The 123,357-nt window shown below is 37.7% G+C and overlaps 3 protein-coding genes and 1 non-coding gene across 6 annotated transcripts; 1 reads left to right on the top strand and 3 right to left on the bottom strand.

Annotated features, from left to right (window-relative positions):
- Positions 1-12,523: 12,523 nt before the first annotated feature.
- LOC132302124 (U1 spliceosomal RNA) lies at positions 12,524-12,682 on the bottom strand. Its single transcript, XR_009480755.1, has one exon. It is a non-coding gene; the product is annotated as a U1 spliceosomal RNA (small nuclear RNA).
- Positions 12,683-30,866: 18,184 nt separating this feature from the next.
- On the bottom strand, positions 30,867-36,946 carry LOC132300709 (putative receptor-like protein kinase At3g47110). 3 transcript variants are annotated; one of them, XR_009480546.1, is made up of 4 exons: positions 33,972-36,946; positions 33,290-33,730; positions 32,097-32,230; positions 30,867-31,172 (listed from the first exon to the last, which is right to left on the bottom strand). XR_009480546.1 is itself a non-coding variant. In XM_059797908.1 (3 exons), exons 1-2 carry the CDS (start codon positions 36,670-36,672, stop codon positions 33,306-33,308), a joined length of 3,126 nt encoding a protein of 1,041 aa, XP_059653891.1. In that variant the 5' UTR covers positions 36,673-36,946; the 3' UTR covers positions 30,867-32,230; positions 33,290-33,305. The 3 variants fall into 3 exon arrangements, 2 of the variants coding, with proteins under 2 accessions (XP_059653891.1, XP_059653892.1); XM_059797908.1 differs by having other exon boundaries at positions 30,867-32,230; XM_059797909.1 differs by lacking the exon at positions 32,097-32,230.
- A 12,023-nt stretch (positions 36,947-48,969) lies between these two features.
- Positions 48,970-57,086, top strand: LOC132300708 (uncharacterized). The gene is made up of 6 exons (XM_059797907.1): positions 48,970-49,099; positions 50,312-50,372; positions 50,490-50,581; positions 50,675-50,823; positions 50,981-51,062; positions 56,670-57,086. The coding sequence occupies exons 2-6, from the start codon at positions 50,336-50,338 to the stop codon at positions 56,781-56,783; spliced, it is 474 nt and encodes a 157-aa protein (XP_059653890.1). The 5' UTR covers positions 48,970-49,099; positions 50,312-50,335; the 3' UTR covers positions 56,784-57,086.
- A 1,143-nt stretch (positions 57,087-58,229) lies between these two features.
- On the bottom strand, positions 58,230-114,648 carry LOC132300707 (transportin-1). Its single transcript, XM_059797906.1, has 29 exons — positions 114,314-114,648; positions 109,846-110,133; positions 98,432-98,521; positions 98,217-98,294; positions 98,026-98,106; positions 97,434-97,484; positions 97,091-97,176; positions 91,886-91,952; positions 91,747-91,803; positions 91,627-91,656; positions 91,454-91,513; positions 91,167-91,280; positions 86,177-86,290; positions 85,262-85,360; positions 83,082-83,207; positions 82,924-82,998; positions 82,617-82,688; positions 82,349-82,459; positions 79,004-79,087; positions 67,006-67,113; positions 66,239-66,340; positions 65,944-66,006; positions 65,800-65,874; positions 62,563-62,634; positions 62,360-62,484; positions 61,074-61,125; positions 60,577-60,645; positions 60,422-60,481; positions 58,230-59,027 (listed from the first exon to the last, which is right to left on the bottom strand). The coding sequence occupies exons 1-29, from the start codon at positions 114,494-114,496 to the stop codon at positions 58,944-58,946; spliced, it is 2,676 nt and encodes an 891-aa protein (XP_059653889.1). The 5' UTR covers positions 114,497-114,648; the 3' UTR covers positions 58,230-58,943.
- Between the last annotated feature and the right edge of the window lie 8,709 nt (positions 114,649-123,357).

The following is a 123,357-nucleotide window of genomic DNA, read 5'->3' as shown; positions in this document are numbered from 1 at the left end:
TTGGGAATTTCCATAGTACTTCATCTTATAGTTCTTAATATGACCTACAACCTCATCAATTTGCATGGTAGTGATGTTTTGAGTTGCTTGCAGTGTTTCAACTTTGATTATGAACCTTTCAGGCAAAGACCTAAGAATTTTCTTGTTAATCTTCTTATCTGTCACTTTCTTTCCTAGGTTTCAAAGGCCAGACACAATACGGTTGAGTTTCATGTAGAACTCAGAAAAGGTTTCATCTTCTTCCATCTTAAGATTTTCAAATTGAAACACAAGTATCTCAATATTTGAAGATTTGACTTCATCTATACCCTCAGGGGTAAGTTCAAGTATATCCCATGCCTCCTTTGCAATTTTACAATGAGCAATACGAGCTAACTCAGATTGGACAACAGATTTGAATAAAGAAAACAAAGCTTTGGTGTTTCCTTCTTGAGCATTATTCTCAGTTTGAGTCCACTCAGACTCTTCCTTTTCAATGATAACACCATCCTTTGTGACTGTAGGTTTTTTATAACCTTTTTCAATTACAGCCCAAACATATTTATCTTGAGTCATAAGAAAAGCTGTCATGTTAGATTTGCAAAAAGCATAATTATCACCATCAAACAAATGAGTACGTTGAATAGATCCACCTTCCTTAAGAACGCTATCCATATCAAATTTTGAAAATAAAAACAGAGAATTTTTTTTTTTTTTATTAAAAAAAAAAAAAAAAAAATTCCACAAGGAACAACTCAATGTATAGAGGATGGCTCTGATACCACTTGTTGAGTGTGCACAGCGGAATGGTTGTGGAATATAATATGGATAGATAATCTAGAGGATGATAAATATATTTAACTTGCTCTTATATCCAATTTTTACTTATTTTACTTTTACCGAAATAAAACTAAAATCAAACCATAAAGCAAAAATAAAGTGCAAGTAAACTAAATAGAGTTTGAGAGATGACACCAGGATGTTATCGAGGAAACCCCAATTGGTAGAATAGACCAATTGTAACAGGAAAAACCTCGTTGGACTCTCTAGTCCTGAGATAAATGATCCACTATATTTAAAGCAAAGTATACCGAACTTTGACTCAGTCTCACACCCTATCATTTTACCAAAAACCAATTGCTAACAATCCTTGGCTTTGCGACTCCCCCGTCCAACAGCTCTCGACCTCAGGCTTACTCTCGATCTCTGTAGAAGAGTTGCAGGTAAATCAGACAACACTCCACGAATGCTCTGACCCCTTCAAAGTGTGATCGCTTCACCCCTTTTCTTCTAGATCTGAATTTGATGAAGAACGAATGAATTTTGCTTTTCCGGAATTTTTGAATCTTCGATTATGCTCCAATTCCGCTGAGATAAAGAATAACACTACTAAATCACTCTTGTGTTTATGTGTGTGCTCTCAAAAATAAAATCAAAAAAATCAGATTGATTTTTTGAATGAAAATATCTCCTAAAGATAGTTCTCAATTGGATCTAAATTTTCTATGCAAAGGCCGTAAATAAAAATATCTCTCAAAAGGCTTTCTCAAAATATAGAATTGATGTTCCTTAAAGCCATAAATAAACCTATGTATATGATAAGGTTTATATAGAGTTTAGAATATCCTAGTCCTTTTGAAAATATGATAAAATTCGTGCATAAGACTTGGAACAATTCTAGACCAACTAGGAAAGAAATCAGGAACAGGAAACTAAACTTTCCATAGGTTATCAGGATTTTTGAACCTGTTCAAAGAATTGGGAACCGGTTCAAGGATGGCAGAATGTATTTCGAGGCCAATGTTGAAAACTTGAACCTGTTCAAAGAATTGGGAATAGGTTCAAGAATGACAGAATATTTTCTAGGCCAAATTCAAATGGCTTGAACCTGTTCGAAGAAGCATGAACAGGTTCAAGTCTGCCAGACTTGATTCCTAAGGTTTTAGGCACTATTTTTGGTATATTCTGAAACTTATCATATATGAAATGTGTCCTAACCTTTTTAGAACTCTTCCTAATGTGTTGTTCTTACCTTCTTCGAAAGATCTCAGTTATGGTAACTTTGAACAACCTTTCCTTTCCGCAATTGCTGTCGATCCGAATATGATAACTTGAATTACAACTCGACAAGGACTTGTTTTGACACCGAAAGTTGCCATTTACAAAATATATATTTTTTACAATCTTCCCAATATCTCACACCCATTATCCCAAATCACCAATCTAACTCTATGCTAAGGTACACTTATTTTTGGGATTCTATCTGAAAATTTATATATATATTTTTTATATGGATGAAAAGTCCAAAAAAGTAGTGCATCTATATCTCCCTATCTGAGTGTCGATGAGATACTTGCATTCTACTGAAAAGAAAAGAGCTTCGTGGTATAGAAAGATACACTAATTTTTTGGACTTTTCATCCATGAAAAATACGAGCCACAAACCACGGTCAGCACATCTAACGGATACCAGCTAACACACGCTCTAATGTACAGACGTCCAAATTGATGAAGCATTTAATGGGGACTTGAGAGAAATGTGCCTTGCACACGACGGTTTTGCACTATGGATGAAAAACGATACTTTCTCTTGTCTCAAAATAATTCAGAAACTATCCAACTATTTTGGAACAAAAGAAATAGATGAATTGTGAGTCAAAGTTTTTAAAATACTCAATTATTTTGAGACAGAAGAGTAGATGAAGGGGGAGATTAGAATTCTAACTTTCAACCATACAGAATTCTCGCTTTTTATTTGATTGGAGGGAAGGGACACCTAATGTGACCCCACTTTCTTTTGTTAAGTAAGAATTTCGGTTCCAAATATAAATTAAGCAAACATAGAATAAAATGAATTTTAAATTAAATTAGCAAAATAACATTCTTCTTTAATTTTTTTTATTTAAATAAATGGTAGCACAGTGAATGACAACAACAATGGTGGTGGAAGTGGAATAATCCATTGATAATAACTATTCTAGTTGGATCAATTTATAATATATAAAAAATAAATTTTAAATTAAATTCTCCAAAATATCCTCGGTGACAAATAAATTAAATTTAAAAAATGACATTCTTTTTTATTAATTTTTTAAAGAAATGGTAGCGGCAATGGATGGCAAGATTAATGGTGGTGAAAGTGAAAGGCGGCAAGCGCCGGAGCCAGGATCCCCGGGGTACAAAAATAATTTAAAAAATACCTTCTTCTTTTTTTGAAAAACACAATGAAAAAATAAATTAGAGAACCATGTGAATCTAAACTAATTATGTCTCAAAATATTGCAAGCCATAAATTAAATAAACTCAACAATTCTGATTTCATCAATTAAAATAAATCCATTAATTAAAGAAAAAAGATTAATATAATCCAATTAAGGCTTAATTTGAAATCATAACAAACCTATTAATCCAATATAACAATCGAATCTAAATTAATTTAAGCTACAGAATTAGGATAAATCCATTCATTAAAGACACTACTGATCGATTGCAAACCAATCAGAATACTTAAAATCAAACTTAAATCTGGCAAGTTTCGGTCGAAAGCTTGGGATCTAGCAAAGCTTCTTCCCCCTAATATCTTCTTTAGACACGCTAGTGCATATAAGGCCTCGTGATCGGACTCAAAAAAAATTTCAAAGAATTATAATTTAGGGTTATTTATTGGTTTCTCTTTTCACGTCACATGTAAAACGTTTGCAGAAAATAGTCATTTTGCTTATTCGTATAAGAGATTTTCATCTCATACGGCTCCTCCCTTAATGTGGCCCAATTCTAAAGAAAAATCATTATTGATGATTCACAAGAAATTGCGGAGATTTCGTTCTTTTGTTACACCACTATATGAAATTACCACAAGTCGACCATTTCCTATTTCTTCTTCCCTTGTTATTTATTTTTCATTTTTGCCCCTTCCTACTCATTTAAGGTTATTCTATTATACCATGGACTTTAGAATGATGTAATACTAATGCCTTAGATGTGAAAATGACCATATTACCCCCCGGATGTCATTCTAATTATTAATTGTATGACCTTAGCAAATAACGGTGTTACCCTTTTTGAATTATAATTCATCATAATTGAGTTAAATGACCATTTTACCATTGTTGGGCCTCAAAGTATTAATTCATTATGAAATGACCTTAGTACCCTTACATGTCCTCGGGTTCGGGTAAGGACCTGGTTAGCAAATTCGGACTCCCAGGTTCAGGTCGTTACAATAATTCTATTTCATTTTAGTATAATATACATTATCACAGAATTATATATATATATATATATATATATATATATATATATATTATAATTTTTCATAATATTTAAATAGTGATATTATAGTATATCATATACATTGACATTTTTGTAAACAATTTTAACTTAGGAAAAAAAATAGAAAAGAAAAATAATATTTGTAACTTTTTATGTTTGGGAAAAGGTAAAACAATTATCGATGAGGCCGTTGATATTTAAAAATAGGAAAAAAAAAATATAAAGGTAAAAATAATATTTAAAAATATTTGTCTTAATGATCGGATGAGGTTGTTGATCACAGCACAGTTCATTAAGGTTTACTCTGAAGCAGTGGAAAGGGCTTTGATGCTGGAGGTTGACAATAGAGAGAAGAATGCAAGAAGAGAGCAATTGAAGCAAAAGAGAGGTGTAGGGCCATCTTCAGAGGGATCTTCTTGGAAAAGGAATAAGGGTGGTCCGTTTCAGTTTCAGTGGCAATAGTCTGCACGATCTGCTCCTACCACTCTTATATCAGCTGGGTCGTTACAAAATGGTATCAGAGCCAGCTAGGAGGGACGTGTCTTTGCACTTGCACCGACTGATCCATCTCCTGGACCGTCAGTTCTCCGAGGTATATTTCCAATGTTTGGTTCTTGGGCCCATATTTTGTTTGACTCTGGTGCATCTCATTCTTTCATTTCATCATCATTTGTACTCACATCGGGGTTAGAGGTCAGTTTCATGGATCGGGTGTTGTGTGTTGATACGCCGATTGGGGTTTCAGTGTCTTTGAGCCGAGTTATGAGGGATTGTTCCATTGTGATAGCTGGATGAACTTTTGTGTTTGACCTTATCCTCCTCGAGATGACTAGCTTTGATGTCATCCTCGGGATGGATTGGTTAGCTTTCTTTCATGCCACGATTGACTGTTTCAGAGGAAGAGTTACAGTTTGCACTCCTGAGGGAGATTGTTTCTTTTTCATGGGAGATTGGAGTGATTCCCAGCCTTTATCGTTGTATGGGATTCGTGGATGGAGTCATGGTGATTACTTCTTGGCTAGTCTTCTAACTGAAGAAGATGATGTTGTGAAAGAGGGTTACCTTATAGTTGTTCGCGATTTTCTGGATGTGTTTCCAAAGGATTTGACAAAGTTGCCTCCACACCAAGAGGTGGAGTTTACTATTGATTTGATGCCCGGTACCGCGCCAATTTCTATGGCACCGTATCATATGGCACCAGTAGAATTGGAAAAATTGAAGAGGCAGCTTGATGATTTGAGGATGGAAGGTTTTATCAGACCGAGTGTGTCGCCGTAGGGCGCACCGGTCTTGTTTGCTAAGAAGAAAGATGGTTCTTTGGGGTTGTGCATCGATTATCAGAAGTTGAATCATGCCACCGTTAAGAACAAGTATCCCTTACCAAGGATAGATGATTTGTTCAATCAGTTGAGGGGAGCCAGTTGTTTCTCGAAGATTGACTTGAGGTCTGGCTATTATCAATTGCGGGTTAGGGATGAAGATATCCCGAAGACAGCGTTCCGTACACGGTATGGACACTATGGGTTCCTTGTTATGCCATTTGGCTTGACTAATGCGCCAGCGGCATTCATGGACTTGATGAACCGCGTCTTCCACGATTACTTGGACCAGTTTGTGGTAGTTTTCATGGATGACATTATTGTGCATTCACAGACTCGGGAGGAGCACGACGTCCATTTGAGTATTGTGTTGCAGATTTTGCGGGAGCGCCGATTGTATGCCAAATATGAGAAGTGTGAGTTTTGGCTACAAGAGGTGAAGTTTTTGGGACATGTTGTTTCAGAAGGTGGAGTGTCGGTTGATCCATCGAAGATTGAAGCTGTTTTGACTTGGGAGCAACCCAAGAATGTGTTTGAGATCCGTAGTTTTCTTGGTCTAGCGGGTTACTATCGAAGATTTGTGAAAGATTTCTCTCGTTTAGCGGCGCCTATGACCCGTTTGACCCGGAAAGGGATCAAGTTTACGTGGAATGAAGCTTGTGAGTCATTTTTTCAGGAGTTGAAGACAAGATTGACTACGGCTCCAGTGTTGGTGATACCTAAGCGTGGCTTGGGTTATGTAATCTATTGTGACGCTTCGCGGGATGGTCTGGGTTGTGTGTTAATGCAGGATGGTAGAGTAGTGGCTTATGGGTCTCGACAGTTGAAGACTCATGAGTACAACTACCCTACTCATGACTTGGAGTTGGCGGCAGTTGTTTTTGCGTTGAAGTGTTGGAGACATTATTTGTAGGGTGAGCGATTCGAGGTGTTCTCGGATCACAAGAGCCTCAAATACCTTTTCTCCCAAAAGGACTTGAATAACAGACAGAGACGATGGGTCGAATACTTAGAAGATTACAACTTTGATTTGCAGTATCATCCGGGCAAGGCAAATGTTGTAGCTGATGCCTTAAGCCGGAAATCTCATGGCACTTTGGCCGGTTTGGCTATCCGAAAGTGGAAGATGCTTGAAAGTTTGGCAGAGATGGGATTGCAATGTTTTAACGATGATGATGACAGTGAACCAGCTTTCCTGTTTAGTCTTGTCACTCAGCTTACTCTTGTCGGACGAGTGATTGAGTTACAGAGATAGGATCCGGATTTGGATGCCATTCACACCTTGATCTCCAGTGGTGAGACAGTGAAAGATTGGACCTTGCATGCAGATAAGGGTCTACGGTTTAGAGATTTGTTGGTTGTCCCCACGGTTTGTCGTGAGGATGTTCTTCGGGAGTTTCATACTTCCCATTTTGCAGTTCATCCAGGTGGTACAAAAATGTATCATAATTTGAGACGTTAGTATTGGTGGAACGGGATGAAGAAGGATGTTGCACAGTTTGTAGCTAAGTGCCTTACCTGTTAATAGGTGAAGGCCGAGCATCAAAGACCGGCAGGGTTGTTGCAACCATTGCATGTAGCACAATGGAAATGGGAACAGATTGCTATGGATTTTGTGATAGGTCTTCCAAGGTCACGAAGAGGCATCGAGGCTATATGGGTCATCATTGACAGATTGACCAAGACGGCTCACTTTTTGCCTATTAAGGCAACAGATGATGCAGAGGCATTTCGCGTTCTTTACGTGAAGGAGATTGTAAGGTTACATGGAGTTCCAGTAACCATTGTTTCGGACAGGGATGCTAAATTCACTTCGAAGTTCTGGGAAGGACTTCAAGCAACGTTTGGCTCAGCGTTGCACCTGAGTACGGCATTCCATCCGCAGACGGACGACCAGTTGGAGCGTACTATCCAGATCTTGGAGGATATGCTCCGGGCATGTGTGCTTGACTTGGGTGGAAATTGGGAAGAGCATTTACCGCTTATTGAGTTTGCATACAACAATAGTTATCAGGCGAGCATCGAGATGGCTCCATTTGAGGCATTGTATGGCAGACCTTGTAGGTCTCCAGTTTGTTGGACAGAGGTGGGCAAGACAGCCGCCTTAGGACCCAACCTTGTACTCGAGACTACCGAGAAAATTAAATTGATTAGACAGAGAATGCTCACGGCTCAGAGCCAACAGAAGAGCTATATGGATAGGCGGAGACAACCGCTATCTTTTGAGGTGGGAGACCATGTTTTCTTACGGGTTTCTCCACGGAAAGGTTTGATGAGGTTCGGGAAGAGTGACAAGTTGTCGCCACGATTCATTGGACCGTTTGAGATTTTGGTCCGTATAGGGGAGGTTGCCTATAGACTCGCTTTACCGCCACGAATGGATAGGGTTCACAATGTGTTTCATGTGTCGATGCTATGGAAATATGAACCGGATCCATCTCACATTTTGAATTGGGTCAATGTGGACATTGATGAAGATGTCACCTATGAAGAGGGAGCAGTTCAGATCCTTGACACATGGCAGAAGGTGTTAAGGGGTAAGACGATATCGCTAGTGAAAGTTCTTTGGAGACACTACAGAGTCGAGGAGGCTACTTGGGAGCTTGAACCGCAGGTTCGCTCCAAGTACCCAGAGTTGTTTTCTTCCCCAGGTATGGCTTGATTTTGGGGACGAAATCCTTTTAAGTTGGGGAGATTGTGACGTTTCCGATTTTCTGTATTTTTTTTTCAGTAATTAGTAGAGACAAGGGTATTTTTGTCCTTTCACGTTTGTCGTTCGGGATTGTGGTTGGGTCCATTTGCATTTTTGGACATTTTAGATTATATGGATTAAGTGGTATTTGTATGTGGTGTAATTTGAAATTAAAAGAAAAAGATAAAAGAAAATGGAAATGGCGGGACCCACCACTAAGGTTAAGTGGTTTAGAAACCACTTTTGCTTCTCATTTTTCCTCTCTCCCATAAATGCCTTGCTCTTCCTTGTGTTCTTGCTTTTTCTTTTCCATTTTGTATCAATCTTTGAAGCTTCATAACTCTCTCAACTCTTGGAGTTTTTAAGTACCGTTTGAGGCTAAACGAAGAGCACGACGAGCACTACACGTTTATACCAACAATTCTAGCTCTAAGCCTCCCTAGGGAATTCGAAATTCTTGACCCAATTTAAGGGTTTTGTTCAATCTTGAGGTAGGGGCTTCCTAATTCACATTATTCATGCACCTTTGTGAATTAACTTACTTGAATTGTGTTATAGCATGCTTATTTGTGTTAATTGTAGCCTAAAAATGTCTTGAATGTATATATGTGAATATGTGAAGACTTGTCTTGATTGCACTATTTGAAAAGCATGCTTATATTTTGAGTTATACCTATTGTATTATTCACATGCTATGAATGGTGTATGAAAGCATGCCCTATTGTATTTTATCATAATCCATTGTTGTTTAAATATTAGAAGTATGAGAACATGCTTACTTGTGTTGTGTCAAATTCCTCATTTTCATAGTATTGAGATCATGAGACATGCATGTACACCATTAGGCTGCATGAAGGGAAGAAATTTGTTTTTGAAATGAAAATAGGGAGTTTTGGGAAAAAATGTTTTGATGAAAGTGTTTTGGAAAACCCGGTCGCCGCGGGGATACTAAAGGGCCGGAGGTTAATATAGCCTAGAGGGGACTAGGGAGTCGCCCTAGCGAGGTTGAGCTAGCTGGGCCCCATAATGACGCCGCGGGGGTACCAAGGGTCAAGGACACTAGCCAATCCTCCTCTCGTGTCGCTGCAGGGTCACCACCAAAGGGCGGGCTGTATTAACAGTTGAAAGCGATGATTCTGATTGTGAAAATAGGGAGCAACATCGGCATGCATTGCATCTCCATTGCATCATATTATTTGTGTTGAGAATGATAACCATGTTGTATTCTCCCCTATGTTGTATGACCCTAACTCCTATTGGCCTATTCTTCGTTTTGGATTCACGGGGTCTCATGAGGTACGTCTTAGGCGTCACCTACTGAGCAAATTGCTCACCCCACCCTACTTATATATTTTTCAGGTCATGGCAAGAAAATGGCGGATGAAAATCCTCCGTAAGCTTGAAAGTCGTTAGAAGATGATTTTTTTTGCTATTTTGTATTTGGCCATTTCATGTGTAATTGTAGTTTTGAGAATGTAAATAAGTTTATACTCATGGCCATTGAGAAAATGTAATTAACTTCTAATTACACCAAATCCTTTAGTGTATTTTAGTGACGTGTGGTAAATTATGTTACTAACGTGATTGTTGCTTTTGAATTTATTCTTGAAATGTATTGAAATTACACGTAAGTGTAGTGGCGTAAGTGTTTGAATTATCAAAAGTTGGTGTACGTGAGTTACACAGGACAGTGGGAAGTGGAAGTGAAGATTTTCCAGAACCGGTCGACGTATGGGGGTATCATGTCCCAAACCAATCAACGTATAGCTTCCCATACGTCGACTGGTATCTCTGCAGTGGGTTTTCCCATTGTTCATAACCCAAACCAGTCGACGTATGGTGTGGAGACGTTGACCGGTTTCTGTCACTTATGTAATATGTGTTTAGTTTCCCAAAATTACACTTTGGTACTAAGTGAAATTACACGTAATTATTTTATGACCCACTAAAATGCCATAATTATATTTTTAACCCCGAAAGGACTATATTGTCCAGAACCTTATTTTAATTGTTACATGATACAAGTAAATGACTGTTATACCCTTGAGTCTCAATTTATGGATTTATGGCAAATCACCAATTTGCCCTTTTTGGACCTTGTTATTTAAATTTAACATGCAATGACCGTATTACCCTCGGACATTTTTGGATCGGGTAAGGACCCGTTTAATGATCCGGATCCATGAGGAGCTGGATCGTTACAATTATTTTTCCATCTTTTTCTTTCAAATTAATCCTCTCCACTAACATCTTCCGTTTCTCCTCCCTTTTAAACAAAATAATATTTATTTCGTCTTATTTGTCCCTCCCAATTAAAAAACAATGCAAATGTACATTGTGTCATCTATAACTCTCTATCCAATAAAGTAAAAATAACATTAAATTAAGAACAAATTGTTAGTTGCACTCTGATAACCTAGCTGTGGTATTTGGTTGGAGTCTTAAGTCTCAACTTAGATGTGGTGCAAAGACGTGACGGTGCATGCAAAATGAGTGGGGTTGGTTGTGATAATATTTTCATTGAATAAATTTTATTTATTATTATTTTTTAAAAAAGTGATTCATGAAATTACATCCATTAAATTTATATTAAAATTATAGTAATAGATTTAAAGAAGAATTGCACCCATGATATGAGAGACGAGAAGATCCAAGACGATGAGATCTGATAGACAAAATTCTAGCAAGCTAGGGTACGTAGAACAAGTCTAGATCATATAATTAACCGTGAGGAATGGTGAAGGTAGTTAGGTCCCAATCGAATGCTATGATACCATGTTAACCATCATCTATTCTAAAAGGTTAGAGATGTTAATTTACAATTAACTTGGTGAGAGAGAGAACCTTTGCTAGCCTAAAAACATGTTCAGGTTATATGTGATCCAACCAGTAGATGGTATTACAGTAATACATGAGTCCCAATCAAATAAATGCTACAATTTAGACACTGTTTAGAGGTTGTCTGCAGCCTTGTTTATATATGTAACCACTTCCATTTGCATTCCAATCATCACAGCAATAACATCTCAGTTTTTTAAGCTCTATACATCGTTTTCTTTAATTCACCTTCTTCTCTTTCGAAATTTATCCATAATTAGGAGAGAATGATCAATCCCGGGAAACTCATCAAGATGGCAAGGTAGTGGCAAAAGTTAGCTGCCGTTACGAGGAAGGCAATTTCATTTCCAAGAACCAATAGAGATGTGGATACGGAGATTTGTAGTACATCAATGGTAGCTGACAAGGGACATTTTATTGTCTCCACAACTGATCAAAAGCGCTATGAAGTTTCCCTTGGCGTACCTTAGCAAGGAGATCTTCAGAGAGCTCCTAAACGTGTCTGAAGAGGAATTTGGACTGCAATGTGATTGGCCTATCAGAGTCCCATGCGATGCATTGTTCATGGAGTATATCATCTCATTGATCGATCCGGAGAGGATTGGCTAAGGATCTAGAGAAGGCTTTGCTCATGTCAGTTGCTATGATTCGCTGCTCATCATTGTCTTCTTTTCACCAAGGATAGACAAACCAGAAATTACTTGTGTATTGATTTAAAACAAATTAAATTTGACTTTGTATATGATCGACAAGATTTTGGCATGAGACATTCTATGGAACTTCCAAGACATTTTGTTCATTTATAGCTGACTTTATTTTTATAGAAAAGTATCTGTTGCCGTGAAATTGTGTAGAGAGCTCTATATTGCCTCCAGTAGCTTAGCTTGTACATTACAAATTGATATTGGTATCTGGTGATAAAAGAAACTTAAGTGTTTCACCATTATCTGCTATAATGAAATTTTTATTTATTTATTTATTTTTATTTTTTTGTAAATTAATATAGAGGATACACCCTCAGGAAAATGCACAAAGAACCAACTAGATCAATTATAAAGAAACAGTACTGAAAGTCCTTAAAAAGAAAATAACTTTAATCTCATATAGAAATCTTCTCCCCTTTTAACATTCATGCAAACGATTGCATCTTATATAAAAAAAAATTCATCCAAACTCCTCTTGGGTCTTCGTTCCTGGTATTAGAGTATTTTCATCCATCAGTTTTGGAATAAAAGTTCAAAAAAATAAAATAAAATAGATAACATAGAAAGCAAAGGAATTAAAAAAAAAAAACGAAATAAAGCTAATGTCAGTTCTTTTAATATATTTACCAAAGAAATTGATATTAAAAGCCTAGAAAGCCCATAAAATGAGTTTCACTTTAAAACCATATAACAAGAAATTTAAACTATGTAGATTGGGCAAGGGCCGCGCGAACGCAGGCGCCCACTGCCACAAATTATGACGTAGGCTCTACCATTTGGGTAGACCTTAGGCGGGCACCCCTCCTGAGTGCAATGGAGGTCACCAACCTAGACCATAGGCCTCTTTGATCACCTATTGATCCCGTCCAGGTAAGTATGTAGCTACATGCATTAGTCTCCCATGCTTTATATAGACTCGCTTTTGTATGTTTTCGATGTGGGATCATAAAATGCATTTCACAAATCATGATCACTGGTCTCCCTAGGACTTAGTTTGAAGGTTTTGCACCCAAAGTTTTTTTGGAAACTAGTTCCAAGGACTCAATAGATACAAAGTTGATCAAATCATCCTTTTTGATTCACACAGTTTTCACTCTCACTTTCTGAAAAGATTTTCAAATTTTACCTCTTTCTTAGGCAAATTTCTAGCCTAAGAATTTTTAGGTGAACCAAAATTCTTTTTGTTTTTAGAATACACCATTTTCTTAGCATGAACATCATGAGAATGAAAGTTAGAAAAATCTTTCTTTTTCTTGTATGAATTCCTTTTAGCACGAAAATTTCTAAGTTTATTCCAATTATTTTACTTTCTAGCATGAAACCTATTTTGTGCAAAGGAATTATAACCATGAAAATCAAAACAAGAATTATCCCTTTTCTTTTTATAACAATAGTGTTGACTATTGTAATATTTCTCATTTTCCTTTTTTCAGGGATTTTTTTTTTGAATTTTTCGGATTTATTTATTATGTTGCCTCGTTTTGCGTGCCGCACACCGTGGGATGTGTCGTATGAGTCCCGAGAGTTGTTTAGGGTATTTCTTTGAGTTCGGGACTCTTAGAAATGCATTGTTGGCTATTTCGGCATTTTTCAGATTTTCGGGGCTAGAAGGCCTAGGCGGGACCCACGACCACGACCGGATTAGTCGTGCTCGAGATTATTTTTTGGGTATCATGGCATCTCATATATTAATATTTGGAGCATGTTTGTGTGGTTATGTGATTAATTGTATAGTTGTAGCATGTAATAAGGTGAAATTTGCAAAAGGGGGCGTTTTGGTCATTTCTAAGGTCAAAGCGAGACCCGCGTTGACCAAACCACTGCATATAGGCCATGTTTTAAGATTTTGGGCATTTTCTTCTTCATTTTCGGTGGAGCTTTAGTCTCTCTCTAAAAATCTCTTTCTCTCTCTAAATTTCCATTTTTAAGCTCAAATTTCACATTCTTCCTTCCTGAATTGGACTTTACCATTGAAGGCAAAGTTAAAGAGCTCGACGAGGGCTACAAGTTAATCGGAGCCGATTTTTGATTTGGCGACTTTGGGATTTCCGAAATTAGGGCTTGTTTGGGGTTTTTCTCGTCCTTTTGAGGTAGGGGTTTCTAAACCTCACAACCTTTGATTTTTGTGAGTTATTCTTCTTGTATTGTGTTTATAGCATGTTAAATTGTGATAATTTTCTTATAGTTAATAGACTTCTTCATATGTAAAGTATAGTAGTGTACTTCTTGTTTGGCAATGTGTTGACATACTTGTTAATTGAATTATTGCAAGATAAATGCTTGAATTAAAGTATTACGTGCTTTACATGTTTAAGATGATATGGTTATATAGTTGATGATATACATGTTCTACATGTCTTCAATGTGTTATAATGTGTGCCTATATGAGTAATTGTGGAATAGTTGGTTAAATTGACATTGCCTATAGACTAAATGCGTAAATTGTTATAATTGATGAATTGAAGGCATCATATATGTTGTGTTAATTATTTTCCCAAGCATGTCATGTGATGGTGGTTTGAATCTATGGGATTTCATAGAATTGAAATGCATGTAACATTCATGCATGGCATTGGGAAGGAAAAAGGGACAAAGGTTTTAAAAAGAAAAGAAAACTTATTTTTGGGGAAATGGCTTTGAAAGGAAAGGATTTGGAAAGTTGTTTGCGAAAACTGGGACCTAGAGGGAACTAAGGCGATTACCCTAGTGTGGTTGAGCTACCTAGGCCCCAAATGACACCATGGAGTTCCCATGGGTCAGGGATAGTTAGCCAATCCTTCTCTCATGGCGCCATGGAATTGCCATGGACAGGGTTACATTAACGGTTTGGAAATGGTTGTGATTGGAAAATATTTTGGAAATGGGGAGCGACATTCCATTTCATTGGCATTGCATTTGAGAATTTTGTTGGACTTGCTTTGATAATTTGATATTTCCCCTAATGCCATTGTATTCACCCCATTTTTATTATTTTCAGGAACCGGAAAGGAGATAGTAGATGACCACAGCACCACCCGTGACAGTCCAAGGGACCTCTCTTGTAGACTAGGTCTTTAGTCTATTTTGATGTTGTAAAAATTGATGTAGAACGTTATTTTTGTGAAGGCCATGTAATTATTTTGCTACAAGTTTATGTTGACCTATGCCATGTAATCATTAAGGCTTCTCTAGTATTTAATTTCATGTATGATCACACGGCTATGTTTAGATGTACTCAAACCTACTTTGGACTTCAAATGATGTATGGCTTTCATTTTGTTGTCGTGTATAATCTTGTGTATCATGTTTGGGTAGGCTTTAAAGCACTCTAATGATCTTCCATGGGACAAAAGAGGTGTCAATGCACATAAGCACTCAATTTAGGCTTTTAAAGACCAATTTCAGCATTTTGGTCATCTGGAACCGGTTCGGCTTCATTGAATCAGTTCAGGGGTGCATTTGGTTCACATTTGGGGCACATTACCTATGTTGAACTGGTTCAGGGTCATTGAACCGGTTCGGGTCCTCCAGTGATTCATTTTGCCTTGATAGTTTGTCAGCCTTGATCACCTGACTTCAGGCGGTCATAACTTCTTCGTTTCGAACCCAAATAGGGTCATTCTTAAGTCCATTTTCAAGGATTTTGAGTCAGATTTCCAATGGTACTAGCTTCATCTTCAAATTCCATTCATACTAAGAGATATGATTGTTTTAGTGAGATAGTGTCGGGATTTCCCTTGAACCGAATAGGGGTATTTTTGGGCAATCATGACCAATGACCGTAGAGCATCTTAGAAGATCATGGAATGAATAGGATGATTGTTTTAAACTTCATTTGACTAGTTTAAGGACATATTACCCTCTTATATTATAAAATGACCATTTTACCCCTAGTATGTCCTCGGATTCGGGTAAGGACTCGGTTAGCAATTCGGACCCCGGGTTCGGATTGTTTCAAACTTGGTATCAGAGCTTTAGGTTCGACAACTTAAGGACGACGGGTAGGGTTGACCTAGCTGGGACTTGAAACTTGGATGGTTAGCATTGTATGCTTATGTGTTAATTACTTATTGAGTTAAAGCATGCCTGATTATTTCATGATAAGTGATAATAGTTATGAGATTAATGCCATGGTTAAAACTTTTAAAGCATACTGAAATGACGAGGTATTTATTTATTGAGTTGCTTATCATGTATATTGGTATACTTACCCGATTATGTGCTTATTTGCTAAGTTGTTTATTGTTGTGCAAGCATGCTATATGTGTTAAGATGACAATTAATTGAGCATGAGAATCATCCACTATGTGTTAAGGTTATGAAATATGTTATATGATGAGTATGACTATGTGCTAAGTGCTACGCATGCTTATGTGTTACATATGTGTCGTACTGACTTAAATGATCCGTGAATAGGTGTTATGTTTTCAGTATGTATTTAAATGGCAGGCGCATTTCTATGTTGTATAAGTTCGGTGAGTTGTCACCTATAACGGGGAAATGTATCAACGTTGTAAGCAGGGGTGATGTGAATTGTACTATATTTTAAGTTTGGTTTGTTTTGGACGCATTATTCCATTAAGAGTCTTTTTCCTTAGAGACTGGTGACGGTGATAGGGTATGATCTTAGGTGTCTTCTGGGACAGAAGTCCTTATTTTTTTGCACAGGTGAGAGTTTGTGTTGTGTCCCCTCAGTATAGTGAGTGGACTCTTGGGATAATGGACTAGTAGGGTATGGTGTGTGAGTCATGGGTGATCGGTTGGTCAATTAAACATCAACCTTCGCAATAGCACGAATCATTGTAAAATAGGGCTATTGGTCGGGTAAGTCGAACCACTGGGACTGCGCTAGTATAAAGCAACCTAAATGTCTAGAATCATCCTTAGGATGATGAGGTGTAATAAAGAGTTGTTGATTATTTGTCACTTATACTATGAATTGAAGTATATAAAACAATAGATTGAAATGAAATTGAAGAAGTGAGATACAAGTAGAAAAGACTAGGGAGATGAATCCACACTACACCCTAAGTACATGCTAGATTAGGTCTAAATTTGGGGATAAATAGCATATATGCAATGGTCAAGAAATATGAAGCAACTCCGTTGCTTAATAATCATCAAGAAGTTCACTTAATCAAAACAAGAATGATCCATCAAAAGCTACCATAGTTGAACTACTTAAACTAAGGTGTAGAATCAAATACACTATCTCAAGCAAAAGACCATCAAGCTTTCAATCAAATGGTGAAGCACATGAAGGTAGGAATCAAGTATAAACCATCAAAGGAGGTACCTAAGCAATGGAATATCAAGTTTCAAAATCAACATGCCTTGAAAAACATTCATAGTCTATATTTTCATTGTCACTATGAAAAGAAAAGCAATAAGATTGATCCAAGAATCATCAAAGATATGACAATGAACTTACATCAACCATTTACACATTAAAATTCATTACAAGAAGGAATATGCCCTTAGACTATGAAACTACCATACATTATACATTATAGTCCCCAAAAGTATAGCCTAATCTAGAACATGATCAAAAGATGAGGCTTCATCACCTCCCTAGATGGAGATTTAGCTCTCCATTGATACAAAAATGGAAGAAGAAGAAGAAGAATACAACATCATTTTCGAGCTCTACTGTAGCACTCAAGAACACTCTCTTCCTTGCTCTCTTCTCTCTCCTCTAATCTTGTAAGAAATGAAGGATAACGTCAATGTGTGGCCTCCCTTGCCTTATCTCCTCCAACAAAGCTCTCTCTCTCCTCCAAAAACATCCCCAACCACCTCATAAAGAAGTAAGTAGAAATGAGGAAACCAATGCACAAGTGGCTGCCAAAATGAGGATTCCCGAAGGCAATTCTGCCCCAATTTCGAGTGCTCGAAATAGGGCCTCGAGCACTCAAAAATTGGGCAGAATGCCTATTCTCCATTTGCTCCGCCCGGACCTACTTTGATGAAATGGCCATAACTTTGTGCTCCAAACTTCGAATGATGAACCGTTTAAAGATTTAGAAATCTAATTCAGAGCTTTATAAACTTCAAGTTTTGGTGGAGAACCAATTCTCAAGGATAGTTGGTCGAAAATGAAGATCAAGGCAGAATTTCATTGCTGCCAGGCAGTTCTGCGCACCTCTGGTAACAAGGCCATAACTCTCTGCTCCAAGCTCCGAATGACAAACTGTTTGAAGATTTAGAAAGCTAATTCAGAGCTCTAAATATGCCATTTTATAATGGAAGTCCAGTTCTCGAGTTTGTAAGGTCAAAATGGCGAGCAAAGTCCTGACTCCACTGCTGCCAGAAATTCAGCCTTGTGCCTTTTGATGGTCTAAAATCCACAAAGTCTTATTTGTACTCCTTTTTGGCAAAAGGACCTGAAAATATATACAAACACACAAATGGGGATAATCTACATAAAATAAGCAAACAATGGACTTAAATAATGCAATTAAGGGCGCTTGAATATGCAATATTCGGCGCTTATCAATGGGTTCCTTTCACGTGAACAGAATTGATTACATGTCATGGGACGTGAAATAATGTATGCGGTGTATGACTTGTGAGGTACAGGTGTTGTGTGGGTTGAGCAAGATTAGTATTTCGATTTTCATTTAGAGGTTCACTGGTGTTTAAGGTCGCGAGTTTATCTTTTAGATTGCCGTTTTGGGAGAGTAGAGGTTGACCTTAAGTTGGCGACGAGATAGATAGGTTGCAACTTTTGTTTTGATTTCCAGTGAGGAAGGCAGAAGCTTAGTGTGATATTGTTGGTGACTATAGAGTGTTGGTCACAGATTGTGTTGAGCTAGGATGAGGAGTGACCTGTTGGGCTTGGTGGCCTGTTCTATTTAATTTTTTTGTTTTGTGGTCCTGTGGGTGGGTATGCGTGAGTGTATGCAAGTGGCACCAGAAGGCTACCACACTGGGCGAGCTACGGGCACACAACTCAGATAAAATCGATGTGGACATCCCATTGTGTTGGATGGTAGTCATGGCGATTGGTTGGGAAAGGATAGTGATGGGGGCGTTGGAGATGTATAACCCTTTGTTTGGTCGAATAGGTGAATTGGAGGGTATGGCTCGAGTGTCTAGTTAGATACCAATGATAGACCATTGTTTTGCAGTTGCCCGTAGAGTGCAGTTTATGTGGTTGACCGTTTGGCGTGGTTTCTGTTGTCCCTCTTAGGGATTATTCCTGTAGCGTTGCCACATAGGATTCTTATTCTTGTAGCGGGTTATTGACCATGTTGTCAGGTATCATGACTGATGTGTGTTCTCATCTCAAGTTAGTGTCACTTTAGAATGAGAGGTTGGTCGGTGGAGGTTTGTTGTTTACAGGGGATTGGAGTTTTTATAGTTAGTATGGGAAGGATGATGATGGGAGTGTTAGAACGTGAAGTTTTTGTATTGAGGAGTAAGTCGGTTTAGGGGTGAAATGTGTTCGGGTAAGATATAGTGATTGACTGTTATCCATGGTGGGTTTGGGACATGGTTTAGCACTGTGGTGACATTTGTAGCTTGTCATTTCTTTTGGACTTGGTCAGGATGGTGTTACCACACAGGCGCATCACTCCTTATAACGAGTCAGTGGGTTGTAGTGACGAATGTCAAGACGTTTGTGCACTATATAGATGTTTAAGTTACCTTGGGGAGTTGTAGTGGCATGGATTAACGGTAGGTTCTCATTCTCACGTGATGGAGGTTGAGGGGGACTTCTCTTTATATTGAGTAGGATGCGATATCCCTGGTAGCATTGGTTACTCCCTAACATTATTACGTTGTGTGTATTGATGTCTTTACATGGGAGTATTTATTTTATTTCGCTCTATATTGTATTATTTTCTTTTATTTTATTTGTGCATGGCATTCTTGGCACTTGGGGTGCATGTATTATATGTTGGGTTTGGTTCTTTTTGCATTGGTATTTTAGTATTTCATGTGTGGGGTATTTGTGTTGAGTTTTTCAGGGCATTCTCGACAGGCATGGATTGTATGAGGTTGTTAGTCTAGACGGAATCGGGTAGAGGTGAGTCAGGGTTCCCCGCGGTTGAGAGTTCTATATGTGTTGTCATGAGCTATCCATTTTCCTTGTGTATGAGCGGTTTGGTTTCACTCTGCGTAAGGGTGGATGTCCATGGTTGGACGCTTGTCGAGTTTTGTGTGATGGGGTATTAGGTATACCCAAGTTTATGTGTTAGCTCCTTGAGAACGCGAGATTCATTTCCCTTCCTGTCTGATCTTGTCCTGGCATGGACGCAGTTATTTTTTTTGGGTTTTGTTTCTCCATATAGGAGTTGTGCGTGCCGGCGGATGGGCGGACTTCCATAGAGTCTCCTCCTTATTGAGAGCCTCTGGTGTGGATTTGGTAGGGATTGGTTGGATTTCTCCCGTAGAAGGGGGTTGGGCCTTAGTTTTGGTGACGTTTGTTTTGGATTCGAAACCATTCGAGTATAGGGTACGAGTTGTCGAGGAAGCATTATGTTTCCTTTAGAGTATCGTTGCGATGACGGGTATGCATGAGATGCGATGACGGGTATGCATGAGAGGCCATCTGATTTAGGGAATGGTTATGGTGGTTGCTTTCGTTCTTAAGGATTCACATATGTGAATTTCCTGGAGTTATGTTTTGAGTTGTCAAGGGATGGTTTTGGGAACCTGTATGTGTGTAGTTACTAGACCATGATATCTCGTGTTTTATTATAAGCCCTAGAATCTTAGGGATTCATGTGATTGCTAGTGCAATACGTATTCTTCCTTTTAGAGTTATGTGAGAGTAATTATTGAGGTTTCGACCTGAAGACAAGAACGACATGAATGTCAGGGATAGATTGATGGGGAGGAATAGCCTGGCCACCCATTCTTCTTGAGTCGGTTCTGCCATTGACAGAATGTCTGGTCAAAGGTCAATGATCGTGTAATGTTTTCGATTTTTCTCATTTTTCATTTTTGGAATTTTTCTGATTATTGAGGATTTTAATCTTACCTCATTTTACGTGCCAGACACCGTGGGGTGTGCCGAGTATGTCAGAGTGTTGATTGGGACATTTTTTTGAGTTCAGAACTCTTGGAAATGTATTAGTTGCCATTTCGGCATTTTTCTATTTTTCGGACCGGGAGGTCCCAAGTGGGACCTGCTACCGGGGTTGTTGAGCACAGGGTTGTGTCACGGGTCCATTGCATTTTGTGCATTATTAATTTGTGCATAAATTAATTGTTTAAATGCTCATTGTGGTTGTATCATAGTTAATGTAGAGATATTTAAAATTGTAAAGTTAAAAGATTTTTATATAAGGGTAGGACCCACCATTATTCTTTTGGTGGCCATAAGGCCATTTAGCTCATCAGATCTCTCTCTATCTCATGCCACTCTCTCTCCCACTCTTTTCTCTTTTTCTTTTTCTTTTCTACTCAAATTTCAAGCTTTGATTTCTCTTCATCTAATGGGAATTTCATTTTGCCACTTAAGGCAAGGCAAAATTAAAGAGCTCGTCGAGGCCGTCATTTTGATCGGAGCAAATCACCATTTAGCCAACCTTGGGAATTTTGAAAATCTTGAGATTTTGGGGCTTTTCTTCTAGCTTTGAGGTAGGGGTTTCTAATATACAACTTCTTTGATTTATGTGAGTTAATTCCTCTTAAATTGTTATATAGCATGCTTAATTTGTGTTAATTTCTTGTAAAATAACCTATTTGTTGTATATGAAGCATGTGACTATGTGTTAGTTAAAATTGTATGAAAAAACATGCTGAAGTGATGGTATTTCATGGCTATTATGTTTAAATTGCTAGATTTTGTAATATAGAACCATGCCAATTATTTTTAGAAATTCCCTACAAGACTTGTTATATTGTGAATGTTCGACTCGTAAAGTATGAAATTCTATCTTGTCATAGCATTGGAAAGCATGAGGCATTCATGCATATCATTGGGCATGAAATGGGAAAATTTGCCTTGAAAGAAAATGAAACATTTTGGGGAAAAGTTTTGAACAAAGGTTTGTGAAAACCAGTCGCTTAGGAGTTGCCTAGGGTCCGCGACGTTAATCGAACCTAGAGGGAACTAGGGGGACTGCCCTAGCATGGTTGAGTTACCTAGGCCCGAAATGACGCCATGGAGTTGCCATGGGTCAGGAACAGTTAGCTAATCCTTCTCTCGTGCTGCTATGGAGTTGCCATGGGACACGTTACGTTAAAGGTTTGGAAGTGATTATGGAAAAGGTTTTGAAAATGGGGAGCAACATTGCATGTCATTGTATTCCATAGCACGCACGGCATGACTTGTTTTCTGTTTTGAAATATTGTGTTGCATTTCCCCTGGTATGGCATAATCTTTGATTTGGGTTAAATCATTCCTTTAGAAATGCACGTGTTTGTGCAGATTAACTGGAGTCGTTATTTGCAGATTTATTGTCGACTAGTAATATATTCAGGTTAGGAGGATGGCGATCATAATGGTTCCGAGTGGTGAGGACTCGATAGAGTCACGAAGTTTGGTTGGGCATTTGTGCCTCGTGTGTTTAGTGGTTTCCCTAAAAGTGCGGATGATGTCCTAGATTGGGGTTAGTGAAGGTTGTGAGCTTTTGTCTGGTATAGTGTGTGCATTTACGTCTAATGTTGCAAGTTGCTGGTGGTCACTATTCGGTCGACAGTATGCTTGGTCTTGAGTATAGGGTTGCGAATGACAATAGGAAGTGAGACCTCTTTAGATTGAGATTCTATGGTATAGCCTGTAGTGTAGGATACTCAGAGACGTACTTCGATTCAGTATCCTTTCATCATTCACTTGTGAGATGGCTTGATTTCGGGGACGAAATCCTTTTAAGTTGGGGAGCTAAAAATTTTCTTGAATGAGATTTTTCTTGAGAGCATGCAGGCAAATGCAAGTCTGGGACACCACCATATAGCTTATCATTTTCAAGGATTGAAATTACAGTCGCGTTTGGAAAAATTCCTCCCCTTGACACTTCCCCCTCAAAATTATTGAAGGAAATATTGAGTTTCTATAGAGATGAAAGTTCTGCAAGGAATTCTGGAATCTGACCAGACAAGTTACCACGTGAAAAATCAATCTCTTCTAAGCCTTTTAAACTTTTCAAAGATTCAGGAATTGTTCCTTGAAAAGAATTCCCCTGAATAAGGAGGTGCTCCAAACTAAGACAACTGCTGAGGGTGCTAGGAATTTTACCAGACAATCTGTTATCTGACACATCAAGCTCCATGAGATTTATTAAGTTACCCACTTCAAGTGGTAATGAACCAGTCAAAGAATTATGACCCATTGCCAAAGAAATTGAAAGAGAAGAGAGACCAATGACCTCTTTGGGTATGGTGCTATTAAGATCATTACTAGTAAGGTTTAGTACCAGCAAATTTTTACAATTTCCAAGGCTTGGGGGTATGCTGCCTTCTAGTGTATTCTCCTCCAGAAAGAGTATGGTTAATGATGTTAAGTTGCCAAGGGAAGATGGTATTGGCCCCGAAAATATGTTAACATTCAAATATAATCCCTTTAATTTTTGAAACTTCCCCATAACACCAGTGATACTACCAGTCAAGTAGTTCTCTTCTAGCCCTAGAAGGGTCAAATTGATGAGGTTCTCAATCCCCACAGGAATAGTTCCATAAATCAAGTTTCTACCCAGAGTAAGTATTTCAAGTCTGGTTGAAAGTGTTGAATATGTGGCTTAATTTGAGGCTTACATCACCCATGACATCATCTTCTTGGCCTCCAAGTATATGTGTTCATCAAGCTTTATTCTTGGCCTCCAAGAATGTGTGCCTAGCAAGTCTTTTGAGTGGTCACCAAGTAACCTCATTTTGGTGTCCCATTTTGGCTATAAATAGCCTTGCCCTCCATAGTGTTGAAGCATCCCAAATCAATTGAGTGAGTTTGTAATATCAGTTAGTGGGTAAGAGAGTTTGGGTGTAATTGGGTTTTGGGTATGAGTCACTTTGTCTTGTATCTCTTTATTTCCATAGTGAAATATTGTTTTGTCTTCTCCCCGTCAATGTAGGCATAGTCGAACCACGTAAATTCTTGTCTCGTTTGTGTGTGTGCCTATTTATTTTCTTGTCCTTATTTTTCTCTTGTTCTCATAAACTCCTATTCGATCCTTATTTCATAACAAACTGGTATCAGAGCTCAGGTTCGTGTATTGTGTACAGATACTATTCACACATACAGTACTGTTACAGATACTATTCGGGTACTATTCACAAATACGGTACTATTCACCGAGTAATTTTTTTGGGAGTTTTTTGAGATGTCAACCAGATACGAGATTGAGAAATTTGATGGCAAGATTAGCTTCAGCCTTTGGCGCATTAAGATGCTGGCCCTGCTGACTCAGCAAGTTCTAAAGAAGGTGTTGTTCGGGAAGGACAAGTTGCCAACAACTATGTCCGATGAAGACAAGGATGAGGTCGATAAAAAGGCGCATAGTGCGATTATTTTGAATCTAGCTGATGAGGTGCTGCGTGAAGTTATTGATGAAGACACGGCGGCAAAGTTATGGCTAAAATTGGAAAGTCTGTATATGACGAAGTCTCTCACCAACAGACTCTACCTGAAATAGAGACTCTACACCCTTCGTATGAAGGAAGGTTTGCCTCTTAAGGAGCATATTGATAATTTCAATTCTATTATTATGGATTTGAAAAATACTGATATTAAAATTGATGATTAGGATTAAGCTCTTATTTTGTTGTGTTTTTTGCCTCCTTCCTATGAGCATTTTGTTACCACATTGCTCTATGGAAAAGACACTATTAGTATGGAGGATGTTAAATCCTCATTAAACTCTCAAGAGTTGAGGAAAAAGGTGTCTGAGAATATTGGAGATGAACAGGCCGAGGGTCTATTTGTAAGAGGCAAAGGTGGGACAAAGGGTTTTGGTAGTAGGGGCAAATATAGATCTCATAAAAATGTGGAATGTTACTGCTGTCACGAGATAGAGCACATCATCACGCACTATCCCAAACTAAAGGTAAAGAATGGGAATGGCAAAGAGAAGGTTCAGGAAGCAGCTTCTGTGGCAACTGCTACAACGAGTGATTCGGAAAGTGACGATTATGTTCTCGTGATAACCTTGTGTTCAGGTATGTTATTTAATGATAGTTGGATTCTTGATTCTGGTTGCTCTGTTCATAGGTGTCCCAGTAGGGATTCTTTCTCTTCCTATAAAGAGGTGAAAGGTGGTTCGATTTTGACGGCGGACAAGAAAGCTTTCAAAATTTTGGGAATTGGAACAATCAAGATCAAGACGCACAATGGGTTGGTGAGAACATTGTCAGATGTTCAACATGTACCGAATGTGAAGATGAATCTTATTTCAGTGGGTGTGCTAGACTCTAAAGGTTACAAGGTTGTAACAGAGGGTGGAGCAATGATGGTCATGATGGATTCTCTTGTAGTGCTACAGGGCACCAAGGTGAAAAATTTGTATCTTCTCCAAGGGAATGCAATAATAAGTGGAGCTCCTACAGGGTCTTCTACAGCTAACAGAAATCTGCGTTCAGGTCTTGGCAAAAGAAGAGTTTGAAAGAGGAGTTACGATCCTAGTTCTTAAAAGAGTTGTGAGGGGACTACACAACATGGTGGGAGATTGAAATTCATTTTCAGATAGCAACTGAAATTGCAGCAGTCCTTACAGGGAGGCAGACCCATGAGGACAGGTGTGATATTGACTTGCAATAATCTTGGTGGCAATGAGATAGTCCATTCGAGTGCCATTAAGATGCGTGGGAGGCAAGTAGTTGGTCACAACAGAGATGCGAGGAAAAGTCAAGGACGTCCTATTCTCTACAAGGGTGAGAAGATGACTTTTCATTACCAGCCGGTGGCTTGTGGGCGGTTGGAGAAGGTTGCTGAAGAAGATGTCAAATTTGGAATTTCTAAGGTTGCTTTTGGTAAGCATTTAGAGTTTGACAGAAATACTAGAGGTATGCTTGTGGCTATGCAAGACATGCATGGGTTGAAGAATGAGAGCCCGAGGGTTAAGTTTGAGGATGACTCAAACTTAACTAAAATTCTCAATTAATTTATTTTGTGGAGAAGACAGTTTGGTTTAGCAAAGATACGGTGGCTCATTTGAATTTTCACCAAGGTGGAGATTTGTCGAACATGTGGCTCAATTTGAGGCTTGCATCACCCATGACATCATCTTTTTGGCCTCCAAGTATATGTGTTCATCAAGCTTTATTCTTGGCTTCCAAGAATGTGTGCCTGGCAAGTCTTTTGAGTGGTCACCATGTAGCCTCATTTTGGTGTCCCATTTTGGCTATAAATAGCCTTGCCCTCCATAGTGTTGAAGCATCCCAAATCAATTGAGTGAGTTTGTAATATCAGTCAGTGGGTAAGAGAGTTTGGATGTAATTGGGTTTTGGGTGTGAGCCACTTTGCCTTGTATCTCTTTATTTCCATAGTGAAATATTGTTCTGTCTTCTCCCCGTGGATGTAGGCATAGCCGAACCACGTAAATTCTTGTCTCGTTTGTGTGTGTGCCTATTTATTTTCTTGTTATTATTTTTCTCTTGTTCTCATAAACTCCTATTCGATCCTTATTTCATAACAGAAAGGTTGGCTATGGAGTTGGGCAATTCTCCTCCAAAAAGATTCATAGCCAAACCAAGTACTTCCAGACTTATACAGTTAGCTAAGAAAGTAATAAAGTTTAGATCATCAACTTCCCTATTTCCAAGTTTATTACCATTAAAGTGAATTCTATATAAACTTTGTAAGCTTCCCAAATTTTGTGACAACCAAATTTTTAAGAATTTAATTTTATGATTTTTAGTTGTCAAGATTGACTATGTAATTAATTAGAGACTTAGAAATTGGGGATTAATGTTCCAGTTTGTTTGATTTAGTTGTTGTATATATATATATATATATATATATATATATATATATATATATAATTATGTATATAATATATGTTGGAGAAATGGAGTAGCTGCCGAATATGATGAGAAAGGAAAAATGGTTTTTTGATTTGGTGTGTTGCTTTTGTATTTATATATTATATATATAATATACATAGCATTTGTTGGAGATAAGAATGGAAAGAGGTGGAATGATGTAGAAGGTATGGTTACCGACAATAAAAGAAAAAGGAAATGATGGGCGGGTCCCACTCAAGATCTTGAAATGGGTTGTTTTTGATTTTGTTGCATGTATTTTTTACATATATAAGCTGTGTGAATGAGGTGCTGCCAGCCAAAGTGTGAGAGGAAAATGGGAAATGTTAATTGGCGGGGACCACTAGGTGATGATTTTTAAGGAGCGGATTGGTTTGATTTGGTTTTATACTGTGTTCACACACACACACACATATATAATATATATGAATTATGGTGATAGAAGAGAGCAGGTGTGGGCCGAATTTTGAAAGTGAAAAAGAAAAGAAAAGTACTCCATTCGTCCCATATTAGTTGTCAACTCTAAAAATTTTGACTCACAATTTTTTATGGTCAAAGTTATCGAAATAAACCTCTAGTATGGGATATAGGTAGTATATAAGTATGTTAAAGGAAAATGACTAAAAATAACATCAATTGATTCAAAAATAAAAAGTGGTAGTAAGTCAAAATTTTTCAAATTGACAACTATTATGGACGGAGGTAGTAAGAAAGAAAGGAAAGTGGGTGGGGGGACCCACTAACTAATTTGTTCAGCCAAAAGTGTGTGGGCTTCATGTGGGTTTGCTTATACGTATAGGAATGAGATTTTTTTTGTACGGTGAGATATATTGTGTCGGTGGAAATTTCCTTTATATATGTATGGCTTTGGTGAGCATTTAAGAGAGAGGAAATACAGAAACAAAATGAGGAAAGACGCAGAGCGAGTAAGCCGAGAAAGATAGAGTGAGCAGAGATAGACAGGGAGGGCCGAGTTTGAGGACAGAGAGAGGTCCGAGAGTTGTAAAGGAGGCCGGAGGTTTGAGGCTTTGATGATCCAATGAGGAAAATTCTTTTTCAGTGTAGGATTTTATATACTTTGAATTGCTTGGAGTGGTTTTACTTCAAATGGTTTTTATTAAATGTTTTAATTAAATGCATATGTATTTTGTTTATATATTCACATGAGTAAGTATATTTTGTGAAGCTGTTTTGTTAAATCTCTATGAAATTCTTGTTATGGTTTTTCCTACTGGGACTTTCCGTCTCACCACCCTCCACCGAAGATGAACGGGAATTGTTAGATTTAGGCTTAGGTGGAAGAGTTGGCGTTGCGAGATTTAATTTATTTATTTGGAGAATTTTTGTGTATATTTGAGGAAATTGATTTTGTATAAAATGGGGCATTTTTTTTATGATCTTTGGTGTATTTTGATGTATTTGTATTTGAATGAATAGAGGATTTTATTAGAATTTTCGGATCGTGACAAATTTGTTGGCACAGTCCCAGTGAGATTATTTTGAGCAAAGTCAATCACTTGAAGCCTAGAAGCATTTGGCAATGAAACAGGAATAACTCCTGTGAAATTGTTTACACCCCCGAGATTAGGAAGGGTATGGCCAACATCTGATGGGAGTTGGCCATGTAACTGGTTCTGAGTAACAAAGAAGTAGTAAATAGAGGAAATATTGTAAAGTGACAAAGGAATAGTACTGGAAAGTTGATTTCCATAAAGTTGAAAAAATCCCAAGCGCGACAGGCGGCCAAGCTCAGGGGGTATGTGACCATACAGATTGTTCCTGTTGAGTGAGAGAGCCAATAGTGATGAAAAGTTTCCTATCCAAGCTAGGATAGTTCCCGTCAGGCTATTTACACCCAGATGTACAATTAACAATTTTGACAGTGAACTAAGCTGATAGGGGATTGACCCAACAAGCTCATTGAAATTCACATCGAGGACTCTTAAGTCAGTACAATGAGTAAGATTTGTTGGGATCTTTCCGCTAAAGGAATTTGAGCTCAAATTGAGATGCTGCAGGCGTAGTAAGCGGCCTAAATCTCAAGGAAGTTCACCATGGAAGGTGTTGTTTTGTAGGTTGATGCCGGAAAGGTATGTGTGGTTGCCTATAGAAGGCGGTATGGAGCCAATTAAATTTAGTGATTCTGAGTTCAGAATCTTGACTCTTCCGGCAGAGGAGCTGCAAGTAACACCTACCCAATTGCAGAAATGGAGAGAATCGTTCCATGAGCTCATTATTTGAAGTGGGTCGTGACTTATCCGATTCTTGAAATCAAGTAAAGCAGATTGATCCGTCTGATTTCCAGAAGTGGATGCCACTTTAGATTCTAGACCTGAGATCATGCAAAAAAGAAGAATCCCATATTTGAAATTTAACACAAACCACCCAAAAGACAAACAAGAATTTTCCATCCTTTCGGTGATATAGGGCTGATGTGAGAACTAAATCCAATGTGAAAATTAATAAAAGTTTGTTTTGAGAAGAAAACATGTACAAGGAAGATGAAACATACTGCATTTTTTATCCTGAAAAAAGTTAAAACAATAAAAGAGATTTACCCACCAAGCTAGAGCTCGGACAAGTTGGGCTTTGATCGAATTGGTTAGTTGGAGAGGTTGGTGAACTACTATGATGAATTGGAGCATCTCAAAGTATGGGGCAAAGGATTAAGTTGATGAATTGGAGAAGAAAACATGTATTAGGTTGGAGAAGAAAACATGTATTAGGAAGCTGACCCCATGTTGCAGGTCGAAACAAGACTATCAAACATGATCATAAGTAGGAAGTTGGTGCCCTTTAGGTCTTCTAATGAAAAGCTGACGGTGATTACAAGTCATTATAAAAGGTTATAATAGGTTGAACAAAGAACTACCTAGTCTGGATTAGCGTGAAACAGATAGAACCAAAATATGAAGAATGCATAATATACACTGATTGTATATTATCATTTCAACCAGCATTTATTGGGTTTGGTTGGCTTGTGGATAAGCCAACTTCAACCTGGCTTGGTTGTGATTCAACCCTTCTGGACTCATTTCTCTACTAAAGCATATGAAATGAAGTTTTAAGTTTTAGATATAGTTCGTTGTGCTCGAGCAAGTTCTCTGTGTGGTCATTTACTAAAAAGAGGTTCTTTCATATGTACCATTTGAGTTTTTTTTGGTACAAATCCCCAACTATTCAGCTAATAAAACTAAAGCGTGAATTGGTGAATACTAGAAAGAAATAACAGATTAACACAAATCCTGAAACTTAACGAATCAATTAAATTCTTGCAGAAAAAAAAAAAACAATTATGGATCAAAGAGCTTCCTGTGTATTCTACTTTTGATTTATATAATTTTATCACTCTGATTATAGGAAAACAATAGACAATAACATAAATTCAACAATTTCTTTTGAGCCTTGAGAGTGAGTACTGGAATCATACCTTCCATTTTTGCCAGTTGTATGGACTGATTAGATGCAACCATAAGCATGGATGGGTCGTCGAAATAGGTCAGCCACCGCACGAATCATCAAACAAACATCATAACTTAAAGAGCTGATCTCTGTTCGCAGAGATTATTTCACCTTCGTGGGTCTCTCGCCGTAGCAATGGTGTTGCCCATGAAGTGAGTAAATTGGCTCTTCAGTGTAGGGCCCAGTGTTTGATTTGGATTTCTTGCCTAAGTTGATTGTTGTTGTTTCATTTAAGCTCTGTTTTGTTTTTTTGGGTGTCAATAAAAAAAATAATAAATAAAAATATAAAAATAATGATTTTTTATTACTCTAAAAGAAAATTAGAAAATAGAAAAGTTTTGCATTCTATTCTAAAATTAATATGTAATACTCCACTTTCCTTTTTTCTTTTTCTTTTTTTTTCTATGCTCTTTCATGTTTTAAGACTTTGGTTAAGTAATGAATGTTATATTATAAATTTAAATAACAATTAATTAAATTAAAGTTCAATTTCAAAGATTTGTAAATTTTATGAAAATCATTTTTAATATAAAAAAATTTTAAATTTCTATTAAGAAAATGTAACGATCCAAAAATTCGGCATGACCTCTGCAAAAAAGAGTTCTACTACAACCTGCTGAAATGCATATAAAATGCAATGCCTCTCTTGGACCTTTAAAACTGAACTATAAATGATCCAACACACAATACAAATAATAAACCTTAATCCAAAATCAACAACATCAACACCATCCTCAAAAGAGTTCAACATCATCCCCATCACCTTCAAATATATATAAACATGGCTATTACATGCATCATTGGCTATTAGTAGGACATTTGAAACTTGCATAAAATACGAATAAGGTTCATGACTTCATTTACATGTCACAATACACAAAAGGTACATGTCTTAATAAAGTTATACAAAATGAGGCTTAAGTACAAGAGGTAACAAAATAAACTTCTAAAATTCTACCTACGCCTGTGGTGGAACGTCGTCCGTCACTTTCTTTTTGTGTCCTGAAAAGTGTTTAAAATAAGGGGTGAGCACAACCCTCAGTAGAAGTCCCCTAAAGCGTCAGTTTTGGACTCCCTTAAGCCACGTAACATAAAAAGGGATAGAAAAGAAACTGAGGTCATACAATAGAAGTCCGTACAACATTTACCACTTAATAGGCAACAATCTCAACACATAACACAATTCTACAAAATGATGTGCATGATATGAAATGTGATGCACCCATCCCAAATCTGGTCTATACTGACCTAACTTTCACTTTTGAAAATCCGCTAACTGACTTTACCGAGGCGAGATTGATAGCTATTCCCGGTTCTAAATCCGGCAACTGTTAAAGGGCCTAGTATCAACTTTTTCACACCCTACACCGGCCGCGCTCCCTCCAAGTCAAGCTAACCCCGGACTCGCGAAATCCGGTTCATTTTAGAAAACTTCCCCTTTTTGAAATAAAACTTTCCCTTTTTGAAATAAAATTTCAATCACTTAAAACAAAGATTTCTTTTCAAATCTCTTCCAAATTCCCTTCTAATACCATGTCATGCCATGTAATGCTTTTCATGTTCTCAACTATCAAGCTCGTCAATTTAGCAATAAAACATTAACATGGCATTTTCAATCCAACAATTATAAGCAAGATATTCTATAAAATCAATTAAGATCATGGTATGTTTTAAGAATTCAATACAATAATAGTATCATCCACAATATTAATTTAAGCAAAATAATTTCTTACAAGAACCACACATCAACATGTTCAACATATAATCATTCACACACCAATATCATGTTATCATTTAATACACTAACATAATCTCCAAATAAACACAATTTCATATCAAAGTTTACATTGTCTCAAAATATAACAAGAGGAAATAGGAATTTGCTCAAACAAAAGGCAAAACTCAATGCATTAGGGAGACTCCTACTTCAAATTGAAGAAAAAGCCCCAAATATGCCCAAAATTTTGAAATCCCAAGTGTGACCAAACGGAGATTTGCTCCGATCAAAACGACGGCCTCGACGCGCTCGTCAACTTTGCCTTAAGCAGCAAAATTAAAATCTCAAAGGATAAAGCTAGATCAAAGTTTGAATTAATGAGAAGAAAAAGAAAAAAAAAAAAATGAGAGAGAGATAGTTAGGCGTGAGAGAGAGAGAGAACTGACGATGGAAATGGCTATAAAGCCATTATAATGGCTTATGGTGGCAGGTCCCACAAAAATTAAATATCTCACCTTTTTCTTTTATAATATGTGTGTATATACCTCAATTAAATTACAACCATAAAAATTAACATATAACCATGTAAGTGAACATAAAATAGTGATACATGAAATGCAATGGACCCACGACACAACCCCCGTGCACAACAGCACCGGTAACAGGTCCCACCTTGGACCTCCCGACACGAAAAACGAAAAAAAGTCGAAATGGTAACCATTGCATTTCCAAGAGTCCCGAACTCAAGAAAATGCCTCAACCAACTCTCAAACACACTCGGCACATCCCACGGTGTCCGACACGCAAAATGGGACCAGACAAAAATAATCCAAAAAATCGAAAAAATCTCAAAAATTGAAAAATGGTGAAAATGAAGATCTTTAATCCTTTTGAAAATTAGACTAATTATTTAAAAATAAAAATATAAAAATGAAAAAGATCCAAATTTCTAGAATAAGTTTAAATAGTCAAATATAAAAATTTCACTTAGTTTATCAATTTTGAATAGAAATTAAAATTTTGCTAATTTGAAAAGAGTATAAGTGAAAAGGTGGTGCAGTGGAATCGATTATTTGAGTAATACTAATGTAGGGAATTTGAGTAAAAGAAAAGGCCATTCAAGGTATTTGCAAGGCATAATGTTCTATTAAATTTCATTCTTTTTTAGAAAAAAGTCTAGCTAAAGTATATATATATATTATGCCTCCACTGAGGCTCCATTCAACCTCCACATAATGTGGAGAAGAGTTTATTATACAATATGAACTTAGTGCCTACTGGTAGAGTAGATGATGCTAGATTTGCAATTCAGAATTCTAGATATAAAATATCATTTCTTTCATAATACCTCAAGTTGTGCAGGTGTAATGATGAAAGAAACAAAAATGAAGAAAATCCCTACCTCATCCAAGTCTTCTTCAATTCTGTTTCTTAAAACTAAGAAATGAGTTTCTGATTGCATTCATTGTGTTGACAACCACATTCATTGTCATCCTATCCCCTGGTAATGAATTAGAACATGAAACTCCAGTTCTCATCACTGAAACCAAGCATTCCTCCATTCCCCACCTAGCGCTGTCCTGGGGTTCATTTTTGTTCAATGCTACTTCTTCTATTTCATCTTTTTTATTCTCGTCTAAGTTGTTTTCTTCCTCGAAGAACAGTGAAGGGTCTACTGTGTCCAGTACACGTTCAGGTAAAGCCATTGCAACAAACTCGTGAAGGTTTAGGCCATCTTTGAACATGTCATCTGTTGGTCTTCTGCCTGTAAACATCTCCAGCAAGAGTATTCCATAGCTGTACACATCTCCAAGGGTGGACACTTGATCACCCATACCATACTCTGAGATTCAATAATCAACTGTCAGAACGATATTTAACCATATACATTACCAAAATATCATTGGAAAGACACAGGCATTATTGATTAGAAGATTCACTTACTTATATGATATGGTTTTTTGTTTAAGCCTCTAGTAACATTTGAACTTAACAGGGCTAATTTGTAAAAGCGCCTTTGTTTAAACTTGCAAATATTTGTGATGATCAAATATGGAAATAATCAATTTGGATAGAGAGCATACCTGGAGGAATATAACCGATAGAACCCTTTAGCCCAGCTGACGTGGTTTGATTTTTGGTGGGATTATTTGATGATTGAAAGAGGAACCTTGCTAATCCAAAGTCACCGACATGGGCTGTCATGTCATCATCCAGGAGAACATTGCTTGGCTTTAGATCACAGTGAACAATTGGTGTTTCACAATGATGATGGAGATAATCCAATGCAGAAGCAACATCAATGGCTATATTCAGTCTCAGGATTATATTCATACTCGTGGTTCTATGTTGCCTGTCATCAATTGGATGCAGCCACTGGTCAAGGCTTCCATTGGACATGAACTCAAATACAAGACCTTTGAAGTCATTACCTCGTTGATCAACACTAGAACATGTAGTTATGATCTTGAGGAGATTCCTATGCCGTATACTTCTCAAAGCCCTGCATTCATCCATGAAGCTCTTCGAAGCTCCTTCCTGTTGAAGGTTTAACACTTTCACTGCCACAATTGTGCCATCATCACTGAGAGTTCCTTTATAAACAGAGCCAAAGCTACCTGAACCGATCAAATTGTCCATGGAGAACCCATTAGTTGATCTAACAAGTTCTTGGTAAGAAACCCCCATTTTCCAATCCCTAGAGGAGAATTCACTTGAAGGTCTCTTTCTTGAGTTTCTTCTCACATAACAAGCAGCAAAAGAACACGACAGTACCATTACAAATATAATTGCTATTGTTACGGGGATGAAAACTTTTGGAGCTAGAAATTTTCTTGAGTGAGATTTTTCTTGAGAGCAAGCAGGCAAATGCAAGTCTAGGACACCACCACATAGCTTGTCATTTCCAAGGATAGAAATTGCAGTAGCATTTGCAAAAATTCCTTCCATTAACACTGCCCCCTCGAAATTATTGAAGGAAAGATTGAGTTTCTTTAGAGATGAAAACTTTCCAAGGAATTCTGGGATCTCACCAGACAAGTTATTACGCGAAAAATCAATCTCTTCTAAGCCTCTTAATGCTTTCAAAGATTCAGGAAGTGTTCCTTGAAATGAATTCCCCTCAATAAGCAGGTGCTCCAAACTAAGGCAACTGCTGAGGGTGCTTGGAATTTCACCAGACAATCTGTTATCTGACACATCAAGTTCCATGAGATGTATCAAGTTACCCACTTCAAATGGTAATGAACCAGTCAAATAATTATGACCCATTGCCAAAGAAATAGAAAGAGAAGAGAGACTGATGACCTCTTTGGGTATGGTGCCACTAAGATTATTACTAGTAAGGTTTAGCACCAGCAAATTCTTGCAATTTCCAAGGCTTGGGGGTATGCTGCCTTCTAGTCTATTCTCCTCCATAAAGAGTTTGGTTAATGATGTTAAGTTGCCAAGGGAAGATGGTATTGGCCCTGAAAATTTGTTAACATTCAAATATAATCCCTCTAATTTTTGAAGCTTCCCCATAGCACCAGTGATACTACCAGTCAAGTAGTTCCCTTCTAGCCCTAGAAGGGTCAAATTGATGAGGTTCTCAATCCCCACAGGAACAGTTCCATAAATCAAGTTACTACCCAGAGTAAGTATTTCTAGGCTGGTTGAGAGGTTGGCTATGGAGCGGGGCAACTCTCCTCCGAAAAGATTTCCGGACAAACCAAGTACTTCCAGACTAGTGCAGTTAGTCAAGAAAGTAAAAAAAATCAAGTCACCAACTTCTCTATTTCCGAGTTTATTATTATCAAAATTAATTCTATATAAATTTTGCAAGCTTCCCAAATTTGTTGGCACAGTGCCAGTGAGACTATTTTGAGCAAAGTCAATCAACTCAAGCCTAGAGGCATTTGGCAATGAAACGGGAATGAGTCCTGTGAAATTGTTCACCCCCCCAGCAAATATTTGGAGATTAGGAAGGGTAAAGCCAACATCTGTTGGGAGTTGGCCGTGTAAGTAGTTCTGAGTAACAGAGAAGTAGTAAATGGAGGAAATATTGTAAATTGACAAAGGAATAGTACCGGACAGTTGATTTCCATAAAGCTGAAAAACTCCCAAACGTGACAGGCCACCAAGTTCAGGGGGTATGCGACCATACAGATTGTTCCTGGTGAGTCCAAGAACCAATAGTGACGAAAAGTTTCCTATCCAAGCTGGGATAGTTCCTGTCCGGTTATTTGAAGCGAGACCTAGATACAACAATTTTGACAATGAACTAAGCTGAGCCGGGATTGACCCAATGAGCTCATTGTAATTTACCTTGAGGAATCTTAATTCAGTACAATGAGAAAGATTTGTTGGGATCTTTCCGCTGAAAGAATTTGAGCTCAAATTGAGATGCTGCAGGCGTAGCAAGTGGCCTAAACTTTGAGGAAGGTCACCATGGAAGCTGTTGTCTTGTAGGTTGATCCCAGTAAGGTATGTGAGGTTGCCAATAGAAGGCGGTATTGAGCCAATTAAACTTAGAGATTCTAAGTTCAGAATCAGGACTCTGCCACTGGCGGAGCTGCAGCTAACACCTACCCAATCACAGTAATGGATAGAATCATTCCATGAGCTCATTATTTGAAGCGGGTCATGACTTATCCGATTCTTGAAATCAAGTAAAGCAAATTGATCCGTCTGATTTCCAGAAGTGGATGCTACTGCAGATTCCAGACCTGAGATCATGCACAAAAGAAGAATCCCACAATTGAAAATTAACACAAACCACCCAAAACACAAACCGGAATGCTCCATCCTTTTTGGGATATACTACTGATGTGAGGACTAAATCCAATATGAAAATCACTAGAAGTTTTCTATGAGAAGAAAATATACATGTATAGGGAAGATGGGTATCAAACTGAATTAATTAACCTGAAAAAGGTGGATAATACACAGCTGGTGTGATGTCTGTTTTGTGGTCCATAATTTAGGAAAATGTTACTCTAACCTATTAGGAGGATCAGTGAAGGCATCTGAGGTTTGAGAGCCCTTCGGTGCAACAATTCTGTGTTACTCTTCGGTTAGAGTGGCATCAATATTGTTGGAAATTGTGTCTCAAATTCCTATTCTAACTACGATTCTATTTTAGAGTTAGAATTAGTTCATTCACATTTCGAAAGGAGTATTCTATTAAGTAATTTCTTATTTGGCAAGTCTTGGCCTCTAAGGAATTGTAATCCTTGTCCAACAAAGAATTATGTTTGTAACTCTATAAATAGCTACATATGTTGTGGGTTTAGACTTATGAGATTAAGAGAGATGTAGTCTCATGAGGGATTGGCTACTAACTCACTTGCCACTTCCTCCTTTATACAAGATAGAGTGCTAGGCATTAGCTCACTTGTTTCATCCTCTTAACTCTCATCATCTCCATCTATATACATTGAAGTTGTTGCCATTTTTTCTTTTGCCTCTTCCTCCTCCTCTTGATGAGAAAGAGTACTTGCAATTTGCTCAACTTGAGCTTCTGACTTGGCTAAAGTTTGAGAATGAGAATTAATAAGTGGAGTTTGTGAAATATGCACATCAAGTAAAGATCACAATTTTTCTTCAAATCCGGGTGAGTACCTAGAGGGTGGTGGAATTGGTTCATCATAAAATGGTGGGGGAGGGTAATAGTCATAAGAAGGATTAAATGAGTGATCAAGTCCATAATAAGATGATGCATGTTGTGAATTGGACTCAATCTCATAAGGATTAAAATATGATGGAGGAGCATGAGGTGAAGGGATATAATTTCCCCCCAAACTTGGATCAAACAATTCCTCCATTCACAATTAAAACCCAAATGCAACAAAAATTGGCCTCAACAAGGGCCTATGCATGGACAAAGATAAAACAATATAATAAGCCTCAACAAGGGCTATCACAAGCATTCAAAGAAGTGAAACAATTAAAATACAATAGTTCCAAGAATTGCTCACAACGGTCCTTAAGCAACTTCAAATTTTAATATTAGCTTTAAGCTCCAATTATTGCTTCAAGTTCCAAAGTTTGCCTTCCTTGTAGTCAAGTACCTAATTGAATAAATAATAGTGAGAGCAAGAGAAAAGAATATACAATGGAAAATAAAATAAAAATAGAAGCAATCGAACGAACACTATTGTCTAATCTAATTCCAACAAAACCGTTAATCCCCGGCAACGGCGCCAAAATTTGACGATGGCCGCTTGATATACGCCAAAATTACGTAGTGAATGTGCAGTTCAAGAAAAGCCTTTTAGGTCAAGTTTAAATTTATAAAAACTACTACCAACACTACTACTAAAGTATCAAGAGTGAGTAGGGATCATCCCAAGGGATTATACGTGTTGGAATTTAACTTCAACTCTAATGTATCACAAGATTGCAAAGAGAGAGATTGGTTTGATTAAACTAAGGTGCAATGAAATTAAAATGCAAGTAAAGTAAACTAGTTAGAGATAGGGATTTAAGAGATATGAAGAGAGGTCTTAGGGTGTTAGAATCACCACTAAGCTCATGTAATTAACCACTTACTTTCCATTAATGGGGAATACATTATTGTGAACAAAATGCGACTACCAATTGCAATATTAAGCATGGACCATCTAATTTATGTATGAATTGTCTACCTAAACTAAGTGTAGCACAACTCATCAATTTTAAGCATGACCCATCTAAGTAGCAACAATTGTAGCACACATCAATCTAGAGAATCATGGAATTTGCAATATTAAGCGTGGACCATCTAATTTATGTATGAATTGTCTACCTAAACTAAGTGTAGCACAACCCATCAATTTTAAGCATGACCCATCTAAGTAGCAATAATTATAGCACATATCAATCTAGAGAATCATGGAATTTGCAATAATAAGTTATGAAATATCTAAGCAAGCATAGATTGTCTACCTACCTACAAGCATGAATTAAATTATAGAACAACCCATCAAGTATAAGTATAAACCATCAAATTAATTGACAAACCTATTCAATGAAAACCCATGCTTAGCATCACTAGATTTTCAATCAACCACACATAGACATGCAATTAATGTAGAAAAACTAGTGTAGAGATTAATTCCCAAATAATCACACATAAGACAACATATCATTACAAAGAGAATCAATAGGAAAAATTAAATCATATGAATCATGTGAGACATAATTCCTAATTTAATCACACATAGACATGTAAATAAACTAGAGAATTAATAGGAAGAATTAAACCATAGAAATCATAGAAATGGACCAAGATTCATTAAATTCATAAGGCTAGAGCACTAATCACAACAATATATATATAAATCTCCAAAAATAGAAATACAAGGGTTTAGATTACACAAGACTTGGGGCTCATCCAAGCCCTAAGTGTAGATCTAGCCAATCATGGAGGAGGTAGATGTCGTCATGAAATCAAGCTCCAAACATGGATCCATCTTCTTCTTCCTCTTCTTTTTCTTCTTTGAAGCTCTAGAGATGGAGAGAGAGAGTGGTCTAGAGATGGATCTTGAGATGTGCCTCCGCTTCCCCCTTCTCTTCTAACCCTAATCTCTAACTTTGCTAGAGAGAGAAATAAAAAATACAATGTAAAAAATAAAAAGATAAAAGCTTCTTTACAAATGGGTCTATTTCTTTTATATAGAAGGTCATTTTCTTAGTCACTAAGTCAGGAATATAGCCCCAAAAATATCTAATCCCATACTATGTGATAGGTGGACTTTTGGGCGCGCACGGAATAAGACAGCACGCTGCCAGCAATGTTCGATCGATCAGAGAAAAAGTTGGATCGATCAGAGAAAAAGTTGGATCGATCCAACTTGGCAGTTTTTCAGCATTGGCCTCCTTTTGCTCCAAATGAGCCTCTTTTTGCTCCGGATCATCACTAAGACTTAGTTTGACTCCAAAAAGGCCTTAAGAATCCATTTTTAGCCCATTTTAACATTATTAACCTGAAATAGACAAAAACACAAATAAGTACTAAAACGGGTCAATAAGATAGATAAAAGTTCTAGAATACTCAAGCTTAAGGGGTTTAAAAGTATACTTTTTAGCGCTCATCACAACCTTTGGGCTTCCATGCCCTTTCAACACTTGTTTTCAAATCAACATTCTTTGAAATCATTTTGGAAAATGAACTTTTGGAAATTCCATTTTCAAGCAAAGACTCAACTTTTCCAAATTCATTGTCAAGACATTTTTCCATAACACACACTTCTTCATGTTTATCCATTGAACTCGGGGTTAGATTAAATATATTCAACTTCACCTTCATATGCCCAAATGAAATTTTCATTATCCCCGTCCTACAATTGATGTTAGCATTTGCAGTTGCCAAGAAAGGACAACCAAGGATAACGGGAATTTGATTCTTGGGATTTGGGATTGGTTCCATGTCAATGACAACGAAATCAATCGGGAAGAAAAACTTATCAATTTTAATCAACACATCCTCAATAATCCCCCGAGGCTTTTGATGGATCTGTCGGCTAGTTACAAAACTACCGACGTTGGTTTCAAATCTCCTAAGCCCAATTTAACATATACCGAGTACGGAAGAAGGTTAACACTTGCTCCTAAATCTAGAAGAGCCCGATTAATGACATGGTCACCAATGACACAAGAAGGAGTAGGTGAACCGGGGTCCTTGAACTTTGGAAGTGTGTTATGTTGTAAAATAGAGCTCACTTGCTTGGTCAAAACAACTTTCTTTGGTGCGTGGCTCTTGTTCTTCCTCTTTTGGGTGCAAAGATCTTTCAAGAATTTGGCATAAACCGGAATTTGTTTAATTACATCCAAGATGAGAAGGTTAATCTTCACTTGCCTAAACATTTCAATGATTTCGTTGGCTTTGCCTTATTATTTGTTGAGAGAATTGGATCCTTTCAAGGCATTCGGAAATGGAGCTTTTGGCTCATAAACCTTTTCAAAATCATTTTGAGAGTTACGTTCAATACAAGAGTTTTTCAAATCATTTTGTAAAACTTTTTCAGCACAAGAATCTTTCACATGTAATGAAGGAGAAACAAAATGTGATACGAAACGGGTGTCAACTTTTGGTTGCACCGGTTCACTCACTTCATTTTGGACACCAACTTAGTTGTCAACAATTTTTCCACTTCTCAAGGTTGTCACCGCATTAACATGCTTAATTGTGGGACCTTCCGATGAGGAATTGGTTTCCATAACAAATTGTTGCTTTGGTGGGGCATTTAAAGGCATCTTCCCTTTTTCTCTAGCATTCAAGGTACTAGCTATTTGTCAGACTTGGGTTTCTAGCTTTGCAATAGATTGGGAATGAGAATGAAGTAATTGAGTGTTTGCCTCTAGAGTATCCAAAGCGGTCAACACTTTTTCCTCAAAAGCGGGACTCTTAGAATTTCCTTGAGAATAAGATGATTGATTAGGAAAATGAGAGTTAGAAAATTGGTTTCCATGTGATTGAAAAGATGATCTGTAACCTTGGGAACCTTGGCTTTGCATTGGGGGAGGAACATACTTGCCTTAAAAACCACCTTGGGGAGGGTTTGAGCCTTCCCCTTGGCTTTTCTAAGAGAAGTTCGGATGGTTCCTCCACTCGTGATTATAATGTATGTCATAGGGATTATTCCCATGGTTAACAAATGTGGCATTCACTTGTTCATAGTTCTCACTTTGCACATATCCATGGGGACAATTGGAAGTAGAGTGTAAGACACTAGAACAAGTCATGTAAGATTCATTAGATGAATGATGAACATGATTAGGGGAGGAAGACACTTGATTCATCGAATTTTGGTTGATCAAAAATTGATCAAACCTTTGAGATAAAGATTTCACCTCCGCAACTATGTCATTGGAATTGTCAACTTGATATAAGCCGACATTCTTCCTTCCACCTAGATTTCTACCATTTTTAGAGGACAAGGATCTATGCATTTAATTCTCACTCATGCTCTCATATAGACGCCGCACATCATCCTCATGCCTATCAAGATAAGAACCACCCATGGAAGCATCAACCATTCCTTTAAAATTATCCGACAAACTTTCAAAGAAAAATTGTACCAATTACCATTTAGGAATGTCATGATGTGGACACTTCCTAAGCAAGTCATTGAGGCACTCCCATGCCTCGTGAAACAATTCCCCTTCCCCTTGAGAAAATTCTCTAATTGAAGTTCTCATTGCATTGGTCTTTGAAACCGGATAGTACTTTTTCAAGAACTCTTGTTGCATTTCCGCCCAAGAGGTTATCGAAAAAGGTTTAAGATTATTGAACCAATATTTTGCCTTGTCTTTAAGGGTAAAAGAAAAAAGTTTGAGTCTTAAAACTTCTTTTGGCATGTCAGTGTATTTCACGGTGGAACACACTTCAAGAAACTCATCCAAATGCTTGTAAGGTTCTTCACTTAGAAGTCCATGATAATTAGGAAGCATTTAAATGGTTTGTGATTTAATTTCATAGTGATGTGCTCTAAATGGGGGAAATTAAATGCATGTAGGTGCATTATATTAATTTGGCACATAATGATCACGCAAAATAAGAGGAGGATTCACAACCGGTGGTGCTACACGAACACCTTGATGGCTTTGAGCAATAGGAGGTGCGGGTGGAACAAAAATTGGCCAAGGCATTCCCAATGGAACTTGGCCTTGTTGTTGTGGTAGAATGAATGGTCTTGGCATGCCTAATGGAACTTGGATGTTGTCATGATGCACATTAGGGTGAAGGATACCTTGTTGGTCTATGTGACCAAGGTCCTCTACATGGTCGTCATTTGCTCCTCCATTGGTAAAATGGAGTGATGAGAGCTACCCCTTCCCCTAGGATTGCGAACAATAGATTCAAGATTCAAATTAAGAAATACAAGAGTAGAATTTAATGACCCACGACCATGCATGCACAAACAAAACAAAAAAAGTAACAAGCAAGTAACAATCACTTCTCCTCCGCAACAAATCAATAATCAACAATCCTCCACATACGATGATCCCATATTCCTATGCTTTGAACAATATGCAAGAAAAATTAAATTGCCTCCACGCTGGCTCACGATTTAACTAGAGATTGAGTTTAGAAAAGCTTACAAAGGGTCCTTAAGCAACTTCAATTTATTGTTTTTTTCAATTTTCGCTGAGCTTTGCAATTTTTTAGATTTTAGCATCTCCTTCCTTTAGAATTTTCCTTTGCTTCACTTCCTTTGCTCAATGCACCTAGCCAATCAAGAACAAACACAATAAGTAACCAAAACAAAATAAAGTAAAGACACGATCAAAAGAGTACTAATTCCTAATTGTTTCCAGAATACGGCGTTGCCTAATCCCCGGCAACGGCGCCAAAACTTGGTGTGTGTCGTGGGGCAACCAGTTAAAATGTGTTAAAGAGTGATCAAATTTGAATTTATAAAATGTCACTACTACCTCTAACTACTAATATAACTAGGGTGAGTAGGGATCGTCCCAAGGGATTGAAAGCAATATCGATATGGAAACAAGGTCGGATTAGTAAGTCGAGTGATCAAAAGGTGGTTTGATTGGTTAATTAAACTACAATGTAAACAAATTCAATACAAAGCAATTAAAGTAAATAAACGGTAGAGAAATAAGAGAGAGGGATCTTGGGACTTAGAGGTCACCACTAAACATCATATTTCTAGACACTCAATGTGTAATGAATGAGGGGAAATATATATTGCAATACTAATATGTGTGATTGATTGAATCAACAAGCATGGATGACTAATTAAGTATACATTGTCTAGACAACCTAATGAATAGCATAATATATCAAACTAAGACATTATTCATTCATTTAAGCTCCCAATCAAAACACATTAATAAGCTAGAGAATTATACTACTTGCATTCATAAGCATGGAACATCAAACAACAAATATGGATTGTCCTCCCGTGTAAGAAAGTAAGGCAACTACACTACAACTAAACTAGGGACATGAAAATTAAACTAAGGTAGAGGCACAATCCATCAAGAAATGAGTATGAACCATCAAACAAACCACAAGAGTATTCTATTAAAGCACCATGCCTTGACAATCTCTAGATTCATAGCATCAACACACATAGACATGTATCAATAACACAAAACCTAGAGATAAACACATGAACATCTAATTCTAGCATACGTAGACATATAAGTAGAATGAAATGATCAATTGGAAGTATTAAACAACACAAATCATTGTAGAAACAAGATTCATATATAAATCAAATGTCAAGACAAGAATTACAACACAAATTCCCTCAAAATACAAAACATCAAGATCTAAAAGGCATGCTTAGGACTAACTCTAGCCCCAAGAAGATGTTTAGCCACTCATTGATGTAGTCATCCAACCCTCAAGGGCCATCTCCATGGTAGAAATGATCTTCTTCTTGATGGAAACCCTAGATGAATGGAAGAACTCCCAAATAGTGTATATCTCTCTAATCTCTAGACTCCTCTAGCCTCTCTCTCTAAGATTGTATATCTCCCTCTATCTTATTATGTTGTATAAATGACTTAAAATCCTTATATAGGCAGCTCAAGTGTCACACCCAATGGTCAAGCCTCGTGCACTAGGGCCCCTTCAATGATTGTACCACGAGCCATCATTTAATGAGCTGGACTCTATTTTTTTTTTAACTTGAGGAAGTTCAATCGATCGAATTCTGATGAGATCAATCGAACTATGGCGGCGCCTTTTTGGAATAAGACAAATCTGAGATATTTTTTGGGATATTTGGGAAAAAAGACAAAAGTGGTAGGTGGGGATAAGATCAAAGAAGTTCGATCGATCGAAATGATGTTAGATCGATCGAAGATGGAAATTCTTGGGAATAAGAACAAGAGGCTCTATCCATCTTGATAAGGCTGGATTGATCACTGTGAGATCGATCGAAGATTTGTCTGATCGATCGAAAAATGTTGTTTTCCACCACTTTGCTTCCACTTTGCTCATTTCTTCCATTTAGCTTGAGATTACTTCTTTTATACTCTAATTTGGCTGAATTGACTTATTTTGGAGATAAGTGCCTGAAAAGGGCAATAACACGAAATTAGTCTAAAACGGGAAAATAAGATATATAAATGTCCTAGAATACTTAAGCTTAAGGGGTTTAAATACGCACTTTTCAGCGCTCATCCATAGGGGTGTTCTAATTCACAATTTCTTTGATTTTTTGTGAATTGTCTTCTCCAAAGTTGGTTGTATGCATGCTTAGTCTTAGTTATTTGAATGTGCTAATTGTATTTAGTTGTGTTCATGGTGATAAGTAATGTGGTAGTTAATTGAGCCTATGTACTTAATTAATTTGTTATGATCAAAAGCATGCTCAATATTAATAAGTTGTATGTTAAATGTTTACCTGTTTATCCATAGGTCTATCATGTTTGCTCATTTAATGTAAAATTAATTTTACTAGACATCTCATTTTTATCTTAAGTATTGTTGGGTATTATTTTAGTTATATTTATATGTTATTATCAGGTGTGTACTAACAATTGTTTTAATATTTCTTTTAGTCCATGTGTGTATATGCAGATGTATTGCAAGGATAACCAAGTGTCTTCTATGTCCATTCATTCCACATACTTCAATATCAAGGACATGGAATGTTTGCTAGTTGTGCTTAAATGAAGCTTATTATATAAGAGTATATGATCTGCTAACTAAAGTGATCCAACGGCCATAAGTTATCTGGTCAGCTTTTATTTGAAGTCAAGGGCTGTGATTAATCCACTGCTTGGATAGCTTTTATGTGGCTGTAAGAAGCTGGTGCTTTATCTCTCTAACGGCTTTATAGTTCAGAGATATATGTACAGATTAGGTGTGCATCTGTTAAAGAGAGCTCTCAAAAAAAAAAAAAAACTGAATATAGACTATTTTCAAAGAGCTTGAAGATGAACATCAAAAGAGTGAGCCTGATTGTAGTCTAAATCGGAGCAACAGTGAAGACCCTTTTTGACCGAAGCTTCATTGAAGAACCCATCACCGGAGAGCCACAGTGATGACACCGGAGAGCTACAACGTCCACACCAGTGAGCTGAAATCTCTATCAGCGTGAAGACCTCATTCTGGTGACATTCAAAACCGTTTCCATCATTTCGGTGATAGACACACTCAGTCCAGTGAGCCCAGACAACAGCGTACCAGTCCGGCAAATCTCTAAGTTTGTAGTCAAGTTCCGGTGAGCAAATCACAAGCTCCAACCACCAGTGAGTTTCAATCATACCCAGCAAGTGGCAGAGTCTAAATTGTTTCGGCGAACTTCACAAAGTTCCTACTTCCGGTCCGGTGCAGTTCACTCTACAGAAGCAGTTTCAAGCGAGTTTCAGTCCATCTCCGTTCAAACAAGCATTATCTTCGGTTGAAGCTTTGAAGCTTTAAAGCTGATAAACTTAGTGAGTTCAATAGTGAGCAATAGTGAGTTTGGGAGAAAATACAAAGGTGTTTGTCTTAACAAATCATGAAGGATTATTTACTGGACTAATTTACAAATGATCAAATCCAGAAGCGGTGTGCATTGCTTATCATGTAAGGGCTATGAAATCTATTTTTCAAGTTTTATGTCTATTTAACTTTTATCTTGTAAAACTTGAGAGAACACCATCATTTTATAATATTTTCTTGTTGAGTAATTTGGTGAGCTCTTGGTTCAAGCATTGGGTTGCTGTGAACAGGGGGAGTGCTGGAGTGATTGTTGTGAGATTAGTGAGTGGTCCTAACACAGGGTGTTATGGACACGGGAGAGTGCAATAATGACTTGTATGTGAGTTTGGTGAGTGAGATTGAGAGTTGGTGTACTCTTTTTCATTCATAGTGGTTTACGAGTTGGGTTTCATAGCCCCGAGGACGTTTCCCCCACACTGGGGGTTTTACCTCATTTATCTGGTGTGAGACAATCTTAGCATTTCATTTGAGTTTCCATCACTGTGCTTTAAGATAAAAAGTTACAGAAATCTCATAAGATACCAATTCACCCCCTCTCTTGGTATCTTCATTACCCATTAACATGTAAATTTGAGATTTTTAGTTGTGGAAATAAATGTTTAGAATTTCTTCTCAAAATGTGAATATGATGTTGATGGAATGTGTAAAACTTAATTGTTGGTTTGGCATGTGAAAGCATGAGCTCATGCATGCATTTCATTGGGAAGAAAGGAAGGAAAAGTGTTTTAAAAATAAATGAAATCGTTTTTGGGAAAAGTTTTGAAAAGTGTTTGTGAAAACCGCGCCTAGTGGTCCGTGGTGTTAGTATGGTCTAAAGGGGACTAGGGAGCTAGTATGGTTGAGCTACTTAGGCCTAGACGACGCCATAGAGGTGCCATGTGGTCGGGGAAAGCTAGCCAATCCTCCTTTCGTGACGCCTTGGAGGTTTCTTGGGTCAGATTGCACTAATGGTTTGGAAGTTGAAATGGAAATGTTTCAGAAATGGTGAGTGACATTGGCATGACGTTGCATTACATTGACATGCATTGTATACATATGGTTGGACGATCTGTTTTGTAGTTTTGATGATATTGTTGTCGTTGTTGTGTTTTTCCCCGATTGACATAACCCCGTTTACTTTTACCCTATGCATTGCGTGGATTCACGGGGTTGTAAGAGGTGTGTCTTAGACACTTCCTACTAAGCGTTTAGCTCGCCCTGTCATTTTAACATTTTTTAGGTTCAGGAAAAGAAGTGGTGGAAGAGTATCCTCCGCAAGTTCAAAAAGGGGCTAGAAGTTCAGGTTGCCATCCTTTGTATTTTGAGTCCATTCTTTTGTAAAGCATCACTATGTAAATGTATAGAGTTTTTATAGCTTGGCCAAGTAATGTAGCTATGAGCCTTGATATTAACTTGATGTAAATTAAGCAAATTGTAAAGACTATGAAGAATCATGTATGATCATGTTGTTAACGGACTTAAATGAATGTTGTAACCCGTATTTTATGATTTCATATATGTTTGGACAGGATTTGTTCATTGCAAGATTTCATAGTAGCTTTTTGTTCACTCTCATGTTCATAGCAGTTTTCTGTAGATTTTCCAATTCGCAGAGCCATTTCAGCCGACCGAAATGGGCACTTCGATTGACCGAAACTTCGAGTAGCCTCATTTACTGTTTGGATCATAACCGGCCGACCGAAATGGCCATTTCAGTCGACCGGTACAGGAGCTATTTCGGTCGACCAGTTTGCTGTTGTTTACACACTTTGCTCCTTCTTTCTAGTACAGTTAACCACGAGTTTTGGAAGGTCGCTTAAGGCCTTAATGGATCATATATAAGATATAATAATGATGTAAGAGCACTGGACTTAATGGCATTGACTTAGGTAACCTCGGGTTCAGGTAAAGACCCGGTTAACGGTTCGGACCTACGAGTTCGGGTCGTTACATGCTGCAAATTTGGTGTGGTGCTTGTGTATATATATATGTCAGTTGTGCTTGTATATATATATATGTCAGTGTTGTGTGTATATATATGTATATGTCTGTTGTGTGTGTATATATATATGTATGTATATATATGTCTGTTGTGCTTGTATATATATATATATATATATATATATATATATATATATATATATGTTAGCATTTTTATTTATTTATTTTTAATAAGGCAAATATGTTAAAAAAAAAAAAAATGGTTGTTAAAAATTATAGTTGGAAATGGTAGTTGAAAAATAATGGTTATTGTGTCAAAAAATAGCATTTTGAAGGAAATACACCATTGGAGCAGAATTGTTAAAATACAGCATTTTGACACTGTAACTCTTCTCAAAATATAGATTTGGCATGCAAAAATGGCATTTTGCATTGGTTTAACTCCTCTCAAAATATAGTTTTAGCATGCAAAAATGGCATTTTGCATTGGAGATGGTTTAACTCCTCTCAAAATATAATTTTGGCATAAAAAAATAGCATTTTGCATTAAAAATGCTCTTATTAGGAAGTTAAATATTGTCACCCCTAATTGCAATAAGCGAAAATTTAAATGTCACAACAATCAGCAATTCCGCAAAGATACGGCAGGGTCAGCTCTGTAAATGTAAATTATAAAACAAGATCTCATGTAATTTTTAAAAACCTTCTGGTTTAAAGAGAAATAAATGGAAAATGCAGTGTTGCTCCATTTCTTCAACCGTCAAAAAAAAAAAACCGAGCGTGGGAGCGAGAGAGAGAGGGGGGAAGAGAGGGAGGAGGAGAAGAAGAGAAGGGAAAGAAGAAAGTAGGAGGACATCCGATAATCAGGTTTCTCTGGACTCTTACTTTCCTTCGCTCTACCCCAAATTAGGGCTAGGGTTCTTATCTCCTCTAATTTATTTTCTATTATTTTTGTTATATTGGAGAAATGTGTGTTTGAAACAGGAGAGAAATGTGTTTTCAATGTTGAATTATTTCGTAGAGTGATGACAATTGTTTATTAATGACAGAGAAAATATAATTTTTCTTTTTTTAATGTTTTCAATGTTAAATTATTTCTCAGTTGAACACTGCCATTGTCGATCAACAAACTTGTAATCCAATAACGTTTGTTTTCCTTTGGTTGTTCTTCCTCGCATTATTCTTAAAACGACGTCAGTTGGGTTTATGGTTTAGAGTCTTCATTTGCATTCATTGCTTTGTTTTAAATCCCAAAGTATATATTTTATCTCTATATATATTTATATTTTTCTGAAGCTATGGCCTTAAATAGAACGGAATTTATATTTTGTCTCTACAGATTTCTTCCATCAAAGTTAATGTGGGTAGAGTTTGTAAAGAAAGATATGATAGCATGTGGATTGACTAAGGTTACGGCCTTAAATAGAGGGGAATGGAAACATAGGATTCATGTAGCTGGCTCCAAGTAATTGGCAAAAGGCTTGGTTGTTATTGTTGTTGTATATTTCTCCCTCTTGTTATCTGTATTACCCTAGGTTGACTATAAGCATGTATTTATAGTCAATAGGAAAAGGATAAGTAGTCCGAGAGTCAAATCGAACACATCCAAATTTATTATGTGAGTATGATATCATGATGACGGCTTCCTCCACTCACATAAATGTAGTCGGATGTGTTCAATTTTCGGACTACTTATTACAACTCTAGTCAATATAGGAGTTCTAGAACAAATAGGAATCTTTTCTCCAATTACTATAGAAAAAATCAATCCATGACTTGTTTGATCAATCGATGTTGGTCCTTGACCAACTATAGAAGTATTTTGCATCTAAATGTACTTCAAATTTTTTATTTAACATGAATTTTAAATTATATATTTACCCTTAACAGGAATTAAATCACTATACTACATTTTATTATATAATCACATAATGGCACATTGGCACTTCATTGCAACTCTATCTGTTTCTCTGTATTGTGCTTAAATGATTGGAATTCTCTTCATCTGGTCGATTTTATTATTATTATTGTTGTTTTAGAATTTGGATTTTAACTGTTTTTTATGCTTGTTTTCAATAGATTTGTGATTAACATTGGTACAAGATGGCAATCACTTCTGGAGTAATGTCATATTGCTCAGGTTCTCCTCCCTCCCCCACCTGTCCCCGCGCCCCCCCTTTTATGTGTGTGCTGTTACTTTTCATTATTTTTATTGTGGACAAGTTTGCTTAATTTGCTTCTATTCGATTTTCTATAGGCTTGATTCATCCTAAACTACAATTCCAGATTTTGAAATATAATTGGAGCAGATCTAATGATTACAATGCCATTCGACTGGTACCCAAAAGGGTATATACTTCACTGTGTTTCTTAGAATATATACATGCAACTGGCATGTAATGACTCCTATTTTGGATTTTAGAATTTGTTTGTACTTGGCAGATTCCTAGAGTAAGGATGCAATGTTCTCCTGCAGAAGGTTTTGGCACCCGACATGCTACATTTGTAGGAAGAAATCATCATGAATTGAGCTTTGATGATGACTTCCCTATGGAGCCCTTTTGGTTATCTCCGATAAAGGAAGCTTTCAGGTATTGTGCTTAATATTATTTTTCCAAATTTAAATTTGTTGAATTTCTCTAAATTAACATCGATTTTATCCACAAGTTCAAAATTCACTTGTATATATTGATATAGAAAAGAAGGAATTTATGTCTATGGAGTGACTGATGTTTTATATTATTCCAGGGCCTTGAAATCTTTACTTGTATTTCTGGTTGAGCAGCCTAGCCAGCTAAAGTACATAGAGTGGCCAAGTTTTCAGAGCACGGTTAGTATCAAGAATTATGATAATACTTATAGTAACTTCTGCACTGATAAAAACTTTAGCTCACAAGTCTTAGAGCAGTGACTGTGTATAAAATAATGCTTGAAGTTCGGTCTGTCTCTAATCTTCCCCTCCTAGCACCTCATAGACAGGGCATACAATGGGTAATTCTTTTTTTCTTTATAGTAACTTGTATAGTTAATATGTGCTAGAGCTCCAGCTAGAAATTCTCAAGTTTTTAGCGCATTTTGTTTCAGTCATGATAACATAACAAATAGAAAGGTCTTTGCTAGTTGTAGTTGAAACCACCACCATTTAGCTGTCAGTTTTCTCATAGATAGTCAAAAGGTAGGTTTTAGGATGTTGGTTGTATTATATTAACTCTCTCTCTCTCTCTCGCTATCTGTGTGTGCGCTTGCTTGCTTGCAAGAGTACACAAATAGGGAGGAAGGGTGCATGTGTACGAGTATGCCTTCTATTTGACAGCTATTTTCTCTCTTCTCCTCTCTCTCCCCCTCACCTTTTCTTTATTTATTTTTTTCCCGGTTCGGGTGTGTTTGTCTGTGGCGTCCCTTCTTTTTCTCCACAATACACCCTATCTCATTTCTATCTAAAATTCCATTGGTGTATTCACTTTCTATCAGGCGTATTATTTGTTGTTACATCAATTTATCCTGTAATTTCCACTTGTTGATTTGTCGATTTGTTCTTTGTTTTCTTTGGAAAAGATCTCCGTTGCTAACAAAAAAATCCATGTATTTCTTGGTAATAATTTCTTATTATGCCGTTAAGATTAAATGCCAAGGTGATCCATTTTTCATCTTGAAGTGATATTTTGTTTTACATTAATAATGGACCACACCACATCCGATTTCATTTTAAAATGTCACTGACAACAAAGAGTATGAGAGACAAGTCTTTCATGTGTTTTTCAGAAAATAGCGAAGCAAGAACAATGATTGGAGTTTTATGGGTTTTAGACGTGTCAACTCTATTTCTGGTAAACTTTTTTTTTATTTTTTTATTTTATGTTTTTTTGTCCGAACAAAGCGAATGGTGATGGCAATTAAATTACCATTTCAAAGTTACTTTTATTTGTGGCCATCATCGCACCCTGGATGGGCGGAGTCATTTCTTGTTTTTTTAAGTCACACCAATTCATTTGCTGCCGTGAAAGTATTCACTTTTGTTGATATGTCTCATATATGTCAACCTAGGAATTTTTTTTGCCACTAGCATTTAAAACAGGGCTGTTTCTGTAAGATTTTTAGTCGTCTTTTCTGATTGTGGTAGCATCTTAAAACATTCATTATAAAATGTTTGTTATTCTCAGTACTTTAGATATATGACTGTTAGCAAGCTGTTGCTTTAAAAGCTCTATCTGTTAGAAAGGTGGGGAGCACTGTCTTTCAACACACCCTCGAGTGTTCTCATGAATGGACTATTTACGTTACTGCATATATATTACCAAATAGGCAATGAGGTTGGAACACAACATTTTCCTACTTTAGTACAATGTAAACAAGTTAACAACAATAAGTAATTTTAAATAGATTTTAACTAACAATAAGTAATTTTAAAATTATCATAACTATATTTTGAATAACAATAAGTAATTTTAAAATTGTCATAACTATATTTTGGAATTCAGTAATATGAATCAGTTAAGTATAGAGAGCAGAAATAAATAAATCACGCAACCACACAAGAATACCCTATATCTATGTGGAAAACCCCAACGTGAAAAAGCATGGGAGCTATTGAGGAAAACCAAAATTTGCTATTCGAGAAAGAAGTTTTACAACCTAGGTTAACTAACTGACTCTACCCCAAGAATCCCCTAATTACCTCCCTGATACTAGATAATGCCAAACTTTATCCAAAAGTTCCCAGGTCGTTCCCTCTGCTCATCAACAACATCCACTCCTTGCAAATTTAATTCTCCACTGATTCCAGTCTCAGCGACTAGTTGTCCAATTCTTTTATGCGTTGGTGTAAGGTTGATTAATCTTCAAGTATTCAATGAAGCTCCTTTCTTTAGAACTCAATCACACAATAATATAGGGTATTCTACAAAGAACCTTAGTTGCGATTGGGAAAAAAAAAAAAAAAAAAAAAAAATGAAAACCTCCAGTTGCAAGAAACCCCCCGATCTACTATTTTTGCGGAAAACTCCCTATATTATCACGCTTGATTTATTTTATCAGGTAAGTCCCATGCACATTGCCCAAGCTGGGGCTCACATTTCTCCCTTCCTGTTTGAGAGTAGGGATATTAATGCAGCTTTTATACTATATTTTCTAGTATCCATTCAATTTTCTGGCATTAGTAATTATATTTCTCTTGCTTTCACATGCTATGCCCTGCCCAAGGAAAAGACCAGGCTAAATATGTGAGATGATGGGCGAGCAAGCATGTGGACTTCACTTTGAACAGCTATTCAATTTACAGCTATTATATATGCAATTAATTTATATCCAAAACTCAATCGAAGAACTTCAAACCTATGGTTATTGTATCAAAAAAGTTCAAATCAATGTGTGCATTTTCAATAAAACTAGCAAAAATGATCTGAGTTTTCTCTAAATTTCTAAAACAGAATCAAAATATTAAATAGAGCATATTGAATGAAGATCAGGTTGTAGTAGTTGAGTCCTAATGGAAGAATATTATGAAAATAGAGATGTTGTTGGTAAGAATGATAAATGGTGGTTTGGTTGTTAGAATTAGTAATGGCACAAGTCAATGGATTTAGATTGCCGGAGTTTGTGGTGGTGGTCCATTGTGATGGTTGTGCATCATCTTTGGCATCTGGTCATCCTGTTCTCTTCCATATTTTTGAAGCAATAGCAAATGCGGATCAAAGAGTGAGGATTGGTTGTGTCAATTTGTGGAAAAAGAGTGGGAATTAGAAGATATAATACATATATTTATGTACATGTGTAAACTAGGGTTTTTAATGGAAGAAGACGACTGAATGAATATATGGACTATTTTTGCTTAAAACATGCAAATAATGGATGGGTTAGGTTAAGATGGGTTGGCAAAATATTATTGGTTGTCATCAATTTAAGTGGGAGAAATATGGAACAATGTCCTTTCATACAAGGGCCAAATGGTATTTTCCATCGCCCATGAACGTCGGCTAGACACTGTGGCCTCATTTGTATATTTAACTTAGTTATAGGGGTATTTTGTAGTACAGCGGGTTAGTTGCAAAATGATGGAAGTTCAGGGGGGTGTTGGTTGGCACTTTACCAGTTTACCCTTTTCTATATATTGTGTGACTGATGAAGGTTAAAGCAAGATGTAGATGCAATCCTTTGACTCAGTCTTTAATTTACAATGATAGCTTTCAACATTGATGCAAACCTTTAAAGCGACACCACATATAGACCATGACATAACTTTTGTTCACGGAATATGCCGACACATGACTCATTTTCTAACCATTAATAGCTTAGCCATATAAAATAAAATTTTCAATCAACTGGGACCTAAAAATTTGAAATTTATTGTATATATCTAATACAATATTACATAATATTATATATATGCATTTATACATTTATATGCTGGTTACAAAGCATTTGCGACCTAAAATATTACACGCAATGCCACCTTGTTAAGCCACCAACACCACCACCATCTAATCAATTGTCTCTCTCTCCATTTCCTCCACCTTTTGGTTTCTCGCTGGGTCATTTCAACCTAAAATTTATATGAATTAAAACAAATCTTGTATATCATTATTAAACTGTGAGATGTTTTTTTTAAATATATGGAAGCATACCACGCGACCAAACGACGGGGATGAATGGAGGGGATTGCAGTGGGCGTTGGTGGTGGTGGAGTGGTGAGGTGAGAGTTTAGAGAGAGAAACATGTAAGAGAGGCAGTGGCTGTTATCTGTAGGCTGCTCTATTGACTCCATCATTGGGCATGGAATCCAACTTGGCTCCCACTGTTGTAAGAATCTATTTTGTCCACTGATTATCTCCTCCACAATCTGTTTTGAATGATATTATGGCTGCATTTAATTTGGTGTTAGGGTCTGGCAATGGGAGATTCCCAGAAGAATTGGTGGCAGAGATGGTGATGGTGTGGAAAAGGAAAAAGTTGGGGCGGTAGTGTTGGAGGAAAGGAAGCAGTAGCTTAAGAGAGAGAGTGAGAGAGAGAGAGGGTGGAAAGCAGTAGTTAATATGGCTTGTGATGGAGAAAGTAGAAATTTAGAGAGAAATGGAGAAATTTTAGAGTGAAAGCAAAGGGTATAGAAATGAAAATAGGGTGATTGAAAGAGGGTAAATTGCCATTTAACTCTTATTGATTTGTGATTTTTTTAATGTCTTTAATTTATCATGTTTACAATAATATTGAGAGTATAATCATATAATCTATTATACTGTTATGGGATGTTAGGGTTTTTAAATAAGATTTATTTTTTCAAAAGTTTTAGGGACACATTATTACTCCATACCTCATGGTGAGGTCAGGTATAGGTACCATTTTAACTCTTATTGATTTGTGATTTTTTTAATGTCTTTAATTTATCATGTTTACAATAATATTAAGAGTATAATCATATAATCTATTATACTGTATGGGATGTTAGGGTTTTTAAATAAGATTTATTTTTTCAAAAGTTTTAGGGACACATTATTACCCCATACCTCATGGTGAGGTCAGGTATAGGTATAATATTGATAATGATAACAACTATCTTATGATAAAAATAAATAAATATATCTTATGCTCAATATTCTGAGGCTATGGTTTCATGTCTTTACCCACTTGATTTCCTTAAAGCGATCACCCTACACTAGACAATCATTGAAGTTTCTGAGGAGTACCCAACTACATTTTGATTGCAAATTCATTTGTCTAATTGATAGGTGAACGTATTTTTTTCCTCATCATTTTCAGAATTCAAGGTTTTCTATTTTAGTTTGGATCCAGAAAATAGTTTGATTCGAAGGCACAGCGTATAGTCTCTGAAGTGGTTTTGATTTTTAATTGGTTATGGATTCAGCCAAGGATTGAGAATTTGCTGAGACATAACATGATAACTATGGCTGTGGTAGATGGCAGTAATATTTCTGCGCAGTTCCACCAACTTTACTTAGATGGTGCTAGCTTTCATATACTCTGACTTAAACCCTCAACTTTTCGTTTGGGGAGGTGGACATACCACTCAAGACAAGAATTTTGTGGTTAGTTGACTATGAGTATGACTTGACTGGATTTCCATTAACCAAAATCAAGGAACTATTCATACGTTGTTGAATAGAAATTTAGAATGCCAATCCTTGATAATTTTTTTCATTGTGATTGGAAAGTTTATTATAATTTAGGATAATGTCGCTTATACGTTCTTAGATTGAGATGAATCTCTCTGTGGAACTCTCTTGGAATATGTTTCATTGTTCATATTATGGGAAGAAAGCAACTACTGGCATTAGTATATGTAATGCCCATTTTTGTTGTGATTCAGATCTGTGAAATTTCTAAGCTTCAACTTTAGAAGTTATTTTGTGTTGTTATAGCCAAAGTTTCAATTATTTTCAAAGTCAGTGCAGAAATGGCATGTAACTGACCTCTCTCTCTCTCTCAGCTGAAGACTGCTTTACTCACTCTTGTTCTGGTGGCACTGCTTATTGTTGCGCTGTCTTCGGTTGACTCCGCCCTCTACTATCTGCTGACATTGTTTATGAGGAGAACTCCATGAATTTAATGGTCAAGCTCAACGAGTACAGATACCATTCAGTGCCTAACGCCGTGAACTCTCCTCACCTCTTATAATGCCGGCAGAAGCATATTTTACTTTGAATGTTTTATCAGAAATAGCACGCACAGCCTCCCAAATCAATTGCAGAAATTATATTGTGACATAATTTGAACTTGTTTAAAGCTATGCTAGTTTGTGATGTTTGAACATGGAAAGAAAGCTCAAACAATCACTTGCTCGTGTGTGATGTGTATAAATATATATATTTGCATAGCAATGTTTTATCACATGCTTTAATTTTCATTATTAGTGGTACTATTTATTTGGTATATTCAGAGAATTCACGGAAATTAGAGAGCCCTTATCCAAAATATTGAATGAAGTCCAAATTTGTCAGAGGAACGATCAACAATGATTTTAGAAGCAAATTTCAACAATGAGATCTGTAATGGTAATCGGGCGGATGGGATGATGAGATCTGATGGTCAGACCAACAATCAACAACTTGAGGATGCATTAGCTATTTTTCGTCAATGTCGTCAGTAGCTTAAATGCTCCCCCGACGCTTAACCTTTGCAAGCAAAATTGATGAACCATTGGGGAAGCATTTTCCATTTATTCAGTGTTGCATAAATTGGTTCTTCCCATTCTTAGAGTTATCTTCAGAGAAATTTTATTTTTAAAACTATAGAAATTTTTTCTTTTTGACAATATGTTGAAAACCATAACGACCAAGATGAAAGGAATGTACCTCTCTTCGCATTTATAATAATATTTATCGTCTGATGACAGCTCTGTATTTATTGTTGGAATCAAATGAAAATTTTCCAACCTCAACCTGCTTCACATCATAATACATCCCAACTTTCAATGAAGTAAAATTAAAGCAACAGAAAAGAATAAATTAAAATTACAACAATGCTTGGCAGAAACGAATTAGGGCGTTAGATTTGAATTTTAGTACAAAGTTTAAACAAAACTTCCTCTCAAATCAGTTTCAGAGATTTCTTTGATGCTGCTAAGTTAGGGCTGCGTCTCACTTTCACCAAAAGTAAGGTAGGGGTCAAGAGATTCTTGTCTGAACAAAGTATTTTCTCCTTCGCTAACTTACAAATCTAGCTAGGTCATGCAGAACAGCTCATTGCATTTTTAATTCAGGATGATGGGTTGCGGAACGAAAGAAAGCAATGGTACATATTCTCCGGAATGAAAGAACAAGAAGTGCGTAGAGATGCCAAGCTTCTCTTTTAAATAATTCCAAATCCACGGTACAGATTCAACGCTCCCAAACATAAAATAACAAATATTAAATTATGTACGATGATCACAAAACTATACAGTTCTACATTCCTTCGTCAAAGTAAATGGAATCTAAGAAGAGAGTTGATAACTGCAAGTATTTAAATGCATTTAATTGTCTAAACACGGACAAAGTTAACTTCCACATAGTTAAATATCTAAAGACATCTCATTGATTAAAACACACTCTTTCTTCTATGTAATCATAAAACTAAGGCTAGAACATATTTATTGTCCCCACCATCCAAATATTACATGTAACAAACAATAATTGAAACGTCTTAAATGGTAAATAAATGTTCCCTGAAAAAATCTGAAATATTGGAACAAGGTAGCAATTAAAAATCGACACCCCTGGCAACAAAAACAAAATCTGAGACAGGGAGAGTGGAACCTATCCACTAGAATGGTATAACAAAGAAAACTCTGACCTGAGATGGAAGAAACGTGAATCTAAAGCTTGAATAACCTTTTCTTTAGATTCAGGACACCAATAAAGACGGAAAAGAATAAGAAAAAAAATCTGGAAACTAGAAAAGCCACACCCCTGTACACCATATCCAAGTCCCATCCCTCAGCTCCTTGCATTTCTTTTTCCCAAATCAACTACTGTTCTAATTTGTAGGCACTTTTGAAGGATACAAAAAAATATAGCTTCAAGCTTCAATGGAAACTAGAGCAAGAATCCTGCCGGTGCTTGTGAAAGAACTTGACGATTTGTTGGTGTTTACAACACAGCTCCACTATAACCAGACAAGGCTTGAATTGACATCAGTATAGATGCGGACGTACAAGCTCTGAAGCAGCACTTGTTGGAGATGGACACCCTCAAAGAAGACAACATCTATTATAAGAAAGGTATTATACTTGATACTTGGACAGCTTGTCCTTCACTGGGGGCTCCAAAACAGACATACACTGCTCCCATGCTCCATTCCTAAGCATCTGGCAATACACGAAAACATCAGTTTTTTGTTTCCTGCGAACTACAGGCAAAAATTCAAATTATTGACAATCTTATCAATCGATCTCGGTAAAGGAGCAGCAATACCATCACAATAAAGATTTAATCCCACATCCGAGAATGTTTACTGACCATATCAATATAGGCCATATCTACCCCATGGCAGATAAAAATAAACAAGAGTGAGCACATGAATGAACTACTAATTGCAAGGACAGTAAAAACTGAAGAATTCCACTTTGATTGGGCATCACGACAGACCAGAAATCTTACCTATAGATACGAAGAAAATTTAGTAGTATGGTGCTGAAAATTTCTTTCCAAATGGCTGGTTACAGTAAAAATATAAAGGATATTGGGAGGTCAACTATGTAATCTTTGAGAACTAGCTGGGAATCCAGAGGACAATACAATAGCTTTAAAATTCTTGGGGTCGTCACGAACCCTTGCTTTTTAGTTTTTAGATCCCTCTGCTCTGATTGGCTTATTAGATACAAATAATATTAAATCCATTAATAAGGCCGTAGATTAGTCTTCTTTATAAATTTTAACTACCATATCAGTATCGACTTCACGTGAACAAGTAACCCATTTGATCACGCAAGCATTTCTTCCCGATTATATAAGTGAACTTACCATATCAGTATCAACTTCACGGGAACAAGGAGTAACCCATTAGCTTGTTTTTTTTTTTTTATTTACTTGCTTGTAAAAAAGATAAGCTAACTTACAGAAAGTTTCACCACAGAAGACATCAAAATTTTCTAATACAACCACCTCCATGACCAGATAATTGCAACTATGGGTCATTTAGGTAAAATTGTGAAGATTTCTCAAGTTAAAAAAATATATATACTCCCTTCATCCCAAATTTCTTGTCCACCTTTCTATTTTTGGATGTCCCAAAATACATGTCTCATTCCAAAAATGGATGTACTATATTTTATAATGTTCCCAAACTATCCTTTTGACATTGACTTGATTAAACAAGTGCATTAATTATGGAGTATTCCTTTGTCTTTTAACAAGGACAAATTTGGAAATTCACTCTTATCAATACAATCAAAAAATATTAAAAACCCACTACCATAAAAAGTCGGATTCCCCAAACAGCCCAAGAACTTAAGGAAGGGAGTAATAATTATTAAATAAAATATAAATAGAAAGCAAGATTTTGTAGAACTAAAGCATCACCAACCTGTTTAGAAGTCATCATAAATTTCTAATACAACCACCTCCATGACCAGATAATTGCAACCATGGGTCATTTAGGTAAAATTATGAAGATTTTTCAAGTTAAAAAATACATATATATACTAATCGAAATAAAAAATAAAGAAAAAGCAAGATTTTGTAGAACTGAAGCACCACCGACCTGTTTATAACCATTCAACACCTGGCAAACTTCATTGTGTAGATCTTCACTCCTTATTTCCTGTCACAAACATAAGGTCAAAGACAGAAGTCGCATCATTTTTTCCATTTTCTTTTCAAATCATTTTCTTAACAATACAGTATTTCTTCTCTTACATGCCAACTTGCGATAGCTTTGCACATGAAAGCAAGTGAACTCAAAGCCCCTGTTGGATTTGCTCTGACCTGCAAGGAAATGATATCGGTCGTGGCAAATATTAAGCCTTTTGTCTGAGCCTAATTGGAAGTAAAGCTTGAAATGGAGTAGGTTTGACCCGAAATGGGATCCAATCCGAAGTCCATTTTATTTTAATTTTGAATCCAAGTTCAAAACGTGTTGGATATGGAGCTTCGCTGAAAGAATCGCCAAGGATTCATGCTGGATATGAACCTATGTAGTTCTTGAATGGATCGGGTCTAACCCAAGATCTGACACGAATCAAGTATACTCTAAATGGATCCTGTTTAAATAATATGGGCTGGATATGGACCCTTACATAGGACCCGATCCAGATTTGGATCCTGACATTAAAATATGGATTCAGATCTAGATTCACATTAGATCAGCTCCATTTCAAGCCCTAATTGGAAGCATATAGAAAGCTGATGTGTACCATTGCACATAGACCTCGGAAGGCATCCTCTTTCTCAATATCATCACGTATCCTGCCATATATAAATAAAAATGAAATATTAGTGGAAGCAAAGTCCTTTGTCAGTCTGTGACACAAACTGATGAAGAAAGAAGCACTCACGCATAAAACCCAAAAATTAAGTATATGAGTAGAGTATAGAATATTCTTAAAAGATAAAAGAGCCTAGTACTCCCCAAAAAGACACTTCCAATTCCAGTTAAATAATTAGATCCCATTCATCACATGTTTCATTAATCATTATATTGCATCATTTACCAACGGGCCAGTGGCCTAGAGGTATCAGACCCTTACTTTCCAAAGGGAGATCAAGGGTTCAAGCCTCCATAGAAGCATGTGTGTGAGTACCAACTAGGAAAAAAAATATATATATCACATCATTTGTCAATCATTTTTTTCTTTCTTCCTTTCGTTATTTTTTTTTTTTTTTTTTGTGATAAGCAAGATTTGTATTAAAAGGGGCTACAAAGGGAGCACAATCCTCAAAAAAAACACAAGGCCAAATAATGACCTTCTATCATAAACCAAAGGGACAGTTTCATAAGACAAGAAGAAAACCATCATCCTTTCCCTTTTCTCTTTAACTTTTTGTTTTAGATCAATAGTAAGAAAGGAACACAAGAACAACCCCCCAACCCTCGGCCGTTACCACCATTCTAGGTTGTGCTTGGTTACAACAAACAAGTTTTGTCGCATTCAACCCTAAACGTCAAGAGAGAAAATGCCCACAAAAATGGCAAACTAATGAAGACGAATATGACGCTAGAATAAGAAAAGAAAGATTTTCAAAATAAATTCATTTTTGTGAAGTTGAAGGCCTCATCATTTGGGGATGAGTGACTAAACTTTTGATATTGTGAAAACCTGTGATTATATAAAGTTTCTTTTTTTCCCCTAAATAATTACGGAGTTTGACCTGTTCAAATCAGATCATGACAAGATTGTGGTATCCAATGGGTCCCACATGAAATCAAAGAGCATAAGGATGTGCATGGAGAAGGGATCCAAATAGTTGCTGCATTGTTGTTGCATTCAAACAATTAATTCAGGAGCAATGGATTAAAATGTTTGAAACAATTCTTATAAAATTATCACATATGTGGCACTTAGGCTTCAATATATTATATTTACATGTGCAATATTAAATAAATGAATTTTAAACTTAACTTTAACGAATTATGTTTTGATTTGCAATTTTTAACATCAAGAAACCATCACTGGGAATTTTGGGAAAAGAAAACACTTACATAGATAAGGCAGTACACCATGATTGCATGAAATGCTCCATATGTGGTGATACAAGTTCTGGACAGACCCAAGCAAGTCTCCCAAGGGTGATGGCACTATTTTCTATAAGTGACTTGTTGAGCTCCTACTCAGTATCAATAGATGTGATTAAAGATAACACAGTCCATAACACATTCATGTACAGTAATGAAACAACAATCACCTCAGCATGCTGAAGAAATGGGACCAAACATGAGACAACTGTCATCACTATTGGCGAAATATCTTGATGAACCTGAAATTAAAAGGTCACAAAAAGGTCGATTAATTTTCATCCACTCTATTTTCTGCTCTTTTCTGTTGATACAGAATAATAAACCAAAAAACAAGCACATACCATCTATTATTATAATTTAACAAATATGAGATGAGGAGATTTGCAATTGAATAGAACAAAAAAAATTTATCTTAGTATGCCAAAAATATATATCAAGTAAGAACACTGGATAGTGTAGGAAGCCAAAAGTAAGATTTTTCCGTAATTTAATATTGTAAAATTCATTTATCAGATGAGTCCATGATTTGATAATGGTAAGGCAAATTATTGAAAGAGATATCTATGAGATATAAATTTGTAGTCGGCAAATTTCGTTGTCAAAACGAGTCCAATTGAGTTCTAAATTTTCAGTTTGATTTGTCAAGAATCAAGATCGGAAGTGGAATTGGAGAAGTGATCGTGTTCATGCTTCGATGCACTCCGTGATGATGAGAACAATACTTTAGGAAGGTAAGTGAGTGTGTGATGACACTTTGGAGGTTCAAAATTAGGCTTTTGGGAAGTTTTACATTCTGCCTAACTTGAACTGGTTCAAGTTTTATTGGAACAGATTCCAAGTGTAAAGCTGAATTTTATTTTAGCTTCTGGCCTACTTGAACCGGTTCAAGAATTCCTGAACCAGTTCAAGTCCTTTAAACCTTCTTGAAAACTCTGTTTCCTTGTTTGTTTTGACTTCCTATTTTGCATAAACTTTTGCCATAATGGATATGCACGAAATTGACTTGTTTCCCGAGTACAATTAGGTTTTCAAAAGTCTATAAATATATGTTTTCTCTCTTAAATTTTTAGGGCTTGAAAATATATATTTTTCTAAATGAGTGAATTGTTTGAGAGAGATTTTATTCAGAAAATCAATCTGATTTTTCTGATTTTATTTTTGAGAGCACACACATAAACACGAGTGATTTAGGAGTGATGTTCTCTATCTGATCGGAATTGGAGCATAATTGAAGATTCAGAGATTTCGAGAAGCAGGATTTAATTGTTCTTCATTAAATTCAGAATTGAAGAAAAGGGGCGATTCGATCAGACTTTGATGGGGGTCAAAGCATTCGTGAAGTATTGTTTAATCTACTAGCAATCCTTCTACAGAGATCAAGACTAAGCCTGAGGTTGAGAGCTGTTGGACGGGGGAGTCGCAAAGCCAGGATTGTCAATAGTTGGTTTTTGATAGAACGATAAGGTGCAAGCCTGAGTCAAAGTTCAGTGTACTTTGCTTCAAACATAGTAGATCATTTTACTCTGGATGACATAGTCCACGAGGTATTTCCCATAACGATTGGTTGATTTCCACCAGCCGGGTTTTCCTCGCTAAAAATTTCAGTGTCAACTCTTAAACTTTATTCACTTTACTTGCACTTTATTTTTGCTTTGTGGGTTTGATTTTAGTTTTATTTCGGTAAAATTAAAATAAGTAAAATTGGATAAAGGAGCACGTAAAACCTATTCACCACCCATCTAGATTATTTTTAAATAGAAACTTCCACATCCTATTCCGCTGCACAACTCACAATATCAAATGTACCATAGGCAGTATATAGATTTTAAACTATGAAGAATATATACAAAGCAATATCACCCCTCCCCCTTCTCCATATCTACCCACCGACCCACAAAAAACGTTAAATAAATAAAAACATATGCAAAACAAGATGACCACTTTCCATATCAAATTTAGTCATTTGTTTCAGTGGAGGGTTTGTTGATGAATTCTAATACTTTCATTATTGTAACCAATTCATGAACAACATTTGTGATGCAAAATGCGTAAAACGAGATTCGTCGATCAAGCATGCATCACTCTTACAAAATCCAGATTTATCAACCGGATGAGACCACTTCCACTAATATGAAGAATTTATAAGATAGAAGTAATAGTCCCAAAGCCGAAGCAGATGTAACCAGCATGCTCAAAATTAACTATATGTTTAGCAGGACTTTCATGACCAACTAACTAGGTAGCATTGACACAGACACCGAAAATGGACGAAATATGACATGGATACATCAACATTCCAAATCGTAACAAAGTAGGACATGGACAATGTGATACAGAAAAGCCCAGTTGCATCCATCTTGATCAAAATGACCAAGTTAAACCCATCTTACAAATGATGAAAGGGGCAAGCCACGTATATACCTACATCTATTATACAAGACAATCATAGATTTTTTTATTAATTTTATAACTTCTATACTAAGAATTACTTCATATGAAGATGAAGTTATAAAAAACAATGGCAGCACAGTGCACAAGGCTCCAACCACTGCGGGATCTAGGGAGGGTCAGATATACACAACCTTACCTTTGCATGTGATAAAAAAAAGATTTAAACATATATATAACTACTACTCTCCTACTATATAATTGTTATTACATTTATATTGTTGTCCTATATCAAAAAGTGTGTAATACATGATTGATTTGTGATGACCATTTGTATAACAAAATGCCAACTTTTTTTTTTTAAAGAGAGAGTTTGGAATTTTTCGGTGTAGTCTTGTTTCCAAGATTGTTGGGTACAACTCCTTTTAAGATTTGTTTGTACTACACAGCTTGTTTTGGAGAGTGTCTAGACATGTTGGCCAAGTGTCCGAAATAGAGAAATTAAATTGAAATATGAACAGATTCATGAGGTGTCGGACACATCTGGGAATGTTCAAAAATGCCGGTGTTCAATACATGTCCGGACTGGACATGTCACCTTCACACTTTCACAGATGCGCCCGTGCTTCTTAGCCAACTAGTTTCAGAATATGTATAACAGTAAATTAATGGAACCATAATTTTTATATTATTCGCGTGTCATACCCATTTGTTCTTGTGCAGCACAGAAAACCACCAAAGAAGATAAATTAGAAGTGCGCAAATTTGGTATTCAACAAAAGCACTCTCAAGTTCAATGCAAGACACATTCTTCCAATGCTATAATTAACTAATTTCAAAATATAGAATGGTGCATCAAGGGGGACATTGCCAAAGTCAAAGGTCATTTTCCTGTCTGCCCCCTTATAGACCCTCGATTAACAAGAAGCACACTTGGTAATGACCCTTTAGAATGGTGCATTAGAAAGCAAAATAATCTGGATTGGACAAAATGAAGCTTAGAGAGGTGAATCTACCTTAACTGCTAATTCTCCAATAGCCCAACATGCATTATTCGCCACAGAAACAGTTTCCTTCAGCTTTGGTGTGTTCTGTACAAAGCTTGTGTGTAAATGATGGAACAAAGTAATGCAACCAATCATACATGAGTTTCTTCTTACCAGTTGTTTAGCAGCAACATCAAGAAATTCAGACAAACGTGGGCGCAAATGAATGGGACATACCTAATCATCAAAGCAACATTGACTACATTTAAAACAAAAAATATAGAACTGCTAAAAAGTCTAAAAAAGCTTTGAGTATCTACCACTGACCCTGTGGCCTAGTCGTATTTTCCTCACATAGGAGTTACAAGGCTCAAGTTATTATAACACACTGGCAGGTAAAGTGGTAGGGTGGAAGCCTTGGCCATTAGGCTTAGAATTAAGCTTTTTAATGATTGTATTCTCAACTTACCCTCGCAAGGTCACCAAGCAATGCGAAGGCGCTTTGCCGAACATCATGAGCATCATCCATGCAACACTGCAGAAGCAGGTCCCTCAAACTACTTTGTGAAACCTGCAGAAGAATTCATGACAGAACATATGAACAAGTGTTAATGCACAACCGAAAATTTCCATTCTGATAGTCTGTTGTTGCAGTCAATATAAAGGAATTGGGATTTCAAGCTTCATTGAGCTGTATTGTGGAAGTTTGTTTAAGCAATATTTAACAGTATGGGGAATGTCCATATTTGTGCAGGAAGAATATAAAGTACCAGGCCTGCCACAAATGTTATAATGTGGGAGCAGAAAATGTAGCTATGAACAGATTAATCATTACTATAACCTAGCCATAGTTATTTTGCATCTTTTCTTGACACAAAAGATGATGTCGTATAAAGAATACAAAGGAAGCAAAAAAAGGCTTCTAGTATTCATTGGTTGTCAAACACACAACCCCTTTTTATTTACACTTATCAGACAACATCATTTGCGTACATCCCGTGCCCCCTTTACTAGAAAAAGCTTTTCAAGACCGAGCACATGAGAGAGGGGAGAGAGATTTCCCATTTCCAAAACAGAAAAAACGAAGGCCTTTTAATGAACCTTTACTTATCCACATACACTCACACATAAAAGGAAAGAAAGAAACAACGAGAACAGGCAGATAATTTTTTTTTGATAAAAGCATCTTCTCTCGTATTTTTCCTAATAAGAAAATCTTTTGAGAAAGGGGATTACCAAACTCTCTATCCCACTACCAAGACCTTCTGCAAGTCCTGAGAGGAGGTCCAACGAGCACACAACGAACTCCTTATCATACTGTGTCCCAGCTTTACCAGGATCAACCTGAAACAGAAGTGTCAATCAATGTGGACTGAAGCTTATAAAAACAAAAATTCATACTTCAGAGAGACAAAATAAACTGGCTCATGAATTATAAACGGAATGCAACCAGAAAAGCAAAACTCAAAACTACTAGCCTTGCAAAAGAATACTTAAAAGTGACCATAAATGGAGGTTACAAGGCCTAGGGTTCACCATAGAATCATGCTATATGTGATTGAGGAATTCAAAGAAGCGAGCACATAAGAGACAACAAAATAAAAGCAATCAACCGACAAACGCTAAAGGATTGAACAACCATGGAGAAGGAGATCGCATGAGGAGCGGATCCGTTGACGGAGCAGCGGCTTGGAGTTTCGAGTGGGAAGCTTGGCATATGTAAGCGTCAACAGGTAACTAGGGAATTCTAAGGTGAGAATCTGGTAACATGGTTGTAAAACTTCTTTCTCGTAGTGGATGTTTATGGCTAGACAAGGTTTTGTGATTTTCTCCTTACTAAGTTTTTCAGGTAAAAAGCTTGTGTCTCTACTTTATAGTAAATTGGTATTGTATGTGAAAAAGGGAAGAGCAATCAATAAATCATCTTCTTTTGAATTGTCTAGTGGCCAGGGACAGTTTGGCTATGCTTTTTGCTATTTTTGGTGTTCATTGGCTCAATGCCGAATTCCACGAAGAGCATGTTTGAGGCTTGGAGAGGATTTATAGAGGAAAATCAAGCCCAAGATGCTTGGAGGGCAGCTCTCCTTTGCTTGTGGTGGGGTTTGTGGCCGGAGAGAAATAGGAGGTCCTTGATGAAGAAGAGGTTCCTATTTTGGTACTTGAATTCTCCATTATTTTATTTGTTTTGGGTTCACAAGTAGAATTGTAAATCTGTGGAGGAAGCGTGGATAGTTTGTGAGTATAGTGGCCCTTGTTGGCTTTTTGTGCAGTTGTATTCGGGTGCGTGCCCCTCTTAAGCGCTCTTTAATAAAATTTTACTTATCAAAAAAATATATATATTTATTTAAAGTTTTATGTGTTTGTTTGATTGCAATCGAGACAGAATTTTAGTTAGGTAACTGAATATATATATATATATATTGAAAAGTAAAATTGTATTAGAAATCATTCAAAAGGGGAACGCGTCCCAAGAGCTGTACAAATACCAAAACCCAAAAAGGGATTCCTATGGACTCAAAGAACCCAAAAAGTCCACGATTTCATCTAAAGATATACAATTTCTCCCCATAGCCCAACTAAACAAAGAACAAATAATAGAAAACTTCAACGCCCCAATGGAGAATTCCTCCCCATCAAAAGATCTTCTATTCCGCTCTTTCCAAAGAGTCCACCAAACACAAAGGGGGATCACCCTCCAATAGTCACGAGCATGAGCCCCCACCCTTTGGCCCCTCCATACGTCAATCAAATCCCTCGAACTCCGAGGCATAACCCTTTGGACGCCAAACAGACCCAAAATAAGACTCCAGCAATCATGAGCCACGGGACAATGCAAAAGAAGGTGATCCACAGACTCTCCATCCTTCTTCCACAGACAACACCGGTTGACTATGATTTGTCTTCTCTTTCACAAATTGTCCAAAGTCAAGATCCTGCCCCAAGCTGCAGTCCAAACAAAAAAGGCCACCCTAAAGGAGCCTTCGAATTTCAAACCGTTTTCCACGGGAAATTCGAACCGTGAAACCCGGAGAGACTGAAAAAAAAAATAAAATAAAAAAAAAAAGAACGGACCTGAAAAGTCCCATACGAATAAGGTACCCAAGTCAAGGAATCCGAACCAGTAACATCCACCTCCTGTCTATACAAAAGGTCCAGCAAGCTAGTGACATCGTCCGACTCCCAATCCTGAAAGGATCACCGGAACTGCACATCCCAAGACAGTCTACCGCTATCGAGTCGATAACACCAAAGCATGTCTATCAACAGCAATCCTGAACAACATTGGGAACAAACAAGACAATGGGCGATTCTCACACCAAGTACCCTCCTAAAACCGGACGCCCTTCCTTCCTGAACTCTGAATTTAATATGCTTACAGAACTCATCCCATCCCTTTCTAATGGATTTCCACACCCCCACACCGACGGCAGATTTGACCGGCCTAGATGACCATCCCCCCCCCTCCTCCCCAAAGCAACATGAAACAACCTTCCTCCATCAACTATGTCTTTCGCTACCAAATCTCCATAACAACTTGCCTAGGAGAGCTCTGTTGAAAGGGGCCAATCTCCTAATCCAAGACCGCCAAACTTAAAGGGTCCGTAGACCTGCTCCCATCGAACAAGATGAAATTTAAACTCCTCCCCCCGTCCGCCCTAGAGGAAGTTCCGTTGAAGCATCTCAAGTCTTCCAACAATAGAGGAGGGGATCTGGAAAAGCGAAAGAAAATAAGTTGGAAGACTGGACAATGTACTCTTCACCAAAGTAACTTTCCCTCCCTTCGAAAGATATTGCTTTTTCCACCCAACCAACCTTCTCTCGAAACGCTCTATCACCTGGTCCCAACTTCCCACCCTCCTTGACGAATCACCCAACGGCAAGCCCAAGTAAGAAATAGGGAAGGAGCTCATCCCCCCACACCCTAAAACCGCTGCAAGAGAAGCCACCTCCTGAACCCACAGGAACAAGCACACTCTTGCCCAAGTTGACTTTCAAACCTGAGACTACCTAAAAGTAGACAAAGACACATCTCAAATATCTCAGTTAGGACACATCTACCTCATAGAAAACCAGACTGTCATCCGCGAAAAGCAGGTAAGAGATCTCCATCTGCTGAACTGAATCTGAACCAATCCTGAAACCCCTGATAAATCCCAAATCCACAACCCTTCTCATCAACCTACTAAGAGCCTCCAGAACAATAATGATCAGGAATGGGGAGAGTGGGTCCCCTTGCCTCAAACCACGAGAACTGCAAAAAAAAAAAACCCTGATGGAGACCCATTCACCAACACAGAAAATCTGACAGAGGAAACACACGTGTCGATCCATCTCTCTCCAAAAAGCATCCTCTCTAACAGATAAAACAAAAAATTCCAACAAACATAATCATAGGCTTTCTCAATATCAAGCTGACACAAAACTCCAAGAACACTGCTACTGAGCCTATAATCCACACATTCACGGGCAATGAGAGCAAAATCCAGGATCTGTCTGCCCAATGAACGCATTTTGAGATTCAGAGATGACTCCATCCAAAACCTCCCTCAATCTTAACGTGAGGACTTTAGCGATAAGCTTATAGATACACCCAATCAGACTTATTGGTATAAAATCATTAACGTTAAAAGCACCACCCTTCTTAGGAATTAGAGCAATAAAAGATGCATTCAACGACTTTTCGAACTTCCCATTAGAATGGAACTCATGAAAAGTGCCCATAACCTCCTGTCTAACCACGCTCTCCAATAAAAACCTAATTGTGAAACCATCTAGACCTGGAGCTTTGTCACCATTACAACTCTTCAAAGCCTTCAAAACCTCCTCCTCTGTAAAAGGACTCTCTGACATGGAATATTTGACTGGTTATGAAGTCTAAGCGACAAGGAAATCCAAAGGGTATAAATAAATTCAAGGAGGTAGAAATAACTACCAACACCCTCTTTGATAACTCTTCTAATTCATGATGGACAAGGAAAAGAAATCGGTTTCGTGACAGAACAATACCATCATTAATGCTCTATAAAAGGAGTCGACAATTAACCTAAAAAGGTACGCCAAAAATTAAATATAGTCTTGCTTTGACTTTTAACGGCTCAAGTATTAACTTGACCGTGAAGTGCACCCAGCCGGCACCACCCCGGTCATCACTTTTCTTGTCTTGCAAGATTGGCTCCCAGCTTTGGACCATGCTGATTTTTTCATCAAAAGTTGGCGCCGTCTGTGGAAACCCAATCCACGTCCATCAATTCCCCGCCCCCTTGATCATAAGCATATACACCTTTTGTTTCGCAGTCAATTCTTCCTTCCAGCAATACAGCCAGTGAGGTTGACATAAATTCAAACAAGACTGCACAATGACGTGCTCTTCTTGTGGAATCTAGAAGACAAGAGGTATTGATATTTCATAATGAGAATGTCTTTAATGAGGCAATTATTGATGAAAGGAATCAGGGAATGCATGAAATCCAGTAACAAAACAGTGAGGTGAACGAGATATTCAAAGACCTCAGTCTGCTGGTCCACAAGAAAAGGAACTGTGATTGATGATATTGGCTCCAATATCGATTGACGTTGGTTTGGAACAGTGAGGTTCGATTAACGTTGGTCTGGAACTCGGTAAACTCAGCCCTCAAAAGAGCTACTCCATCACGATCACCGTCGCTAGAGGGGTTGCTTCCATCTCGTGAACTGGCCATCAAAAACAAAGGTGAATATTGGATTCGGAACCTTGCTCTGATACCAATTAACGTAGCGGAAACGATAAAGAACAAGGTTAAACCCTTGAATTCACAAAAAACACTCACAAGAGAGACTCTGAAATTATATTGATAATGATGATGTCTGCAGACTTACATCTCTTGCATTTATATAGGCAAGTCAAAAATAAAATAAAAAAAGAAAGCATGCGTGAAATAATAATAAAGGGGAAATCTGAGATTTGATGGAGCAGAATCCTCCTTAAATCTTGCAATGGAGAATAATATAATCTATTGTTGGCAACTACTCAAATCTTCTTATTTATTTTCTGAATCCTCCTTAATTCTTCCAATGGAGAAAAATATATTCTATTGTTGGCAACTACACCAAATTTCCTTTTGACTTTTCCTTACTTATTTTTTTTTTTCTTTTATTCTCCTTACCGTTTTAGCCTCCCTGATTTGCGATGATCCTATATGCTCAGATAATTGTAAGCGACCTGTTCTACATCAAAAAGGGCCCGAGCTGAGTGAAACTCATAAGAAGCCGACTACACCTCCTTCCTCAATAAAGGGAAGAGAGGTCAACTTCACTTCCTTCCCACATTAAAATGAACGAAAGGATGACTACTCCCTCCTCAGAGAAGGGAGAGACGATTAAAGTTTTCTTCCCTATTAAAGGGGCGAGAATGTGAAATAAACTCCGTGGGAAAATCTATGCATAACATCGTGGTGAGCGAAATGTATATTTTTGTCCCTATGTTGTTTGACTAATTTCTAAATTATGTGACAAACACATGGAGGAGAGTGAAGACGATTTAAGATTCTTAAGTTTAACAGGCAAACTCAGGAATGGGGGCAACTGAAATGTAGAATATTTGACTGGTTAGGAAGTCTAAGCGACATGGAAATCCAAAGGGTATGGATAAACTCAAGGAGGTAGAGATAACTACTAACACCCTCTCCGATAACTTTTCTAATTCATGATGGACAAGGAAAAGAAATCGGTTTCATGACAGAACACTACCATCATTAATGCTCTATAAAAGAAGTCGTCGATTAACCTAAAAAGGTATGCCAAAAATTAAATAGAGTCTTGCTTTGACTTTTAATGGCTAAAGTACTAACTTGACCGCCGACCGACCAGCACCACGCCAATCGTCACTTTTCCTGTCTTGCAAGAATGGCCCCCAGCTCTGAACCATGCTGATTTTTGCATCAACACATGGGACTGTAGTGATGGAGGAAGTTTCGTGGAGACCGAAGTTGAGAGCCCTGTGGCTGAAAGAAGGTGACCGAAATACTGTGATGACCGAAATCGTCACTTTTCCTGTCTTGCAAGAATGGCCCCCAGCTCTGAACCATGCTGATTTTTGCATCAACACATGGGACTGTAGTGATGGAGGAAGTTTCGTGGAGACCGAAGTTGAGAGTCCTGTGGCTGAAAGATGGAGAGGAGTAGAAGGGAGGAGTGCAAGGCTGAGTTTGAAGAGACTGTAGTGATGGAGGAAGTTTCGTGGAGACCGAAGTTGAGAGCCCTGTGGCTGAAAGAAGGTGACCGAAATACTTAGTTTTTTCACCGATTAGCTAACGCTTATAGAAGAGGGAACAACATGGGGAGGATAAGTTTTGATAGTGTTATGGCTGAAACTGAAGAGGAGATCCGGACAGGTTTTGTGGCATTTTATCAGGAGTTGTTCATAGAGTTTGTCTCTTTGAGGCTGGGGTTGGATGATATTGAGTTTGATACAATTTCCGATGAGGATAGAGTGGGTTAAGAGAGGCCAGTTGGGGAGGAGGAAGTGCTGGAAGCTCTAAGGAGCTGTGATGGAGATAAAGCTCTGGGTCCGGATGGGTTTACAATTGCGTTTTTCCAAAAGAATTGAGAGGTGGTGAGAGCGGATGTGATGAGAGTAATGCATGCCTTCTTTGAGGAAGGTTGTTTTGAGAAGAGTTTGAATGCTACTTTCATTACTCTTATACCTAAGAAGGGTGGAGCGGTTGAAGCTAAGGATTTCAGACCAATTAGTTTGGTGGGCTCTGTTTATAAGATTATTGCAAAGATCCTGGCTATTAGGCTAAGGAAAGTTTTGGATGGGGTCATCTCGGAGTCTCAAAATGCGTTCGTTGGAGGAAGGCAAATTCTCGACCCGGTTCTTATTGCTAGTGAATGAATTGATGCAAGAGTCCAGAGTGGTGAACCGGGGATTGTGTGTAAATTGGATATTGAAAAAGCATATGACCATGTGAGTTGGGTGTTCTTATTGTATTTGTTGGAGAGGATGGGGTTTGGAACCAAATGGAGAGGGTGGATTCATCAATGTATTTCGTCGGCTCGTTTTTCCATCTTAATGAATGGATCACCAGTAGGTTTCTTCGCAAATTCGAGAGGTTTACGTCAAGGGGACCATTGTCCCCTTTTTTCTTCATTATTGTAATGGAAGCCTTTAGCAGACCCATGAAAAGGGCAGAGGTACTGGGCTTTATTCAAGGTTTTTCGGTGGGGCGTGTGCCAAACCAGATTGTTACCTCTCGCTTGCTATTTGCTAACGACACTATTGTTTTTTGCGATGTGAGTGTGAATCAATTGAGACACTTGAGGTGTGTTTTGGCCTGTTTTCAAGTTGTTTCGGGGCTGAAGATTAATATTGGGAAGAGGGTGATTGTTCCAGTAGGGGAGGTGGATTATATTCATGAGTTGGTAGCTACTTTGGGTTGCGGAGTGGAGGCTTTTCCATTTTCTTATTGGGCCCTTGTGTGCTTCCACGAGGAGAATTGCCGTTTGGGATCCAGTGGTGGAACGTTTTCAAAAGAGGTTATCTGGGTGGAAGAAGCAATACTTGTCGAAAGGGGGTAAACTCACATTGCTGAAGAGTACCCTCTCTAATCTTCCTACATATTTTATGTCTTTGATTCCAATTCCTAGAACAGTGATTGGTAGACTTAACAAGATTCAGGGGAACTTTTTGTTGGGGGGTGTAGGGGAGGAGTTCAAGTACCATCTTGTGAAATGGGAGAAAGTATGCACCCCTATTCAAAGAGGAAGCTTGGGGCTTCAAAGGTTGGAAATGTTTAACAAAGCTTTTTTAGTGAAATGGTTGTGGAGATTTGGGTGTGAAAGGTCCGTGCTTTGGAGGCGTGTTATTGCTTGTCGGTTTGGGGAATAAGAGGGTGGTTGGATATCTAGAGGTGTGTCTTCATCAGCAGGCATGGGTTCATGGAAAGGTATTAGGAGGGGTTGGGACGAGTTCTCTAAGCGGATACGGTTTAGAGTTAGGAATGGTCGTTATGTGAGGTTTTGGAAGGATGTTGGGTGTGGGGATGTGGTGTTGGCTTGTTGGTTCCCTAGACTCTTCAGGATGGTTGAGGATAAGCATGCGGTGGTTGCAGATTATTTTAGGCTAGAGAATGGGAGAGCTAGTTGGGATGTTATATTCCGCAGAAATTTTAACGATATGGAGTTGCTGGAGTTTATAGATTTAATGGGATTAATTTATAGTCAAGTGGTGGAGGGGGAAGGAAGGGATGAGATGGTGCGGATGGGGGATTCTAGAGGGGTGTTTGAGGTGAGGCCGTTTTACCAAAGCCTTACGAATTCGATAAGCAACGGTTTCCCTTGGAAGGCTGTATGGAGGACTTCAGCTCCATTGAAGATAGCTTTTTTCACGTGGACAGCGGTGCTTGGCAGCATTCTTACTCTTGACAATCTCAGAAAAAGACGCCAAATAACAGTTAATTGGTGTTGCATGTGTAAGAAGACAGGCAAATTGGTTAACCATCTCTTGCTGCACTATAAAGTGGCAGCGGATGTTTGGAGTATGGTCTTGAATGTTTTTGGGGTTGACTGGGTGGTGTCAAGGAACACGATGGATATGTTAGAGGCTTGGAGAGGGAGACTAATGGGCAGTCGGGTTAGAAAAGCGTGGAGGATTGCACCTCTTTGTATTTGGTGGGGGCTGTGGCACGAGCGGAACAGGAGATCTTTCGATGGAAAGGAGTCGCTGGTGTGGGCTATTAAGTTGACTATTTTGCATTCTCTTTATTCTTGGGTTAATGGGAAAAATTGCCCATCTATGGATAGCTTTTTGGATTTTGTTGACAACTTATCGTTGTAATGGCGCATTTTGCGTAATTTGTTTACTTTGTTAAGGGTTCGCTCCCCTCTGAGCGCCTTTGTTAATATATTTTTACTTATCAAAAAAAAAAATTTAATGACGAGATAATCGTTAAGAAAGTATCTATCTTATTTGAATTTGTTGTATTCTAAACAAGTCACTGGGATTTGTGGGCTTCAAAATGGATAGCAAGCCTACTATATGCGTTGTTAGTTGTGTTAAATGACTACGGACAATTAAGAAGGAAAAAAAAAAAATTGAATAGGGACAGTGGAATTGTAGGCTTCAAAGTGAAATTGTAGCTTATTGTTATGATAAATGACTCCGCACAATGGAATATTGCTGATATATGTGGTGGTGAAAAAAAAAAAATGACTAGGGACAGTGGAATTGTAGGCTTCAAAGTGGAATTGTAGCTTATTGTTATGATAAATGACTCCGCACAATGGAATATTGCTGATATATGTGGTGGTGACAATACAGTTTACATTGAAAAAATAAATAGTGTAGGGTATGCGACTATGCGCCATGTGGGATTCGAGGACCATTACCTAAGGTGTCAAAATACACATGATTAATTACACCTAGAGGGAGGTGAATTGGTCTAAATGGATATTAATTTTTAATTTACTTTTCAAATTACCACAACTACAACCACACCAACCAATCCTTCTCCCAATTCCACAGAAATCCCCTCAGCACCTTCCTTCCTATCCAACTCTGAAATTTCCATAAGCTGTTTTTTCCTCCACTCCAGCTTGCCAAACACATCCTTATTCCAGACCTTAATGTCGCCCTTTAAGTATCTCAACTTAAATGCCAATTGAAAGCTTGGATTACCCCTAACATCATAAGCACCCCACCAGTTCGTGCTTTCTTTGAACTCACCCACTCGTATCCACATGTTTTCAAATCTAAAAGGGGATCTTCCTCCCCTGATCCCTCCACAATCAAGCAAAATAGGAACATGATCAGGATTGCCCGCACGCACGCCACTTGTGACGCATCCGGAAATTTCTCCTCCATCTCCACTGAAATAAGAAATCTATCCAATCTAGAAAAAGGAGGAGGATCCCGCCCACTCAAACCATATGAATGCGCCTCCCACCATGGGAAGATCCAACAACCTATTAGCTTCCACAAACTCAGAGAAATCAGCCATTGCTCCATCCCACGCACCCCTAGAGGATCTCTCACTTATGTTAAGGACGGCATTAAAACCCTCCCCCCCCCCCCCCCCCCCCCCCAAAAAAAAAAAAAAAAAACACACACACACACACCACAGAACCCCCCATCTGCTTCTAATGATACCCAGTCCCTCCCACATCTCTCTACGCTCCACATCACCTACAGGCCCATAAACACCCGAAAAACACCACTTCGAACCATCTTCCTCAAACTCAAAAAGTAATGATAATGAATGCCTCCCTTCCCAAACATCAACCTTCGACACCCATCTCCTATCCCAAAGAACAGCAATTCCCCCAGCAGTCCCCTCTGCATCAATAACCTCCCAATCCACAAATCTAAACATCCCCCCCTCCGTCATAAGATGAGCCCCATCGCTCCCTTCTACGCTTTCCGTTGTGGGAACAAGCTCTGCCAATACCTCTTTCCAAATCGAAACTCTGTAACAGAAACTATTATCATGTATGAGCACAACCTTCGGGCAGTTTGTTCCAACTTTCACTATAATCCTAACACTTTCAGCATCTCTCGTTTCATCCGCCTCCGCACTGATAAAACCGCCACATAAATCCCCCACTTCAACAAAAAGTGCCAGACACCAGAGATGCAACGGAAGCCCAAACAGCCAAATTCGCTTAAGCCCTCTATCCTTAAGCACATCACAGCAACCGACCCTAAAAGACCATACATCAATACTCAAGGTAGCAGATCCCCACTGTCGCCATCCTTCCTTCAGCACCCTTTGAGCCTCCGATGGAGATGGAAACCTGAACAGGAGAAGAAAGTCAAATAATGGTGTCACACTCACCCCACACGACGTATTCCACGCCCGCGCTGCCCACTCCTCTATTCGATCACAACCCCCAACCTCTTTGTCAAAACGTCCGACCAAGCAGGACAACAACATCGATCTTCTCCCTTCAACTGACGCCTCATCAAGAGACAGCTGTGGCCCTCTATGAGGGATCGTTGTCTTAACAATCCCCCCCCCCCCCCAAAATGAAATCCTTGGGAGCCGTGCCACCTCAAGAAATGACTTCATCCCTTAACATATACATACATAACCCTAGCAGCCCAGGACAAGCCGTAACCCTAATCTCCCTAAAATTGCCCCTAGTATGGTGAAATCACCCCTACTAACTTGAAAAAAAAAAAAAAAGGAGAGAGGAAGAAAAAAAAGAGAGAAGAAAAAACGATTATCTCGTCATTAATAATTTTCCCAGTTTCAAATAAACGTAAAGCTCATTAAAGACCATGACAAATAGACTTAAAAATGTAAACACATACAAAGGACATTTGCCTACCTAATAAGTGTGTGCGCGTGTGTTGAATATATGACTGGAATAGAAAGACAAAGAGATGATGAAGATACAACTGAATAAGTAATGCAAAATACGAGAGATTCAAAGAACGGCAAAAAAGAATGAAAACAAGAATAAGAGGATTTTGAGAAATACAAGAAATAAAAAATGAAGCTTAGATGATGATAAATAAACCCAAACAAAATGCATTAAATGATTTATATGAAAAATTAGGGTACAGCAGTTTATATGAGGGTGAAAAGGCTTTACAATCTGAAAAAAGGTAAGAGATATGTTGACTAGACACGTGGATTCAGGACATGGATCAAACAATATCAGTTTAATAGAATGACTTATTAGATAGATGAAACAATTACATACAAAAATAAAGTCAGTCCATTGAAACATAATAGAAGTGGCACAAGAAAAATTAGAACTAGGTTTCACAGTACACTAACAGTAGATGTAACAAATGTTTCTTTTTCTCTTTTTGGTACCAAGAAAACGTTATAACAAATCATAAAAGGAATGTATCTCATGTGTGGATCAGTGGCCCACATGATATTAAATTACTTTTTTGAGGGGGAGGGCCCACTATACTAGTTTGCTACTGGGGTCCTCCCTCGTTGCCTTGGCATTGCACTAGTGCCTTGACCTGGCACTCCCCACCCTTTTACAGTAAAATATATATATATATATAATATTTAGCTTTTCTTTCTACAAAGAAGGTAGTCCAAAAAATAAAAAATGGAATGGCATGAACATCATTAAAACAAAAGGTCATGGCTGACAACGGAAAAGCACGATATAGCACAAGACAGAAACATTCAATACAGCAGAACTTCAAGCAGCCATTAAGTAGCAATATAATGTATCAAAAAATCTGAATCACTGACTCATAGAACAGCCAAATAATTGCATCAACTGAAACCTTTGCCAATTGTTGGGTCTGGATGATGTTTATGCATCTCTGAAATACAGGCTCAGCAAATTGAGAAAATCCGGTACGCAGTGCCTGAAAGAAGCAAGAGCATTCACTTTTATACCTCCTTTACTCCAAGTTATTATTCTTGTTGCACTGATCTAATTCCCAGTTATGAAGTCAGGCCCGGGGGGGGGGGGGGGGGGGGGGGGGGGGGGGTGGGGTGGTGGAGGGAATGAAAGAAAAAACAGTTTCTCTGCAATCACAGACTTGACAAAAAGGGTCAAAGAACAGTAGAAATGCATGAAATTGTGTCAGTGAAAAATATAAACAACAATAAGATGTAAAGAACAAACAAAAGTTCACTGCAAACTAAAATCTCTACATCTAAAAGAAAAGGAATTATTTATAACTCTGTTTAAATGCCGATTATTACTGGAAAAAGATCATGAGCCTCTAATATGATAACTGCCTTGGAGCAAGGGCCGATGTGATGGGTGATACTGCTGCTTCCAAATGAGTGAAGTATTCATATCATAGACATAGTCATGTCTGAGCGGACATGCACCAAGCAAACATCCAATAATTCAAGTTTATTATAGAAATTTTCATTTAAAAAAAAAAAAAAAATTAAAAACAAAAGAAAAGAAAAAAACTATCGTTTTTCTTTAGTTATATTGATGCTTTAAAACAAGTGAAACATGCAATGACACAAGTTTTACATAACATTAAAGCATCTAAGAGTAGCCAGCCTCATCTTGGAAACAATATGGAATACCTTTAAATGTCCATTTTTCTTTAAAAAAAATTAAAATCATGCTGTGCTCACCACAAGTCAAGCATCCAATTACACTATTTCATATAAAAAATAGTAATTTTGTAACAAAAAAGTACAAGAATATTAACATATATAATATCAAAAGTTTTACAATATTCACAAAACTTTATCTTCTAAATTATGTAACTCTTGATATAGAAATTAAAATTCTAAAGCCATTTGTATTCAATGACATATTTAAATAAAAAATTGTAAAAATATATAGTTGGGTCGACATTGCGTTGTTTCCTACTTTACTGGGATTTGACGTGTCAGTGCATACATGTCATATATTGTCCTTGTCATGGTTCGCAGCCGCGGTATTGGCTGCGGTCGCGGTCGCGGACGCCGACATGGTGTAACAAAATCGGCCTTGTATCAGCGTTACGAAACGGAACCAGTTATCGTAGCTTTATTTTTTTCAAAGTCGCACTTAGGGTTCGAAATGCACCGATACACATCTTTTTACAACATAATTCGAAAAAGATAACTTTTTAGTAAATTTTAATTATTTTTAGTGAATTTTTTAAGATCATTGAACATAAGTAATAATTTATTACCAACAGACCTGTGGCCTAGCGGTACAAGGCTCTTATCTCCCAAAGGGAGGTCAGGGTTCGAACCTCAGTAGAGGCAGTGTGTGTGAGTTTCCCAACTAGGAAAAAAAAAATAAGTAATAATTTATTTATAATTTTTAAGTTGCAGCCCTAATTATATTTTTTATTAAATTAATAAATAATAATAGATTTAATTATTAAATAAATCAACAACTCAATTGTTCGAGTTGCAAGTAAGGCCCAAAAATGAACCAATACACAACTTTTTATTATATAATTTGATAAAGGTTGATTGATAGAGGATATTAGAAATTTTAGTTAATTTTTAAAGAACATTTAACCCAAGTAGTTATGAATTAATTTTTTCCATGTTTTCTTTTAAACATAAGTGACACAACTATACATTTATTTTTTTAACTTTTATTTATTCTTTTTTTTATAAATTTAACCCACTGTCTTATATATTACATAAATATATAATTTTTTATGAACTAATACATATAATTTTTTCCTAATTTTGAAAATAATATTATAATTACTAATTTTTTTTATAAAAAAACAAAAACAAAGTAACAACAGCTGAAGCATCAAGGCCATGATGCTAACCGTACTTCCTCATCATCTATCTCAAGTCTCAACAAACCAGAGACACCAACAGATCGTTTCTGTACAAACTTAAAGCTTGTCTCCTTCTGTGTGTAAAAGGCAATAGTTGTGTTATGAAGAAAGTCATCGAGGACATGGTTTCTTTCCTTATTCTTTTCTTTTTGATCATATTCTTTCCTTGTTTCTTCTTCTTCTCTTCCTTTTTATTTATCTTCTATGCACTTCCGAACCAGCCAGTTCGCTAAGAGAGCCGGCCGGGTCAAGGTCATAATGGCCGTTTTGGCCAGGGTATCGGCCGGTTCTTCTGTGAATCCGTATGCAAATCAGTAAACCGGTGTGTAACGGAATCGGAAGTCCCCAAATCCATTGCGAACCATGGTTCTAATAGCATGTGCCCAGAGGTTATATAAAACTAGGAATAGGAAGATCATGCCCTCACACAAAGATAGGTCCCCGGATGCTATCTGTACAAACCACCTAGAAAACTTTTCACTGACGCTGGTTGCAAAGCCATCAGTGAATGAGTGAAACCAGTGTCTAAAAATCACTCAACCCTCTCTAAAGGATAAAATCTACAGGCTTCTTGGAAATAAGTTCCTCAAACACCACATAGCAAGAATGCGGATACAGGTAAAAGATATAGACACGGGGCATGGACTCAACATGATAATGACATGTGACATGGAAAATCTGAAAATAGGACACATGCATGGTGAGGACAAGACAACATTTACAAATACGTTCGAATATGTGTCACAAAACTCAATACTTTTATAGGGAACACATACAATTATGATCACTTTATTCACAATTCTACACTAACAATTGCATACTCGAGGGTGAAGTTTAACAAATGTTATAAAAGATATTTTAGATATATTTTACTACTAATACTACTCCGTAGTGATCTCTTTTTTGACAATATATTATTTACTTAACAAAAATAGAAACAACTATATTGTTTTTCTATAATCTAGTGCCTGATGTGTTAATCGACCTGTTCAGGTCATGTGTGTGACATGAAATTATAATGAAATTTTGTTTAAATTCTAGACACACGAGTCGTGTCAGACATTTCTGTGTGTCAAAGAAGTTATCAACATGTCAGGTATGGACATGCCCTCTAGGGGAGTATCCCTGCTTCTAACTTACATATCATTGATGTATCCCTTGAATATACCACTTAAAGCACTTGGTGGATCGCATCAACAAACCTAGGATAATATTTGATTCAATCAACAACTAATTACAGCTTCTACTGTCTATTTCTTGTGGCAGTAACTTCTTCAAGTAAAGGCATACTAATTTACACCAGAAAGACAACTTCTCTTGCATAGACTAGTAGCACAGCCAAAGGAAGACAGTAACAAGCACCTGTGCTATAGATGTAAAGCACTCCAGTAGCGGAAAAAGGTCTCTGTCTGAATTTGAAAGTTGCTGCCACTTTGCAATTAATGGTGGCATCAGAATATCAAGATACGTGGGCTGCAAATCATAATTATAGTGAATCAACACAAAATGTCCCATAACAAAAATAAGCATGTAATAAGTATCGGGTACTACCCTAGCCATATAGATGTGACTGTAGAGAAGAGACATATCACAATACACACATAAGCACCATTTTGCATATTTATTGTACCTGATTTAGCTCCCCTCCAACAGCATCAGCTAAAGTTCCAATAGCATCATATACAATTCTGAGGTTTCGCCTCTGATATAGTCACACGTATAAAAAACATAAGGCAGTGAGAGAGGGGGATATAAATTTATACATACATACAAACATACATACATACATACATATATATATATATAGAGAGAGAGAGAGAGAGATTTACAAACCACAATCTGAGCTTCAATGTGTAAAATCAATAGGTACTACGTCTCATCGTGAAACATTAAGATGAAATCAGCAAACAAAAGATGCAGAAAAAAAAAAAAAAAACCTGATATTTCCCAAAAGCACACATTAGGTGTTGCAGAATTATTTCCAAGCGGGGCGCCAACTCCTCCGCAGCCTCCTACAAACAGAATTAACCACCATTGAAATCTAAAATTTCAAAAACATAAATGCAATTATTTGTCTGTAATTTTTTGCATAAACCTCTTCAAGTGTTGCAAAAGCTGAACAAGCAGCCTCTTGCACCCGCTTGTTGTCATCCAATATTCTCCTTAGAAGCCCCATAAGAACTTTGTCAAATTGCTCATGGCCCTCTTGGTGACCAATTCCCTGAAATAGACATCCAAACAAATTGCTGATCAACTTGACAAATTATCAAAGCTCCTTCACAGTGAATCAAGAAAGATTCAAATTACATAAGGCACATAATTAAGGGAGACGTGATTAAAATCTACAGAAGAACAAACTTCAAAATGTGTTCTAAACTCAATTCAACAAAGACTTAGTCGGAGCAAAATAATTTAGGTTACAGGAGATATATAAAAAGTAAAAACTGTAAAGAACTGCACCCTCTATAACTTAGTCACAAAAACTAGAAAGTAGCAAAGACAATGAATGTGAGCCGGTGAGAAGCTATCATGTGATTATAAAACCAAGTTTGAGTCAATTTTGGTAATTTAAATACAGGTTAATTTCAATTTCCAACTCACAACTTCCAAGTTTATAAAGTGTTGTGCCCAACTATGAGATGTCCAAGCATTAGCAATATAAATCATTCAAAATCAAAGTACAAGAATTAAGCTCCCTTTTACATATAGGACACAAGTATAATGCGGGTAAATTACCCTGATCTCCCCTGAGGATTGGCCTAATTACCATGGTACATTAATCTAATTACCCTCACTTTTGTTATATACTCCCTCCATCCCAAAAAAAAGTGTCCTGCTTTGGGAAATGTGAGTCACATTTCCCAAAGTAGTACACTTGTGAGTCACATTTCCCAAAGCAGGACACTTTTTTTTGGACAAAGGTAGTATCTTATTAAGTCAATAAAACTTGACCTCCACTATATCCCTCAAGACCTTGTCACCTACTTTCTTCATCAATAAAAATCATGAAGTCTCTTCCCCCAAAACCATGTCACATGCTCTTATAAGATCAAACAAAAAGAACGTGGAGGCTCCATCTTCTATCTGAGCCTTTCAAAGAATCCAAACCATCATGCGCTTTCGAACTAGCTTCCATCATCAATCTTGGCTAAAAAAGCAGTTTTTGTCACTCTGAAACCGATATCTTGGTCATTGTTGCATTATACTAATTACTAACTTTAAGATTCACGGTAAGGATTACAATTTCTATACACAACAGTTGGTCTCTAAGAGCATTTACTCTCACAAATAATAGTACATTTCTCCACACAATGCATTAAATACAGAAGTGCATCGGATAGGCAGGCCATGGTGGTTGACTGTTATCAACTTGATAGCGGAAGATCGTATTGGGATATTCGTTTCACGAGGAACTTTCAGGATTGGGAGATCAAGGACGCCGTTGGTCTTTTAGAATTACTTTATCGCCAGGAGATCATGAGTGGAGATTCTGATGGCTGGCTGTGGGTCCATTCCTTAAAGATGTTTCATGGAGGGACTTGGGGTTCCATTCCGTGGAAGGCTGTTTGGGGCTCCAAAGCCCCCTTAAAGGTGGCTTTCTATGCTTGGACATCTGTTTTGGGGAAGATTTTGACTCAAGATAATTTGAGGAAAAGGAATCAGGTTGTGGTCAATTGCTGCTACATGTGTCGTAGAGATGAGGAGATGGTGAATCACCTTCTCTTGCATTGCACCATGGCTAGGGTGTGCTGGGATTTGATGCTTGGTTTGTTTGGTGTTCAGTGGGTTATGCCACGGTCCTCTACAGGGTTGATCGAGGCTTGGAGAGGTTGCATAGTGGGGGCCCAAGTCCGGGATGCTTGGAGGGTTATGCCATTGTGTGTCTGGTGGTGTCTTTGGCTCGAAAGAAACAAGAGATCCTTTGAAGGAAAGGAGACTCCTATCTCCATGCTTAAGTTCTCTATTATTACTACTCTTTTTTGTTGGGTTATAGGGAGAAATTATAGATATTTAGAGGAGATTGTAGATTTTTTGGACTCCTTGAAAGTTTAGAGGCCTTTTTGGCCTTGTGTAGTTCCCTTGGGATACGCTCCCCTTTTGATCACTTTTTATACATTTTACTTATCAAAAATATATATATATATATACACAGAAGTGCAACAAAAGAATAAATATGCTTGGAAGATCATTTTCTCATACGGTCGGACCTGAACTGCAGAAGTGCATCAGAAGAACAAATATGCTAGGAAAGATACTTTTCTCATTCAGTCATACCTGAACAATAAACCTGCTGAATCGAGAAAGTGTCCAACAGGAGATACTTCGTATCAAAGGAAACTTATCATCTAAAAGAGGGATAAGAAATGTGACAATCTGCAAATATAAACCAAATTAAACTTCTGCTATCAATTAGAATGTGAATAGAAAATGAAAAATACAATAGAACAATGTTTCTTCCAAAAAGATATAGTGATGTATATGATGGGAAAAATGCTACTGCTTAGAAACTGCACCATACCTCTTGTTAAATTATGGCCCACATTATTAAGATTAGAAAACCACTTTTCAGCAAAACTAATATTCCAGTTCCAAAGAAATATAGTGTGACCATGTAATAATTAATAATTGCAGGAGATATTATAGTTTTCCTTTCTATTTTGGTTATTTTAAGAGTTAATACTCGTACCCAATGTCACAATCAGATGTTGAAAGTTACACCTTCATCATTGCGACTTGGAACTTCAATTTTAAATTTTGGTTGATGTGAATGCCCATGGGACTCTATACATGATTCATAATGTAAATATACATATGGTTTACTATTCTAATAAGTAATCATACAACAGGATAATCCAAAAAAGTTATTATACATTAGGTAATAGAACTATTAAGTATCCCATAGAACCAAGTTAATTCTTCCAAAAGTAATTGATATTATAATTATGAACTTATTGAACAATTGCAGCAAAAGAAGATAAGAACTCCAAGACGAGCTACAGCAATACAAGATACAAGTAACTTAACTGAAAATCATAATATATATATATATATATATATATATATATATATCATGTTAACACCCAATGGTAACTATTTTTACATTGCCAACTTCAAAACCTATTAACAGCAAATCTTTTTTCCCTTTTTCTTTTTGATAGATAATAACCATCTAAATATAAAATAAACTACCTGTGACAGGTGAGGATATAAACCATTAATACAACCCTCAGCTATGGCACCAAGAGCTAAAACTGCAGCTTCTCTTTCTTTCCAGGTCTCGTCATCTGTAGTGGATAACTTGGCCTGCAGAGATTTAAAATTTCGAAGACAAATATTTGAAACATCTTCCAACCAATAGTAAATGATATAATGGACATTACCACTTGGTGCATGAAAATCTATTTGTACATACTTGAAAAGATAGATCAGCTAATATTTCCCAAGTGAATTTCATGTAGGGCTGCAAATGAACGGAGCTGTTCATGAACAGCTCGGGCTCGGCTCGTTAAAAGCTCGGCTCGGGCTTCGTTCGTTAAGTACACGAGCCAAGTTTGAGCACGATTTTCAGGCTCGTCTGATGGCTCGTGAACAGGATCATTTACATAAGACCCATTTTATTTGAATTTTATTATATTTATAAGCCTAGCCCATAACATTCAAGTTTAGTCCAGGTCACTTATAATTCATTGGCCAATTAATATTTTAATGGCAAGAAACCCATCTTAAATATAAAGTCTTTAACTAAACCCCATTAGCCCAACACATACTCATACTTAATCTCAGCCATTAGATTATGTTCTTACATAGCTACATCTAAGTCCAGATAGAAACCCTAGGCTGCAACAACACCACCCTTCGTTATGCTTGGCAACCACGCTTGGCAACCAATTTGAACTCCAACAACAAATTTCACAGCCGCTGCAACAACAACCTTCCTTAGGCAACTACTCTGCGACGGAAATCCCTAAACTCCATCTGCAACAAGTTAATTTGCTCGCTCGCTCTACTCCGATTGCTATGGAACTTGTGATTGATGGTTCTGCTTGAGATTCAAAGCTGGCAAAAGGAAGGATGAAGATCAGAGATCAATGGGTGAGATCGGGAGCTGCGATTGGAGGAAAAGGTGCAAATTTTTACCTCTAAACTAGTTTAGAAACCATCAGTGTATATATAATATATACATATATATAAACACAAAAACAAGCCGAGCCGAACTCAAGCTTGGCTAGACGAAGCTCACCCGAGCTGAGCCCGAGCACTTCTTTCACCTAGGCGAGACAAGCCCAACAACCTAAAGCTCGGCTCGGCTCATTTGCAGCCCTAATTTCATGACTGGCTTCCTTTGAAAAAGCAGCACATTTAGATAACTGTGAAGTTGTGGTTTTAATTTTGTTTCAGCCCGGGTCGCATTGCAACCTGGTTTCGACCCAAAGAAATTTTGATCCTTTTTTCTCCTGCAAGTCTTGGACCCTATTTAGGACTCTCTTGTAGCCTAGTATATAAGGGTGTTTAGGGTTTTGGAGTGGGAAATGAGAGAACACTGAAAACCGCAGGAAATATAGAGAGAGCGCTAGGTTTGGCAGCTGAAACTTGCACTCATGATTTTCGCATGCTAAAATCTTTCACCGGATCTTCACCATGGACATAGGCTTACGTCGAACCAAGTCAATCTTTGTGTTCTTTGCATGTGGCGTATTTACTTTTCTGTTTCTTGATTGTGTTCTTGGTTCGCAACGTTTGCCATAACAATAACCATTACAACAATTGATTCTTACCAATGGTGGCAGCTATTGTTGTACTCTTGCTTAAATTATCTCAAGTGCTTACAGCCCTCTAATGAATATATATATATATATATAGCAGTTTACTAAACAAATTTTACAAAACCCTAAACACTCCATATCAATTATGTGTAGAATTTTATTATGACAATCTGGATTAACATACCAACGAGATCCAGCACCTGCATAACATTTCACCAACATTACTGCCAAATGATAGGAGCAACCTCCAAACCAAATTATCCATACAGTACAATATCCAAGAACTCACTTAAATGTGTCCCCTTTAAATCCAAGAATCCCAATTCGCAGTTTTCACATAATGGAACCATGTGGTTTTCAGATCACTACAAGGAGCAACCTTGGTTTCCTTTCAATCAGTAACAAGGGAGAGACAGGGCACGATAGATGAGCTGGTAAACTAAGACAAGAAAATAGATCTGGGATGTGGTAGCTCTGAGAATGAACCCGAGAACTTAAAGGGGGTAAAAGGGAGAAGAAAAGAAAAGAAACAACAAATTCTTCCAGTAGTTTTGATCAGTTGGTGGAGGAAGTGATCGCCCTTTTTCACTACTTTTTGAGATCGAAACTCTCATGGATCCTTCACTGCATTGTTCCCACAGAAGGGAGGAGCTGTCGATATTAGGGATTATAGGCAAATTAGATTAGATAGGAATGTTCATAAATTAGCGGCCTAAGTCTTGTCTTTGAGGTTGGAGAGGGTGGCGGGGGATCATTTAGGGAGGGATTCATATTTTGCATGAGGTGTGGATTGCTAATGTACATGTGACCCCAAACTGAGAAGTATCAGCAAGCTTGGTGTAAACAGATCTTTTGAGATAATTTATGGCCGTGCTAACCGTGGGTCCTTGCTTTATATGTTATAAAGGACGTATTTTGGGGCAAAATGAAGGCAGATTGAGTGAGTCATGCATCTCTACAGTGAGGCTTGACTCCATCTCATCTATTGTTTGTTGATGACATTACTATACTCTAAGACGCAAAGGATTGTCCAGGTGTTCTGGATTTTTTGAGGTATAGTTTGGGATCAGGATAAAGGGTAAACTGCGAAAAGAGTAAGTTTTATTTGTTCTTTTTTTCTCCCCTTCTGATCAGTTAAGTACTCACACACTTTTGCCCGTGCGGACTCAAACCCCTCCCCCCCTCTTTGAGGATGGGGAGGTTATACCATTGGGAGACTGACTATAGCAAATGGGAGACTCTGACTATAGCAGATGTTCTCAAGGGAAGAAGAATCTTTCTCACCTCTTCTCTAAGACTGCTCTTGGGATCTTCCTTCAAAGGAGTTGAGCCCGTGTAAGAAAACCTTGCTTTGGAAATGGTTAACGAGATATGCAGAAGAGAAGTGTTTGTAGATGATCAAGGGAAATTATGAGAGTGAATGGGGAGGGAGAGCACAAAAGTGGGAACTTCTCCTGGGTGCTCTGGACGAATATTATGAAGGGAAATAGTAGTTCTCTAAAAAAGTTTGTATGGTTCTGGGGGCCAACACAAGATTTTGGCTTCCTGTCTGGAGTGGAGATGATGACATTAGGGAGAGATTTCCTAACCTAGTACAAATTGGCAGTTAATAAAGGAGATTTAGTGGCAAAGTATACTACCTTCAGCTAACACACACACACAGGGAGATCTTCTCAATGGACGGAGTAGCCTTGAATCCCATCTCCCGAAGAGCAATTAGGACTGTGGGACCGATTTTTGGTTTCCTTGTTGGATTTGTTAAAAGAGACCCACATGAGGGAAAAGAGGGAGGATCCAGTAAGAAGGAAGGTGACCAAGAGTAAATTATTCAGTGAAAGGTCCTTGGTGCATGAAGACTCAACTAAAGTTTTTCTTTCTCCAAAGACAGAAGGTACAAGCCTACAAGGGCAACTGGTTGATTAGTTTGTACGTAAAGAAGCAGCAAAGACTCCCATCCATCTTCTTCTTTTGCTTGCTTGGGATCTGTGGTGCCATGTTCTCTTTAGATGGGGTTTAGTAGGTGCTTCCAACTTCAGTAGAGGAGTTCTTTGGTGGTTGGAGAAGAGGATGCCCCAAGAGCATGGTTATAAGTATCGCCTGAGATGCAGCAAAACTGCTGAGCCATAACAGGCTTGGGTGCCAGCCATAACATTAATGAGGTGATGTGTACGAAGCCAAGGAGAAAAAACGTCGCAATGTCTATTACAATTATGAAACTTCCATTGCATCCAGCGTCTACACAGCAATTGTAACTGTTACAGTGGGCATTAACATTTCTCAAAAACATTCTAAGAAGGAGAGCCAGGAAGCTGTGGAACACGACCTCCCCCCCGCCCCTTCTGGTTTCTAGATGCCGTTCATTTGGTTAGCAAGAAGCATAGATTGTTCGAAGAAATGGAGCATCCTGTATCTCGTATCATTGTTTCTTGAGAAACAGAGTCGCTTTTCTCCCCTTTAAATTCATATGAAGATCTTTTAGGATACATCAGATTGCAGTCATTACGCCTCATGTGTACCTAGGTTGCACCCCCATTTTCAGGATTGGGAGTTGGATGATGTCACTGGCTTGTTGGCCCTTTTGTATAGACAGGAATTGGATGGCACTGGTGTGGATTCCTTGTTTTGGGTGCCTTCTTCTAATGGGACGTTCCAGGTCCGGTCATTCTTTGTGCGCCTCTCTGGGTTTCATGGGTTGCCCTTCCCGTGGAAGATGGTGTGGCTCTCTAAGGCACCCCTTAGGGTGGCCTTTTTTGTGTGGACTGCAGCTTGGAGTAAGATTCTGACTTTGGACAATTTACGGAAGAGAAGACATATCATGTTAACCGGTGTTGTCTTTGCAAGTGTTTTGGGGAGTCCGTGGACCATCTTCTGTTGCATTGTCCTGTTGCTTATGAATGTTGGAGTCTTTTGCTTGGTTTGTTTGGCATCCATTGGGTCATGCCTCAGACTTCTCGAGGATTGCTTGATATCTGGAGGGGCCAATGGGTGGGGGCTCAGGCTAGAGACTTCTAGAGGGTGACCCCTCTTTGCGTTTGGTGGAGTCTTTAGAAAGAGCGGAACAGAAGATCTTTTGATGGGAAGGAGTTCTCTATTGGAGAGCTGAAATTTTCTATTATTTGTACCCTTTTTGGGGTTGGGGAAGGGATTATTCTTCTTTAGAGGACATTGTGGACTTTTTGGGTTCTTTGAGTTCATAGATTCTTTTTGTGTATATCTCGGGACGCGTTCCCCTTTTGAACGATTTCTAATATATTTTACTTATTAAAAAAAATAAATAAATAAATATCCCAAAAAAAAATGGAAATGGAAATAAACAACAGAAATGGATCCAGTCTTTTTTTTTGTTTTTTGATAAGTGAAATGGATCCAGTCTTCAAAATGAAAATTTTACATTCAGTACCAATTGAATCAATTACCTGAACTATAGGCATCAATGTTGGTAGAATCTCGTCTCCAAACACATTCGAAATGATATCTAGAGCAGCTGCACTGCACTTCCGTAAATTCCAAATATTGACTATGTCATCATCCTACAGGAACAAAATCTTAAAATGGTCAACTAAAAGAAATATCATCCAATGACCTCCTTTGTCTAACTGTGATCAAAGCAAACCAAAGAAAGTCAAATTAAACGATTCAAATGGATGTTGCCAAACAATTTTCATGATTAACGCATAGAAAGATGACATGGTTGAAAACATACATCATCTTCTGCATTCTCTGATCCATGAAAGCGTGATGAATGAAAACGTGGCCTCAGATCCTGCACATTAGCAGTTTAATGAGAAAATATTTGAAAGACAATAGAATGAGCAGGAAATTGGGAGATTAGTAAAAACAAAACACCCAAAAGGTCAACCAAAAAAAAAAAAAAACCTGATCTCGATCTGGGAGAGACCCGTCCTCCTGCAATTATGTATTGATTTCAGGTAAAGAAAGAATATAATCAAACACATAGTCAGCAGAAAGCACAAGATGAGACCCAGAAAGCTTAACCTCAGCTTCTACAAGTGACTCATCATCATCCGCATAAACCATGTTTGACAACAAAACCTACAAAATTTGGATGTAATTCACAAAGAGAACACAATTAGACAAAATATAAGGACAAGAACAATCATGGCTTGAGCTGTACTGGAATTAAGCGCGGCAAGAATTCTCTCAAGTTTTCAGGTGGTAACTGAGCTTCACAATATGCTGACCTGCCAATAACAATCATTATTAGATTTTAGTACTGACAATAGAAGTTGATATTTAAGAGTAGAAAACACTTGAAAAAAAAAAAAAAAAATTCAAATAATCTATTACATACAGTGAAATAAGTTCAAGGTATCTCAGATTTCTCACTAAAAGGGAGGGACAGTAACAATCATGTGACAAGTCTACAGTGGTGAAAACCATTCTGAATAATTGATCATCATGAATTTGTAATTGCAAGAAGGAATAAGAATATGTCAAATGTAGCATGTGCCACTCTTTAAATAGTATCAGCTTCATATTTGAATGACTTCTGCAAATGCACGTCCAGAAAGAACAACGGTAATGACTTTAAAAAAAAAAAACTTGAAGATCCATTGAGAAACACCCTGCACTAACTTCACATTGGATTTAAAGAGAAGCAAAACAGGCTATTAAGCACCTTTTGTTGCACAACACCTTTTTTCCTAGTTGGTACAACACCTTTTTTCCTAGTTAACTTCGCATTGGATTTAAAGAGCAGCAGAACAGGCTAAACACCTTTTTTCCTAGTTGGTACTCCACCCCCCTTCAAGGAATTGTTTGCAGCCAACACTTTTTTGTTTTTTTGCACAACACTTTTCTTAAACCTTAGCCAAAAAAGGTGAAAACAAATGTGCATTACAAAATTTTAGCACCTGTCCAATAACCAATTCCAACCTTTCTTACATATCTTAAATAGCAATTCTAGATAATAACCAGATGTTGGTTTCTAGACGTTCGTGTTCTGTAATATGTTTCTCAATGAGAAGCAGGCATTATTTAGTAAGATTTTTTTTTTTTTTTTTTTTTTTTTTTTTTTTTTTTTTTTTTTTTTTTTACGAGGTTATAATAAAAAGCATTCAACCGGGGAATGTGGCCCACAAAACAAACAAGGACCAAATAGGGCTCCTATCCTCTCAATATGTCCAAAAAATCTACTATCTCCCCCATGGATTTACAATTTCTCCCAAAAAACCCAACAAAAAATGAACTAATGATATAGAATTTCAGAACCCCGATAGGAGTCTCCTCCCCATGGATCTCCTATTTTGTTCCTTCCACAAGCACCACCATACACACGGGCGCCACCCTCCAAAAGTCGCAACCTTGGAAACTCACACCCTATCCAAGCCTCAATCATGCCTAACGAGGACGGAGGCATAACCCACTAAACTCTAAACAGGGCCAAAAGCAACCCCCAGCTGTCCCTAGCCACAGGTCAATGCAACAGGAGATGATGAACCGACTCTTCATCCCTCTTGCACATGCTGCACAAATTCACTACAATCTGTCTCCTCTTTCTAGTCAGAATACACCCTAGAATAGCCATCCAAGTATAGAAGGCCAACTTAAGCGGAGCCTTTGTGCGCCAAATGGTTCTCCGAAAGAAACCAAGCCTCGGAGCATCCGAGAGAGCTTTATTGAACGAGCGCACGTTGAATCTCCCCTGAGAAGAGAGTGTTAGTATTTGTATGACTTAGCATAGCGAAATCTATTTGGATTGGAAAGACATAAGTTCCTTGCGTTATCTGAAATTATATATATGCTTTATATACAATTGTCAAACAAATTGAACCAGAAATAATCAACGAACCAAAATGAATGTATTAATTAGTGGTCGGATTGATGGCTTTAATTATCCGATAGCTAAATTATGCATTGAGAGATCAAGTTACAATATTGACTTAGTGGTTAATTACTTTCCGATTGGAGTGCAATTAATTTCTTTGAGTGGAATAGAGATTAATTTATGAATTAATTGAATTGGGTCCATGGTTGATGGACCGAGTCAATTATTAATTCAATTGAGCCAAAAAGATTGTAAGCCCAATGGATTCTCACCCATAGCCCATAATTGATGAGGCCCGAAAGGTTGGAAATACCACTTTTTGTGTAGAGATTGAGAATGATATTTCCAAGACATGTGCCTATATATACTAAAAGGCAATGTAAATGAAACAAGCTAGTGTGTATCTCTACAAGACAGCAGATACAATATTTCTCTCTCTACAACAAGGGTTTGGTGTATACTCATCTCTTTGGTTCCCACCAACCTCAAGCTTCCAAGGTCATCAATGGAGGATACATGGGTGATATCTTGAAGGCAAGGCCATGGTAGAGAAGGTAATGCTTGAAGAATCATCTAAAGAGTGAACATACGCTAAGAGGAAGGTTATGATACTTCTCGAGTCTTGTAGGTATGGTTTCTACATCATAACTATGAGATTCATCTTCTTCTTCTTGCATTAAAATGGTTCCTACACATGAATCCAGGTTTGGACTAGTAAAGCCCTCTTTGATTTTTGAAAATCTCCATTTCCCACAACAGAGAGCACCCATATTCAAGGGTCTGCAACACCTCCATTCACCTCCTAGCGATACAACATCTCCCAGTGCAGGAAATGCCTCAGAAAGTCATCCTCCTGCTATCAAGCAGATAACATTCAGCCACCAAGGCGTGCTTATCCATACTAATATAAAACAATCTAGGGAAGGTACAAGCCAACAAACGGTCACCACACCAGATGTCCTCCCAAAAGCTAGTGCCCCACTATCCCTAACCCTGAACATGATATGTTTGGATAATTCATCCCACCCCTTCCAAATGAACTTTCAGACACCAACCCCTCCAAGAATCCTCACCTCGTGAGAACACCAACCACCCCTCCTCCCCAAATCTGCTAGCAACGACCCTCCTACGGAGTCTCTATCTCTCAACCGAATCTCCATAACCACATCCACAACAGGGCCCGATTGAATGGCTTCAGTCTCCAGATCCCCAAACCATCTAGCTGAATCAGCCTGCAAACCTGCTCCCAGCAAACGAAATGGTACTTGAACTCCTCCCTCACACCACCCCACAAGAAGTTCCGCTGAAGCCTCTAAACCACCAAAGCAGGGATCTGAAAAAGAGATAGGAAGTAAGTAGGAAGACTCAACAAAATGCTCTTCACCCTCCCACCCTTGGAGAGAGAGTGCTTCTTCCACCCCAAAAGCCTCCTCTCAAACCTCTCAATCACCCGAACCCACCCACCAACTCTCCTCGAGGACAACCCCAAGTACAAAATAGGGAAGGATCCTACTCCGCAAACAAGGATTTCAGCAAAAACAGAAATCTCCGCAACCAACCAACCCTCCTCCCCAAATCTTCTAGCAATGATCCTCCTACAGAGTCTCTATATCTCCAAACCGAATCTCCATAACCACTTCCACAACAAGGCCTGATTGAACGTCATCAGTCTCCAAATCCCGAAACCACCTAATGGAATCGGCCTGAAACCTGCTCCCAGCAAACAAAATGGTACTTGAACTCATGCCTCATACAACCCCACAAGAAGTTCCACTGAAGCCTCTGAACCACCGCAGCAGGGATCTGAAAAAGAAATAGGAAGTAGGAAGGCTCAACAGCATGCTCTTCATCAGGGTGACCCTCCCACCCTCAGAGAGATACTGCTTCTTCCACCCCAAAAGCCTCCTCTCAAACCTCTCGATCACCCAATCCCACCCACCAACTCTCCTCAAGGGCAACCCCAAGTACAAAATAGGGAAGGATCCTACTCCGCAGCCAAGGATTTCACCAAAAACAGAAATCTACTCAACCTCCCCCACCGGAACCAGCAAATTCTTTCCACATTGATTTTCAGGCAAAAAAACAACCTGAAACCAAATCAAAACACATCTCAAGTATCTAATTTGGGACATGTCTTCATCACAAAAGGCTAGAGTGTCATCAGCAAACAATAGATGGGAAATCACCAACTGACTAGAATGACCTCTGCCCACTTTGACACCTTGAATAAAGCCCAACTCCATAGCCCTCCTTATCAGCTTGCCGAGAGCCTCCATCACAATAATAAATAACAAAGACGAGAGCGGATCCCCCTGCCTCAACCCCCTCGAACTGCTGAAAAATCCAGTTGGAGACCCGTTCACAAGAACCGAGAACCTCAGAACTCAATCCACTTCCTCCATTTCTCCCCAAACCCCATCCTCTCCAATAGGTAGAGTAAGAAGCTTAAACTCACATGGTCATAGGCCTTCTCAATGTCAAGCTTGCAAAACAAACCTAGAACCCCACTGCTCAATCTAGAAACCATCCAACACCTGCCGACCACCAACAAAAGCGTTTTGGGAGTCCGAGATGATACCATCCAACACAATCCTAAACCTCGAGGCTAGAACCTTAGCTACTAGCTTGTAAAAACATCGCACTGAGCTAATAGGTCTAAATTACCCCCTCCCCCCCCCCCCCCCCCCCCCCCCCTTTCTTGGGAATGAGGGCAATAAACGGATTTTAGCATCCGGACACGGAGCTTTGTCCCCATGACATCTTTTTAGAAAGATGTTAACGGATTTTAGCAGTCATTTCATTTTATACCCTTGACCCACAAGCAAAAAAAAAAATGGTGAAATACAAGTGGCAAGTAAGCCATTTGCTTTCCTTTCTCTTTTTCTCTTTTTCCTTTCTTTTTTTTCTCTTTTTTTTTTAAATAATAATAAATCATGATCAAGTAAAAAGGGAGATATCAAGTAAAAGTGGAGTGCACAATAGCAAGCCAACCCTCCACTAACAATAAAATAAAGCAGGCAAGAGAAGTTATAAAACCTCATCTGGAGAGAGATTAGATATGTCATGATTTAGAAAGTAAAAGATTTAAAAAAATAAAATAAAATAAAATAAATAAATAAATAATAAAGAACAAGAACATAAACGAGAAAGAAAATCCGTACTAGTCAATTCATCATATTAGTTGACATTTACAAACAAAACCTAGTGTCTTTAGACAAGTAATAAATTTCCCTGCTTGCACAACCAATACACTATCAACAAAAAATAAATCTCTAGAAACAAAAAATAAATTTAAGCAATTATCAGTTTTCACCAAGTCAGATAAGAACACAGAAGGGAACTTTTCTATTGATCTTTTTAGGGAAACAAACATAAATTCATATAAAGCAGACAAATGCCCAAAGATTATCCAATAAAACAGGTAAAAAGAAAGAGAAGGGGGCTGAACCCTAACATGTCCCACCACTCTATTGCACAAAACAATTATGACAGCTAAATGTTTTCCAAAAAAAAATAAAAATCAGAAACAAAAATCATGAAGGAGAGGAATACCAAAATTCACAGGCTTCAAGAGCCACTTCATCATCAGGGTCCTTGTTGACTATCAACATGTACTCTATCAGATTCCGCAAATGTGGCTGCAGTGCAATTTAAAAACCATATCAACAACAATAGAAGAAGAAAGAGAAAGAGAGGATGGAAGGGATTGGAAGCATAATATACATAGAAGTTAAAGATGCATAACCAAATCAGTTAATGGAATCATTTCAATTCTTAGCTTAGACACCCAGAAGAAATGAAGATAGGTATACATAAGAACAATAAAATATCATAAATTATACAATGCAACGATAAAGATATTAAAGACTGATATACAACAGAATAGAACACCCACCTCCAGAAAAGCTGGGCGAACTTCAATTAACTGAACAAAGGCCGAACAAACCTGTTTGACATATAAGCAAACGACAAATAGATGAGAATCCATAAAAGCTTCATATAAACCAAAGTGAAATCCATTCTGTAAAGCAAAATTGCCAAAAAGCTTAAATGTGGCAATTCTTGATCAGATAAGAACACTTGGATTCAGAAAATTTCATTAAACTCTAGAATCAAGTTATAATAGCCCCAATACACCAAGTAATTACATACTAACATTTCTATAACTTCTTCAATGAATGGCAAATTTTTTTGTTATTTTCACCAAATATTTTTGCTTATAAGCATCATACTGAATATATTAAAGTAAGGAGGGGGTACAACGAATATTAACCACACTGCTATTGACGAATGACTCCAAATGAAATCAAAAGCTAGAAAACAAGGAAATTTAACAAATAGTTAGTACGACCAGTAAAATGAAGAACTTCAAAACAACTCAATGAGTGGCAGGGAAATGGAAAGAGTTGTCATTATCAGGAAAATTTCCAATTAAGTGATATTATTTTGACAGCTACTTAAGATACCAAGTGCAAATAAAAACTTACCAATTTTCGAACCTCTGCAGCAGTGTCATTAGCAAGAACGAATAAACCTTGCAGGTATTTATCCATCGACATATATAAAACCTGTAAGCAGATAAAAAATTAACAAATATCAAACCCGCCACCAACAAGATAGAGATTAGGTCCAGTGGGTACAAACAAAAGAAAAAGAAAAAGGAAAAAAATGTACTCACAGTGGGCATCAGCATAATGTATTGATTGACAGAACCCAATGCTAGCTTTCTAAGCGAGGCATGTGGTGACTGAAAAAACTGCTTCGACAGAACCGGGTAAAAAATCAAAAAAGAAAATATATAAATAAAAACAATTTCAAGTTCAACAGCAAAAATGAAACAAAGAAAACTTAGAAGTTTGTAACCGTTTCCAACAAATGAAAAACGTCTGTCACCTGTAACAATTTAGGGAAGAATACGTTGATGGGCCGCTCAGACAATCCAGGCATATCTGCATCAAGCACTTGAGGGATATCCTCACAAATCTGTTTACACGACATCATTGGTGTGTCAACATAATATATTTTCACAAGAACGCATATTCTATTTGATTTCTTTTCTATGCAGAGATTATCAAATGATTACTGTTACCGCCACCTGCAAATATAACCTTGCCTTAAGGATCTAAAAAGGTTGTAAAGGCAGAGAAACAAGAAGAGACCCCAATAATTTCCTTACGGCAAGGTCGTGTGAATGAAAAAGTTGCATATTGAGACATGGCAGTAATAAGTGATATCAAACTAGCATAAACACTCAAAGACCCCTAATAACTAGTAGTCTACAAGTTAGTAACATCTACTATTAACTTAATACCATTGTATTAATTTTGTAGCATCTAGTAATTAATTTTATCTTTTTCTTTGTTAAAACACAAGGAAAATATTACGACAAGAAAAAGAGAAATATGAAGCATGGGAGGATGATATGCATGATATTCTCTAATGAATGACTAATGAATAATGTATATACATAAGAATGTGCTGAAAATTGTGTTGAAAATTCCTAGTCTAATTAGGTATCTATTTTGGTGTTGTATTTTATTAGGTAAAATCTTGTTAGACAAGTCTTGGACTCCAAGGAATTGTAATGCTTGTCCAACAAGGAATTGTGTTTATAACTCTATAAATAGGTACCGAGGCTCTGGGTTGAGAGACTTATGAGATTGAGAGAGATGTAGTCTAATGAGCGAGTTGATAGGCAGAGGTAGTTTATGGGTTGGTAGAGTAGGAAAAACACTAGTGTCAGTAGCGAGAGGACTGACTTGTGGAGTGGTACATGGTAAGAAAGCATGTATGCGGTGTTGATACTCTATTATTGTAAAATCTCTACAAATCATAGTGGAATCTCTTCTCATCCGTGGATGTAGGCCTGTTTGTGCCGAACCACGTTATATCTTGTGTTTGTGTGTGATTGCTTTGTTGGGTTTCTTTGGATTTTACGTTCTCATGCTTCCGCTGCCCAAACAGAATGCATAGCCATCACTCATACGTTAACAAGTTGACCCCAAACATAGAAAAACAAAAGCTCCGGTTATTTATCTAAACTCAAATATATAAATTTCTTATAGAAACTCTAAAAGATCAGCTCATACTAGTAAGTCAGAAATTTCAAGAAAATTACCATCTAGACTCTCTATTCACTAGAAGAAATTATTCGTGGATTATTCCATGTAAAAAGTGCAAGATTATTAAGTATTCTCCAATTATTTAGTAAATTTATACCTACATCAACAATTCTAGACCAAGTTACCTAATCAGCCAACTGGAGCCCATTCTCCCACTATTAATCCATAGATTTGCAGATTCAGAGTGGATCTATGGCAGCTCTTTATCTGTGCAGATCAGCCATCCAGAAAGCACATATTTTGAAGAATTACATGCTCCATGTATTTTGGGCTTTTATATTGTTTTGACCCCATCCCACCATGGACTAATCAACCAGATTCTTGAGTTGGTCTTTTCATGTCACTTTGGTGTGTTTTACATGGCCTAGCCTGAATCTTCAGCTCATTTACATGCAGCCTGGAACCTATTTAATCCCTCTGTCCCAAAATTCTTGGGGTGTTTGGGGAATGCAACTTTTTATGGTAGTGGGTTTTAATACTTTTTTATTGTACTGATAAGAGTGAATTTCTAAATTTATCCTTGTTAAAAGACAAAGGAGTACTCTGTAATTAGTGCACTTGTTTTATCCTTGTTCAAAAGGATAGTTTGGGAATGTTATAAAAAAATAGTACATCCATTTTTGGAATGTGACATGTATTTTGGGACATCCCAAAATACAAATATGGACAAGGATTTTGGGACGGAGGGAGTATCAAAGTTCTTAAGTTCGCAACATAGGTATTTGTTAGGAATGGTGTCTCAAATATTCTAATTAGGTTTCTATTTTAGAGTTGTATTCTATAAGGTAATTTTTTGTTAGGCAAGTCTTGGGCTCCAAGGAATTGTAATTCTTGACCATCAAGGAATTGGGTTTGGAACTCTATAAATAGATGTGGAGTTGAGTGGAGAAGGTAGAGAAGAAAAGAGAACAGAGAAGAGAAGGGAGTGGGTGAGAGTAGAGAGATGCAACTTCATAGAAATTGGTAAGTGTGAATTATGAGGAAAACAAAATGAAAACAGTGAGTGTTGGGTGGTGCGGGGGTAGAAATTATGAGTGAGTGGGTAGAACACCGAAGGTGAAGAATGGTAGACCGTGAAAGACTCGAGTATCCAACATCATACCTGAGTAGAGAATGTGAGTACACGATTCAATGTTCAAAGTCTCTCTAGTGAAATTTATCATGAGGCAGAGAGTGAGTGAGCATTCTCTACAGTTGTATATTCTCTTCTTAATTCATTATAGGGAAATTTCTTCTCTTCATGGAGGTGGGTCGGAGTTCGTCCAAACCACATAAAATATTGTGTTATTATGTGTGCTTGTTTGTATCATGCTTTCTTTGTGTCGAACGAAGGGGATTTAATTCCCAACAATATTGAACTCAAAAAAACCACCCATGTGCCTAACCATCGTTGTTAAAGTTCTAAACCCACAATTCATGTGCTCTATAATTTTATGATCCCGAAATATTAAATGTCTAAAGCCCACAAAAAATACCATATCTGTTGTATCCTTTTAAGATGCATAAACTGTCAGATTCCAAATTGACTCCCACTCCACCAATTTCATTGTGCAATCTTATATAGCTATTCTTGTTCACCTTTTTGATAAGTTAGGGCCAGAGAGCCGAATAGTATCATAAAACAAAGATCAAAGTCCACATAACTGAACAAAAGAGGATGGATATGCACCCTCCCATGATCCCATCACTCCCTCCCCTAGGGATGCCTCTTCCATCCTTCCTCCTCTCCCTTCCTCTATTTTTCCATCCCTTCTACCAAACGAAGCATAAGACTTCGTGCTCTAGCTTCCGCTCTCACCTTTACAATCAGAGTTGCATCAGGGTTGTGTTTTACATTTATTTTTTTTAAAATACTCATTTCTTGCTGTAATTTCCACTAATAGAAAAGAAAAGGAGAGACAAGAATAAGAACGGTAATGAGCACAAACAAGGACCGGTCTTTGCCGTTGAAGGGTGGCTGTGTTTTCCTGTAGAAATTCACATTTTAAGCTAGTTTTAGCATTTTAAGAATTTTCATTACTCAAGCTTTAAGTAGGATATTTTTTTTTCCCTGAATGGGGTATATTATATAACGAAAACTGTTCTTTAAGTAGGATTTCCTTTGTATGTTCACACTTTGATGCATTAAAAGTGTGGATGTCTTATTAATTATTATTGCTGACTATATAAATGTTGGGATTGCTAACTAAAACAAGTGTATGTGCATGTGTCTGATAATTAGATGTTGGGATTGCTCACTAAAATAGGAGTATGTGCATGCACCTCATCTATTCACTTTATAGACATTGAAAATTTTGCTAGAAATTGTCAATGCAAAGTGGTGGTAACAAGGTCACCACAAAAATTCTGGAGGTTAGGTGTTAGAAGGGTCTTGTCCTATATCGGATCCAGATGGAAAGAGAATGAGTATATATGGGCGGGTAGGCAACGCTACCCAATAGCTTAAGCTTTTGGGTCATTGGCAAGCGCCCAACCCATTACAGCTAGTATCAGAACCAGACGCGATACTTAATCCTGAGTCACGCCAAGCGCCCATCGAAAGGAGTCCTGGTTTGCTCCGGGCAGGCAAGGTGATTCAACCACAACGAGGGTGTTGCGAGTTCGAGTGGGCGAGTTCGAGTGTGTATAAGATTATTGCGGAAGTGCTAGCCATTCGACTGAGGAGAGTGCTTGGTGATCTCAGAATGCTTTTGTTGGAGGGCGTCAAATTATGGATTCAGTGTTTGATTGCCAGTGAGTGTATTAAGGCTAGGGCGAGAAGTGGAATTCCGGGGGACGTATGCAAACTGGATATTGAAAAGGCTAATGATCATGCCTACTGGGATTTTTTGATGCATATGATGAAGCGAATGGGTTTTGGTCAAAAGTGAAGGGCGTGGAATTTTTTTCGCAGTTCAACAGCATGTTTCTCTATCTTAGTGAATGGATCTCCGGCTGGATTCTTTGCTAGTTCTCGAGGCTTGTGGCAGGGGGACCCTCTCTCCCCCTTCTTGTTTGTTATTGTCATGGAGGCTTTTAGTCGATTGATGGGGAGGGCAAGGGAGCTTGGGGTTATTCAGGGATTCGCAGTGGATAGAGCCCCTAATCAGTTGATCATTTCCCACTTGCTTTTTGTGGATGATACCATTGTCATTTGTGATGCTAATCTTCATTAGCTAAGGTATTTAAGGTGCGTGTTGGCATGTTTCCAAGTTGTTTCTTGTTTGAAGATCAATATTGGAAAAAGTGAGATTGTCCCAGTTAAGGTGGTGGAGGATATTCAAGTTTTGGTTGATACTCTTTTCTGATCTCCTACTTGGGACTCCCTTTGGGAGCCTCTTCGAGGAGAATTTATTTTTGGGATCTGATTGTTGAGAGGTTTGAGAAGAGTCTTGCAGGTTGGAAGAAACAATACTTCTCAAAAGGGGGGAGGACCACTCTTATGAAAAGCACACTCTCAAGTCTCCCGACCTAATTTATGCCATTTTTTCCGATGCCCAAGACAGTTGTTAGAAGACTTGATGTTATTCAGAGGAAGTTCTTGGGGGGTGGTTTAGGTGATGAGTTCAAGTGTCACATGGTTGACTGGGAAAGAGTGTGTTCCCCAATTAAAATGGGGGGTTTGGGCATTCGAAGGATGGATGTGTTTAATAAGGTGTCGTTGGGCAAGTGGTTGTGGAGATTTGGGTGAGAAAGGGCCAAGCTTTGGAGGCGTGTCATCGATTATCATTACAGGGAGGGTGATGGTGGGATGATAGATTCCCAAAGGGTATGGGCTCTTGGAATCTTATCAGTAGAGGTTGGGATGAATTCTCTAAAAGGATTCGGATCAAGATTCAAACTTCAAAGTGGAAGAAATGTCAGGTTTTGGAAAGATAGATGGTGTGGGGATTCGGCTTTTGCCCATAGGTTCCCTCAACTTTACCGAATTGCTATGAATAGAGATGATGTAGTTCCTAACTATTATCGCCTTGACATTGGGAGGGTGACTTGGGAAATGTAGTTCCGTAGACAATTCCATGATTGGGAACTATTTAAGGTTACATAATTTCTAGCATTCATCTATAGCCAGGGATGGTCGGGGTAGGCATGGATGAGATGGTGTGGGTGGGTTTCTCGAGAGGGGTGTTTGAGGTCAAGTCCTTCTATTTTAGTATGGTGGAGCTTCCTGGCCCCGCTTTTCCTTGGAAAGCTATTTGGGGGACAAAAGCACCTCTGAAGGTGGCTTTTTTCTCGTGGACAGCTGCTTTTGGAAGCATCCTCACAATTGATAATCTTAGAAGAAGAAGTCAAGTTATGGTTAACAGGTGCTACATGTGTAAGAAGACGGGGGAATCTGTCAACGATCTTCTCATTCATTGCTCGGTGGCAAGGGATGTTTGGTCTTTGTTTTTGGTTGCGTTTGGTCTTCCGTGGGTGTTCTCAGAATCTATGGTTGACTTGCTAGAGACTTGGAGAGGGTGTACAGAGAAGGGCCAAGTCAGAGATGCTCGGAGGGCTACTACCCTGTGTATATATGGTGGGGTTTGTGGCGTGAAATAAATAGAAGATACTTTGAGGGAGAGGAGTCTCCTATTTGGGCTCTTAAGAATGGTATACTTTCTTCTTTATTCTTTTGGGTAAATGGGCAGGATTGTAATTCAATGGATTCTCTTTTGGATTTTGTTGATAGCTTAAAGCTATAGTGTCTTCATGGATGGCAGTTGTCTTATTTGGGAGCGCTCCTACCCAACCAACTTGAGCTTTTGGGTGACCCGTTATATTAGGGCACAGTAGGGATTGGTCTAGGTCACAAGAAAGGTCTCAAGTATGCAAGGATCTCAACCAATTCCCGTGTCTTTTTTTTTTTTTTTTTTGGTTCTTTGTTTTTTTTTTTTTTTGATGAGTAAAGATTGTATAAAGAAGCGTTCAAAAGGGGAAAAAATATAACCAGCGTGAGGAAACGTAATGCTGCCGCATCAAGGAAAAGTAACCAGCATGAGGGCAAAGTAGGGGTTCTGGTATCTGCTAGGGTTTTCATGAAGAATACTAGGGTTTTCAACCATGGAGGATGGCGAAACCTCCTCCAAACAGCATGCAGGAGTGGTTACTTCCTGTGAGCAGTCTCCTTCACGGACGACATGGCATAGTTTGTTTTGAAAAAAAAAAATTAATTCATCATTCACTAAGCTCGAGTTCCATGCTGATTATAAGAGAAGAAAGAAGGTGCAAATGTTGTTGATGTCAAAGAGGGAGTTGAATATTGGTGCAACTCTGCTGTTGGTTACGTGACAGGATATAAGCTTTATTATCCTTTATTAAGTACTATGTTCAACGTCAATGGTGTAAAGAGTCTAAAGACTTCTCCTTAGTTTACTTGAAGGATGATTCCTGAATCGTTAACTGTTAGTATTCATGGAGTGGATTACCAGGTTGATTCTGAGTATGACTGGCGCTCACAAATTTGCTCCAACTGCAAACGAATTACCCAACTAGCCCCTAAATGCCCTTTGAAGGTAATTGCTGAACCTAAAGCTGAAGGCGAATGATTGAGAAGTGAGTGGTCAAGTGAAAGGGAAGATGGTGGAAGAGGATCAAACAAATCTGGTGGATAATTGCCCTGAAACTTCTGCTTCTATTAATGAAGCTGACCTTCAGAACCAATTTTCAGTTCTGGAAGAAGAATTTTTCTTTTTTGATAAGTAAAGGAATTGGTTATTCTCTTAGGGGAGTTTCTAATGAAGCTGATAATGTTGCCTTGGTTGTCCCTCTGGAGGGTGTTTGACTGTTTTCTAATGAGATTAGGCATCAGACTAATGTCGCACAGGAGATGGATAGGATTTGTCAACATGAAACTACCACAGTTTCTAATGATATATTCAATGGTAAATGCAGATCATTTGGCAAGTCCAAGTGCGCATATTGCTGCTGCTAAAGTTTCAAGTGCTAGTGATTCTGAGATTAATGAATCCGATAGTCAAGCCCAACCGATAACACAATCTTTTTCCAATTGAGAGTTTTTTTTTTTTTTTTTTGGGGGGGGTGGGGCGCGGTTTTGAAGCTAATTCACCATCCCAAAGTTCTCGGTGATGGCTGCTGGAATGTTGGAGGCCTCAATAGGCATTCCATGCAGCATGAGGTAAGAAATTGGTTGGTTAATAATAATTACACTTATTTCTTTGGTAGAGACCATAATTAGGGAGCACAAGTGTGGTAGAATTCAGAAATAAATAAAAACAAAAAAATTGTAGATGGAGTTGGATGGCTACTTATGGATCTAGCCCTATTAGAAATGCCTTTAGGTCTGAATTTCATCTTTCTCGCCCTTGTTCCAATGAAGAAGCATGCCATGAAGATTGCATATTATAAACCTATTTCTGTGTAACTTGTTGTAGAAGATCATCACAAAGATTCTAGCTAACAGGCTCAGTATTGTGATTTAGTCCTTGGTTGGCCTTGGTAGGTTGCAAGCCTGTGAAATTGGGTGGACTTGGCATAAGACGAATAGTTCCTTTCAATCAAGCCCTCCTGGGTAAATGGTTATGGAGATATGGGAGGGAAAGACACCATCCTTGGCACAGGTTAGTTTCCTGTCGGTTTGGGGAAGAAGATGGAGGCTGGTCTACACGTCCAGTTACTCTTGTGGGAGGAGTAGGGATGTGGAAGTCTATTCGGAAGGGTTGGGACCCCTTTTCTGCTCATATCAGATTCAAAGTTCGTGATGGACGTCGCGTTCGGTTTTGGGAAGATCTTTGGTGCGGTGATCAACCACTATCTCGTTCATTTCCTAGATTATTTAGTATTGCAGTTGATAAACACACCTTTGTAGCTGATTGTTATCGTCTTGATAGCAGTGGAATTACGTGAAATGTGCACTTTCGGCGCTCTTTTCAGGATTGGGAGATGGATGAGGTATGTGTTTTTTTGGATCTTCTATATCGGCAGGAGGGTGTTGGCATAGAAAATGATGATTTGATTTGGGTTCCTTCTCCCCACGGTCGTTTCGAAGTAAGATCCCTGTTCTCATGTTTGTCTCATTTTGTTAATCATGATTTCTTGTGGAAACTATTTGGCGATCCATGGCTCCAACTAGGGTGGCTTTCTTTGTTTGGACTGCTGTTTGGGGAAAGATTTTGACAATTGATAATTTAAGGAAAAGGGGCAATTGTATTGTTAATCGGTGTTGTCTTTGCAAGAAAGATGCATTGCCCTATGGCGAACGACTGTTGGAATCTTATTTTTGGGTTGTTTGGCATGTGTTGGGAAATGCCACAATCTACTAAGGAATTGATTCATGTATGGAGAGGATGTCGTGTGAGAAGGGATGTACGAAATTTCTGGAGAGTTGTCCCACATTGTGTTTGGTGGTGCATTTGGACGGAGAGAAATAGTAGAATGTTTGAAGATAAACAGTCGTCTACGGCAATGGTGAAACATCACATTCTTCATTCTCTTTTCAATTATGTGAAGAGGAGTTCTTGCTCTTCTTCTGATGATTTAATTATTTTTTTGGATTCTTTGGGGCCTTAGTACCGGTTCCATTCTTGTATAAGGGACGCGTTCCCCTTTTGAACGCCTTTTTTATGTTATTATTACTTATCAAAAAAAAAATTAGAAGGATCCATGATAACATTTTTGTTAGTTTCAGATCTGATCAAAGGGTTTAGCTACAGAAAAAGATGATCCTTCCATGGATTTGAAGATTGATTTGAGTAAAGTCTATGCCTCAGTATCTTGGGATTTTCTTATCAAAGTTATGCACTTATATGGTTTTGGGGATAGATGGATTTCTTGGATTCAGGAAAGTATCACTTCTGCTAAATTCTCAATCTTGTTTAGTGGTGTTCCCACTAACTTTTTCTCAGCCTCTAAGGGCTTAGACAAGGTTGTCCACTGTCCCCTTTTGTTCACTCTTGTGTCTGATTATTTTTCAAAATTAATTGAAGATAGGGTTACTCAGCGAGGTTTGAGACTCTAAAAGTCGGTCACCAGAACTGGTTTGAAGCTCTCCAATGTGATTTATGCTGCTGATCTATTATTCGTTGTGAAGGCTGATGTTTCTACCGTCAAGTCCCTTAATGAGGTGTTTGTTGAGTTTGAGAAGGTAACTGGTTTGCAGGTTAATAAGGATAAGAGCACTCTCATCTTCTCTAGATCAGTTAGAAGAAGAAGAAGTATCAAGAAGTTGCTGTAGTTCAGAGTTGGAGAGTTTCCAGTCCATTATCTTTCTTTTTTCTTTTTCTTTTACTTTTTTTAATTAGTTTCCAGTCCATTATCTTGGTGTTCCTCTTTCTGACAAGGGCTTAAAAGGATCAAATTTTAATCAATTGTTAGATAAAGTTTATGCCATGCTTGCAAATTGGAATTCTCTGAAACTCTTTGGCTGGCAGAGTTGAACTGGTGAAGGCAGTCCTTTCCTATGTGTACTACTGGGCTTTTGCATACAAAATTCCTTGGCCTCGTAGGGTGGAGCTTAGGAGAAAACTGAAGCTTTTCATCTGGGGTGGTAACAAAGATTTTAACAAGATGCATCAACTGAGCTGGAAGAAAGTCAACACACCTACTGTTAAAGGGCAACTTGGCATTAGGAAAGAAAATGAGATTGATTTCTCAGCCAAGTGTATTATGGCCTGGGACTTCATGCAACAAAGGACAAGCTTTGGGTGGCGTGGTTCCAATCTAGATACTTAACATTTCTTCCTTCTGGAATGTCGCTGTTAAGCAAAAGCATTTATAGCTTGGAAGAAGATTCTGGAGGTCAGAGGTTTCTTGGTTAGCTAATTGAACTATAGAATTGACAGTGGGTCCTCATTTAACTCGTTATATGATCCTTGGTATGAGGGTAGATCTCTGGTTCAAATCTTTGGGGCTAATGCTTATAAAGGGCTTGATAAGAAAGCTTTCCATTCGAGTATAATTTAGAACGGCCATTAGCAGTTTCCTCTGATCAATCCAGATTAGATTTCTCAACATATCAGTAGATTGCCTCTGGGTAATGGTCCTGATCTTATCTTCAATATTCCACCTATTTGAATTAGTTGACCAACGTAAGCTCTAAAATTTCTACAGTTGTCTTGAGATACTTGCTTAGATTTCTTCAATGGTTACAATTTTCTCATGTTAATCCACAATATGGTTCGATTTTGTTTCTTTCATTCATCATCATGCATATAGATATTGACTGTATGTTAAGTGTTGGTCATCAATAATCCTAGAATTACAAGTAATTGAAGAACGGAGCATCTAACAAGCGGATTGTTGAATGGCAGTATGAAGAGAACGTCTGGCGTGAATCTACATCAGAGGTAAGTAGGGGCTTATAAGAATTAGATTCTGATAGCTTAGATTTGAAAACTTATTTTTCCTGAAGTGGAATTGATATGTCTAGATTAGGTCCCGCGGTTTTTTTTCCCATAGGGTTCTCCAAATAAAAATTGGCATTCATGTGTGAGGATATTTTATAGTTTATATTACTGCATTTTGTTATTTTTATGTTCTTAAATTTAAGTAAATAATTTAATATTCAGTTCAAGTTAGTTTAATTTTATATTTAAGTTGGTAGTACTTAATTTGATTTCAAGACCTACTCATGTGCCTCTAGATCTAGTTCAGGCCTTCACGTACTTTGACTATCAAAGTGTAGGGTTACAGAACAATCCTTCAGGAGTTGTCTCACAATACATGTTGATGGTAATATCATTTTATGGCAACTTTCAACTTTCCCTCTATGTTAGTCGCTTTAGAAGGCCTCCTGTTTGCAGCAAGAGAATGAGCTTCAAGAAAATGATATGATGTTCTTATAGAGTAGAACCATGCAATACCCATAGATCTTTCAATCTAACATCAAATTGCATATCCCATTGTAGCTAGTATATAAGTTTTTCATTGTTCCGTCCTCTCTAATAACTTGTCAACAAGAAAAAAAGATATGCAATGTATGCTTAACTGCTGAATATTTTTGGATGACACTAAATATTGACCAGCCAGTAGCTTTTGTCACTGCAATACAGTTGCGGATAAATCAATTTAATACTTTTGCAGGAGTTGAACAGATAGGGTACATCAAGATAGCACAAAGAAAAGGAGTTTAACCATACAAATCAACAGGGAAGAAGCTTTAAGACATTGTTATAGCAATAAGAACTCATTAAACTAAGTATTATTTAAGAAGATAAAAAGGAAAAATTAATAAAGAATACAGCACAGATTTAGAAAGCCGGGACTTACCTTGGACAAAGCATCCATAGCACCTTCCATGTGATTTAATTCGTTGCTATCCAAGCACTTGACAAGGGTATCTAGCAGCTCAGGCCATCCAAAAACTCCCCCTAGCTGAACAAGAACACTTATAATGGTCCCAGCTGTAGACCTGATATTCCTATCTGCTGCTCCTAAACAAGGTAACAACTCTGATTTTATGTATTGCTGGTATGCAGGAGTCATGGATTTGAATGCAGTTTTGAGGTTATTCTTAAGAAGCAATCCAGCTGCCTGCCGAACCTCCAGAGATTTACCCTGCTTAGAAATTACCAAACTTTAATTTACGTAAAGGAAAATGAAAAAAAAGTCTACTTAAATATGGAAGTATTGGCAGTGTGCAAATTCATTTCATAGTATATCCACAAGAAAAATACTGTGCTGGTCTCCGTTAATTGACGGAGCAGAGCAGGGAGGGCAGCAGACCAAGAACAAAACAAGAATTGCGAAAGAAAAGTAAAGAGGCTACTCACAATGAACACAAAGATTAACGTGGTTCGGCTTAAAACTAAGCATACGTCCACAGTGAAGATCCAGCAAAAGATTTCACTATGCGAAAATCAGGAGTTTACAAGTTTCAGCCCACAAACCCTCGCTCTCGCTCTCGCTCTTTTTTTGTGATTTTCTGTGTTGTCTCATTTGCTACTCCAAACCCTAAATGCCCTTATATAGTTGTATACCAGGCTACATTTTCTCTGGGGACGCTGCCCCACGGACACTTTGTCGAAACAAAATTCGGGCCACAAGGCCCACAACATCCACAGGGCTGTACATAATCTTTGACATTGCCCTCAAACTCAAATCACCAATCTCATACTTGAGAGCTCAAGCATTTACCATTGCACCAAGAAATGGCCTCTTATATCCACAAAACATTGTGCCACTTCCTCTCATCAATAGCATCACAAAATCCATTTCACAACCATCAACACCACCAAGTCAACCCTGTCACTAAAATTATTTCAGTATAGCATATTTTCTTCAACAAAACAGCGTCTCTTTCTTCCCAAACAATTAACCAAACATACTCTTACTTCAGATTTTGTAGCATACACTACAGACCCCCACCTCTCTTCCCCCAAAAACCACAAACTACAAGATAAAGCCTACCAACTGGGCATAAATTACTGAAGACGCCAAAAAGAAGTGTATTTTTGGATCAGTGGAAAAAGATTAAAAAAAATATGAGCCAGTTCATTCTATCATAACAGTTATACAGGCACATAGTCAAACCTGAATGTTAAGGCATTACACGTACTAGTGATCTTTTAAACTGAAAGTGTAAGTGAATTATAATTGAAAAATATAATAAAAAATCCCATGCTAAGCATCTACTTTTTTTTTTTTGTAAGTCCATTCAAAGCATCTACTTACTTATTGAGAACCCTCTTGTCCCATATCGGCATAAAATTTTCAATTGCAATGAAAATTTGACAGCTTAAATTCATTTACAAAGCTATCAAATATTACAACTCCATAAAAACTTTAAAGAAAAAGTAAAATTTAAAAGAAAGAAACTTTTTAGTTCTTATATATCAACTGAACAGCAATGAATGATGAAACGCTTGCAGAATAGAATAATTTAAACTGATTATCAAGTCCACCATTATCCAGTTATTAACCGTTGCCCCAGTAAATAAATAAATAAATAGAAAGAGAACATAAAACAACAGAAAAGATAATTTTTCACTTCATCGTCACATAAAGTCTACCCAAAATGAGTCGAGACTGTAAATCCTAACTTTTTAATGACCATAACCAGCTAAACACCGAGCAGATTAATCATGACCGAGATCCACCAAGAAAGTCAGCCATTTTTGTAAGAAAAAAAAGAAAAAAAAAAAAACAATCAGAGTACCTCAGCACGTGAAAGGATGAAAGCGAGGTGGTTCTTAAAATTGGGAAACTGGGAGTAGTATTGGAGTTGCTGCCAAAATCTTGACTTATCAAGAGTCGGAAATATCTGTTGTCTGGGTAAGAACCATATCTCCATGAAACCTTCATTTAGTGGTGTGGGGTGAATAGGTCTTCTTGCTTAATTTTGTGATTGAGTAAATTTTTTGATTTAATTAGCAATTGAAACCCAAATCAACCACACACAAACCAATCAAATCGATAACATAAAGCAAGTAAATTTTCTTAAAATTGGAAAACTGGGAGTAGTATTTGGAGTTGCTGCCAAAATCTTGACTAATCAAAAGTCGGAAATATCTGTCGTCTGAGTAAGAACCATATCTCCATGAAACCATCATTTAGTTGTGTGAGTTGAGCTATACAAAAGTGGCTAGTTGATATAGTGTTGTTTAATGGTTCCTTAGACCTATAGCGGGGTGAATGGGTCGTCTTGCTTAATTTAGTGACTGAGTAAATTTTTTTATTTAATTAGCAATTGAAACCCAAATCAACCACACACAAACCAATCAAAAAGATAACATGAAGCAAGTAAAGGGGAGAACACACCAGATTTTATACATGAAAAATCTCAACAAGAAAAAACCACTGGACCGTAGTATAGTGCAAAGCAATCCATTATATCAAGCATAGTTACACCAACTTTGACTCAATCTTATGCCCAGGTCACTTTTGCCAAGACCAGGTTGCCGACCATCTTAGGCTTACTCCTGTTTACCAACTCTTACACATGCGAGTCCGGTTTCTGTAGATCTCATACTCGCTCCCACTATCTTATATATAAGCCGCTGACGTCAAACAGAATTGCTATGCAAAAAATCTGCCCTCTTTGTAATGATCCAATGCTCCTTCGAAGAAAACCAAAGAAGAATGAATTGGAAGATGAAATCCAGCTGAAGTACATCAACAATAATGAAGCTCTGTGCTCTCTACTCAATCACAAGTATTCATAAAGGTATATAAGGAATTTCCTACTTGTGAAAGAAGAAAGTTTACAAAATCATGGAAAACTACGGTTTTATGTATTCTTAAATATACTCTCAAGTTTTTGCATTTTTTTCCATGGAAAAATATCCTAGAAAACTTGTATTTATAGTTCCCAAAGCCTATTCACAAGCTAAAGTTCAATAAGAATTTTAAAATCCCTGTGAAAACAGGCTTCCACGTCACAAATCCTTCCACTGGTACAACAGTATTCTGGACAAAATTTTAAAAAGTCTAGCGAGCTATTCTACCAGTACAATAAAAATCCCAACAGTACAACTTAATTCTGTCCAAAATTATTTCAAATCAGAATCATTTTGTATTGGTAGTGGTACAACTATACCTTCTAGGTATGCAACTCAAATCTGGAAAATATTATTTCAAAGCAGTATGCTCCTCTACAAGTACAGAAAATGGTTCTGCCGGTTAAAAGTCCCACTATTTCCAAACTTATTTAATTTTTCAACAAGAAATCTTTTTTTCATAATTCAATTAAGTATAAACCTAAAGTCCAGGCAAATCTAATCTACCTAAATCCACCACCAACCTAGATCTTAAGGTCTCTAAGGTCTTTCCTTCCTTTGCTTAATGCAATTGAGAATCATGGAGCAACTTGTGAAGATGTTCTGAAGTAGCTTCCGCCTCCATAACTCAGACTTTCAAGGACAAATCTTGGCAAATTGTATGGCATAGAATATTTTGACATTTTGTTCACCCAGTAGCGCTCCAGCCTTAGAACAGAACTTGCCAATATATTAATATTATTCTAACAAGTGGATGACCGAAGGATTGACAGCAGACTTTGAAGAAAACATATTTCATAGTGGTTAACAGTATATTTTTAATTTAAAAAATCACGGGATCAAAACTTTGCACTGGTTCCTCATGTCAATAGCATCAAAATATCCACTTACCAACTACTTATCAATATATATATATCCACTTAACCACCACCACCAATACTACCAAAATCTAATCCACATTTGCGACAGCAGCACTGCCGCAAAAATTGCTTCACAGCTTCCATAAAACGTTGTTTCTTTTATTCACAACAATGTAAATACTCCTAGCTTGACGGCATACGGCTCCCTCCCCCACCCTCCAAGCAACCAAAAAAAGTAAATAAATAAATAATCATAATCATAATAGTTAGGGATCAAAACTCCAACAAATGAACCATAAACTGCGTGTTCAAACCTAGGCTTAAAGCCATTATACATACTAGTGAACTTTCAATTCAAGTGAGAACCTTCTTGGCCTAAAGTGACACACAGATGCGCACATATATATGTAAGAGTGGAAAGCATAACTACGTTCACAAGCTATCAAATGTTACAACTCCAAATCTTTTTTCAGGCCTCAATGAAGGACATTATATGAATACTTGTCATTTCTCCATCATAAACTCGACCCATTTTGATTCCAACAATAAGGACCGATATTTCAATGATCAGGCACCATTTAAACCCCAATCAAAGCAATCACACCCCAAACCCACCAAGAAAATCAGCAAATTTTCTCAAGAAACAAACAATCGGAGTACCTCAGCGCGTGCGAGGACGAAAGCTAGGTAGTTATTGAAATCGGGGAACTGAGAGTATCGTTGAAGTTGCTGCCAAATCTGAGACTTATCAGAAGTCGGAGACATCTGTTGTTCGAGTAAGCCACAGATCTCTGCGAAACCTTCCTCCTGAGGTTGCCACGAGGCAGACGCCGGCATCGTCATCTAGATTTACTGGTGCTTTTTTTAGAGAGAGAAAGATAAGATGATCAAGCTCTATTGGGTTGAGAATTCGGACAAGTTTAGAGAGAGAAAAAGTGAGGGGTTTGGGGGGAGAGAGAAGAAGAGCCGACGACGACGAGTGCTGGTTTAAAGTGAGAGATTTGGGGTTACTGAACTCCAATTGTAATTGTATAGACACGAGTCCACAGTAATGTTTGTATAACCAATCAAGGTCGCACAATTTTTTTTTTTTTTGATAATTTAACTAACACATTAATAGTTTGACCAAATATCAATCTAAAAATATCTTTCGAAAATAACTATCCAAACGTTTGCTCCGTTTTACACTCACACCCCAAAAATTAGTTGACAGGTGTGTCAGACCACTTTTTACATGTAAAGAGACATTCTTACTCTTTGACTTTTGTTTGACCCACTTAATGACATGTTTATCCTCATTTGACTTTAATTTGACTAACTAAATTATTTTTTTAAGTATTTAAATAACACATTTACCCCCCCCCCCCCCCCCACACACACACACACAACACCACCACCAACACCGGAGAGGATTCCAATTTTCCTACCAACACCGGAGAGGATTCCAATTTTCCTCACACACACACACACACATATATATATATATATATATATATATTATACACAAGCAAACCCACTATTGCAGAATTCCAATTTTCCTCATCCCCTTGTCCATCTAATAATTAGCCTCACTTGTGAGAGTGTTTCAGTTAACCGGAAATCTGACACACGATAACAGGTGGCTGGAAACTGACCCAACGCCGGAGATAAGGAGAACAATTAGAGGAAGGTGAGATTGTGCGAGAGATACGAATACAGACCTTGGATCTGGCGGCGGAGGAGGGATTGGAGGACCGGCTGGACTCGTCGCAGCCGTCGCTGGGAGATGCGATGGCGCCGCTCTCTTGGAGCGGCGTTGTGGGGCTGCATCTCGTGGAGTCGCAGTCTTTCTTCGCCGATGGCTTTGAAAGCTGCTGGCGGTGTCCCCACCCGAGCGCGCGGAAGCAGTAGTGGCGGCGATGCGTAAGAATGCGATGAATGCTTCATCGATAACAACAGCTCTGCCACCACCACATCGTCTGCCAGAGCCGCCGTCACCCAGTCGTCCGATGTCATCGAGTGGTTTTCGTGTTGGAAGGAGAGAGATAGAAGGGGTGGTGGTTAGTTGATTTCAATGGCAAAGAAGGGTAAATATGTCATCTGAATGAGGGTAAATATTCCATTTCAATCATTAAATAGTAATTAGGTTATCTAATTCTTTCGAATAAATGTGATTAAAAAATTAGGGGCAAACATGTCTTTTCTCATGTTTTTAACGGAGGCAGTAACGAAAAAGTGAAAATGGACCTAAGTGATAGATATTTTCGAAAGATGTTTTAGACTGATATTTGGCCAAACTACTGAGGATGTCAGTGAAATTAACCCTTTTTTTTTTTTTTTTTTTTTTTTGCTCCTAGCAAAGACAGCCCTACGGCATCTACATATAGAAAGAGAATGGATATGATTTGGGTTATTTGTTTTATATCTTTACTTTAAGGCTTTTTTTTTTTTCCCCCTCCGTCCCACTTTAATTGTCACCTTCGGGAACGTGACTCACTTTCATCCCACTTTAATTGTCGCACAATTTTTATTATTATTTTTTTTTACGTGAATGGATATGATTTGGAATTATTTGTTTGGCTTTTTTTTGTCCCTCTGTCCCACTTTATGCTTTGTTCGGTAGGAAAGAAGGAAGGAAGAAGGGTGGAAGGAAAATAGGAGGGAAATAACAAAATTCCTTCGTTCGGTAAGAAGGAGACACGGAGAGGAAGGATAATAGGAGGGATGACTTATCCCTCCTTCTTTACAAAATTTCATCCGCCCAAATTTGGGCGGAAGATAGGAGAGAAAACAATTGGAGCTATTATAAAAATACTAAATTACAATATTATCCTTCCCAAATATTAATTAAAATTAAACCCTACATATCTCATCTCACGCAAAACGCTCTCTCCAGCAATCTCTCTCACGCAGGTAAGAAACTCTCTCTTGCTCTTGCTCGATTTGTACATGTATATAGATCGTCAGTATTTACAAACAAATTTGATTCATGTGTTATACACACACACACACACACACACACATACACGTTCTCCTTTATCATGCTTTTGTACCCCATGCTTGCCTTGAAACCCAACCTCTGAACCCCTTGTTTGGTAGAGATTTGGATCTTACATATATATATATATACATATATATATATCGATTGTTTGTTATATAATTGCCTTATTAGTAAAAAAGAGGATTCAAAAGAAAAAATACACAGTCTACATAAAGAACCATACAATGCCATAAAACATTTTTTTAGAACATATTTAGAACGAAAAAAACTCCATGTTCACACCTAGTTCGAAAAACAGTAGTTATATATGTATATATAAATAAAGCAAACAACAAATTAGAGTGAAATTAATAATACTGTTCAAATGCATAGTAAAGATGATGGCTATTTACAGGGAAAAAAAATAATGAAGGGTATAATGATAAAAATAATTTTAAATTCCCTCTTCCCTTCTCTTGTAATGAACAAAGGAATTTGGTAAGTTTTTCTCTTCTCTTCCATCCAACTGAACAAAATGAGGGAAGTTCATAATCTTTTCTTTAGAGATGTCTCATCCTTTCCTTCTTATCTCCCTTCCATCCAATTTTCTTCCTTCCTAACGAACGAAGCATTAATTATCGCCTTCCGGAACTGTGACTCACTTTCATCCCACTTTAATTGTCGCCTAGGACGAAGGTAGTATTTAAAATATTTCTTTTTAAACGTTGGTCCTCGTATTAGTTACTAATGGTAAAAAGTTAGAGATGCATATTTTTTTTGGGACTGGAGTATTGGATTTTTTTACTTACTCTCTAAATTAACGACAAAAATAACAATTAATTACTTATGAACTTAATTAATGAAGAATATTATAGAGTTAGTTGATTTTGCGGTCAATCAATTTAAAATGTAAATTAGTTAAAAAAAAATTAGGGTAAAGTACAAAGACACCCCCTAAGGTTTGAGGTAAGGACAAACAGATGAAAGTTAGCCTATTTTTGGATAATCACACCCCTTTGTGAAATTTGCCATCCAAACATAGCCTTAAAACATGTGAAAAGTCCATTTTATCCTTCAATAATTTATTAATTTTAATTATAAAATATCAAAATATTTAAATGACCAAATTACCTTTTTCATCTCTCTCTCTCTATATATATATATATCTTGCTGTCTTTTACCCTTTTAAAAAAAGACAAAAAATCGGTTGCAAGTCCATTTGAAATGGAAAGAAGATCCTCAGGTTAAAAATATAAGTGGTGAAACGAAAGAAATAAACATTGTTGTTTCACCCAAATTTGGTTGCTTTAACCAGTCGAGAGTGTTTGGGAATCCTTTGTTGTTCCGATGATTATGAAAAAGGTGGTCAAGTACTGAGGGTTGCAGTATGAAGTCCAGAGCGAAGGATGAAATCAAGCCACAGACAGGTTTTCTAGATCAAACTTACGAACAAAAATAGGAACCTTAAGAGTTTTGCGACTGAAATTGGGGTTGGTATATCGACTGAATATATCTATATATATAGATATATACACACAACAATCACCACCACCCCCAACCCAGACCTGAAAGCTTCGGCCATGACACCACCTCCACACCTTCCAACCACCGGCCGACGAGCGGCTCACCCTCTTTAACGGCAATTGATGTTTCACTCACTGCGAGGCTTTGTTGCAGTCGATCCATGGGTACAGATTTAATCTGGCTCCATTTTTTTGGGGCTTTGTTGCGATGAAGAATCCGTCGCCGTCTTAAAGCCACCATCTCACATCGTTATCGCCGTTTTGAAGCCACCGTCTTACATCGCCACCGTCGTCTTGAAGCCACCTCCTCACGTCGTCGTAGGTTAGGTCAAGATCAGGCTCCAATTTTGAGCACTATCGTGGGTTAGATCAAGATCGGGCTCCAATTTTCGGCAGTTCTATCTTCCTTGCTCGTCACCGTGATGAATTGATGATGATGATGATGATATATGTGTGTGCGTGATTTATTGTGGTGGTGATGATATATGTGTGTGAGTATGTATGTGTTGTGTGCCTATACAGACTATATATAAATATATATATATATGTGTGTGTGTGTGTGTGTGTGTGTGTGTGTGTGTGTGTGTGTGTGTATTAGTTGTTTGAGTTAGGGTTTGAGAGAAGAAGAGGATAAGGATATTTAAGTCTTTTGTATTTGTTAAGTTTATATCAAAGGGTAATAAAGTCAATTTACTATTGTCGGGTGTCTTTGTCCATTTTATCAAACTTGAGGGGGTGTGATTGTCCAAAAATAGGATAACTTTCATCTACCTGTCCTTATGTCAAACCTCAAGGGGTGTTGATGTACATTATGTCAAAAAAGTTTAAATTAAACATAAATAAGGACAGATAGAATCATTACGGCTTCGTTTGGATTGAAAGATTTAGAGGGATTTGAAGATAAAAGAAAGGGAAAGATAATGATTAGGGTTTTTGGATGGAAAAAATAAGAGAGAAAAGAAAGGATTGAGAGGGATAACTATCCCTCAAAATCCCTCATTTGGAATCCTTCCAAAATTGACAAGATTTGGAGGGATTTGGAGAAAAATGGAACAAATTACATAAGGGGCAAGCTTGAGAGTTGAGAGATAGAGAGCCAGCTGAAGTTTTGTGAACGACGACTGAGCTGGAATAGCGGGTGATGGAAACTGATAGATATAGGTTTTTATTTTTTCTAACAATCTGAAATGATATGCCGATATGGGTTTTGATTTTTTTAACAAACTGATTCTTGTAGATTTTGTAGTTTGCTGTTGCAGAGAGAGAGAGAGAGGAATACGTATGGGTTTTGAAATTCTAATTCTTGTATATGGGTTTTGAAAAATAGAATATATATTTATATATATATAGAGAGAGAGAGATGAATACATAAAATAAAAGCTATATATATATATATAGAGAGAGAGAGTTTGCAGTTGCACAGAGAGAGAGAGAGAGGGAGGCTGAGAATGAGATGGAGGCTATTGGGGAGGCTGAAATGATTTGCCCTTGATTAGTTGCAAAACAAGAATTATAGATCTTGATTAGTTTATTAGGTAATAGGTTTCGATTCTTGCAGACAAATAGGTTTTGATATATGGGTTTTGATCTTCTGATTCTTGTAGATTTTGTAGTTTGCAGTTGGAGAGAGAGAGGGGGGGGGCAAGTTCAGATCTGTGAGAACGAGAATAGAGAGAGATGGAGGCAATTGGGAAGGCTGAAATGATTTTGCACTGCTAACCCCACCAAAAAGGGTAAGATGGTAATTTCATTATTATCCTTTCTCTTCTTTTCTCTCCTTTGTGTTATCCAAACAACAATATTATCAATTCCTTTATTTTCTCTCCTATCTATCCAAAAATTAGAGCTATCATTTCATTTCTTTCCTTTTCTTTTCTTTTCTCTCATAATCCTTTCCTTTTGTTTCTCTCATGTGTATCCAAACGAAGCCTACAAGAACACACCATCGTCTCTTAAACTCCCACAAATGATAATATATTTGCATTTCTAATAACTGCTATTTAAAGAATGACAATAAGGATGAACGATTTATTTCATTGATAGTATTATAGAGAATAATACAGATAAATATATTATATACATGGTTTTAATAAAGAAAGGAATAAAATATAATTGTACAGAATCAATCAAGATGATTTGTAAAAATCAAATCTTATAATTATGCAAATTAATTTGGGAAGGTAAATCAAGAACAGAGAATTATGGTTGACTAGCTGGAGGAGATGATTGTGGGCTTGATGGCTAGAGGAGATGGAACTTCCCTTATACGCCCTCACAAGATGGTGCCACCATCTAAGACACCAATCTTGGACCGAAGAAGATGGAAATGCTGATGAGATAAGGGCTTGGTCAAGGCAGCTACTAGCTGATCGGTGGTAGGAACACAAGAAACATGGAATATACCAGGAGTCACACGATCACAAACAAATTGAAAATCAATGCCGATGTGTTTCATGCGAGAGTGAAGAATGGGATTGGCACAATAAAAGGTAGCCCTAATATTGTCACATGAAATGACGGGGCTGGTCGGAAGGGAAAAACCAAGCTCTTTGAGCAAAGATTGAACCCATGCCAACTTAGCAGCAGTACAGGCTATGGCACATTACTTAGCTTCGGTGGAAGAGCGAACAATTGAGCGTTATTTGCGGGAACTCCATGGATAAGATTTCCACCAAGATAGATAACATATGCAGTGGTAGAGGTATAATCATCACGATTACCAGCCCAATCCGCATCTGAATAGGCATGTAAAGAGACCATGATAAAAAGTGCCTTTGAGATAACAAAGGTGGCGCTTGAGAGCTTGCCAATGAAGTTGAGATGGTTGATGCATGAATTGAGAGAGCAGAGAGCTTGTTGATTGTAAAGGTAATATCTTAACGAGTGAGGTTAAGATATTGAAAGCCACCAATAAGGCGGCGAAAAGCTGAAACGAGGAGAACCATCGTGAAACATGAGAGGGTCAAAAGTGGAGATAGGCATGCTGACCTCTTTGGCGCCTTCTATATTAGCCTTAACCAAAAGATCCCTTATTGTGGTGGGAAATTTCCCCACCAATCATAATACACCACGTGTTAATAAGTGCGAAGCCCACCTTTAATCAAAATAGCCTTGAAGCTTAGTAGAAGCTAGAGGCCCAACAGGGAAGACCTAAAAGAAGGTCAATTCGGCCTAAACAGCAAAGGAAGGCCCGCACAACAAAAGTAGACCAAGGAATTGCCCAAGATTGGCACATTAAAGTTTTTATAACGCCCATAATAAAAGAGAGTGCCACAAAATAAGAGGCAATGGCCACGTCCAAAAACTGCCAATAACGGCTCCATACAAATCCCTGTACATGCATATAAATAAAGGATGAATGAGAAGAGAAAATCATCGAATTCCAATTATACTACTCTCACTATCAAATTTGTCTATTACTTTTGTTCTCTTACTCATAATCTTTTTGATATATTTTCTTAAGTGTTCGGGTATGAAAAATTACACCTACACTTTGGCGCCGTCTGTAGGAAGCTTTTACAAAAAGCCTTTTCACTATCACTTTCATGCGACATCACTCCGGGATGGCGACAGGATCAGATGCTGTATGAGCACAACAGCAGGAAATCATTCAGAAGATGCGTGAAGAGACGCAAACGCAGTTTGACGTCCTTTGACAAGCCAATGAAGCTAGTACCGAGCATATCAATGCACTGAAACAAGCTAACGAAGCCAACATAACGGAAATTAATGCTCTGCACCAGGAAAATGAAAGACTTTGAGTCAACGTTCGGTAGAATGATCGGCCGATCCCCCCACAACTTGAGCACCAGAACGAGCCAGCAGATCCACCCCTGTCGCCCAGACTCAATAAACCTCCTCCACAGCAGCCATTCAACGTCCAAAACGACACTGTGGATCGAAATGATGCCGAAGAAATAGCAAGCCAATCCCGTATCCCGGGAAACTCTACGATGAGAGAACCTCGAACCACTAAGGTCCCAGCCTTAAAAGATTATACTGAGTCGGGAAGAAAAGTTGTATGGGCCCAGTTGGCGATCAGCAATCGCCACGAAATAATTTCGTCGCCAAATTCCGAAGGGAAATGGATGAATGTATCAAAGGGCTAAAGGCCTAAACACCCGAGGACATGGCGAGAGAGTTCACCGCCTCTATAGTAAAAATTCCCTTTAAAGATGAAATACAATAGGCTGCAAGGCCCAAAAAGTTCATGATGCCGAAGTTCATCAAGTTCAACGGAACCGGAGACCCCCTCCAGCATCTCAATCACTACACTCAGGAAATGACCCTAGAGGGACGAAACGATCCGTTCATGTGCAAAATATTTCCGTCTAGTCTTACAAGAGTAGCCCTGGAATGGTTCAAGAACCGGCCATGCTGATCGGTTGATCAACTAAACATCAACCTTCGCAATAGCACGAATCATTGTAAAATAGGGCTATTGGTCGGGTAAGTCGAACCACTGGGACTGCGCTAGTCTAAGGCAACCTAAGTGTCTAGAGTCATTCTTAGGATGATGAAGGGGTGTTCATAGAGGTTTTGTTTGTTGTCACTTAAATTAGGAATTCAAAGTGCATAAAACACTAATTTGCAAGGAATTTAGGATGAAAAGATTAAGAAGAGGAGACTAGGGAAGTGAATCCGCCTCCATCCCTATACATATGCTAGATTAGACCTAAATTGGGGGAAAAGCAACATATGATGGTCAAGACTTACATAGCAACACATGGTTGCCATGTAAGTAATCAAGAGGTACATTAGGTCTCAAACAAGTATAATCCATCAAAAGATTAACATGCTTAGACTGCCTAACTAAGGTGTAGCTTATACACATTTACTTAAATGAGAGACTATCAAGTTCTTGACAAAATGATAAAGCACATGGAGTTAGAAATTAAGTATACACCATCAAAGGATTTCCTAAGCAATGGTCTATCAAAGTCACCTATCAACATGCCATGAAACCATTTCATAACCTTGCTTCCACTCTCACCATGAAAACTCAAGTAATATGATTACTCTAAGACATCATCTAAAACAAGATAATCAACTTAAAGAAATCATCCATACATGTATCAACATTCATTACAACAAATGAGGTGTTCTTGGTTATGAAAAGACCATAAAATATACATGGCAAATCCCCAAATTAGACTATCCTAGGACATGCTTACAAGGGAGGGACTTCATCACCTCCCTAGAGAAAGAGTTAGTTACCCATT

This window comes from Cornus florida, unplaced genomic scaffold (assembly GCF_030987335.1).
Source record: "Cornus florida cultivar Cherokee Brave unplaced genomic scaffold, ASM3098733v1 CherokeeBrave_3.0.0_Hap2_Chr03, whole genome shotgun sequence".
In the NCBI taxonomy this organism is placed as follows: domain Eukaryota; kingdom Viridiplantae; phylum Streptophyta; class Magnoliopsida; order Cornales; family Cornaceae; genus Cornus; species Cornus florida.
The sequence above is the reverse complement of the archived record's forward strand: the minus strand, read 5'-3'. Positions and strand labels throughout refer to the sequence as shown.

Coding starts and splice junctions, on each gene's coding strand:
- LOC132300709 (XM_059797908.1), bottom strand. CDS start 36,672: ATGGAGCATTCCGGTTTGTGTTTTGGGTGGTTTGTGTTAATTTTCAAT. Junction 33,731..33,971: donor TATCGGTTATATTCCTCCAG/GTATGCTCTCTA, acceptor ATTGAATCTCAG/AGTATGGTATGGGTGATCAA.
- LOC132300708 (XM_059797907.1), top strand. CDS start 50,336: ATGGCAATCACTTCTGGAGTAATGTCATATTGCTCAG. Junction 50,373..50,489: donor AGTAATGTCATATTGCTCAG/GTTCTCCTCCCT, acceptor GATTTTCTATAG/GCTTGATTCATCCTAAACTA. Junction 51,063..56,669: donor GGCCAAGTTTTCAGAGCACG/GTTAGTATCAAG, acceptor TCTCTCTCTCAG/CTGAAGACTGCTTTACTCAC.
- LOC132300707 (XM_059797906.1), bottom strand. CDS start 114,496: ATGACGATGCCGGCGTCTGCCTCGTGGCAACCTCAGGAGGAAGGTTTC. Junction 98,107..98,216: donor ACATTATGCTGATGCCCACT/GTGAGTACATTT, acceptor ATCTGCTTACAG/GTTTTATATATGTCGATGGA. Junction 91,804..91,885: donor TCTTGCCGCGCTTAATTCCA/GTACAGCTCAAG, acceptor CAAATTTTGTAG/GTTTTGTTGTCAAACATGGT.